Genomic DNA, 141,270 nt, shown 5'->3' on the forward strand with positions numbered 1-141,270 from the left:
AAATGTTAAGGTAGTAAGTCGAAGCTGCGAGTTAATGCTGCCAATCAAGTCAAGTGGCTTTTATTGTCACTTCAAACATGTACAGTGGTACAGTACTGGTGCTACATATGACATATAACAGACAAACACAGGACTACGTAAAGTGCAATGTGTAAAAATTGCAAATACACAAGACAAAACAGTGCAACACTAGACAGACCAGGATGATACAGGCACAAGACAGTGCAATGGAAATATGCACAAAACTGAGTATTGTGCAAAAAGTAACTTGGTGTCTGAAGGTGTGTGTGTGTGTGAGCATGTGTGAGAAACTGCAGATAAGTGCTTGGTTGTGACATGTATGAAGGTGTCACAACCAGTGTCCGTGATGGAGGGAAGAGAGGCTCCAATGATCATCACGCGATTAGTCCCGTACTTTAGCTAGAATGAAAAAAAAGACACAAAGCTGAAGTTATTCTGCTTTGTGTCTATTCTGAAGAATTGAGTGCGCACGGGCAGAAATGTTGAGAGCGCGAGCAACACATTGCGAGTGAGCGCAAATGCAAAAACTGAGCGACAGGGGCTGCTATTGTGTGTGTGTATGGATAATAGCAAACACTGAAATACATTTTTTGCATGTAGGAATGAATTTTGCTCACTCAAATTCAGCTTTTCTTCGCTCAAAATAAATTTCTCCTCAAAATACAACACTTGTACCTGCAAACTTTTTTACGTGCGCTCAATTTTTTTTTACGTGCGCTCAGAATAGTGGAAGAAATATAACGCCATACCACACACAGCTCATCATATCATGGTGGCCTACTTAAATGGGTAGACGTGATTAGGTGATGGAGGTCAGCTATGTGGGTCAGCCTTCCTTGACACCACACCCTGATCCCACTGCTCCACCCCTCCCGTTTGTAGTTGTGCTACAAATGGTTTACTGGAAGGAAGAGTGAATCAATTTGTTGGTAAATTATTAATAATGTATAAACAGGAACTTAGAAAGCTTCCTGCTTCCTGGTCCCAACTCTGGATAGTCACGTTTTGGGAGAGTCGAATAAGTGGCCAGCTTTCTAAAAAGGATTTCTAAAAATGAGAAGTGCTCCATCTAAAGTGGGATGGATACAGTCACTCCTAACAAGACAGGGGTTTCCCTTAAAGTTTTCCAATTATCCCTCATTGTTATTGTGTAAGTTACTCACATAAAGGCAGTTCTGGTAATATCAAATTATTAGTTATTTCATTACTGTCTCAGCCTTGAGCTGCTCTGGTATTTTCAAGCAATGGTCAAATGTTAAACTGTTACAGAAAGCCTGTGATGACCAGCAACCTTGGATAAAGGTCTCAGACCTATCTCGAGCCAACGTAACAACTAAGGCAACTAGTTTACTCATAAATGGTAAGTTGTTGGGAAACACTTCAGACTTCCCTGAAGTCCATTAAAGAGAACAAAACGTGTGTCATAAGAGAATTGAAATGTAACGATAATTGTGCTGTCTTTATGTTGTCCTTTAGCTCTTATGTAAAAATAATATTAATGGATTTGGTCCATTAATAAAAGACCATGGGATGAAATGAAACACATGCCAGTGCATCAAGCTGTCACGTTCCTGGGTCTGTTGACCCAGCGTTTTGAGTTTTAGTTTATTTGGATTATATGATTGAGTTCTTTAGTGTAGCTAAGTTGTTTATTAGTTTCCCTTTGTGTTTTCTACCGCTGTATTTAAGTTTCCCTCTCCCTTTGCCTTTATGTGTTTCATGCTGCGTGTCTTATGTTGTCAAATTTATATTGTCTTGTCTTCGTCACGTTTCCTGTTATATTTTGAAGGTCTGTGTCCTATGTCAGTGTAGTCAGCTTTGCTTCCTTTGTCTCGTTATGTCAGACTAGTGTCAGCTGTTTCTCCATGTGTTTCCACTTCCCCTAATCACCCTTGTGTGTAATTAGTTTGTGTGTTTCTCTTCATTCCTCGTCAGGCTGTCTGCTGTCACGCCATGTTCTTTACACCAGGTTTCATGTCCAGGTTGTTTCATATTGTTGTTTAGATTTCCCAGTTTAGGTTTGTGTTCATTTTGCTTCAGTTTTCCTTGCCTTTTGTTTGTACCTTTTACCAGCCTCATTAAACGGCTCGCTTTTTGTTAACATTTAAGTTTTGTTCCCTGTTCCTTGGGGTCTGCGTTTTGGGTCCTTCTCATCAATTCATACAGTCTGCCTTCGCCAGACTGTGACAGAACGACCTGACCGTGATGGACCCAGCGGACATTTATTTCACAGACTTTTTTGAATTAAAGATTCGTGTTACGATTCTTCACGCACTTTGGATTATTTCCTCTGCAGGCAAACAGGAGGAGGAGAAGGAGGCTACTCGGGCTCAGATGACCCAGATAGCCACGGCTAACCCAAGGTTTCTGGATTTTTTGCCTGAGGGTTTTAAAGAACTTTGTTACTGCCTCAACCTGCTCTCATTGAACATGCTGGCTTCAGGCTCTCGCCTGTGTCACCACAGCAGCAGACAAGTGCTGTGTTTTCCTCAATACAACCAGTGGCTGCTTCAAGCGCTACATTCCTCTCAGCTGTAACGGCACCAGCCTCCACAACCACAGTTTCCGGGAGGAGCCCGTCAAGCCATCAGCGTCGCCTGCAGCTGCCTCGTTAGCTGCCTCGTCAGCTTCAGTTTCACCTGCAGCAGCCGCTTCAGCTTTGCCTTCGCCTTGCCTGGTCCGGCTTCGGCTTCGCCTGGTCCGGCTTCGGCTTCGCCTGGTCCGGCTTCGGCTTCGCCTGGTCCGGCTTCAGCTTCAGCCTCGCCTGGCCCTGCCACGACCCAGCCAGAGGTCGACGCCACGCCTCTGCTCGTCTCGCCTGCTCGTCTCGCCTGCCACGCCTGGTCCTGCCACGCCTGGTCCTGCCACGCCTGGTCCTGCCACGCCTCAGCCCGAGGACGTCGCACACCTGGTCCGGCGCTCACCAAGCCTGGTCCGGCGCCCGCCAATCCATGTCTATGGAAAACCAACAAGGCTGTTTTTCCATGGCCACGCTGCCGTCGACCACCAGCCAAGCCACTTGTGAGTCTTCATTCTTGGCCACTTTCTGGGCCGCTGGCTGGATATCATCACCGTCGTGGGCGGCCTCCTGATCTGCTCCATCGCTGCTGTTGGAAAATAGTCAACATTTATGCACATGAGACACATATGAGACAATGATTGAGCTGCTAGAAGACATTTTTTTAACAGTAGTCTAGTGTAATCTAACAAATATTTCTTTAGTTTCAAGTACTTTAAAATCAGAAAGCTATAAAAGCTTGCTTGTCATCCATAACTCAAAATTTAATTTTTTATTGTGAAAATAACTCAAAATTTCGAGTTAATAAGTCAACATTTGAAGTTAGTTTCTCTAAATGTTAAGTTAGTAAGTTGAAGCTTCGAGTTAATGCTGCCAATCAAGTCAAGTGGCTTTTATTGTCACTTCAAACATGTACAGTGGTACAGTACTGGTGCTACATATGACATATAACAGACAAACACAGGACTACGTAAAGTGCAATGTGTAAAAATTGCAAATGCACAAGACAAAACAGTGCAACACTAGACAGACCAGGACGATACAGGCACAAGACAGTGCAATGGAAATATGCACAAAACTGAGTATTGTGCAAAAAGTAACTTGGTGTCTGAAGGTGTGTGTGTGTGTGAGCATGTGTGAGAAACTGCAGATAAGTGCTTGGTTGTGACATGTATGAAGGTGTCACAACCAGTGTCCGTGATGGAGGGAAGAGAAGCTCCAATGATCATCACGCGATTAGTCCCGTACTTTAGCTAGAATGGAAAAAAAGGCACAAAGCTGAAGTTATTCTGTCTTTACGTTGCACAGCTGCCTCTTCTCCCCTCATTCTCTCTCCCTCCCTCTCCTGTTGCTACTCTGAATGGCTTAATTTTCTTGTTACTTGGAAACAGACGGGTGGACACAGACACACTCAAAATCAGGTAGTGATAGCATCAGTGAGCTAGGAATATATATGTTAATAGGAAAATTGTACTTAGTAATCAGTATAATCTTTTAATGATATAAGTTTGCATATGGTAGAATGCTGCATGTAATCATTTGTGTGTAGAAGTATATAGTTGGTGGCATATTGAAAGAATGTCTCATCCTAGGAGGTCTGTAACATTCTAGAGTGTTCACCCCCACATCCTAGGAGCATGGGAGAGGTCGTACCTTGTCTTATTGTTTTACGGTAGGATTAATGTAGCTATGTCATCTATGAAACCGTGCTGACCATGCAGTACTCAGTAGTGTACTCATTCATAACCATTAGCTGTAAGATTGGTAGCTTATCAGTAGCGTTGATAGCTGATGCCTTCCACGTTCTGCTTCATGGTAACAAGACTATTACTATTAACTTACTTACGTACCTTCACCGAGCTTCCTGATTGGCAGAGGTAACTTGAAATTTCAAGTTTTTTCAAAGAAATCTCGACTTCTTAACTCAAAATTTGAAACACACATCTTGAAATTTTGAGTTATGGATGGCAAAACAGTTTTTTTTCAGCTTCCATAGAACGCTCATAATGGTTGTGTAAGTGCTTTAAAAGAGATCACTATCTTAATTACATAGTAGCACTTCATATCACACTATCGGTTTGCAAATTGTGTGGGCTCATGCAGTACACTGGCAACAATATTTGTTTTCTTCTATGTTTGCATGTTGTTATTGTTGTTAGATATGCTGAATTAATTTTTTTATTGCTGACCTGTGTGTTTTGCTTATGCAATAATGTGAATATCTTATCTCTGGGACTAATACTTATCTTACTACACAATTTATTTATTGCATTTTCCAGGAAGGCCGTTCAAAGTCTTTTCCAAGAAACATTAAGACATATCATTGAGGCAGATCTTTCAAGTGCCCGTTTACCCGACAGGCTTAAGCCTCCTTGCACTCGTTCCAAGTATGTTTTATTATAGATTTATTGGGTTTGGTGGATTTATTGGACATTGGATCAGCCTAATAAGAGATGTGTTTGCCGTTCATTTGTTCATGAGTCCTCGGCACGTCTACACTACACTCATGATACTTCTTTCAGAACTGATTTTTCATGCTGTGTTTGATTCGTTGCCCTTGTGAAAGACTTTGCAGGGTGAATTTTAAAAAGTGCTCAATAAATTATCATATTTTTTCTGTTATTTTTATTACTATAAAACATTTATAAACATTATCGATTACATATATCTTATATTTTTCTCTTTAATATTTCTGCAGAAGATAAAATTAGGATTATTAAGACAACGTGAATAATGGAACGCTAATCCAGTCCAAGAATAACTTCTGTGGCTGTAAATGAGCATAATATGTCAACTTTAATTATGTCTTTGTTTAAACTTTGCAAATAATCGATTGTAATCAGGCAGTACGGTGGTGGAGTGGTTTGCACTGTTGCTTCACAGCAAGAAAGTTCTGACTCCACCGGCTGGTTGGCCGTCACTAACAAGACAAATTTGCAGCGATCAGAGAAGTTTGAGACAAGTGTGTGGAGCGCCAGCCAGCCCATATTTACTCGAATTCCAAACTTTACTCTTAATGAGTATCCGGTTCCTTTGGGGGATGTTGACCTTTTAAGCAGTATATGTCAAGTAAGCAGTCTAAATATTGCATAAAGATATGGGCAACTTGTGCTGCAGGGCCAAGTTATAGCTGGAATATACAGGTTTACACGGGGAAACCTGCAGACAGTGTTCCTGAAAAGAATCAAGTGAGGTTTGTAGTTCTGGAGATCGATTGGAGGTCTGAATGGACATAAGATGATAATTTCTTCATCACCTGAAGTCTTAGTAAGAAGCTGTGTCAGACACGTGTACTTTGGGGATAATTTCCTCTGTACACAAATAAAATATTCTCAGTTAAAACAGGTGTTACTTTATATGACTGCATAAAAATTTAAAAATGTATCAAAACAAATGTTCTTGGTAACTTTGACCCAAAGTGGTCTGTGATCAACAGGATCCTATATTTTATCCGATTATTGCTTATAGTCAAAATAATCCTGAAATGATCCCTTTTATAACCCGAATTCAAAGCATATAAAGTCAGAATATTGACACATACAGGGCATAAAGTACAAACACATGTTCAAAAACTGTAATGTCCATAACAACTTAGGTTGATAAAAAGATCAACACAAGAAGTAGTGATAATATAGCTATTATAGTTTTTATGAATAGTCTTAAAGGAACAGACATTTTTGGGACTCATTGTTGTAAATGTTCCTGTCATAACACCATACTAAGTGTGAACCTAGGAAAGAAAATATGTTTGGTGGCCAAAGTTACAGTATTTTCTTTCTTTTGAATTGATAAGTTCACATACACATGCTTCAAACAAGCTCATATTAACATGTGTTATTTACAATAGGATTAAAAAGAGCTTCATAAGTTTGTAAATAAGATGTTTCTTCCAAAAATATTTTAATCAACTCCATCAGAGAATTTAAATATTAGTGAAAACTTGGTAATAAAGGGATTCACGGACTTTAATTATACCACTGAATGATGTGGCCACACTTACTGGTCTGGGTACACGAGTGGGAGGAGAAAGACCAACATCATAATGGGCTGAGCTTCACCTGCTGTGAAAAGCTGTATCCTTATCCAGAAAGTAGATGTTGGAGGACAATGAGAGTGATCTGAGTGAGAAGAAGGCACAGCAAAGGGAATGAGACTTTAAGCTACAGTCTGAGGCTGACCTGAGCATTTGTATTAACGGTCTAAATAACAGTTTGATTACAATTTTTAAGGCATTGTATCCAAGAATGGCAACTTCTTGGCAATTTACACTTATTCTGTGCATGCTGCTGATGGCGTGTGGAGGCTTGAGCCTGGCTAGTGAAGAAGCAGAACCCCGAAATTCTCAAACAGACACTGGGACGGGCTCAAACTCTAACGCAACTGAAGAGGGTGGTCATGGAGCGGTGCCCATCACTACACTGCCTATTGTGACCTGGAAGTGGCATCACGTCACCACACAGTACCTGGTGGCCCTGTGGATCCTGGTTGCCTGGCTCTGCAAACTCAGTAAGTCTTGCAAAGCCAAATTGATGGAAGTGCTCTTCTTCCGGCATTATAAACTCCTCTGCACCCAAGAAATTTTGTAATTTTTAAATATGTATGTAGTTTAGGGTTATTCTGATCATCTATTTTTGTCACTGGGTCAATTTCTTAATTGTTTTAATTATTTCTCAAGGAAGTGCTCACAAAATAAATAAAAATAGTTATAAAAAAAGAGTGTGTAAGTTCACTTATATTCAAATAGGGCCAAATCTTATATCACAAGGGAGGATTCAGGGTCATCTGATCCAGGCCTAACAGTATGCTTAGCAAAACGGAAAGTTTTAAGCCTAATCTTAAAAGCAGACATGGTTTGCTACAGGCTCTCCCTCCCATTCTATTTTTAAATAATCTAGGAACCACAAGTAAGCCCACTGTCTGAGAGCAGAGTGTTCTAATGGGGTTATATGGTACTATAAAGTTATTAAGATAAGACGGGGCCTGATTATTTAAGACTTTGTAAGTGAGGAGCAGGTTTTTGAATTCAATTCTGGATTTAACAGGGAGCCAATCAAGAGAAGCCAAAACAGGAGAAATATGCTCTCTCTTTCTAGTCCCTGTCAGTATTCTTGCTGCAGCATTTTGGATTAACTGAAGGCTTTTCAGGGAGTTTTTAGGACATCCAGATAATAATGAATTACAGTAGTCCAGCCTGGAAGTAATAAATGCATGAACTAGTTTTTCAGCGTCACTGTGAGACAGAATGTTAAAAATTACCCCAAGTTTGGTGGCCAAGCTAATGTCATCCAGAGTAAGCATCTGGTTAGATACCATATTTCTATGATTTTATGGCCAAGTACAATAACCGAATTTTTCTTTGAATTTAGAAGCAGAAAATTGGAGGTCAACCAAGTCTTTATCTTTAAGACCTTTCTGCAGTTTGTGTTATCTGGCTTTATGGATAGATAAAGTTGTGTTTCATGTGCATAGCAGGGACAATGTAAGGTATGCCTTTTAATGATATTGCCTAAAGGAAGCATGTTGATCATAATCAGGATTGAAATATTAATTAATGGTAGGACTTCTTTGAGCAGTCTTATAGGAATGGGGTCTAAAAGACATGTTGATAGTTTGGAGGAAGCAATAAGTTAAGTTAACTCAGAAAGATCAATTTGAGAAAAAGACTAAATGAATATCAGTGGTACAGAAAGTGGTTACATCTGTGAAATGATTATGAGTAATTTTTCTTTAATGGTTAAATTTTCATTCGTGAAGAAATTCATGAAGTCAGTACCAGTGCTGTCAGCGTTAATCTCGTTAAAACCGCTCTAACGCTTTTACGCCGTGCAGCCCCGCACACTGCGCTAACTCGCTAATGGAGATTTGCCGCGTTAATGCAGTTATGGCGTTAACATCATTTTAACGAGATTAACGCTGACAGCACTAGTCAGTACCAGTTAACATTAAATGAATGGCTTGTTCAACAGAGTTCTTACTTTTTGTTCGCCTGGAAACAAGGCTAAAGAGAAACGTAGGGTTTTTCTTAATTTCTTTAATCAGTGATGAACATGATTGATGAAGATGTTCCAGCTTCCCAGCAGTCGCAAACACTTTTTAGAGGCTAAATGATGATCTTCAAAATTAGTGATACGCCATTTCCTCTCCAGCTTATGACTAATCTGCATTAAGGCACATCTTTGACAGTTAGCAAAATGTTATAACTTAACATTGTTGACCTAATGAGACAATTTTTATTAAGCCATCAGGTAGGACTGAATAAGGTGATATTATATTGCTTATATTGTAATTACTGATAAATTACAGCTGGTGACATGACTTTTCATGGCTTATTGGAACTCACATTCTCCACCTCTTCAATTATTTTCCCCCCATGTCATTCCTCATTATTACACATGACTTAATTTCTGAACATCTATAGTTTTATTTCATTGCATATGTGAATTGGATGGGTTGTTACCAAGATCTGGTGAGAATATCATTTCAATAGCACCTTTAGAAATATATTTGCTTAGAAAACTGGTGACTTATCTTACCTGCTATATATCTGTCCACAGTCCCTAAATATAAATAAAATATTGCAACAGTTGCAAATGATCAAATGGAGTTTTATGTATATGGTTTTACTTAAAGTGCAGTGAAGGTTTGAATGTTTGCCAGCTCCTACCTGACTACAAGCAGACTGGCTTAAAATCAAAGGTTGTTACAAAGGTTGATAGTATTGATTAATGGTTCTTGTCTTGATCTTTTTTTTCTCCTCTCAGTCATTGAGTCCAACCACCATGTCACCAACGTCATACCCGAGAGCGTCCTTCTCATCTGCTTCGGTTTTGTTTTGGGTGGCATGATTTGGGGTGCAGACAAGATGCAGACCTTCAGGCTGACCCCGACAGTCTTCTTCTATTTCCTGTTGCCTCAAGTCATTCTGGACGCAGGCTACCACATGCCAAACAAACTGTTCTTCACCAACCTGGGTGCCATCTTGGTCTATGCCGTCATTGGGACCTGCTGGAATGCTGCCAGTTTGGGGCTGTCGCTGTGGGGGTGTCACATGGGAGGATTCATGGGTAAGAGAGGATTTTTATTTTGTTTCATTTCAGCAAACCTGCTACCACGGCTCACATAGAGGAAGTGATGTCAAAGCTCAGCGGCCCGAGACGAGAGATGGACTCAAACGCAGATTCAACCTGAGACTCGAGAAAGTGATAAACAAAAGAACTTTATCTAACAATGGCGTGATGCACAAGGTGAACAGAGCTAAGGTTGTGAACTGAGCAGGGACTATGAACATGAACTGTGAGACTAAGGGAAGGTTGCAAATAACATGAAGTGTGAGAGGACACTATGCTGGCTGGAATTGGGATCTTGGTGGGGGAAGCAGAGACAGGTCAAAGGTAAAAAAAAAAAAAAGGTCAAGAAATTTCCAGTTAACTCTGTCAAATGCTTTTTCTGCATCTAAAGAAAATATTGTAGTTTTGATGTTTTTACTGTATGAGTAGTCTATTAAATTAAATAATCTACGTGCGTTTGTTGATGAGTGCCTACCTTTTATGAAACCAGTTTGGTCAGGATGAATTAAGAGGGGGGTTATTTTCTCTAGTCTCTTTGAGAGAGCTTTGCAGATTATTTTAAGGTCTACATTTATAAGGGATATTGGACGATAGCTTGAGGGAAATAAAGGGTCTTTTCCTGGTTTTAGCAAGAGATTAATGTTTGCAGAATTCATATTTGATGGAAATCTGCCGTCTTCTTTGATTTCCAACGACGTTCTGTAAAAAACTGGTGCTAAAATCGTCCAGAATTCTTTGTAAAATTCTGCAGGAAAGCCATCTGGACCTGGAGCCTTATTATTGGGCATGCTTATCAGGGCTTCCTGGAGTTCACCTGATGTCAGTGGCGAATCCAGTGCCATTGCTTGAGTGTCTAATAATTTTGGAAGAGTTATGTTGTCCAAAAACTGATCAATTTCCTTTTTAGATGGGTTTATTTGTGGTGAATACAACGTCTTATAGAAATCCCTGAAAATGTTGTTTATTTGTTTCGGGTCACATATTGTGTTCCTAGATGAATCTTGAACAGCACATATAGTTGTTTTTTCTTAATTTATTTTTAGCTGGTTTGCCAGAAATTGACCGGATTTATTACCATGTTCATAATTTTGTAAGCGTAGTCTTTGTACTAAGAATTTTTTTTAATCAATCATCTCATTTAAATCTAGTTTTGTTTTGCGTATTTTGTTCAATGTTTCCTGATCTTGGTGGGACACGTAGGCTTCTTCTAGTGATTTTTTGTTTTTTTATCATTTCTGAATATTTTTGTTTTCTTGTTTCTTTTTATGTGATGGGAAATAAATTTTTTCTGGTTTTTCTGGTTCTTGCCTGAGACGAGTAAATGTTGATCCAAGGCCTAAGCTGAAAACACAAAGACCGAGAGGTCACACAAGGTTTTAGCTGATGATCTGGTGGAGAGTGCAGGTCAGAGTTGGTCTTAAATACTGTGCACTGATTGCGGTCAATGAGCCAGCATGAGTGGAGTCAGGATCTCGGGAGAGAAGTGGAAAACTACTCCAGGAAGACCAACACTCACTGGATCATGGCACTTTTAATGCTCTAAGTGGGAGTCTATAGAGATTAATTTGCCTTTGGAACGAGCATCAAGTGGCCACTAGAGGAACTGCAGTTTGTAGTACTTCAGCCTTGGCTTTGTTTTTTTGCCTTGAAATTTGTTCTGGAAACAAAGACACGTCACACAAATGATATTTCTACATCCGTGGTGACTCAGGAAAGCTGCCTGAGAAGAGTTTTCTTTAGTATAAAACCAATCCTTTAAAACATTCCTTTTACTCTTTGTTTGGATACATTAAACATCGACATCACTAACAGCTAATTTGACTTCCTTTTAACACTTCATCAAAATGCAGACAAATGAAAATAAGATTTAAGTGGATTTTTAGTTCATTACAGCTCCAGGTTTGTCTGAGACTTTATACCAGGAGCCCCCAATCCAAGTCCACGAGGGCCGGTGTCCCTGCAGGTTTTAGATGTGTCCTTGATCCATCACAGCTGATTTAAAAGGATAAATTGCCTTCTCAACATGTCTTCAAGTTCTCCAGAGGCCTGGTAATGAACTAATCACGTGATTCAGGTTTGTGGACCCAGGGTGAGATCTAAAACCTGCAGGGACACCGGCCCTCATGGACTGGGATTGGGGACCCCTGCCTTAAACCTTTGGGTGAAGAATACTGAGTCTGACCACTGCCAAACCAGTGCACTGGATGAGACTGGAGAGAGATTTGACATGGACTTTTCCTACCAATAAATGAGAATGTTTTACCAAATGACACAGCATTTCATTCCAGCATTTCAGTTTGCAGCAAAGTGCCAGATTGATCATAGTTACAGTACAATTGAGCAAAACTGAATATATTTCCTGCTCTTTGTATCTGTACAGGTGACCTGGACATCAGTCTGCTGCAGTACCTTCTTTTTGGCAGTCTGATGGCTGCTGTGGACCCCGTGGCCGTCATCGCTGTGTTTGAGCAGGTCCACGTTAACGACGTCCTCTTTATCATAGTGTTTGGAGAGTCGCTGCTCAACGATGGTGTAACAGTGGTTCGTATGCATCATTGCTTTGTTTAGCGTTACTTAAGTAGCATAACAGTTTGTGAGTTTGCTGAGACACCCATCATAGCAATGTAGTAGAGTAAGTAAACACTTGGGCCCTCTAGTGTAAGAGTTTTACAAATTGCACATGCAATGTGCAATTTGTAAAAGGAAACTATGAAAGGTCAGTTTGGTAACAAAATGCATTTATGTAACTATAGCATGTTGTACTGCATAAGGACAGTGAAACAAAATCTGACCAGCTGAATTCTTTCCTCCTTCCTTCGTCTCTGTAAATGTACAGTCGTGGTGAAAAGAAAAAAGCTCTTTTACGTATCAGGACATAGTAAATAATATCTGGTCCTTAATAGTCTCAAAATTAGGTGAATCAAACCAGAGGTGTCATGAGTTTGCAGCGCTTGCAGACCCATTTGGAGTGTTAAGTTGAAGACCAAGATGCAGATATGCAGAAAAAGAAGAAATAAACAGAAAATACACCTTTATTGGTTAAAATGTCCAGCAACAACATAACATTAACAAAAGCAGCTGGAGTAACACTAGGGAACACACTGGGAGTAAAGAGACAGTCTGACAAGGACTAAGAAGAAGACAGAATTATTTATGTACAGTGGTGTGAAAAAGTGTTTGCTCTGCCATGCAGGCCATTTCTGCCCAGTGTCTAACTTATGATGGAGTCATGAACTCTGACCAGGACTGAGGCAAGTTAGGCCTGCAGTTATTTGGATGTTGTTCTGGGTTCTTTTGTGACCTCTTGGTTGAGTTGTTACTGAACTCTTGGAAAAATCAGAATCAGAATCAGAGAGACTTAATTTATCCCCAAGGGGCAATTAAGATACAACAGAGCAGCATGATGTTAAAAACAAGGACGGGGCGTAAACAGGCAAAACGAATGAGAAAAAAAATACTTAAAATACACAGTATATACACAGTTTTAAAATTAAAGTCACTGAATAAGTGAATAAAAAACTGTAGGTGACTAAAAGTGAATAAACTGTCGGCAGTATAAAAAGAGTGTAGAGTAGTTTATGTTTATGGTGTGGGAAATGGGCTTATTGGCTGGAGTTAAAAAGCAGAGTGGCTTTCAGACAAAGGTGGCTCGCTGCATTTTCTCCTCCTGCAGAAAATGCAGTGGAGGCGCCGCCCAGAGAGGGAGCCGTTGAAATGCGGCGTGAAGAATGTGAGAGGGGTCATTAATAATTTTGGCTGCCTGTCTAAGGGCCTGTTGGCTGAAAAACCTGTTCAACAGTTCTGACAGGCAGGCCAATGATTTTAGAGCACACTGATGCAGTGTGCTGCAGTCTGTTCCTGTTCTGAAGGCTGAGGGAGTGGAGCCAGCAGGAGATGGAGAAGGTCATGATGCCTTCCAGGAAGGCATAGTAAAAAGTCATCATGATGGGTGTGCTGACTCCAAAGTAGTTGAGTTTCCTAAGGAGGTATAGCCATTGGTAGTCAAAGGAGCTTGCAAAGAAAAGCGACTGAGAACCTTCACAGACATATAGCCATTGGTGGCACCTCTGTGTTGGCAGAGAATTTCAGGAGGTTGTCAGAGATGGTTCCCAGGTATTTGTATACCTCAACTACCTCCACTGGCTTCCCATGGATGGTGGTGGTGACTGAAGCAGCCAGATCCCTCTGCCTACTGGAGATGGTCACCACCATCTCTTTGGTTTTGCTCACGTTCAGTTCAAGTTTGGAGCTGTTACACCACTCTACAAACTCCCGCATGCTCAGCACCCTCACCTAAATCATAAGGCGTTGCCATGTTGAGAATGTGATAGAAGTTTTTCTCCTGTTGAATGGTACAAGCTAGAATGGACAAGTCTGGAAAACATTTTTACCAGATGACCAGTCATTAATTTTTCTTCCATCCAATTTTTCTTTCATCTCTTAGGTGCTCTTCAATGTGTTTGATGCATTTGTGTCACTGGGAGGATCCCAAATTGATGCTGCAGAAATTGCTAAAGGAATAGGTAAGACATGACATTTATTAAGCTGTTAATAGAGAATTTATCAGTGCATGCAGCTGACTGCATGTTTCCACAACCTTATAAACTAGGGCTGAGTGATGAAGTCACTTGCGTGAATCACAAAACATTTCTTCCACTGAAAATGATTTGTCCAGATGAACAGAATTTACTTTTTGGGACTCTCTCTCCACAGTTTCCTTCTTTGTGGTTGCATTTGGTGGTTCCCTTGTGGGCATAGCATTCGGCCTACTAATTTCACTTCTGACCAGATGCACAAAAAATGTCAAGATCATCGAGCCAGGCTTCATCTTTGTCATGGGATACCTTTCCTACCTGACTGCTGAGATGCTTTCTCTGTCTGCTATCCTTTCGTGAGTATTTCACAATTGAAATATCATTTATTTTGTTGTGTCTTATCCATTTTCTATATGTAAAAATGTAGTAAACATATTTAGATGCACACAATTTATATTTGTGTTTCCTTCTGTAGGACTACATTCTGCGGTGTGTTATGTCAGAAGTACGTCAGAGCAAACATGCATGAGCATTCAGTCCAAACTGTCAAATATGCCATGAAGGTTTTCGCCAATGGATCAGAAACCATCATCTTTGTTTTCCTCGGTATCTCGGCCATCGATAAGGTTATCTGGGTTTGGAACACGGGCTTCATCCTCCTCACAGTCTTCTTCGTCTTTGTGTATAGATTCATTGGTGAGATTTGGTCCTTTTGCTATCACATGCACACATTGTGATTTAAAGGTTTGTGTGTTATACAAAGAAATTTTCTGTGTTTGTACTGCAGGTGTGTTTTTCCTCACCTGGATCCTTAACAGGTACAGGCTGGTCCCGCTGGAATTCATAGATCAGGTGATTATGAGCTACGGTGGCCTACGAGGGGCTGTTGCGTATGGCCTGGCTGTGATGCTGGATGAAAACAAGATAAAAGAGAAAAACCTGATGGTCTGCACTACACTCATTGTGGTTTACTTCACTGTCATCTGGCAGGTAGTGAAAGTTTGGTTTTTGTTATTAAATGTATACATTATTTTCTTTCTTCTTACACAGTCCGCATTAGAGCTAAAGGTTTGCACATTACTGCTTCACATTGTTGCAGGGAATGACGATGAAACCTCTGGTCACGTGGCTGAAAGTAAAGAGAGCTGAAGTGAAAGAGCTCACACTCCTAGAAAAAATGACAAACAAGGTAAATCTTAAAAAACATCTCATGTTTCACCTACACAACAATTTTCTGTCCAGTTATTAGAGTCCTTCTCCTTTCTTTAGATGTTTAATCACACTCTGGTCGCCATAGAAGACATATCAGGACAAATAGGACACAACTGTCAGAGGAGCAAGTATGAAAAGACTTGATACATAAATTCAAAATGCCTTTTCATTTTAAAATAGGCTACAGTGATCTGTTTTCTTTTTGCTAAGGTGGAAGTATTTTGAGGAGAAGTGGATGTCGAGGATTTTGATGAAGCCGTCTGCAAGGAAGAAACAAGACCAAGTCTTTGATGTCTTCCATCAGCTGAACCTCAAGGATGCTATGGAATATGTGACTGAAGTGAGCATCATTTGTACATTTTAAGTATATTTTGCTGAAATGCTCATTTTGGAAAACTAATAAGTTTGCCGCATGTAAAGAAAGCTCTGTCTTCTTCTGTTGCAGGGCGAGCGTAGAGGCTCACTGGAATTTATCCGTAAAGAAAGTGTTGCTATTGATTTCAGGAAAAAGTTTGAAAGTGAACACTCAGAGGACATGCCTGGCATGAGGGCGAACATGTCAAATGGTCACTGTGCAAAGCCCACTACGAGGTAAGCAATCTGGATTTTTAAGAGGAGAGCTAAAAGCAGACTTACAAGCCATTATATAATTGGGTGGTGATGAATCAGAGGCCACAAAAAATTATTTTAATTTGAAGAAAAATCTAACTAGCTAACTAGGAGCACTGCAACTATTCAGTGCCTGAAAACAGCTCATTTCACAACCATATTTTAAAATATAAACCAGAGGGAACATAGCCCTTTTAATATTCTAGTATTACTTTAAATCACTGACACGATTGTCTTCCTCTGTACTAGAGACCCTATTCCATCAGTAAGCGTGGAAATGCACGAGCACGCCATGAAGGCTAAGAACGAAGCTGAGGCAGTTAACGCTCACAACCTTCTGGATCAGCATCTTTACAAGAGCAGGAAGCAGGTAATGAGCACATTCAGTCATCACATGGAGGGCTTACTAAAGCAGCTTAGTGCTGCACTTTCATTTCATTGGAGACAAAATGTTAAATGTTGTCATTGTGTTACTTAAATTTGTAAGTCTTAGTTCAAGCACCATGATCAAAGACATTCCTTTGTTTCTGACCTCCCCAGCCTGTTGGTGGGGGAGGCTGTAGTGTTTTATTATGGGCACATCCTACGGTTAGCGTTCTGTTTCTTATTTAGTGAGGATGTTTTACTTCCTGCCTTTTTGACCTCACCTGTGTTTGTGTATGTTGAGACCATTGGAGGGGTTAAGCCATATACAGGGTAGATGATCCTTTTTGTGTGCAGGAGGTCACACAAATGCACACCCTAACACAAACACACACACACGTGCACACACACATTCTTGCACATGCACACACACACACAGATGCTTGCACATACATGCACACACACATACACATTCACACACACACACACACAGAGATGCTCGCACATGTATGCACACACACACACACACATAGATGCTCGCACATACATGTACACACACACACACACACACACACACACACACAAAATCAAAGTAAAATCAAAACAAAAAATGCATATGTAACACTTTTCTTATGTCCTGCTCATGCCAGTCACTCAATTCCCGTGAAAAGATATGAAAGGTTATTCTACTGTTCTCCTTAAAGGTGACACTAATAAAACTAATAAAAAATATATATATATCAGTCAGGACCACGGTAGAAAGATATTTCCAGGAATCAGCATCAACAGATGCAAATGATCAAGTCAGGCACAGCAGTTACAGATGCAACTGTGAGCAGTTTCATGCACCTCAAATCCAGCTGCCTGAGATTTATATTTGTAGAATTTGTATATTTGTATATCAGCACTGAGACCAGCTGAATTGCCTGGACTGTGGCTGAGCTTGACTTCATGGTCTTCATGGTTTGTTTTTATCAGTGAGTTTTCTTTTCTTGTTCATAGCATCGCCACAGGTTCAGTCGCAGCAAATTCATAATCAACAAAGATGAGAAAGAAGTCCAGGAGATCTTCAAGAGAACCATGAAGAACCGAATGGAGTCATTCCAGCCTGCAAAGACGGGCGTTTCACCAAAGACGGTCATCAAGCACACAAAGAAGGAACACCAGCAGAAGGTAAAGAGAAAGAGAGGGAATGAGTTTACCACAAAGAGCAAAGAGCTGATTATGTCTTTGTGAGGTTCAGTGAAGAAGAAAAGTGTCTTTTGCAAATACGGCCCTTACTGATTCTTTATTTTCAGTTCTGTTTTTTGTTGTACAAAATAGTAAATAATTCCCTATTGAGCCTTTATTAAACTTCCTTGAAATAATATTCATAAACTCTCTTCCATGTGTGAAAGTGGACAAAAATATTGGATTTTGCTTCTTGAAGTAAAATTTAAGTAAAATCAATCTTTTTTTAAAATTTTTCTTTTGTCTGTTTGGTACAGTTTCAATTCCAAAAAAAAGGAAGTTGTTTAAAATATATTATTATTATATATATAATTACTACAAAATTCCAATGATTTGTACATCTCACAAATCTATATTTGATTCAAAATAGAGCAAAATAGAATCATAAAACATATCATATGTTTAAACTGAGAAATTAAACTCAGAAGATGTCAATTTTTAAGAAAGATATTTATTTTGAATTTGATGGCAGCAATACATCTCAAACGAGTTAGGACATCTCCATGTTTACCACTGTGTGCCAGCACACAGAACAGCCCATAAACTTCCCGACATTCCCTGAAAAATATGTTGTCTGGTCAGTCCAAAACTCAGGACCATGACACTTTGGCCCAAAGAAGATAGAAGTGTCCGGATCATGTTCACAAATGGCTTCTTCTTTGGAGGACAGAGCTCTGACCTGCATTTGTTGATTAACTTGATTAACTTGTTAATGAGCCCATGCAGTGATTTCCATGGCAGAATTGTGTTTTTAATGCCGCGCTGCCTGAGAGCCAGAAAATTACCTAAATCCAATATTGATTTTTAACATTGCCCCTTTTGCAGATCCTTTACATTTCTTGTTGATATTATGTACTATAGATGCTGAGATATTCAGTGTCTTCACAATTTTACATTAAGGAACTAGGAATTAGTGTGAAGTTATCGCACAATTTGTAGACCCAGATTTTTGCAGATTTGTGCCCATCTTTGCTTCTGAGACACTGAGACTTATTTAAGGTGCTCTTTTTCCTTCCAGTCATTACTGACCTGATGCCACTTAACCTAAAAAGCTGAAAAATGTTCCTCCAAGCTTTTCTTATTGTTTTTATAGTTTTCCAGCTTTTAATTGTCCTGCTCCAAGTCTTTTTGTGTTGCTGTCATCCAATTCAACATGAGCTAATATTGTTCTTAAAATGGCAAATTATTTCTGATTTATTGTGAATAAAATCAAGGCGTTGCTGTTTTTTTACTGGGATTATACCATTTTAGCAGACATAAATTGATATTTAAGTGCTTCTGTTTTTTATCATGTTATGCAGGGCTGAATGATTCCATCCAATCTCTTCCTCTTGTCCTTGTCAGGGTAACGGGGGGCTTGAAGCCTATCTCAGCTACTGTAGGACTGGACAGGTCGTCAGTCTGTCGCAGAGCTAACACGCAGAGACACCAAACTATTCCCACTCATATTCACACCTATGGGCAAAATAGAGTTAACCTAACCCTACCAACAGAATGTCTTGAGAGGACCTTCTTGCTGGGAGGCAACTGTGCTCATCACCGACCATAACAGTGCCAATCTCTGCTTCATACTGCTGCAGAGAACAATATTCAAATATATTTAAAGTATTGTGTAATAAATGTATCATATTGGTTTATTACCAGAGCTCATATAGAACTTTAAGACCGATACCTACACAGATATTTTTAAAAAGTTAAATATTCCTTTATACCTTTTTCTTTTCAGATACATGAAACACTAGTAGACATGATACATTTGTGATGTCTAATTATTTCCTCAATTCAGCTGGTTGTTGTTTGTAGTGTTGCAAACATGCTTGTTGCCATCAGGGAAGTTGCAGAGTGCCCTCTGCTAGACAAAATATGTAACAGCAACATTGGTAGCATAGTTGAAGGCCATTGGTCTTGTCTCTTTTTTTACTTCACCTTCCATGTTTTTTGAAACATAGCGTGTGATCAAATGACTCTTCCTCCTCTTACAGATGCCAAAAGGAAAGTCAAAAAGCCAGACTAAACTCTCCTATTCGGGTGATGAAGGTTTGTACGTCTGCTTTTGTTGTTGTTGTTGTTGTTTTATAGATTTAAAACAAATTTTCTCATTTTCATTTATAGATTTTGGGTTCTCAGAGGGAGATAGCGCCTCTGGCTATGACTTGCCATACCCTTCTTTCCCCATGAGAGATTCCAAACCAGGAGGTAAAATAATCCACTTTCTACATCCCGTATGAAAATGAGAGAAAACATATTTTTCAGAAATAATTAAGAGCAGAAAATGCTTTTACTATAAACACAAAGATTACAACATATAACAAAGGGAACTAAATAGACAGTACATATGCAATACATTTAAAAAAGGTGAAGTACATGTGTGAAAACAACGCATTATCATAGGATTATTATAGAATTGCCTAATTCTGTGCTCACTCTGCAAGCGAACACTTATAAAACATTTTGACAGCACTGAGTCGTGTTGAGTTTGATTTATGTACACAGACAAGAAGGACCAAGCACAATGAAAATCTGCAGACATAAAGAGTTATATAGATTTAGCATCTAGAGAACAGAGGTAATCTAATAAAATATGAAGTACTGCTCAGGTGCATTAATAAAAAGGAGCAGCCAATAATAGTGTCACTTGTATAAAAAAAATAATAATAATGCAGAGAACAGCAATGTCTCCAATATTGAACCCTGAGGTACTAATTCAGTTTTTTTCTTTCATCAAGGTGGGATTGAGAACTCAGCCTTTGTGTCAGATTTGTACCCCACGGAGTCATTGCAGATCCCTCCTTGGCTGGCAGAGGGTGAGCTCGACAGCAGCATGGTGGCTCCGTCACTGCGAGCCCAGGCAAGCCCGCCCACATCACCGATGGAAATGCGCCACCTGGGGCTTCTTCGTGTCAGCACTCGCTCCACTGACACAAAGCAGATGAACAATGATCAATTGCCGCTGCCACCAACACATCCTCCTCCTTCACCTCCCAGTAGCCACATGTAACTGGATCCCAATCCCAACACCCTGTTCTGTCTCACTTGAACCTGGGACAAAGACATAAAACAAACCTCAGACATCTACTCTCATATTGACAAGGAAATGTTTTTTTTTCCGTAGCTGTGTTTAGCTTCTGTGTTTCTACACAGAACATACACAGTTTCAAACCTCTGTGCTCTTCAAACAACCCCTGCTGTTTTTAGGTTCAGCCTTCACTTGACAAAGAAAAACTGCACTGAAACAAATCCTTCATGTTCAACATAAAAGATATGTTGAACACCCTCATATAATCTGTGGTTTGTAGTGAATCTGCCATTGAAAACCATTATTTAAGGATTTTTAAAAATATCTTAATATGATGCCAAAACGTTTCAAATGATGTGGATTTTCTCTATATAGCAATAATAACAACAGGGTTTAAATAGAGTGATTTAAAATAGTTTGTGAATCTATAATCCATAGATTCGTATTGCACAATACAACGAAAGCTTTCACCACCAGGGGGCACTATTTTCCCTGTCAATGTGAGACATACTATTACTAGCATAATAAAATCCTGCATAGGTCAATGATGCACATGGATGTTCACATCTTCCATTCATCACGCAGGATCTTTGTAAGCTTTCGAGTAGGCGTAAGGATGGTTCCACAGTATGTGGCATCAACTTTCACACATGGGTGGATCTACAAGGGGGCATGGGGTCAAATAAAATACTTTTTATTATTTTTATTTTTTAAAAATAAAAATAATCTCTTGCCATCCCTATAGTGCAGCCCTAGTTTTGCATGCGATGGTTTTGTTTATAAAAAAAAAAAAAAGCTAGCATTAACACTTTGAGCACAGCTGAATATAAACTGAATATGAATTCTAAAACTGAATTTATTGCATAGTGTTACTGCCAACCCCCACCCCACACACACTTCACCCTTAAAAAATGGTTCATCCCATAGTGGTGCCCAGCTTTAATTCTTGTTGTCAGTAGCAATCAACCTATGATTGTGCCAGAGCACATTTTGAATGAACACCATGGACATGGATTGTTACACTCTGGAATTGGAGTGAAGGTGAGTGTTCTTAACCCTCTGGGGTTATTGGTATTTTTTTGTTTTTGTTTTTTTATTTGGTTGTTAAGTAAGAGGGGAACGTTTGGGGAGTGATTGCAGCGAGAAAAAGTGAGTTATGAGATGTGAGAGATTTGTGACGTTTAGCGTGTTTGGAGTGTGTAGTTCGTGCGTTGTCTTGTCTTGTGTACTCAGTGTAGTGTAGTTGTTGTTTTGTGTGTTGTGTGTGGCTTCTTATTCAGACACCTGATTGCTTTGTAATTTCAATTTTAGTAGTATTTTTGAATGGTTGTACAAAAACACCTGAGGCATTGGCTGCATTTTTAGGTACAACTTTATTGTTTAAAAAATTTGCACAAAACATTTTAAAGTTTATATTTGCATTTCAAGTTATGAAAATAATTCACTAAAAATATTTGTGGTTATTACATTAAAAATTATATAAGATTTTCCTACTAGGATTTTATGTTTGTTTTTTTTGTGTGATTTCAGATAAACTGTGTTAATACAGTATGTCAATAAAAAAAAATAACTATAAATTTCAACATGTGAAATTGTGCTGAAAAGGACGATACCAAGCAAGGCTAATCTAGGTAAATATAAAGGTCAAATCAAAAGTAATCAAAAATGGCCAATTAAATTGTGGGCCTTAGAGGGTTAACCAAGTAAAATATGAAAAATTAGGTTTAAATTTTTGGTCAAAAGTGTGTTCATGAAAGTGCAGATTTCTGTCATTTTGTTTAAATTTAAGCATGAAACAATTTTAACATTTCTAATAAAAAAAAGTTTGAAACTTAAGTTAGAATTGTGTTTGTAAATGAACCATCCCATTTTGAGTAGCTTTCTGGATTTTGTACTTATTGGGCTACATACTTATTATATAGGCTATACAGTATATACAATCAAAATTCACATGTTTTATTGCATGTTTAATTATGTGGGCTAAAGATAAGAAGAAAGTTGTAGACTATATTTATATGAAGCATGTATATACTTACTGCATTTGATGTATGTTAACCATATATGGATGTAGCACTTGCATACGTGCAAACAAGAAATATGGCTTTGATTTTGATTTCCATGTCAGCCTTAGAACATTTCTTTAGATCTAACTGTGAGGCAAACACACTGCAGTGGGAACTATTTAAACATTTGCACAGATTCAATGCACTCATCTCAAGATTCATAGCACAGTTCAGATTCTTAGCATAGCGATACCGCTTTTTAAAAAATCTTTTTAGGATTTTGGGGGGTTCTGTGGTTTTATTTGGGGGGTGGGGGAGACTTTAGAACCTGAAGTAAATGCTCTTGACACACTCACATGCGCTTCTGGACAGAGACCTCAGATGTTGTTCCTGGGTAAGTATCAGAGTAAGAATCTGGTTAGATACCATATTTCTAGGAATTTTAGGGCCAAGTACAACAATTTCAATTTGATCTGAATTTAGAAGCAGAAAGTTGGAGGTACATCCAGGTCTTCACGTCTTTAAGACATTCCTGCAGTTTAACTAATTGGCGTGCTATATCTGACTTCATGGATAGATTTGGTAGAAAGTTGGGTGTCATCTGCATAGCAGTGAAAATGTATGTTATGCCTTCTAACGATACTGCTTAAGGGAAGCATCTATAATGTAAACAGAATTGGTCCTAGCACTGAAGCCTGTGAAACTCTATAATTAACCTTAGTGTGTGAAGAGAACTCTTCATTTACATGAACAAATTGGAGTCTGTTAGATTGATATGATACAAACCACTGCAGCACAGTACCTGTAATACCTACAGGATTGCTTTAATCGTGCTAATAGAATATTATGGTCGACAGTATCGAACGCTGCACTGAGGTCTAGCAGGACAAGCACAGAGATGAGTCCACTCTCAGAGGCCATAAGAAGAGCATTTGTAACCTTCACTAAAGCTGTTTCTGTGCTGTGATGAGCTCTGAAACCTGACTGAAACTCTTCAAATAAGCCATTCCTCTGCAGATGTTTGACAACTACTCTTTCAAGGATTTTTGAGCTGAAAGGAAGTTTGGAGATTGGGCAATAATTAGCTAAGACAGCTAAGACGTTTAACTACGCCAGCTTGAAGCCCTGTGGTACATAGTCGATTATTAGAGATAGGTTGATCATATTTAAGACTGAAGCATTAATTAATGGTAGAACTTCTTTCAGCAGTCTTGTAGAAATGGGGTCTAAAAGACACGTTGATGGTTTGGAGAAATTACTGGAGTTAACTCAGAAAGATTACTGGTGCTGAAAGTAGCTGTAGATAATTTTACATCTGTGAGATGATTATGACTAATTATTTCTACTAGTTAAATTTTTATTTGTGAAGAAGTTCATGAAGTCATTACCAGTTAACGTTAAAGGAATGATGGGCTCAACAGTACTCTGACTTTTTGTCAGCCTGGCTACAGCGCTGAAGAGAAACCTTGTTCTTACTTTCTTCAATCAGTGATGAACAGTAAGATGTACTAGCATTAAAGAAGGCTTTTTAAGTACCAAACTATTTCTCCAGGATAAATGATGATCTTCTAAATATGTGAAACGCCTTTTCTTCTCCAGCTTACACATTATCTGCCTTAAGGTGTGCGTTTGAGAGTTATACCTGGGAGTCAAGAACTCCCAGGTATAAGCTATAGTATCCCGAGTCATAAACAGGTCAATTTATTTACAAGATAATCAACCTGTCAATCATTACTAAGGTTGGTGGAAATGTTCCTAAACTAAACGTATTCATTCAACAACCCTAACAATACCATGACAAACTGGAACAAATGGACTGGAAACTACAAACGCAGCAATGACCAGTGAATGTTTAAAATGTCACTGAATGACATCCTTTACTCCTTCTTTAATTCTTCAACCGCACACTCATACATGACCTTACTCAAAGAGGAGTAGTATACATATAAAAGGCTCAGTCCAGGATTTCTAGCCTTTCTGAAGTCACTGCTGACCACAGACTGTGTCAGGACTGAGGACACAAAGTCGCAGACAACGTAGTGAAGCGCGACAGTAGAAAGCCCTTCTGAGGTAATACGGGCACGAGAAGGCTTCTTTTCTTCAGTCAATTAATTTTTTTAAATGCTACACTGTGGATATGCACACCACTGTCTGTTAGGGTCAGTGTTGTTGATCTGTTTTCTTTTAGAGCCTAGTGTTTGATAGAATTTAACTAATGTATAGCCATTCACTACAGACTCATTATTCAGTACTTATCTGATTAATTGCTCTAGCTTTTTCACAGAAACTCTAAATTTCTTCCTCTTTTCATTATTGCAGAAAGTGAAAAGTCACTCTCATCTTTATCCATAAACAAGTTGTTTATCATAAAGGGCTCACTTCTTTCCTATTCTTACTTGTATTTGCCTTCATAATAGAATTTCCTCTATCTACCTGTGCATTCAGTCTGTATTTCCCAGGTTTATGATTGAGGCAGATGTAAAATTATATGAATGGTTTCTGGGGACATCTACAGTACGGAGTAAGCAACTTGCATGAGGTGTGTCACTGTGTCTTTGACTTGCTCTGACTGTTACAATACCTGAGCAAACAGGTCAAGCCATGGAAAATTACGACAGCTAAAATGCAAATAGAATACGTCTTACTTATAAACCTGACGTACATACTTTAGAAAAAAGTTTCACGGATGTGACGTTACTGCCTACAGATGGTATTTCCTGATGGATTTCCCTCAGTGGAGGAGGAGAGGAGGGACTAAGAGCTTTGTCAAGTTAGACTCAATGAAACAGTGGAAATCCTACAAATTATCCTGTTTGCTTTATATGGTTCAAAATTCTAGCTTACTGTTAAAGTATAATGTTAAAAATATATATTAACAATCACGACAGGTAGAATTTTTACCACTCTTCATTACAATGTTGCTTCAGCTCATTGAGGTTTGCAGGCATTCATTTCTGCACAACTCTCTTAAGATCTGATCACAGCAATTTGCTTATTGCAACACCTTTCCTTTCTGTTTCAGTTATTCTGCTGCAGATTTGCTGTTGTGTGGAGGACAGATGGCCTCATGTAAAATACTTTTGTATACAGTTTATGGTTGACAGGTTCTATGGCTGCAGAACAAGGCCAAATCCTCAACCTTCCACCACCATGCTTAATAGTTGGTATGAGGTTGTTCCAGAGGTCTTGTGCTTTGTTTAGGTGCAACTTAGCAAACTGATGGTATGTCTTTAGAGAGGAAAGGCATCTTTTCATCTTGTTTGTCTTTTTTAAAAATATACCATTTTAGCAGACAAAAAACAAAGGAAACTAAAAGTTTCTCTTTGAACGCTAGTGATATTTGAAACTTAATTTGAGGGTGCTAATCATATTGTTAACATGCACTAGCTATGCCCTACAATCTATGTGGTGGATCAAATGTTCAATAAAGGATAGTAAGATGTGATATATAGTGGATTAGAAGCAGAAAATTGCAGAAAATGAAAATGCTATTCAACGTACAATACAGAAAAAAATGTTACTTTGTGTTTTAAGTTTTGATATAGCTTTTCAGTTAGCACCACTTTCTCAAAAGAACCAACAACTACACACTGTTGAAAAACTGTCACTTCTTCCTGTCTCTAATTCCCTGCGCCTGTGCCCTTTGTGCCTTCCTTAATTAGGTCTCAGCTAGTCAATATTAGACACATCAAAACTGGCAATAATACAGGTCTTTTGGGCGACACTGTTGAAAAGAATGTGTTCTTAATGACTACCTGATTAAATAGAGTTAAGACTGACTCACTGCACCATCATGTGATATAAGCATTATGTGAAGGTGCAGCCTGACCCTAGTTCAGCCTCAGTTGGTTAACGCAATACACTGACCTTCTGGACTCAGCAGTTTTTTGAGAAGTAATTTTGAAAAGTTTTAAACTGAGTGTTTTTACGTATATTACTTGTGTAAGTTTCTGTAACATGAGTTTCATGAATTTTAGCCTGTGTGTATGTTTTTTTTTTAAAGAATGAGTCCCAATGTTTGTAACACATAATACAAATAAGAAGAGGAGGAAGAAGACTTGAATAAGTATTTTGTTTTGAAAGAATATCCCGGAAGTTGCTATGTCTCGTACCCGTTAGCGTTCCCTTAAGTATGACAGAGGGCGGCGTAAGAGCAGATTTCAGACCGGTTTATCGCCGACGCTGAGGAGGACGCCGAGGTAGAGAGCCTCTTATATTTGTTTGAAAAAAGTTGAAATCGGGATTGTCACGTTAAACAGACTTGACAGTAAACTCAGCAGTCGAGCAGGTAAATATTAATGTCAATCTCGGGTTGCCATTTAGCTGTTAGTTGTCGCTGGCTAAAGCTAACTAACGTCGTTAGCTTACACACAGTTGCTAACGCTACCGTAGACATTTCACCAACTTCGTGTCTTAAAAAAAAGCTTAACACCGATAATAATTCTGCTCTTATTTCAGTTACAACGCCAAAGTCCGGAGTTAAGACATTTCATTCAACTTTAATCTGCCAGTTTATGTAGGTCAGGTGTAGTGGGGAGACAAGAAGACTTCTAACCGACGGGACAGCGAAGCGGCCCGGTTCGACTTCACCGAACGAAGCCGGGGAGAAGATATCACGAACGGCGGAGCTTGGCTGATGCGTGCGGGGCCAGCGGAACCACACTGAACATTTTAATCTACGAGGATTATTGATCATAAAGTGCCGGTTCATCCGGACAGACACCCCCATGAATGGAAATCGGAACAACAGGTGGGATCCCGGACTAACTAACCACCGTGCCTAAATGTGCTAATGTGGTGTTCAGGTGCTGCCGAGTTATTTTGAGCCCGTATGTGGTACTTCTCATACATTTAACATTACAGGTTTTTGAATTAGGAGTTTTCCTTTAATCAATTTGGTGTCATACGTTTTTGTTTGTTTTTTTTGTTTTTAAAGTGTTCAGGTTATCATACAGAAAAAAAGCTCAGTGGTGTCTGTTCCCAGAGATTACCGGTCAGTTGAGCGCCTTGCACAAGGGAGACATTTGACCTCGTGGTTTTCTACCAGTTTTTCTTAGACTGGGTTTGAACCCCAAGCATAACCAAGGAGTTGCTGTTGCCTAAGCCTGAAAAATGTTGTATTAACAAACCCTTAAAGGCAAACTTAGCCCCTTAGTATTTGCGTGTTTGCCCCCAAACCAGTCTCACGGGTTTCTTTTTTGACTGTGTAGGTTGTCAAAAGCAGGTGGTGATGCCACCAGGTGTGCTTGAAGACTGGGAGGGAGGGGGTATGTCCCATCCATCCATCCACCCACCCACACTGCTGCCATAGTTACTCAGCCTACTGAATAATGTTTAGTTAACTGCTGTCTTTGTTAATTATGAATCAGATAGGCATGGAGGGTCATAAATCAATTTACTTTTTGCCAGGGGTAGCAGTTTCTGTGTTAATGATTGTGTTGGGAAAAGTCCAGTGGTGGACTGGGAGGGACGAGGTATAGATGTTGACTGGTTCATTGAAGCTGACCCATACTTTCTCCATCCCCTTTACCCGTTTCAGATTTGGGCCTTTTTCAAGCCTGAAAAGTTTTAACAATAAACTTTTTCACTTCAGCGTGTCTGTCTGTTTTCAGACATACCGGCACTACTTTTTTCTCTTTTGCCAGGGCACCATTGTAAATACACTGCTGTGAAAAAGTATTTGTTCCCTTAATGATTTCATATTTTTTTGGTCATGTTTTCAGGTTTGGGTGTTTCAACTCATCAAACAAATTCTGATATTAGATTAAGAGAACCCGAGTAAAGATAAATTGCAGGTTTGAAATTATTGAATTTATTAAAGTAAAACCATCCATTACCACAGAGTAATGGGCTGTGCCACCCTTGGCAGTGAGAACTGCAATCATACGTATTGCTTAACTGGCAATGACTCTTTCAAAATTTGACTCATTCTTCTTTACGGGGTTGTCTTAACTCATGATTGCAGGGCTTCTAAGAATGAATGCCTGTTTTTAAGTTCATGCCAGTGCATGTCGATCAGATTTAAGCACGAACTCTGACTTTAAGGTCACTCCAAAACCTTCATGTTTGTGGTTGGTGTTTGTTTTTGTTTTTTTTTTGTAGAGTCTTTCAGTGTTGGATTTGCTGGTGTACTTTGCACATTCTCCTTCAGCATTTTGTTAGAGCAGAATTAATGGATTCAGAATTCAATTATGGCAAGTCATCAAAGTCCTGAAGTAGCAATGGTAGTAAAGGGTGGTAAATGTAAGACGAGCTCAGCAGTGGTTCTTTTCTTAGAACTCTCCCATGGATGCCATTTTTGCCCAGTATTTTGTTGTTGGTTGTTGTGGTTGGTGGTTGTTTTTGTTGTTCTGGGATCTGTGACCTCCTGGGTGAGTCATTGATGTGCTCTTAAAACAGAGAAAACCTGGAACCATTGTGAACCTATTTGCAGTTAATGGAGTGGTTCACTGGAGTCTCAAAGACTGATAAATGTCATTGACTTTATACAGCACCTTAAGCTGTAAGCGGCACAACCCCAGCTCAGCTTCAGTTTATAATTTTTCTATTTATTTATTAATTTTTGTAATGCAGTACACAGATATTTTGGAAGTGAAGTTATTGTGGTTCTCTCATATCCTGTTTAGACTTCATTCTGGAAAGTTTTTTTTTTTGTTTTGTTTTGTTTTTTAATAAGTTAAACACAGGAAGTATCTGTTTATTTCCTTCAGTAAGCAAGGCTCTGTAATACAATGCAAATTTTATTATACCCAGGATCTTTGTTTTGACTTTGCTTAACCAAACATAAGCAGTCAAGATAAATGATCACACAAAGGTGAATATCAACTGCATGACTGACTGCATGCATGCACGTCTTTATAGGTTGCGTATCCCAAATCCTTCACTCTGCATAGGCTATGCTATGCAAACAGAAGCATGGCAACATGAAATTCACTTTAGTCTGAAAAAGTGCTACTATATTGGTCTAATTGAAGTGTATTTTAAGAAAAAATGGCAAGATCTTTTGTCAACAGATTTGAGTGTCGCAGCTCCATTTTTAAGACAGAATTATTCATATGGCATTGAATTTCTGTTTAAAAGTTTGCAATACTGTTAAGTCCTAGTCTTTCATCTGCTTCTCTTGGGAGTGTGTATATTAAGGGTTTTAGAATAATAAAATTTTAATTGTTTGCAGCTAGTATGAAAATCACAGAATAATGTTGCTTCAGAGAATGTATTTCTTACCAAGGCTCATCAGGAAAATGACAAACTTTAGATGCTCTATAAAGAAATGTTTGACTCCCTTGCATTCCCTCAGAAGAGGTCTTAATGGTGATGCTACTTTTCATAGAATTGATTGGCCAGTAGTTGGTAATTTGTCACGCACTGATCTCTAATCTTTAACATAATCTGCTCTGGTGCAGGGTTATATTTGCAGAGCTGGTAACCATGCCAATGTATTTGTAACAATAAAAACTGAGGCGGAAGTTATCCTGCGGTAATCCTGCTTTCAGTTTTCCCCTCATTAGAGCTGTGATGTTGAGTGTGATGGTAATAAGATGTTTGAACAATTCATACCTATTTATTAACTTGAGAATGAGACATTAAAAAGAGTTCATCTTCAGATTTTATTTTTTCTGCACGTGAGGATTGACTCAGCTTTGCCTATTAAATTCTACTTGATGATCATACTTTGCCTGCTTAATTAAGCAAATTATATTCACACCACAACTATTTAAACACTTGTGTCCTATAAAGTTAAGGAGATTAAACCAACACTTGCTTTATTATTCCAGGATGCACTTTAAAACTTTTAGCTTCCAGTGTTGGTGCTGTGGTGGCTGTACAGTATCTCATCAGTGGAGTTCTTTTAAAATATGTGGGTTAACTACAGCCATGTGTGGGTGGCTGCTGGTTGTGTGGTGCATTTGTACATTGAAGCAGCCTGATAAGTGGTTATTAATCTCTCCATTGTTGCTCAGGCTAAAGTGAGCCTTTGTCTTTTTGGGACATTACTGGTGCAGTAGCTGCTGCCTGTCCTCTGGAAGTGCCAGTAATGGACATTTCAGTTCAACACTTGAAATCAACTCCAGATCTCTTATTTGCCTTAATTTTTCATAAGAATGCAAGGGAACAAAACAAAACTTGTCAGTCAATTGTCTAGTTACTTTCAAGTTTCTGAAAATGAGGGACTGTATTAAGATAATTAAATCCTAAAGATGCTTTTATTAAACCCCTTGAATTAAAGCTGTACATTAATGATATGTTGTTAGTTTATACCATCACAGTGCGCTTCAAAATCAAAGGGGCAACAATTACAAAGATTGTGACATTGTCCAAATACTCATGGAGCTAAATGTCAGCACTTCGGTTACAAAATCCATACTCCGAAGCTTGTTGGGCTGAAAGTTTCTGGGTAATTCCTAACTCAGAATGGAGCTTTTTGGAGAGGCGACTGCATGTAAGAACTTATTAGTCCAATGAACTACATATAAAAACCATGGAAAGTGATAGAAGAGTCCGATATCTGAATAGAAGTCTAATTATAATTATTATTTTTTTTAGTTTTTGCCTTTAGCTGAACTAGAATTTCAGTTGATTAAACCAGACTGGTGGGGGGGATCTAAAATATTTCGTAATTGTGATTTTCTTTAGTCAAAGACTAAAAACCTCTTTGATAGATGCTGGAAATTTATTTGAAAGCAGGAAAAACCCGGGTCATATACTCACACTGAAGACGAAAAGAAATTGCATTCATTTTTTTTTTTTTAAAACGGCACATATTTAAATTCACCCCCCCCTTGTTTTTTTTTTGGGGGGGGGGGGTTTTGGTTATTTTTTTGTTTTTAATTTTTCACATCTAGTTTCGGTTAAGTGTAGTAATCCTTATCCTTGTGTTGAATAGACATATACCCAACTAGTGTTTTTATAAAAGCTTAAATAGAATACATGATTTTGACATTTTTGATCTTTTATTTTGCTATACTGATGGCTCTTAAATAGATAATGGGCACCCTGTTACCTGCCTGAGCTATCATATCTCTCAGGAAGAACCTTTTTTTTTTCTTCTTTTTTTTTTTTTTCTCCTTCTTCATTGCAGCTCAGGGATAAATAAGGTAAATCCATGTTGGCCTGCTCTTCCCTCCTCCTGTCGGCACGGTTGTAGTTACCATGGAGAATTATGGCAGCATGGGTGCCGTCACCATGGGAATGGCACAAGGGAATAAAACAACCTGGGGTAACCATCATGCAGAAAGTGTATTGTTTTAGTCAATAATGCCTCCTTATCACACATTCAGATCCAGATGAGAGTTCAGAACCTGAAACAGTTTAACTTTTTCAACCCCCAGTTTCTCAGTTGCACTGATTTCATAGCCATAGTCCTCACTTCATCACTGTTGTAGAATTTCTTTTCTCTGATTCACACTTTCATTTCAGCAGCAACCAAGTGCTCAAAGTCTTGGTGCCTTTACAGCTTCAGCTGTGTATGTATGCGCAAACATTGTCTTGCGGATCCTCTGAGTCACTTTCGTGGAAATTGTGTGGTTGTGTGATGTCATTTTCATTTTCTTTTTTCTTTCAATGTGTATTTTCCAGTTTGGTATTTTATGAAAATTGATGTCAAATAAGCGTGGTGTGTCACTCGCCGCCTTCTCCTGTCTGGCAAAGGCCATGTCAGTCAGAAATCTGTGACCGCCAAGCTGGTCTTTATTTTAAAATGTCACCCAACTCTGTAACCTTTCCTACGGCCATTATCAGATTGATGTGGGAATCGCAGTGTTCGTCTGTGTCTTTCAGTTTTGTCGGTTTAAAATGAGGCAATGCTTAACATCCCTGACCATCAGAACCGGCTTACACTGTCTGCACTTTTCCTCCTTATTAACCACTTCCTTCCTTCAGTTTGCCTTTCTCTCTGTAAGGGTGCTCTACACTCGGTGGTACTGTGGTGCAGTGGTTGGCACTGTTGCCTCATAGCAAGAAGGAAGGTTGTTTTGAACCTCCTGGTAGGTGGGGGCCTTTCCTCCCCCTCGGTGTACTCCAGCATCCTCCCACAGTCTAAAGACATGCACATCTGGGTAATCGGTGATTCCACACTAGCCGTAGGTGTGAATGCAACATAGATTATGTGCTTTCGTACAAAGAATAAGTGCTGTATGAATTTACCGTACACTGAATACATTTGTGTATAAGAGCAAAAATTGAGAAGTGAGATTAGATTTACAGTAAATACTAGTCGGTAAAAGCTAAAACTCTGCTGTTGTTTAACATGTCCATAAAACTGTTTCCATTCCTTTGAGCTTTTTCTGCTGAAAATATAATTAACAAAATAAACAAATATAGATAAATGTAGACTAAAGTAATCCTGCAGCTTGGGAGTGACTTGGGGGTTACTGCAAAGGAAGGGTGTGTCTCTTTTGGACAGACACCGCTGTCAAATTGAAATAGCATCTTGATGGTTTTATTTCAGTTGTCTTGTAATGATTCATTGTATTAACTGCCCAAGGTTGTGGCCTCTTGGCTACTTTAATTTTGGAATAAAACAATAATTATAATTTTATTGTCACTGCTTTAGGAGCCGTTGAAGCCCAAGCGCTGTTCACATTGCCACGGCGACCGGGCTATGGCACCCTTGGAAAATCCATCAAGCTTCTGGCCAACTGTTTTCAGGTGGAAATCCCCAAGATTGATGTCTACCTGTATGAGGTGGACATTAAGCCTGATAAATGCCCGCGGCGGGTCAATAGGTAAGGGAAAATCCCCAAACTTATTTGGTAATTTGGCTCATATTTAACATTACTGTCTGTGTAGATTTTTACAGAAGAACTAACAGGACATTATTTACTTTTCCTTTGCATTTTACACCTACACTTTTATGCATACATTAATAGTGACGCTGCAGTGTGATCATTTGCAGGGAGGTAGTGGACTCCATGGTGCAGCATTTTAAGGTGACCATCTTTGGTGACCGGCTGCCAGTTTATGATGGGAAGAAGAGCCTCTACACTGTGAGCCCACTTCCTGTGGCCACTGGTGGGGTAAGAAACTAGATCCTCTGTGTGGTGTTGGTTTGTTTAGGTTGCACCTGTCAGCAGCTTCTTATCTATGATATTGATTTCTAGTGCCCGAGAGTTGAACTTGTCAGTACGCATTTGTATGTCTAAAACTCACCTGCTCAGGTGGTTCTTATTTTTGGTAACCAGAGTTTTAGTTCAGTTTTCACTTTTATTGATGTGAGCTTGAGTCTTTTATTTATTAATTAATGTAGGCATTATCAGAAGCAAAATGTAACAAATTGGAATTACAGAAATTGGAATGCAAATAAATTGTACTCCCAGCATCAAAGTAGGCAGTGTACACAAATGTGACCACTTTGATGAAAGGGTTAAATTTGAGCTAGTTTTAAATACACAAGTTTAGGTTTAGTTAACTCCAGCAACCTTTTACCCTGGACATGGGGTTATATCAAAGTATAAAGCTGTTTAACAGTTTAGAAATAAATTCCCCTCTTCATTTCTAATCTTGTTCACCTCCACTCAAGTCTTGGTCCCTCCCACCAAAGAGATGTGCAGAGAAAGCACGGAAAAGAAGTCAAATTGAAACTTGCTTGCATAAAGCGATGTCAGTTAAATATGACGCCTGACTCAGATGTTATCTGATTGGTTTTAGCCTGCTATTGGATTTAATGTTGTCGAATAAGCACATCATGTTCACTTTTATGCTTAGGCCCACTTTTGATGAAATTCATAAAGTGCTCCAATGTGACATGATTGTACAGATAGTTTTTATTCACACACACAAATTAAGGGCAAAAAGTTTGATCATCATAAATAAGTCATATTTTGTAGAGTCCTAGAAGTTTTTGTCTTTTAATTGAGAAATGAGAACTCAACACTTGGTACCACTGATTAAGTATAACCCCTGTATCATTTTTTTTTTCTCTTTTCTTAAACAGGTTGATCTGGATGTCACCCTGCCAGGTGAAGGTGGGAAGGACCGACCTTTTAAAGTCTCAATTAAATTTGTGTCATTAGTCAGCTGGCACATGCTACATGAAGTCTTGACAGGACGCGGAGCACCAGGGCCAATGGACCTGGATAAACCTCTGAGCACTAACCCTGTTCATGCTGTGGATGTTGTCCTTCGGCATCTGCCCTCCATGAAGTGAGTTTCTTGTCTTGCACATGTGTGAAGGTTTGTTTTGCTGATAAACACCTTTCTAAACTAAACAACTAGAAAATTATATGAAACATTTGTTCGAATTATTTAATGTTATTTCAAAATAACTGGCATTGATGTCTACTGTTTAGCAAGTGTCTTCAATTGGAAACATTCAATTGGAAACTTCCTGGATATTAAGTTGAAGCCTTTGTCTGAATTGTTCTATTTAATTTCTGAAGGATGATCTGGTTTAAAAATCCAGCAGATTATCTCTAAACTATTCTGCAGTTTACATATATAAGGTTATAGCATCATAAATTGCTCAATCCATCATGCTGTCCTCGCCATCTTTGGTTAATTCCACCAAAGCACTTGAGCAAATGAAATGCTAAATTACATTCTGAATACAATAAGAATAAGTACACTTACCAAGCTCTTATGAAAACAAGTAGATTTACCTGCAACCTCACAGCTGAAACTGCTGCGAAGCTCAGCTGTGTACTCATGTCCTAACAATGTACTTTTTTCCCATTGACCTTGCTGATTGTAGGGCTGCACGATTTTGCATAAAATGAGAATCACGATTTTTTTTTTGGCTTAGAATTGAGATCACGATTCTCTCGATTCTCTTTTCCAGTATAAATATTTATTGCACTTATTAACTGCACATCAACTTCGTAACAGTTGAAACTGAACATAAAAACAATAAACATAAAAACAACAAATGTCTTACGTTTTGTTGTTGCCGCAAAATGTTGTACTGCTTGAAATTCCGTCTCCACCGTTGCTCGACACTGCGTGTATAGAGCAGGTAGTGCAACAATAGAAAAATAGTTGCGGGACGGCACTGTGTAGCGTTTGTCTAGGGTGTTGATCATTTTCCTAAATCCCTCATTTTGCACATTGTTGATGGGAGCCATATCTTTGGTCAGGTGATAAGTGATGGCCTCCGTAATTTCTTTGTGCCTGCGGGAGTTCGACGGGGGAAGCGCTGTATAAGGTTCCCGTTATTGATGTTTGGGTGGTTGACCGGGACGGATTTTCTCCTGTCACTTTCTCGTCATCCCTGACGTGTTCTCCGTCGTTTTTTCCCTGCTAATTTTAGCATCACACGTCACAAGGAAGAGTGAGCGCTTGTTTTCATGCAGATTACGTCCCGGGTCAAAATGCGGTGTCGTCGTCTTTTTTTTTTTTTTTTTTAAATCGTTGTCATTTGGAAATGAGATCGCACATAAGTATGAATCAAGATCGCAATCTTCTAACGATTAATCGTGCAGCCCTAGCTGATTGGCTCTTAGGGCTGTTCATTTGCCATCTTATTGCATAATTTAATCATAGATTTCGTTCATTTGTCCCATTTCTGTCAGAATGTCTTTGCTTTCTTGTTTGCCATTACTCTGTTGCATTTTACATTTAAGTGATTAAAAACTGTAAAGGCTAAATAATGTAATCTGAATTAAACATGTGAGTAGTGTCTTTGTTAGTTAATTCTCAAGTCAGGAAATATGATCCAAAGATGCTCGCATCCTGGAGATATACAGCTCCCTTAATTTATTATGCAGCATTTCAACCACAACAGAGTTGCACATTTCATGTATTGCATTTCATCTACAATACCTCAGGTAGATGTATTTTTAGATTAGTAGATGACCCCACTGGGATTTGAATTTGACATGCAGAGATGGATTAAAAGCATCTTTTTATGTAATCTACCTTGGGATGTGTCATTTGGTGAATCCATTAACCAAAATAACTTTCAGTAACATGAACACAAACCCTCTGAGCCTCCTGTGGTTTGAGACATGAAACTCATGGCTGTACCCAGTGAACTCCACAGGGAATGTCGCTTCCTATCACAGTAAGTGTAATTTCTGTTCCCTGCTTACCTCTGCGTGTCCTCTACATCGTCACCAGGTACACCCCTGTTGGAAGATCCTTCTTCTCCTCCCCAAAGGACTATGACCATCCACTAGGTGGAGGAAGAGAAGTTTGGTTCGGCTTCCATCAGTCAGTACGGCCAGCCATGTGGAAGATGATGCTAAATATTGATGGTAAGGATGGTGAAAGCAGGAACATTTAAAAGGAATGCATGTAGTGAATACGCATATGCTTTCTTGCCCAGATTAGGATGACATGATTGTTACTGTGTGTGCACTAAACTTAACTACTACTAGTTAATCTGTACAAAAGTAAAGGTCTTAAAATTTTTACAAGTTTTACCATTTTTCTCTTTTCTGAGTTTTTTTTCAGCTGTCTTCTTTTTAGTCACACAGACTTGGAGACAGATTAGCAGGTTGGGGAATGGCTGCCAACCAGTTACTCAAAGAAAATATGATTCCTGATTGGTTGTGAGTGGGCACTAAATGGTGCAGGCAGTCATTAGATGAAACTAGTTGCTTTATGATTACTTTGGTCACCAGCAGATTGCTGCGGTTGCCCATAGTTTGCGTGGAGGATGCAATTTATGGACCAACGCGTTTGGAAGTTTCACTGCAGTACAGTAGTGGAACCTCATAATGTGACAGAGGCTAAGAATGTTTGCCTTCAGAGTAAAAGTTGCATCTTATTGCTGAATTATTTCAAAAGGTATGTCTATTGCTTTGATGACAAATGTTCTGTTTTCAGTTTCCGTCACACTTTCAGGAATTTATCACAGTGTGGGTAGTTCGTGAGTGTTGGCAAGCAAATTGGTGTCTTCATGCATTCGGTGGGCAACCAGAGCAATCTGCTAGCAACCAAAGCCATCACAAGAAGGTTTTTGCTGCTGTACTCTCTCTGCAAATGATTTCGGAGACTGCCAGCAACCACTCGCCAGTCAGGGAATTAATTCTGCCTTCCCCTTAGTCACCTATCCATAACCAGTCAGTGATCCCTGCCACGTTGAAAGGCCACACTGACTGGTCTCTAGACCTGTTTGACTTATAAGCAGGTTTGCAAATTCCTGTAAACTTCAGTTTGATTTTAATTCTTCTAGTTGAATTCTTCATGTTAATTGGTAAGCTTTGGATGTTTTGTGTTACATTTCATTACATTTGGAAAGGTCTTCTGAGTGTATGCACATTAACTTACGTATTATAATTCTTTTTTTGGCACGATAGTAAAAGCACAAAACTGTAACTTTTAATGTCATTAGGAAATTTTGGGAAAAGCAGACATTTCAGTATTTGTTACTGTTTTGTCACAACAAAATCCAGAATGTGCTACAGCTCTTGGTGTCCAGCTGTTTAATGACTTATAATCAAATTCAGATTTCCCTTTTTGTCTTAATCAAAGCCTCTAAACCAATTCGGCATGTCTTGGCTGTCTACATAAGGCTTCACCATTCTTATATTGATCTGATTTGTTGTTGTGGCACTGGTCAAAGTTGCAACAATTAGATTTTCCCAAAAGTAACTTTTGGTTATGTGACTGAAAATGAATCTTTCTGGCCTACCATTTTGACTGTCCTAACTCATCTTGTGTTTTCTCAGTGTCAGCCACAGCTTTCTACAAAGCCCAGCCAGTCATTCAGTTCATGTGTGAGGTTCTGGACATTCACAACATTGACGAGCAGCCACGCCCTCTCACAGACTCCCACAGGGTCAAGTTCACCAAAGAGATCAAAGGTACATCACAGAGGAGTGACAGCCTCTGCTTGTTTTTTATCACAGTGTCACAGTAATAACATTTTGTTTATTGCTGCAGATAATTTAAGATCGTGTATGTAATTGAGGTATCAGTAGTTCCACTGTTGGGGGGGAGCTAACTGCTTATCATTTAAATCTTTACAGGTCTTAAAGTGGAAGTGACACACTGTGGAACCATGCGTAGGAAGTACAGAGTCTGCAATGTAACACGGCGCCCTGCCAGCCTCCAGACGTACGTTTCCATATTGCTCCCCCAGTAGATGTTAACTCGCACTCAAAGCTGTTGCTGGCTTACAATAACACATTCTTGTTACTTTCAAATCCTCAGATTTCCATTGCAGCTTGAGAACGGTCAAACAGTTGAGCGCACAGTGGCTCAGTACTTCAGAGAGAAGTACAATCTGCAGCTGAAATATCCCCACCTGCCTTGTCTGCAGGTGGGACAGGAACAGAAACACACCTACTTGCCTCTAGAGGTAAGAACTAATGTTGATCGTAGGAGTTTGCCCTAAAACCCTAAAAGAACAGTCTCTGGATTTTAAATCATTAGAGGTTACTTGCTACTGGGATTGAGAACAATGTGCATTTCTCGCTCTACAAAAGACAGTCGACACACGTTGATTCCTGAGGTCTAAATGAATTTTGTGACATGAATTCTTGGGACTGCGAGGTTTAAACCTGGCAGGGCCCTTCTATGGAGTTTCCATGAAGTTGGCATCTAAGAATGTTAGGTTAATGCTGCCTATGTTGGATGACGACACCCTATGAACACAGATTGTTAATCTCAAGTTTCACTTCCTGGTTAAATAAAGGTTTTAGAAAATGAGCTTTTTTTCGCATCTAGGGTCATAGGGTCGACTGTTTGGCCAGTAAGCTCACAATGATTGTGTTGGATTCATAACAAGAAACGCACTACATTAGTGGGGTTTTTTTGTTTTTGTTTGTTTTTAAATGGCACTGACACATTATTTTTAACACTCAGAGCAGCGCACTACCAGTGAAACACTGCCATGTCCTCATCTGGCCTACTTGTTTTTGATTTATTGAACCTGGGCTCAGTTTGCATGTTACTACTCAATAGGTAGGTCATATTAAAAAAAATTAACCTACCTCATCTTGGGTAGCCTACCTTCATGTTTAACGTTTCAAGCCTTTAGTATTATAATACCAGAATCCTTGAATAAGTTTGGTCTATGACACTATGTGGCTCAAGCCACAGCTTCAACAAGCTCCACTGTCTCCTTTGAGAAGGATGGATGGTGTTAAGCAGCATTGGGCCTTCTCTTTTGTGTAAACTACCCTGGTTTGAGAACGGTTTCTTGATGATTAAGATCATACAGGAAAACTCAAAACTTGTAATAAGTCAGGACACTATCATTTTAACTGAAAGAATTTCCCAAATACAGGATTAATTAGGAGGGTTTGTTTTTTTTTTGTTGGTTTTTTTTGTTTGTTTGTTTGTTTGTTTGGGGGGGGGGGTTGTGTTTTGGTTTTTTTTGTTGTTCTTACCATTATATCCATCTTGTGATGCTGTTTGTTTTCTCCAACTAATGGAAGTTTAGAAAGGGGTTCTTTTGAGTAGGTAGTTGGCTTGTTAAATACATGAAAATGTAAAATATAGCTTTACAAGTTGATTAAAATTTCACAGAAAAGATATAAATGTGAGATATGTAACTCCACTGCAGTCGGTCTACTGTAGTTTCCATTTTGTCAGTGACTCGTTTGGGTTCAATACCTTCCTGAGAAATGCAGTTGATTCACCGCTTCCACACTTTTGTTTTTACTTTCAGGTGTGCAACATTGTAGCAGGACAGCGCTGTATTAAAAAGCTAACAGACAACCAAACATCAACCATGATCAAAGCCACAGCCCGCTCTGCACCAGACAGACAAGAGGAGATTAGCAGGCTGGTGAGTGTCCTGTAGGCCAAAAGTAATGCAGCATGGGAGATTTAGTTTTTTGGTGTCTTTGAATAAATAGACTTTTGTCCCCTTCTTAGGTGCGGAGTGCAAACTATGACGCCGACCCGTTTGTCCAGGAGTTTCAGTTCCGTGTGCGAGATGAGATGGCTCAGGTGACGGGTCGAGTCCTGCCAGCCCCCATGCTGCAGTATGGTGGCAGGGTGAGCTCTGAACCCTTTATGGTACCTTCCCCTTTAAATCACGCTTCATACGCATGTGTGTGTCCTTCTACATGTCTCTGTGTGTGTTGCAGACAACAGGATTTCCTCCACTTAGCCACAGGAAGAGTTTTTGGGGGTTTTTTGGGTTTGTTTGTTTTTTTTTTTTTCAGTTTTATTGATACAGCGTCAAACCATAACAGTCGCCTCAAGGTGATTTATATTATTAAAAAACTCCAACAATTAAATGAGCCCCTATGAGCAAGAGCTTTAGTGACAGTAGGAATGAAAAACTCAAATTTAACAGGAACAAAACTTCAGAGGAACCAGGCTTAGGGAGGGGCGACTTGCTGATTCGACCGGTTTGGGGTGAGAGGAGGAAGACGGGACAAAAGACATCCTGTGGAAGAGAGACAGAGATTAATAAGAACCAATGATTAAATGCAGAGAGGTGTATTAACACATTGTGAGTTGGGAAAAGGATGACTGAATAAGAAATACTCAATGGACCATGGGAATCCCCCAGCAGCCTACACCTATTGCAGCATAACTGAGGATTCAGGGTCACCTGATCCAGCCCTAACTATATGTTTTATCAAAAAAAAGTTAAATCTAATCTTAAAAGTAGAGTGTGTCTGTCTCCTGAATCCAAACTGGACGCTGCTTTCGTAGAAGAGGGGCCTGAAATCTGAGGGGGAGAAACAACCTACACAACCAAAACCGTATGGTCTTATGGCGTGTTTGCAACAAACTAGAAGCACAGTTTTCCTTCAGCGCAGTTGCAGAAAGTATGTGTAATGAGGCAAATTTGCACCAGGAAATATCAGCAGAGATGAGGTTCAGCCAAAAAAAGTCCTTGCCGTTGCTTTGAGAAAACCAAGTGGCATCCTGGGATCGTCCTGATTCCACTGACAATCACAAATGGGGTACAATCTTTGTGGCACCTGTTAGCCTCTGCTTCACCTGGTTTCCTTTTGCTGCACTTGGGATCAGCTGTTTGAACCCTATCTATGCAGAGTCCAACACAGAAGCAGCAAAACCAGAAATGAAGCAAAATTGCCCCCTTTAGCACACCTTTGTGCTACTTTCAAGTTAAATAAACCTAAATTGAGGATGAAGAAAGGAGCTGACTGACAGAAAGCGTTCCCCAACATGTATTTCAGCCATGAGATTTCATATATGTGAAGGTGTTGGTGATTGTTTTTTGCAAATTGTGTATATTTTTTCATATTAAAAAGATTTGTTCTTATGATTAAAAATGTGCAGTTATGCAACTCTCTCTCAAAGGTCAGTGTGCCGCATAGTCAGAATTATTACATGAAAAACATTTATAAAGCAGGTGAATTTCACTTCAGAACGGCTATGCCGTACCACATCATCCACAATAATACAACTCTAAATGTTTACATGATGTTAAAAAAAAAAAAGAAGTTATCATCCATCCTTAACAAAGCACAATACTTTCCAAAATATCCAGAAATCTGTGGCTCTTGACACCAAAATTGTGTGAAAAGGAGGAGATGCTAGCAGGTGGAGATGTGCAACACAAAAGTAAATGAATTTAATTTACTAATTTCATTAAGTAAATGAATTAGCTAGTTTTCCTGTGGAGAAAACCCTGGGAGGAGAAATCATCTTTAATTTGCTTCCACTGTTCGACTACAAACTAATTCAGCTAACATTTTCTCATCTTTCTGAACATGTTTGTGATTTCTGTTTAATTACACCTTAACTCATGAATGCTGTTTAGGGAGATCATCTACACAGATAATGTTGATTTATTTTTAGTGGCTCTGTTTTGCATGTCAATCATAAAATAAATTTTTTTCCCTTTGCATGTGCATGACGAAAGAAAGAATAAAAGCAGCAAAAATATTACCGTACTAAATAATGAGCCAATCAGTCACTCAGCCGATTAAGAAAACCAGCTGAGCTCCCACTAGCTGCTTACGTTTTATGAATCCATACATTGTCATTGTCCATGTATTATATTTGTTTGTGTGACTGCCAGCCCCAGCGGATCAACCCTACACTGTCATTGCAGAACCGCACAGTGGCCACACCCAGTCACGGGGTTTGGGACATGAGAGGGAAGCAGTTTCACACTGGAGTGGAGATCAAGATGTGGGCCATCGCCTGCTTTGCCACCCAGAGGCAGTGCAGAGAAGAGATCCTCAAGTGAGCTTGGTTTGGTTATTTATTTACAAAGTGGTTAAACTGTGAAACAGCACTTAGTGGATATACATATGTTAGACTTGCTTTAGAAGTTAATTTAGTAACAATTTGTTGTAGTTTCAAAAAGTAAACTGAAACAAAGTTTCATTGGTTATTTAAGGTATTTGATTTGTTCTATGGAGGTATAAGTTAAGTACGGATTGTTAATCTTCAGAACCATACTGCTCATTAAACTTTAATTCCCCCCCCCCTCCTTCTTCTTTCAGGAGCTTCACTGACCAGCTGCGGAAAATCTCAAAGGATGCTGGGATGCCTATCCAAGGCCAGCCCTGTTTCTGTAAATATGCCCAGGGAGCTGACAGCGTGGAGCCCATGTTTAGACACCTGAAGAACACCTACGCTGGACTACAGCTCATCATCGTGATCCTACCTGGCAAAACACCAGTCTATGGTACAAAGATCTTTTAATTTCTAAACCAAGTGTTGTTTAACAATAATATCTTTGTGTTCTAAAAAAAAAAAAAAAGAGAGATTTTGAAGTTAAACTCTATCGAAGCAGAAAATGGCTTTATATGTCTGACATATGATTATCAAGCATGCCTGCATAGAGTAAAAGGATGACTAATATTTCTGATTACCCACAGCTGAGGTGAAGCGGGTGGGTGACACCCTCCTCGGCATGGCCACCCAATGCGTCCAGGTGAAGAACGTAGTAAAAACGTCCCCTCAGACCCTCTCTAACCTCTGCCTCAAGATCAATGTCAAACTGGGAGGCATCAACAACATTCTGGTTCCACATCAGCGGTAAGCTCACAAAACTTCAAACTGAAATTAACAGACTTTGATGGTTTTTTGTTTGGTTTTTTTAAACACATTCTCACTGAAGTGCTTATATGCAGTGTTGGGGAGTAACGGAATACATGTACCGCCGTTACGTATTTAAAATACAAAATATGAGTAACTGTATTGCGTTTCAGGTACTGTTTAAAAAGGTGGTATTTAGAATACAGTTACTTTGTTGAAATAAATGGATTACACGGCGGTACTTTCCTGTTTCATATTGTGGCGGTCAGGACCATTTCGGTTTTGTTTGACAGTAGTTCCAGGCGGCAGCGTTGCGGTTGCCATCGTTACAGGGTGACGCTCTCACTCTGCGTGTTTCCTGGGTGAGAGAGCGCCTTTTTGTTGTTGTTGTGCTAAGCTAATAGGCAGAATGCTACAGGTATCGCTCTAAAGCAGGGGTGCCCAATCCCAGTCCTTGAGATCTACTATCCTGCAGCTTTTAGATGCATCCCTACTCCAACACAGCTGAATCAAATGGTGTGATTACCTCTTCAGCATGCCATCAGGTTTGGCAAAGGCCTGATAACAAGCCATTCAGTTGATTCAGGTGTGTCAGAAGAAGGATGCGTCTAAAAGCTGCAGGACGGTAGCTCTCGAGGATTGGGATTGGGCACCCCTGCTCTAAAGAATGTAGCCTCATGGGCAGTGTAGTCCGTGCTGCAGGGAGAATGGACTGCCATACTCGTTATGTGTCTGTGAGCGCGAGGTGGGAGAAAAAGGGGAGTGGAAAGTTGACCCACACAACAAAGTAAAGCTATTTTTCGGCTACGAGCCCGACACGAACCGACCTATTAGCCAGAGGTCCCTTTACCTCCAGTAATAGTAATAAATCACACAGCAATAGTTCACGTAGTTGTAAAAATGCATGAAAATATAATAAGCAATCCAAAGTATTCAGAATGCGTTACTCTCATTGAGTAACGTAACGAAATACGTTACAGAATACATTCTGGGGCATGTATTCTGTAATGGAATACATTTTAAAAGTAACCTTCCCAACACTGCTTATGACATTATGAGCTAGAAAAAGCTGTGAAATAAATGATTTACAATGTTTATTTGTTTCAAAGTTTAAAACTATGAAAACAGTTGGCGCTTTTTCTCCTCTGTTTTTCTCCTTGAGGTTTGTTTGCCAAAAATCGTTTGATCTGTGTCATTTCATGACACATTGGTTGGTAGATAATTTTTTTTTCTTTTCTCTTACTTCCAGACCCACTGTGTTTCAGCAACCTATCATCTTCCTTGGGGCTGATGTCACTCATCCTCCTGCAGGAGATGGAAAGAAGCCATCTATTGCAGCGGTGAGTCGTCTCGTCAGGAAACATCTTTTTCCTGTTCTGGTTTCTTTCGTTTAAGAAACACTTATAAATTGCAACATATTCCCTCCTTAGCTGAACTGGAGAAAATTATTCATGTATTGGTGTCATCGTGCTTGGATTACTGTAATGCCCTGATTACCGGCTTGGATAAATCTTTTTAGGCTGTACAAAAGGCTGCAGCCAGGATATTAACTCACTCTATTAAGCAAGCTCACATTATTCCTATTTTTTATTTTTAATATTGACTCTCAGTAGATCTTTGGATTTATTTTAAAATTCCTGTACTTGAATACAGAGCACTAAAGAGCATTTCACAGGCTCAGAGTGTTAGTTCCTTTTACAAGATTTGTGAGGTCAAGCTGGGACTACAGTCAGCTGACTGTGGGGACCTTTTAAAAAGCAATTAATCGTTGTTGTTGTTGTTGTTGTTAATAGTGGTTTGAGTACTTGTTCTCGGGCTCATGTTTGCAGTGATGAGTCACAAAACAGGCCGAAATGTATCGGATAAATAGAAATGTTGTTGAAGATTATTTGCACTGTTGATACTATTTAATTGGTTAGGTTAAAGTATTACTTTTGAATTTTTAACAGAAAATGATGGCAGGGTTTTGTTTTTTGTATGATTTTTGCAATTGTCTACACTCCTATAGGTGGTAGGCAGTATGGATGCCCACCCCTGCAGGTACTGTGCTACAGTGCGGGTCCAGAGGCCTAGGCAGGAGGTCATCCAGGATTTGGCCTCTATGGTGAGAGAGCTCTTAATCCAGTTCTACAAGTCGACCCGCTACAAGCCAACAAGGATCATTTTCTACAGGGATGGAGTGTCAGAGGGCCAGTTCAGACAGGTACTTTAAAAAAAAAAAATATTGTTCAAGGCTTATTGTTAGTTTTCCTTTGGGTGGAAACTCTTTCAGGCACCACATAAACACCAATTTAACTTGTACACGAAGTTGTTTATTATTTGGTAAATAACACCAAAGAAATGCTGTTTATTTGTTATACCATGAATGTTTAACTAAAATTAGTAACAGGTAATGTGCACATCAGATACGAAGAATAAGTAATTTTTCCCCACTTGTATTGTAATAAGATTTTCTAAAATCTACTTTTTGAATGTGTACTGTATTATTTTGTGTTTAGGTGCTGTACTATGAGCTGCTGGCCATCAGGGAGGCATGCATCAGTCTCGAGAAGGAATACCAGCCCGGGATAACCTACATCGTCGTGCAGAAACGCCATCACACACGCCTGTTCTGCGCAGATCGCACTGAGCGGGTGAGAAATAAACTACCACTTCTCCCAATTGTCCCATTCCTCCGAGGAGTTAATTAGTTAGTCATATTAGAAACTTACTGTTTTTGTATAATGTGGTTAAAATCTGGAAACAATGGCCTGTAATGGTTAATGGAAAGCTGGATGGAAAAACAACCTGTAACTTTAAGTTAAAGGTACAGTGTGTAACCAGCTGATGATGTTTAGTCAAATCACTGTAAGGTGTCTGGAGACAGGAGGGTTGCATGTTTAATCTGCTGGCAATAAGTAATTGTGATAATACTGGAAAGAAATAGGAATGTTTATGCACGTTTTTGGTTATTAGAGCCCTCACTTCAGTTCAGGAGATCAGGCTTGAGGTGGAGGTGTGAGGGGGGGGGGAGGAGGAGTACATAATCAGAGAGAGAGAGAGAGAGAGAGATGATGAAATTATAAATGTACAAATTGATCATATGTACTCTTGAAATAGATTTGGGATCTTTAAAAGATAAGATTAAAAGATGTAATTGGACACCAGTCAATGCATATTTGAAAAAGACTTGCTTTTGTAATAAATAAACTCAAATTATTTTCAACCAGTATATTTTTACGTTGTTTCTTCTTATAAGGTGGGACGAAGTGGAAACATTCCTGCTGGCACCACAGTGGACACAGACATCACCCACCCATACGAGTTTGACTTTTACCTCTGCAGTCACGCTGGAATCCAGGTAAGATTTTAAGGACAGACGCAAACTTTCAGGTGACTTTGTTTCAGCTTCACTTTAAGGCAATCTTGGAGCACGTCTCTCATTTGTGAAAAAAAATAAATTATTTGGCTTGTGACGTGTTGATCAATCATTACTTGTTAATTACCAGAATTAATTTCCCTTTCTGCCACCTGTCAGTTAAACCTGGAATCTGCCTCTTTCACTCATGTTCATGTTTGAAGCATTTCCCTAAGAACTACACCTCTCACTCTACTGCGTAACTGAGACCTCAGCAGCTGTTGGAGAAGGGAACCCTGTTACTGTCAAACACACAGGCCTACCAGCTTCACCTAATTTTAGCCGCTCATTGTTTGCTGCCTCTCGCTGGAGCTGCTTTCTCTCCTGGGTGCGATTAACTCCGCTTTCCTCCCTCCAGGGTACCAGTCGTCCTTCTCACTACCACGTACTATGGGATGACAACTGTTTCACCGCTGACGATTTCCAGCTCCTCACTTACCAGTTGTGCCACACCTACGTCCGCTGCACACGCTCCGTGTCCATCCCAGCACCTGCCTACTATGCTCACCTTGTAGCCTTCCGCGCTCGCTACCACCTGGTCGACAAGGAGCATGACAGGTGGGGCCCGAATATTTTAATGTTTGTATTTGTGTTTTTCATGAAACCCCAGAGGACTTGAACTTCTAATGACTAATATTGCCTGTACCCTTCGAAAACAACAGTTTCATATGATCACCTTTTTGTTTCAGTCAATCCAAATTAGCATTAATATTTTGCTGTTATCTCTGTAGTAGTTTTTGTAGCTTGATGTAGGCCAATAGTATGACTTTTAATACAACAGCATATGTCGTCCAATATGGTGGTTAAACGGCATCAGTGAGGGTTAAATAATCATAGTACCATAGGTTTTCTGGGGGCTAACCATTTCAGGTATCTCTGTATACCTTTGTTATCCTTGTACTTATTTTTTTTAATAACTTTTTTTTTTTGTCATAGTGCGGAGGGCAGCCATGTCTCAGGGCAGAGTAACGGCAGGGACCCCCAGGCTCTGGCCAAGGCTGTTCAGATCCACCACGACACACTGAGGACCATGTACTTCGCCTAAACACCCCTCCACTTCACTCCACCTCCCAGTTACTCAGCCAGTCTTAGTGCCCAACTTCCTCCTGATCCGGAGTGACTCTGTGCTGGCGCAGCTTTGCTGAAGCCAAACAACGACGACGGCTGTGTAGGAATGTCCTAGAGGAGTCCAGCCATGTTATGTAATCTGAAACCAGCCAAGGTGCTCCGGACCTCCATCTCATTCTCCCCGTGAGCCGTGTCCTCGCCTTCTGCATTTTACAGACACTCAGTTTTATTTTTATGGGATTATTTGGGGTTTTAAAGGATGGTGGAGCAGCCAGTAATCAAAAAAAATATATTATTTTTGGTGCATTGGTGGTAGAATCACAGAGGACCTGACCTGCTTTGTAACCTCATGTTGAGCCTAATGTTCATGTTTGTTCTCTGGCTTTCTAGAGCCTGTCTGTGTTGTTTCTCTGAGCAAATGTGTGATCGACATGGCAGCATGTTAGCTTTGGCACCTTTTGTAAATGGGCGGGCTGCCTTAGTGGTTTCTCTTCTGTCTCCCTTTAAGCCAGTTCTGTGTGGTTCCTCAGTCTGTCAGCCAGACAGTAAGCAGCATAACTTTGCACTCTACCAACACAGACACTGAATGAAATCTTCATTTTTCTAAGCAGAGCCACGTACAGCCGTTTTGAGGCTTTGTCGCCTTATTGTGAGGCGAGGTGCATAAACAGAACTATATAAGATTCAAAGTCATTGCCATGAAATGGACTTTGTTCTTGTTTGTCTGACTATTTATGATTTTTCTTTTTCAACTTAAATTAAGAATAATTTACAGCAATAGTGTGTAGATGACCACAAACCTTTGGACTTTTCCCAGTTTTTACTTTTAAAGAGAGGGGAAAAAAAACTGACCGATTCAGTTGTGAAGAACTCCTTCAGTGCAATAACGTGTTAAAATGGAGAGCGCAGGTGTGTTTTCATGAGTATTTGTGTTGTTCTTAATGAGATCTGGGAAGTGACAATGAAGATGGAATCAGGAATGTGCAGTATTTGACATTCTGGTGACCGTGTAGGACTGATGCCTCAGACGTGAGGCTCGGTCGTGATGAGGTCTGATTGTGTTTGAGGAGGTTTGTGTTGTTAAAGTGCCTGATATGTTTAGAAATTGAACAATTGGTGGGATGGAAGGTCTTTTTGAAACAGTTTGGGTGCCTCAAAACAGTCGATTTGTTAACAACACACACAGCACACTGGATTGTAGATGATCCTACCGCCAGCCAAGTGTGATTGCTAATGTTTGCTGCGTTTTTTGTTTTTCTAAATCACAGATCTGAATATGAAAAATGTTTGAGGTCCTACAGACTCATCATGTTAACCAGAAAAAATTGTTTTCATGATTTTTACAGCTAATCTTTTTTTTTTTTTTTTTTCTTTTTTTTCGGCACATAGATGATTTGAACAGTAATTATACTTGACCGCTCTCCTTGGTCATGATGTTTTCTAAATGGTGCTTTTGGTCTCCTGGTTCCAGACCTCTAAATGCATTTCATTTGGTTTATTTACTAAAGAAAACCTTTACATCGGCTAAAAACATCAAAAATACACTCACTGTTCACCAACCTGGTTTTCCCGATGATGAAATGATCAAACTCAAGGCAGCAGCTTTGATTCTTATTTATTTTTCCCTTTTTTTGGTAAATGTATTTAACAATCTCAAACGAGATTATAAATTTTGTGTTTGAGAAGGATTCGCTGTCCCAGCCTTTGAAATTCAGCTTTTTATTGCTGGTTTCTGTCTCATTTGTTTTCACAAACAAATTTGGATTAGTGCAGCTACAAAGGCCTTATTTTCAGTCATTTGCATGTTTAAAAAAATAAATCAGAAGTCTGTAAACTCTGAGGGCGATGCATCAAATTTCTTTTGTTGGCCCCCAAGAGTCTAAAATCTAAATATGTGTGGTTCATTATCATGTATGATGAAGAACGGTAACGTGTTTTCCTTGAAATATAATGAAATTAAATAAAAATGCACAATGCACAATGCATCAGCTGCTATTGGCCCTGCTGACTGATCTCAGCAGCTATAATCACTGATGCAGGGCCAGTATTTATCTGGTGCATCCCATCCATTTTGAGCTAGCCAGACATGAAAAATTTATGGAAAGAGCTTTATTTAAAAGAAGAAGAAGAAATAATGACAACAAAAACCAGTATCTGACAAGTTGATATAAATTGGCCCCGAAAATCGACTAATCGTTGCAGTTTGAGTGCCAAGATGACACTTTTCTCAAAAGCAGAGTTATCTTTACGTTTTGTTTTTTCCCCCTGGAGGGTTTTTCCTCTATTTGGATTTGCAGGTGGTGATGTTGACATCTTTGTTTATTTTTCAACTTTTAGTCCGTCATTGACGTCTCTGCACTGCTGTTATTGTTGGACACCCAGCCCCACGCAGGCTGTTGCTCATCTCAAACCTTCAGTTTACTTTAACACACATGAAGCCTTCAGGTTTCATCCCTTGGACCAAACCCATGTGCCTGGTCGGGGTGAGTGCTGACGCTCTCCTTGCCACGTGTCACCAGAATCAGCTGCTATAAGAGGAGTTTTATTTAATATTTCAGCAGATAAACATAAATACTGTATATTTATACACAAAAAGCAAAAAGGATATTTTACTGCACTTAACAGAAATTCACGGGGGAGAGAAGTGCTCGTTAGGTTTCTTTATGTTTGGCCGAGGCTGTTTCTTAATGTCAGACATTACCAGCATTTCTTTTAGTTGTTTTTGTTTTGGGGGGGTTGTTTGCTTTTTACTTGAACAATAGCAAAAGTAATGGCGGGCATATTTAACGTTGTTTGCTGGTGCTCTGGTCGTCTCTGTAAGTTGACCTTTAGACAGCCTTATTACAGGAACCCCCTTCTCCACTAGTGATGCCACAGGACTTCAGATGCCTTTTTTTTTCCCCTTTTAAAGAAAAAAAAAAAAACATATTTATATTTACATTTAATAATGAAATACATGTATTGCTTATTTTTCTAACAAAGTCCTATTTAAAGCAGAAGCCTAATAACGTAGAGGTCTGCGATAACTTTCCAAATTTAGGTTTATGTATGTGATCGAGGTTTGTCTTGTCATAGAGCGATCAGATGAATCCTCAGCCCTCCGCACACTCTGTTTGTGTTATCATCTCAAAAGCTCATCTGAGAAGCTTTAGGACATTGATTTTTATTCATATACTAAACCTTTTATTTTGCATATTAATGAGAGGAGGCTTTATTTTTGGGGGGTTGTTTTCCTGTCCGTTACAGACTGTGCCTTTTTCTGATGGTGCTGGAAAAAAAATGTTCAAAGTGTGCTGAGCCCAGAGTCTACATTAATACGTATATATTAATACCTGGAAATACTGTAATGTGTGTGGATACCTCTGACATGTATGCCAAGAACACAAAAATATGCAGAATTTATCCGTTTTGAGCTGACAGGACCAAAAGGCCTGCAGGGATTGGTTTATTGAACGGGCACTCGAGCACAACCTAAAACCAAACATTTTTCAGTAATACAAATCATAACTTGGGCGAGTGGGTTGGGTAAGAAGCACTCATGACTCGTAGGCAACGAATATCTCAGTGTAGACATGATGTAGCATATTTATTTATTTCTGTGAGGCGTACTGCATGTTGTCCTCGGTTGGCGTTTTGTGTGTTCATTCTTAAATGGACAGCAATAATGAAGCAGCTGTAAAATTTCTGTGCAATCGGTTTGGCCGGCCTTACTTTTTCTCCGTGTTTGCGTGTCTCTTTATGAAAACTTCATTTTGTTTTCGAATGCGAAGTTCAGACGTTTACAGACTTGGACAAAGAGCTTTTGTTTCTCCACGAGTGCCCGTCTCCCATGTTAAGGGATTCCCCACAAAATGAATGAATCTTTAGATGCCTCTGAAGGTTGGCTGCATATCATTCTTGAAGGAAAAAAAAATTTGAGTTTGAAAATGTTTTTTTTTTTTTTTTTTTTTCTTAATTTATGATATTAATAAGTACAACTGTATGTTAAAGGACTTTTAAAGTTTGTCTTAACACTCACCTGATCCTGGTCCTAAGTTGAGCCTTTTTTCTTTTTTCTTTTTTTTTTAATTTGTCATATTTAATTTTTGGAATAAATACTCTATGTATAAAAGTCGTGTTGCTGTCGTGATTTGAAGAAAGTGTCACATCCAGTCTTTGTTTCCAAACATCACACTGAGGCTTTTTGCAAAATCTGAGACGCATGAGTCTAAGGAGAGCTACTTCTGTCCTTCTTAGCTTTAAGCTGAGGCTGATTCTCCAATAATGGCTTTACTTCCACCACCTGACTGCTAGACTAAAAACTGAAGGGAGCCCTCGGTCATCAGTGAAACACAAAGTGCTGTTGCATCCAAATATGGATGGACTTGCCCTTTCTTTGTAAATCAAGGTGTTGCTCTTTGCAGAAACATTACAAATGCTATGTTGTTGTTATTGTGATATCGAAAAATGCTGCTGTAAAATAAATCCCATTAGCTGCAGTCCTAGCTAAACTAATAAACTAGCTGAGCTCTTGGTATGCACTAGTATCTTACTACGCAAGTAATTAAGTAGTAATAAAAGCAGTCCAGAGCAAATGTTTTCAAAATGTATTTCCAGTTTTCTTTTAAACACGTTAGTATTTTTACAGTGCATTATTCGTGTTTGAGGTATTTCTACATCCATGCAAAAACCATGTAAGTAGTACTCGAACACACCTGCTTCCAGCATTCAGCCTGACGGCTCAAAATAAACTGTTTGTGCACACTGAGTGCAGTGTATACTTGGATACGATAAAGGGCTATGAGCTGTGTGCATCTCTGCACCTGCGCACGAGTGCGGTGTTCATTATTATTGACAGGAAATGGCCTGAAGTCGGTTATCAGTTACTGTCTGAAGTCTCTGCAGAGCACAAATACACACACTTTATAACTGTGTCACTACATCCATGTTTAATCTGTGTCTACACTTCCGGGCCGTCTGTGCTCATAACTTCATATTAGCTCAGCAATGTACAGTCTCTCCGCTTCCTGCCTATATGGTCTAACGTGGGTTTTTTAATTGCTTTATCTCTATAAAACACTTATCTTTAATTAAACGGTGTCCTTGTTGAACTCTGAGTGACATGAGTACAGCACAGTGTATACAGCAGGTGCTCTGAAGGGCCCGTTTCCTGCTACATTTATAGCCAAAAGACAGACGGAGTGCACCTTTAGCCTCTGAGTAAAGATAAACAAAAAGATAATAAGCTTTAACTTTATAACAGTCTGGACCTCCATAGATTACCATTCCACCTGAGCAAATAACTAAAAACAAACAAAACACCTTTTTAGCTATTACTGTATTTAAAGTGTAATGATAAAGAAGTGTTCTTTTTCATCATTAAAATAATAACTTTCATTTTCAAAAGCTGGTCCACAGATCTCAACCAATCCAAAATGGGCTTCCACAGGGCTCCGTCCTTGGCGCACTTATTTTTGCATTTTTCTAATAAGTTATTTCTCCTACTCAATTTTTCAGCATTTTATCCACCTAAAAAAAGACAAAACTTCATTTAAAATACATTATCCTCCTTTGGAGAGTTTTGAAACATTTATCAGAGTTTGTTTTCATAGCTTCTTATTTCTTTGGTTGTGTAGTTCTACTAGTTTGGTTTGCAGACTGTGTTTATATCTAATTGTTTTCATTTTCTCAGATCTTAATCACAATAAGACCTGATTCAGGGGGAAAAATAATAATTACTGTATTTTTAGGAGATAAAACTAATCTACTAAACCAGATTTTTCTTTAGCTCTTATTTAAAGTCCTATTTAAGTTGGTAACGAAATACTATGGTCATTTATGACATCAGTTTATAAAATCAACAGTAACACAGTTAACACACATGACAATACAGAAATTAATTCATATCACTCAAACTCAGCTTTAAATATTTTACCTTAAATAAATTAAACCACTGACACCAACAGGAACTGACTCAGTCTCACAGTGGAACAACATTTCCTGGCTTTTCATTTTGTCCATATCTTTTGTATAAAATAAATACGTTCAGAATTTCTCTAGAACTTTCAAGAAGGTTCCGCTTTCTTGTATTTTTCAGTTTCTGGTTTCTGTTGAGGACGGTGTTGAGTCTCTTCACACCGCAGGATGTGCAGCTTTGCTGTGATGTTCCTGAAGCAGTGCTTTAACATGCTTCTAACGGCTGACGAGGACAAGTAGAAGATAAATGGATCCAGGCAGGCATTTAAGGTGCTGGAAAGCAACGCCACAGTCCTCCACTCCTGATTCTCCTTATTGACAAAGCCTACCACATGGGAGATGTTGTAAGGACCAAAACAGACGCAGAATACGATCAGTGTGCCAAGAGCCAGACCAATGCATCGCAGCCTCCGCCGCCTGCTGATATTTGGGAGACGGGACAGGATAAGGATTAGGTTGACGTAGCAGAAGCAGCAGATGATGAAGGGGATGCAGAAGAGGACGAGGAAGAGCTCGAGGCGGAACGGCAGCAGGATTGCAAGCTCTTTGTCGGAGAAATTCAGGTAGCAGCTAGGTGGAGGTGTGGCGGGAGTGCTGCCATTGGTGTGTCTCCACTGGAGGTAAGGCATGATGTAGACGACGATGAGGTTCAGAGACGTTAGCAACCAGAACATGACACAGGCCAACAAAGCATAACGAGGCCGCCGATGGAGGGAATGCCTGATGGGGTGGGCGACCCCTAGGTAACGCTCCACACTCACGGCAGTGAGCAGCAGGGTGCTGTTGTAGATGGTGACATAGAAGAGAAACCCAGTGAAGGGACAGAGGGAGTAGGGCAGCAACCACTCCATGTCATCAAAGGCCTCCTTCATTTTAAAAGGCAGCAAAGCCAGGAGAATCAGGTCGGAGATGGTCAGGTTGAGGAGGAGGATGTCTATCGGGGTTGGCTTGCGATACACCTTGCGGCAGAAGGTACCAAATGCCAGGATGTTGGCGGGAACTCCCATGAGGAAGGTGATAATGTAGACAGAAAGCAACAGATTGTATGCCATGGTGTCTTCTTAGGGACACACTCTCACAGACACTGCAGGGAGGAAGAAAGCAAGTTGTGATCAAGTAGCACCAAAGACTCAGAAACAGCTCATACTTACATTTTTCTTAACTTTACATCAGAAAGAAAGAAAGCTTAATAGAAAAACAGCTAATATATTTCATCTGCCATAGAGATGTGAATGTTTATATAACTCCATGCATCAATATTAATAAGTCAGTTTATCTTGTTTGCAAAGGAAACCAGTTCTTGTCTTTTGCATTTGTTTGTTTGTTTGTTTTTTAAGCTAAAATGTTTAAAAAATACACAAAAGAAGGTTTTTCAGAAAGTCATCAGCCTGCTCTTTCCTTGCCACTACCAGGTAAAGGCACTGAACTTTGGCTTTAAACACAGAACAAATCAAGCAACAGCAACAACAGCACATTATCTTCTCTAAAGCTTCACACGCTCTTTGACATCAGATTCAAACATTTGCAAATAATAATTTCCGTAAAAGAAAAGAAAAAAATCCACAGTGGAATATTCTAACACATCATTTGATTGCTACCTTACCATCTAGAAAACATTTAAATTTAAAGATGCACAAATTTGTTTTTTCTTATTTAAAAGTAGAACTTCAGAATTAGTGTGGTTTATGAAGTGTCAACGTTTTTTCTGGGAAACAAAAAAAAAAAGGAACTGGAGCAACTGGTGAGCTCTCTGCTACAGAGGAATAAAATACTTTTTATTCTTCTTTGCAATCAGAAAGAAACTCCCCCAAACTTTCTAACCACACAGACTTTTAAAGCTGACTGTTAAAAAGTAACAAACATCTGAGTCCATTTGGCTCAGATTTACCTGCAACATCTTATTGTCAAAGAAATGGAGAAAGTGGGACAAAATTTCTGCATATAAAGACATCCAGAAATAAAATACGCCCCGTCCGAAGTTAGCTGGAGATAAACTCACCTCACTCAGGCTTTGAAATCCAGCCTCTCCATCACAGAGTGCTCTGTAGTGCTGCAGCTCTCTTCACCTCTTGGAAACAGACTGTTTGATCACATCACAAGACTGCCCCTAATATTGTCATCCTTCTGCGCCTACAGTCTCTCCTTCGCCAGCGGAAATTTAATAAACTTCTGGACATTTCGTTCTCACCATTCTCCAAACATCATCTCCCAGCAACCGCTGAGAAGCTCGGCGCAGCGTAGGTGGAAATGATTAATCAGAACTTCTCGTGTAAAAGGCCAAGGCACTAACAAAGAGAGGAGGAAGATTGTTTCCTCTCTCTGCTCTGCTGCGACCAGAGAAGAGAATTTACCTTTTTTTAAAAAGCAAATTTTTTTTTTCTATATCAACACATTTTGGCAAAATGCTGCAGTTTTGCAGAGGAAGCTACACTTTCCTTTTCTTCATTTTTTCGTTGTCGGATCCCACAGAAAGATCTGTAAGTGCATTAAACTACAAGATACCTAATTTTGAAATCCAAGTCAAAATAAAAAAGAAGCCGTAAAAGTGCTTCTTTTTGAGCCACCCCTGATTTCTTTAAGTTTTCTTCAAGTTTTATCTTTCAAAGTTTTTCTTTCAGTCCAGTCCTTGTGCCTAACCATTTTCAGAGGGAGGAGTGTTTAGTTTATTTGTGTTTTGTTCTCTTGTTTTCTTTTAACACTGACCTATGAGTCATTCAAGCAGAAGAAGGCACCAAATTCAGGAGATGAACCAGTGTTGTGTTTACACAACTAGTTTTTAATTGTTTCACTAGGGAGCGCTGATCCATTTACTCTTTGCCAAACCCCCATCAGAAATAGTCTCAGCTCTTAGGCTGCCAGTCTTAAAGATAAGATAAGATAAGATAAGATAAGATAACTCTTTATTGTCATTGCACAGTCATACATAGTACAGTAGTACAATGAAATTGGAAAAACTGTCCTACGTCGGCACTACATATAACACAACACGACACGATATGACACATCACAACGTAACAAACAACACAACACAGTATATTAACTTAGTATAAAAAAGAAGAATAAGTGTATGTGTATTGCACACTGTTATTATTGCACATTAAAGGAGGGAAAAGGGGAGAAAAAGCACAGGTGTGCCAAATTACACAACAACTGGTCTGAAAATCAGTTGAAGCAAGTGCGATAGAGTGATGAATCCAAATTTTGTACATCGTATTTCCATTTTATGGCACGATGACTGTCCAAACTCACAACTGTTATCCCAGCTGCTTTTGTGACAAGTAAAAGCAAGCAAACATTTACTGAACCATCCATTTACAAATACATGATTAAGATAAAGCAGCACTATTTCAACAAGGTCTTTTCCAGATTTAGTCTGTTGTCATTACTCTCACAGGGGCTTTAGTGAGAGGACCCCAAAACAGAGAGGAGCAGTTCCAATAAACAAAAGCTAGCCATTTAAAAGTCCAATAAACAAAATAGTAGAGTCCAAGTAGAAGTCTAAAAGCAAGACAAATAAAATCCACACAAGAACACATACACAGCAGAACAGCAGACAACTCTACAAAGGATGGGGGGAGGACTATTTATACACAGACTGCTAATCAGAGGAGTGGAAATATCAGGAAAGAAATGAGACATATTTCAGGGTAATCATGCAGGAAGAAGGGGCACAAGAGATAAACACTATCAAAACAAAGCAGGGGATCAATAAGAGCTGCACTGAAATAAGGACAAACATATAACATGCATGAACATAACAGAAGAGGTGACACAGAGAGGTATATAATGAGTCCACAAACACACTGAAGACCCATGATGCTCTGGAATAAATGATAAACAAACCCTGAACCATCAATAAAACTACAAACCAAACAGAGAACAGGGATTAACTGTGGGGTCTGTGACAATTACATGTACATTAAAAAACATGTACAGACTCCAGTAATGACGATGGAATTGAATTCTTAATGAAGCAACTTGGGATACAACAAATTTCGATCTGATCTGATAACGTTGGAGTTAATTAATGATTTTTCAGCAATCCAGTGAGGTGGGCCAGTTTTGGGCCACGTTTAACACCTGGAGTGTAGCAGAACCAGCTCTGCTTGCAATGTAAAATATAATAAGGTGGGTTTATTATAAATAATGAAAAATTTTTTTTTCTAAAAATATGAAGAGCCTTGTTACTGTTGCCTAACATGAAGCTTGTCAGTCACATTCCTGATTGCATTTCACTTATAACTTCAGCAAAGTTAAAAACAAAAATATGAAACGCATATAATACATGAACAACGGCTGTAAGCTGGTTACACTTTTTAAAATGTTTCTAAATCCTCACTTTTCTATTCATTTCCAGATTTACCTGAAAGTATGACTTTGAGTCATTTTTGATGTCATATACGGCACCAAAAATTCAATAATAGGGATTAAATAAACATGATATCCACTTCAGAGCACATCAAATCTCTAAACAACAAGGATTTATGTGCAGGACAGCGTCAGATGACCCCAGTCTGATGTGCATAAGTGGAAGCTGAACATTATAGGCACATTAAGACCAGATGTGTTTATCATGCAGTGGCTCGTATACAGTAGCGCTGAACGCGAGCCAAGAGTCCGAGTGTTTATTTGGAAATTTTCCACTAAAACCTTTGCATGCAGGTTATCCAAGAGGAACACAGAAGCTTATCAACACGTGTGTTTTAATTGTGTTTTAGTCTGTATGTTATAATTTTTTATTTTTACTTTGCATTGTTTGTATTTATTTATTTTACTTAATACATATTGGTTGGAAGTCTGTTAATTTATTATGTTTTATTTATTAAACACAAAAGTACAGCATAATTTATAACTGAGATATGTATGTATTACATATCTCTTTATTTAAGTATTATCATATGTGTGTAGTGTATTTACTTAAACAGTCTATGTTCTTTTAGCATGCTATAACAAAACAGGTGTTTCCTGAGACCCAAGCTATTGTTTAGGAAGGATCTTTAATTTCTACTAGCTATTTGGGATTAGTGTTACCTGATTGGTGTAACTCTAAGCATCTTTTTTGAACGTTAATAACATTAGTAATTTTTAATGTCCTCATATGAAGACAACGGGTTTATTTACAGCATCAGACAATAAAGTCACCAAAGTATAGCACACTTTAGCCACAGCTGCCCTGAGGCTAAAGTGTAGCTTGCCTCCACCAGTGTGTGAATGTGAGAGTGAATGAATAGTGGAATTGTAAAAGCGCTTTGAGGGTCTCGAAAAGCGCTATATGAATGCAATCCATTATTATTATTATTATTATTATTACTTTATTGACCAGGAGGAAGTATAAGGTTCAGGATGAGGACACAGGGTCTCACAAAGGTGACAAACTAAAGAGAAAACTTGACCCTAACACTGTTCTGCTGTGAGGAGTGTAGTTATCCCATTAGAGGGATATGTGTCCTGTGATGAAACATATCTATTATAATGGGAATCTTTATTCAATCATTATATTTTTACAAAGTTGTTTTGCTCTTTTTAAGACGTCTTCATTAGTCAGTCTGTCAGTGCACGATGACTCACATCTCTGCTGAACTGATGGTGTTCATAGGTTTCTTGTTTAATATCCATACTTACATGAGGACAGGTATTGTAGGCATCTAGGACTTTCTTTGTTTTCTTAAAGCGAAATGGACTACGATCACTACAAGAGTCTGCCCCCGGATACACTTTACAAGCTTTCACTGAAGGCAATGTCATCTATTTCCAATGATATAGTGATTTTGCTTTATCTGTCCAATAAGATGCTGACCGCTTTTATTTCTTGATCCAAGACTTACCTCTCATCTCCAACTTGTGGGGACTAATAGTCACTTATTGGGAAAAAGGCATATTCTGTCCTCAAAAAGATATCTAAACATGTACACACACACAGGTGTAACTAATAACATTAAAGATTTGTTTCATGTTGCCGTGCTGATAATTCTGCCACTGAAAATCAAGGCAGCTGTGTTGTGATTAGCTTCACCTGTGAGAAATGTCTTATAATACTGAACACTTTCCAAAACATGACAGATTTTAAAGTGAGCTTTTACAGCTTGAGACACCAGATGGAGCCATTTAAAATCAGCCGATAAACATTCCTCATGAAATCTGAAATAAAATGTTTAAACATACACAGTGTGCCTGGTCAAAAACAATGATTTCACATACTATCCACACATCATTTTAATCCAAAACAAGGATGTTACAAGAATCAGCAAAACATTACATGTGACACAGCAGTACCTTACAGCTGTATTCAGTCTGCAAAATAGGCTTTTACATCATCTCTTTTCTTTAGAAACATTTGGTCTAAACAGGTCGTTAACGCCTGACGACACAAAGCTTTGAAGAAGTCAGTCAGCTCTGAATTAACAGACTTCATGTAGCTGGACAGTCAGTGTGGAGGAGGTTTACTGGGTCTGTTTGCAGAGGTTACTGGTACATGAAGAGTGGTCATATCAGACTAAATGTTTTTGCACCATTTCTTCTTTTGAATTTGTTGCACAGTCTCCTTGTGACACTCTCAGGTCATCTAAGCCCCAGGTTTGCTCCCCTCAGATGGGACAGTTGGTGGTCTAACTTTTGAAGCTTCACTGACGGCTTTACACCGGTACCGAGAACCCCCCCTGTGGCTGAACTGGCTTTGCCGTCCACAGATTCTTCCCAAGATGCCTCTTGACATGACTGGAGATAGCATCAGCATGACCACAGGGTCCAGGAATACGTTACAGGTGCTCGTCAGCATAGCGTACGTCCTCCACTTCACGTTCTCCCCCATCACAAACCCCACGACGTGTGAGGCGTTGTAGGGTGCGTAGCAAACCACAAACACAGCGAGCGTGGACAGCGCAACAGCCAGCACTCTTCTTTTTCCCATGGGGGACAATTTCGAGCGCCACACCAGCGTGACGCAGCGCATCGTGCAAAAAGTTGACACAATCAGAGGCAAAAGAAACAGGGTGATGGCCATCTCCAGGCGGAGTGGCAGCAGCACGGCCAGCTGGGACGCACTAAAAACTTCATAGCAAACTGAGGAGTTATTACCTGTGGAAACAAAAAACCCCCCTTCTTCGACCATCACGCCAGGGCTGAGGTGTAGCACCACCAACAGCCACAAGACAGCGCTGATGATGCAGGAGTTACGAGCACAGCGCCATCTCTTGTAGACAATCGGGAATGCTATGCTGAAGTAACGACCCGCTGTTACAGCAGTGATGAACAGACAGCTGCCATACAGGGACGAGAAGAGGAAGAAGTTGTAGACAAGACACACGGGAGCAGGCAGCCTCCAGTCCTGAAGCAAAGTCTCCAGAGTCTTGACAGGCAGCCAGACTAACAGCCCCAAGTTGGCCAGACACAAGTTGAGGGCGTAGACCACGTTGGGTGTGGCACCATGTTTACGAGCCTTGCGCATGTACACAAAGAAGACGAGCAGGTTGGCAGGAAGGCCGAGCAGAAAGGTCAAGATGTAGATGATGAGAGCAATGCAGTCCTTGACAGCCAGCTGCATCTCTTCAGATGAGTTCACTAAACTGGTAGCACCGCCTCCAGTTTACCATGACATAGTTTGAAGGTTGAAGAAAAGTCCTGCCTGGAAATATGCACACTGCTGACCTTTTGTCCTCTCCGTTTATCTACAACGTCTTTAAAACAGCAAAGTCTCCGTTTGGAATGTTTTCCGAGGCGGTAAAGTGGCTGCAGAAGAGCCGGGTTTCTCTCGCCATCATGTGCACAAGCAGGTCTGAGGCACAGAGACAGGTGATGCCAAAAAAAAAAAAAGAGGTGGTGGCCACAAATGGGAGGATGTGTATGGGCACACAGGGGGACGAGGTTCATACGACATCATGACAGAGATGCAGATAACAAGACGTACTCACCCATGCAGAAGCTGGGGGGCATTTAGCCGGCACCAGGCCACCTTAATTGCCTTCTCAGTGAAGGGCAACAGACAGTTAGCATCTGGGCCCTTAAGTGAAATGATTCAGAATAATTCAACCTGTCAGGAAGCACATGCCCATCCTCTTAAATTCAAGGCTGTGTAAATGAACTGGAGGGCCAGGCAGTAAAGTCATAAATGTGCTGAAAACCGATGGTTAGTGCGAGCAGAGGATGGGTTGGGCTTTGGGAAATGGTGATTTGTTTGTGACATGAAGGCACTTTGAACAGTTTTATGGTGGACGGTGTTTTCCTTATTGTGGGTGTTCTGTGTGTGCATGTGGGAAAGTGTGTTAGGCGAGGTGGTTGTGTCATGCGGGAGGCTGCTGGTGAAGAAAATGGAGCAGAAAATTCACTCGACAATTTTTTTTTTCTAAGAATGGAGCTGCCGCCATTCAAAACACAGCTATTAGGTGTTTGATCAGTCTATTGATCCAGTCTTTAAAACCAACGTCTACAGCGTCCAGTCTTCGGATATTTGATCTGAATGTTTGCAATGAACTGACGACACTTTTCCTGTATTGTTAAATGAACGTGACAGTAGCACAGCTTTTATTTACCAGTCTGATTTTGTTTTTCCTTTCAGGCCGTTTCTGTTTGCACTGTCTTGCGTCATTTTCTCCGGTAGCGCTTCCATTTCTGTTATTGGTATTAATGCAGCACCATTACCTATTCGAATGCTCACTATGTTGTAGTTGTGTTGCCAAAATTAACTGCTTGACAAATTTAAAATACTTCAGTTATGCTCTGATGTTTTTCTGAGATATTTCCTGGAAAGAACAGCTTAAAATGGTTCCAATTATTGGGAAAACAGGGGCATCACAGATCATGTCTACATTAAGAAATGGGAAATTTAACACAGCTGTGCAAAAATGGAGAGTTAAGCACTGAAAAGCTAACCAGTAAACAGTTTATCTGTGTTTAAAATGAACCTTTCTTTCACAGAAAGAACTATTTCTGTGTAATTTGCACCTGGTGCAGTAATCGTGTCCTAGAAAGTAACTTCTTTTTTGTCTCACATGGGAGGGTTTTTTGGTTTTTTAGTGTTATTTTCATACAATTTTTTCTCTTATCTGAGCACATCTTACTCACCAAACATCTGTTAAAAACAGCTCACCCGAGATCATCTGGTGACTCATAAAAAGTCAGTGAATGACACAAACACATCCATCTGAAGACTTTACTACAGCGCCGGGTGAGGTTTATTATTTTAGGCAGGCTGTTTACCAGGTTATTTTATCAGAGTCAAAGTTCCCCTCATTATTGCAGCTTTTAAGCTGCCAGCAGCGTCAGTTGATCAAACAGTGTGGCAAAACTAAACAAAGCCATTAAAGCATAAAAGAACCAAACAGACATGAAAACGTGCACTTTCACGTGTGAATTTTGGATAATTATATGATGCCGGATATAGTTTGAAGAGTGAATTTTTATTTTACTCAAAAGACTGTTTAATCCACAATTTAGAGATGATAAATCAATCATTTCTTGCTGGATTATGATACACAAAAATGCAAATTAACTACACAAAACAGAGGTCAGGAGAATAATTTTACAAGAGGAGAAAAGTTGCAGCTGGAGTAAGTTTGTTTTTTTTCTTCGGGACTACTTTGTGAAGCGAACTGTGCCCAGACTTTTACTGAGAGTGTGAGTAGATTTTTGTGTGTCCATTGCTTGTTTATGACTGCAGGGTTAAACAAATTAAACTTAAAATAACTATTCGATTTTTTTCCCTCAAAAACATTCAGACCATCTTCTCACTGAGCCAGCAGCTGCAGGTTGCTCCTCCCACTGGAGTTTGCCAGCGGGACCACGAGCGCCGAGTTTTTATTGTCGGTGCTGGAGGTTGCTGTGAGGCGAGCGCGGGTGTTCAGGCTTCGTTGTTCCAGAGACAGAGCTTCCTGTTTTCTGGAAAGATCCTGCAGCATGCGGGAGTGATGCAGCTTCATTTTCTGCAGAGAGTGCCTGAGAGAGGATTACAGCAGCGAGCAGGGATGAATATCAGCTCCGGTGGCATGCATGCTCGAGAAGTTCTTCTGAATTTGGTTTTATGGTTTATCATTACTTTAAAACATCACAAATCCATAAAATGTATTTCTCTTTATATTCAAGATTGTAAGAGTGACAGATATATTTTTATAGTCCTATGTTATTTCAGCGGTAACTCTATAACTTGTCTGTTTCTCTTCCATTAGATTGTTTATACACTTCCCAATCTAATATTCTATATTATATATAGAATACATATTCTATAATTGGACCTAATATTTATTTAACTGGACAAGCTTGAGATGTGATGATGCCACACATAGTATGATTTCAATAAGATCTCATATTGGTGATGGGAGAGTCAGACCCTTCTGTCTCCAGCACATCCCTCTGATTCTCAAGGTCTGGACATTGTCATCTTGGAATTTACCTGTGCCATCAGGGAAGAAATTGTTGGAAAAATAGTAAGCTGACCTAATTTTTCGGGCATTTAACGTCATTCAGTTACAACCTGCTGAACTGAAGCAACCTCCAGTCATAACACTTCCTTTACAGGGTTATGCAGTAGGCACCAGGCTTGATGAGTGCATCACTTCATCCACCTCTATTCTTACCCTGATGCTTCAACACTCCCAAACAGGGTTGAGAGTATATTACACAAACACATATATGTTTTGTGTAATATATACAATACTTATATATTATTATTATTGTTAATACTACTTAGTTTGGCCACACAAATAAAAATGAAGACTCACTGAGCTTCAGAGAGCTTCTGCTTCAGAGCTGCGATCGTGGCCTCCAGTTGCTGGACTTCATTAACGAGGCCGTGCTGCACCTGCAAACCATCACGATAAAAGGAGAAAAGACTTCTAATGCAATCAGGGACACATCTGCTGCTATATAACTGATATATACCTCGTCTCTGCACAGGTCCACGTTAGGCCTGTTGGTCCTGGTCTCCAGTCTGGTGTGAGCAAGCTTCAGGTTGGCTGTCTTCGCCTGCAGATCTGCATCCAGCCCGTGGATGTCAATTTCCATTTCTGCCATTTCCTCCTCAGTCTACAGACGGATGTACAGGCAGTGGGAACATGCGATGACAAACTATACTCCCTCACCCTGCTGCTAACAGCTATTATTTATAAGATCTTACAGTTTTTATTTGCCACTCCAGCTCATGTCGGGCCTGCTCTTCAAGGTGATTACGTTTGCGGAGAGCAAACTCTGTGGCTCTGCGTTGAGTCTCCAACTCATTCTGCAGCTACGAAATAAAAAGAAAGAAAGAAATTAACAGCAAATATGCCCCACCTACTCTAAGCAAGATTAGTGGACAATATAAGAAAACCAAAATAAAAATAAATTAATCAAATTAAAGAAATCCTTTAACCATCTGCAGCGCCCCCGGGTGTTCAAACACCGACATGTGAAACAATGTTCTTATTAACATGTAAGTAAAACCTTTATCCCATAGATTAAAACTGCCTAGAATATCAATGATTTTTAAATTAAATGTGACATCAGAAGATTTTTTTTAACAAAATAAAAATATAATACACACATTTAATACACAAAGCGCATCTTTGTGATTAATAAATGTGGTAACTACATATCTCCTCTTTAATTTAAGCTTTTAAACATGGATCTATGATGTGTGCATAAAAAGCTTTTAATCATTAAATAAACATTTGTCAAATCTGGAGAACACAGACTGAGCACAGAGAGAGGGTTGCACCAATATTTGTGCACAGTTTAATGAATATTAAAGTCATTAGGTGGTTATCATTTTTTAATTTTTTTTAATTAAATAAAATACTTGAATAGTACTTGGTCGTATAATAAGTCATATTCAAGAACTCCTACTAGTTGCAAACCACCTACCTGTGCTCGGGTGAGGTTCATATCCTCCCTTATTTGCTGGGAAACCTGCATCGCCTCATGGGCACGAGCCACATTATGCTGGCTGAACTGGACCCACTCCTGGGGGGTGGAGGAGCTACACCAAAGACAGCAGTTATAACAGTAGTAGCTGCTATGAATGATACGGTTTAAATAGACAGCGGTAACCAAGCATCACAAAAATGCATAATACACAATATTACAGTGACACTCAGTAGTTATGGTTTTTGTGTGTAAAAGAACAAATTTTGTATATAAATTTCATGTAAAAAAGTATATATTACAAAAGCTTTATGAAAAGTTCTAACACCTTGTTGTGATTTGGCTCTATGTAACTGAAGTTGAATTGAATTTCCATAGTTTAGCAAATGAGGAGTAATATTCAACCAATCTTTTAATTATGATAATAATTATATCATACACTAGCATTTTATGATCTGCATACTTCATATTTCATGCACACCCTCATCTGAAGATTACCCTGATGGAATGCGAGTCGGGTTGGTCTTTAGGGAGATGTGGGGCGATTTTATCGTAAGTGACAGACAGGACATGTCAATATCCAGAGCATCCATCTTGTTCTGGAGATCAGCAGTCAGCTGGTGCCGCACCTCCTGCAGAATGCTTAGCAACCAGGAAAAAGGGAGGAGCTTAGAAGTTGGCTAAAGTCAACATGCATTTTCAGCAGTGGGAAACAGAAACGTACCATAGCTGCTCAAAGGCCCTGCTAGTGTGCTGCTGCAGAACTTGCTGCACTCTTTCAATCAGCTCCACCTCTTTCTTCAGCTGTTCGTCCACGGGGTCCGTTACCAGCTCGTGCCCTTGCCGTCCCTCCCTCAGTGTCAGGCATTCAGTGGTGACCTCCAGAGGAACAGCAGTGGCAGCCAAAGCTTGCTCGGTGTGCTCTTTGGACTGACACCAGCGTGAAGCCCACATAAATGAAAGTTATCTCAGAGACCAGGAGTAAAGATTTTATGAGCACTTGACAAAGAAACACCTAGATGTTTCTTTAAGTATGACACATGTGCACATGTACAAAATGGACAAAGGCACCTCTCAGTCATACTGGGGCCATCTTGGATTTTGAAATCAAAGATTAGCGAGAGGCAAGCTGACATTTCCACTATAGGGCACAGTCTACTCAGGCTCTGCACATCCCAATTTATTGTCTCCAAACGAGAGCTTCATTTACAAAATGCAAATCAGGCTGTAAACCAGGGACTGAGATCTTAAACATATTAGGAACATGTTTGCTGAGTTATTAAACCAAATAAAGAGTCAGGAGATTTTATCACATCCAGATGGTGTCACCACCTGCTGGTCATTAGAAAGAAAACAGGTTTAAGGCACTGAAATGTTGGCTTTACTTTTTAGACAAAGAAGTATATCAGCTACCGTATTTCCGTGTTTCTTATACAGTCTACAGATTCAACCTCTGCTTTTAAAAAGTCTGAATAAATCACCAGTGTCAGAGTCTCCATCTCTTCATCTACTTTCTGAGCACAAGTTTCCAACACTTCCTTCCACCGAGCAACATCCCAAACACGGTCACTCAGCCTACGACACGTATCAGTCTCATCCCAGCGTGTCTATGGAGAAAAGGTGCTTTATTAACAACGTGTGGAGAAAGAAAGGACATTGTTGGATGGTCCAGTGGACAGTGTCCTTTGAGCTCTGCCAACAAAACAAGACCCCACCTTAAAGTTAGTCTCGTTGCGTAGTGTCCTCCCTTCCTGTCTGATGACATTCGAAATGTGTCGTTCGTGTTGAGCTGTGGCAGACAGCTGCTGATTGTTGCTGGTCCACTCTGACACACTGCGGTGCAGGCCAGGCTTTGCATTTAGTGAAGGCATCATATTTCTGCTGAAACAAGGCCCAGATTCACTGGATCTTTCACGTACAGCTAAATGTGGGGGGTCTCTGTGAAGATCAAACACCAACACATATATTACCAGTGCAAAGGTACTACCAGAAAAAAGTGCAGTTATGAGTAGCAATTACAAACTGATATTATTACAAAATAATGGCATTATATCCCCTGAAAAATCTGAACGATCATAAAAACTCATCAAAATTTTGCTCTTTATTTTGAATGTTTCCATTTTATTAAATATCACAATAGTAATTTGCTTTGATCCAAGGTAAATATTGCATTGTTTGTTACTCTGTTTTGTGTCAGTGACTATATTGCAGTTAATCAACTACTTTAGATTTTATGACTCTATCAAAACTGCACACAATAAACCCAATAGTGTATTAATTATATAAGTGCGCCATCTGGAGCGTTAGTTATAATATCATTATGAAATGCTGACAAAGTAAACTGATAGATGTTATTACAATATATATTTGAATGAGTGTGCTTTGTGTTAATAAACCATACTTACAAACAAACCATCCCTGTGTATTTAATAACACTAAATGCAGATTTGAGATTTAACGGGCTGCCAGAAACAGAAACATTAATAAAACATCAGTGATAAAAGCACGAAAATAAACAGATACTACACTGTGTAAATACTCCTTTCAAAGTTACATCACCTCTTAGCAACTGCAAAAACATGTAAGAATATCAAGGACCTTTTTAATTTAATTATTATAAATAATTTGGATTGTGCAATCAAAATAATTCAGGCCAGGCAGGAAGAAAAGAGGAAGACAACAGAGAAGATTCATGGGTGGAGTAAAGGAGGACATGCAGAGGGTTGGTGTGACAGAGGAGGATATTAGGGAGTTGATGAGATGGACACAGATGATCTACTGTTAAAGGGAGCAGCTGAAAGAACAAGATGACACACCTTTGTGAAATATTAGGAATTAAGTAATTATTGGAGTCTAAAAGGCTACACCACCACGTACAATTATTTCTTTTATGGTTGTAATTTTATTGTTATTCTCAAACAGGTCTCTCTTGTAAATGAGACATTGAGTCTCAGTGGGACTACCTGTATAAATAAAGGATAGATTAAAAATATAAGAAAATAAATTATTATTATTTAAAGCGGGAAAACATGCAAAAAATATAAATAAATCAAAGTACAAACTACCTTTGCAATTCTTTTTCCAAATAACATTTTAGCAAAAAGTAGAAACAAGTTCAAAGGAAGATCATATTTGACTTTTTATTATGTACGTGCATGAATAAAGGATCAAAAATGAACCAAAACTTTCTACCAGCTGTCTCCCCGATTTATCTGTAATTAACTGATTTTATGTTTCAGGTACATGGGCCAGACGTGGCCGTCAAAAAGGCCAGGTGGGTCTGGTACCAGGTAGTTTCTTGAGCACTGTACGAGTTATTAATGAACGAGTACAGCATTAAACGCAATAGAGCGGAATCAGAAAATGCAACAAGATAAAAACAGTCAAGTAGGCTAAAATAGCCAAAATGTGGAACGAAGTGCTGCCCTTGATTAAATGTACTTCAATGTTCGAAAATACCAACATTGACCAGCTCATTTGAATATTTATTGTTTTCCCCCTCTGAATCTGGATACCCCCTTTTATGTTTTCTAGATCTAAATCTGAAAAATATTGTAATGTTTAAATTTAGCTGAAATGTTTCGTCACTTCGATCTTACTCACCGGAATTCTGGTACCTTGAGCTGAGCTGGTTTTTCCGGGGTTTGTTATCCGTGGCGACCGTCTCTAGGCAACAAGTACACACAACTTGCGCCTAAAAGGCTTTAATAATTAAAATACCTTCATTACGTTTAGTTTTGAGTCAGATTACCAGGAAATAATCATCAGGGAACACGAGCAACTTAAATCCACTTTGCCTAAATGACAGCCGGGGAAAATTCCTTTTAGACTTGTAGAAGCAGACTTAAGTTTAATAGACTTATTCTGCTTCGGGAAAGAGAAAAGGCTCAGTACTTATCTAAACACAATCGGATAAATCCGCATAATTTATTTTCAAATGTACTACTGTGGTAGTAGCACCAAACTGACACCTTTACACACCCTTCCTGTCGCATAACTATGAAGGATAAAAAGCTAAAATAGTAAAGCTAAATATTAAAGTTATGATGTAATATGAATAAAAATAATCAAATTATCTGAATAATGTGACCAATTTGCGTAGCAAAACTGAAAAAAAAAAATAGGGTCATATAACACTTTGAAGGTTGGAAATATATTAAAGAAAACAATTCAAAAAATTTTATTTACATATTTTTGGGGAGGGAAAGCATCTGTGTATCTATACATATATGCACGTGTAAGTATCTACATGTGTATAAATATATATACACACACATCTTTTTTATTTATTCTGTTTATTATTAAAGCTGGACTATTTTGACAAGCACCGATTTCTGTTGTGATCTATTATATTGTAGTTAAAATCTAACAAAAACAAAAAACAAAAAAAAAAACAACCAAAATATTGTACCAGAAGTTTCATTCCAGCCCCAAAACGCTTTTCCTCGTAACCTCGATAATAAACACCACTCGGGTATAAACACTCATTTATTGTAGTATCAGAATTAGTCATGCCAGTGGTTATATTTCCATGCTGTGGTGACTTTCAGTGTAGACAAAAAAAAAAAAAAAAAAAAAAATCTAGTTAGGTATAATCATCATCATCATCATCATCATAACTCGTATCCCCTCCCTGACCATGGCTGTTTTATGGTCATGAATCAGCAGCAATGGTTCCCAAGGTGTAAATAGTAATATAGGGAAAATAAAAAGTCACCAAAACGCAGCAGGACCGGTGGGCCAAAACCGAGGCCGGTCTCCAACCAGGACCTCACACCTGTATTCCAGTGACCTATTAAGCAGATACACAACCAAACCATGGTTTAATGCCCGACAGAGACGATTCGCCTTGAAAATCATCTCAGTGTTACTTTATCTGTACATTGCACCTAACGGGGGACACATATGAGCTCTAAATTCTTTATATAAGGACGTCATTGAACGTGGGAACCGCTTGCCAGTGCATAATCCCAATTACCTGAGCTATGTTAACACCTATATTCTCCAGTAGGCATCTATTAAGGCCTTACACTAAAAGAAAAACCTCCATGCCCGTGATGTCAAAGCCACTCCCACTTTGACTCTACAGAAATTATAGTTTTGAATTCACTGACGATGGACGATGTGTGTGAGCTCCGTCTGGTGTGTGGAGTACCAGTGTCGAGAGGAAGAAATTTAAAATAAACAAAAAAAATCCACTGACAGTAAAAGTATTCTTAGTAACAGTGCTGAGCAGGATCAAAACAACTGATTTGCTCATTATTTGTTCATTTCTGGAGATGATTTCAGCTTCTATTTTTTTAAACTTCTGTGTACACATTGTTTAAAGACTAATAAATTAAAACAAAATGGGACCATTTAGTAGCTTCAAACAAAGCATGTCCAAAAAATAAAAAAAACAAACCCAAAGGAAAAAGTTTGTGTGATGATAAAAACGTAAAGACGCTAAAAATAAACTTTGTGTGGCAGGTTCATAATTTAAAGTAAAAAGAAGAGTTTGGCGGCAGCGTGGCGGTGGAGTGCAGAGGTCGATTTCCTTGAAGCAGAAGTGAGAGGTTCAGTTAGCTACTCAGTTAACGGATTTCAGAGCGTTCAAGCTTTTCATGGAGCTGCAGGAGGAGGAGACGTGTTCACTTTGCAGTCCTTCGGTGTTCTTCGTGAGCCTTTTGCGTGTTTCTCTGGTCCAATTTCAGACAGAAATTGTCTCCTGTTATTTCTTCTTTTCTTTTTTTTTTTTTGCTCCTCTCCTGGTGTCGTTCAGCTGTGTGGGAGGACGCGACTCTGTGTTTGTGATCCTGCACTTGTCCAGTCCACAGTCACTGAGGTGTTGCATCTCCGTTGACTTCTATACCGTGCTGCTGCAGCTGTGCTCGAAGCAGTGCGTTGTCATTCTTTAATTCCTCAATCTGAAAACGTAAGACAGAGTATTTAATTTCATTCATCCTTGATCCTTCAAAGACTTTTTTATTAAAATGCCCCTAACTCTCTTGATTCATGCCACGTTTATGGTGTTTTAGGTGCAAACAGGAGAGCGGCGGTGCTTTTCTCTCTCACATTCATGTAAGTGTTATTTTCTATGCCCAATTTTAACCTAATGGTCACAATCGAATGCATGAACTGGAAACAAATCCGTGTTCTGTATCTTGCCCAACATGCAGGCCGGAGGAGCCAGGACTGAACCACCGCTTTTCTGTTGCCCCCGCTTTGGTGTTGAGGCAAAGAAAGTGGAACCTCAGTACTCTACCTCCACTATTAGTCAGAAATAACAGACAAAACTCATATTGAGCAGAATTTAATTCAGCTTATTGGTGCAGTCCTCTGCAGTGTTTATTTTCTGTCATGTTACAGTACGCTCACAACGTTCAGACTGATCGAGACACTCGAGTTCAACGTTTTTCTCTACTCTTGGCACTGCACCGCTTTGTCTGTGAGGACCCAAAGCCCCCTCCACCTATGTTTGCAAAGGGTAGCAAATCAAAATATGAGATGTGTGCACAATGATGGGAAGTTAACCTGTTGTCTAAGCAGCTCGTTGTCCATCTCGACTCGCTCCACCTCTTTGTAACTGTCCTGCAGCCGCTGGTTATTCTGACGCAACTCGCGGATGTAGTCGCACGCTTTGGACAGGATGCCTCCTTTACTCTGAGGAACAAACAAATAATATAATATTTTTCTTTCTAGTCTTTCATTCCCACTGTGAGCTGACTTTTCTCCAGCGGCTGACACACTTTGAAATTCCTTCCATATAAACACTTTGTTACCTGCTGAGCTAAAAATAAAATAAATAAAGTAAACACTGTCACACGCCCCTGGCTGTAGTAAAGCCTGGTGAAGGCATGAATGAAGTCAAAGAACAGGGTGAACAGGAAGTGAATGAAGGCCTGACAGAGGCAAATTTAAAAAGATCAGTGACATGAAACAGCTGCTTTCAGACTAAATGAAGTCACGTTACATACTGAGCTAATCTAACTAGCAGGAGCTTCTGTAACCATCTGTCAGCACTTACACGGTCATGCAAAATATACACGAGTTTTCAGTGAACGTCAGAGGGTTTTTTTAATACAACGCTCACCGCTCCGGTTCTGCTGTCGATGCTGCAGTCAGGAATGATTTTTGACAGCGTGACAATCCAGTTATTAATCTTGTCTCTTCTTCTTCTCTCCACTGTAAAGAAAATAAAAAGGATGCTCAGTTTTAGCTCTCGCAAGCTGTGGTTTCACACACCGATCAGCCCCAACATTAAAACCACCGACTGGTGACGTCAACAACACTGAACATCTGCTGGGAAACCTCAGCTCCTGCCACGCAGATCTTACTTCGATATGTGCTACCCTTCTTGTTACATGCACGATAAGTGAAACTGTTTCTGTTCTTCTTCTGTTGCTCTTCTTTTTCCAGGTATAAAGCCTCCGCCTATTGGCCCATTCAAAGTTAATCGGTACATGTCTATTGGCTGATCTGAGCACATGAGGCCAATCACTCGCCAGTGATCGTTACAAAAGCGCAGCTCCCTCGCCAGCTGTGCCTGCTCTAATCCTTAAGTGACATTCTGGTCCAGACTCCATACCAGTTGGTGGCGGTAATGCACCAATTCGTTTGCCAACCGTCAATAAAAAAAAAAAGGAAAGGAAATAGAAGAAGAAGCTTCGCCTGCTTCCGACTCTCAGTGACCTTTGTGTTTGGTAGTTTCTGTGTGTGAACAGCAGCAGACTCCCACAGCACGACATTACACCATCCCATGCAACAAAAACTGCTCAGAAACCACATGAGGGACACCAGAAGAACCCAAAGAGTGTATTCCCAGAACACAGAGGCTCTACACAAGAGCCCACATAAGATTCATTTAATGTTGTGGCTAACCTGTGGAGATACACACGAGCTGGAAAAAAAAATGCTGCTGGAAATGTGCACTTTTACATGTTACTGCCATTCATGTCTGTGATTAAAGAGCAATTAAAATAAAATCGCTTTCAAACTTTCATTTAAGTTTAGATCCTTCCTTCACTATTCAAATTAAATCTGGTCTTTCCTTAGGAACTTGAAGTTAAAAAGGAGTGATAGATGTGACAGCCCTGAAATATCCGTAACCTTGGCGATCACGCACCTTCATTGTGCTGTGCTCTTCGCCTCTCATCCCTGGGCGCCCGTGGACCATCTACTTTCCTGTAAAGGCACAAAGAAAAAACACAACAATTGTAAATTAACATTGAAAAAAAAATGCTAAGACACCACACTGAATGCTGATGTGCCAAAACTGTGACCCAAAAGTCTGTTAACAACAAAAAGTATTGATATAAAGGAAAGCATGTTAACCAAAACCCATCTGGTTTTAGTAGAAAATTATCTTTATTTAGGTTTAATGAGCTGTAAAGAACCCCACAAATATACCAACTGCTAGAGTCTGTGTTAACTAGACTTTCACCTCCGAAGAACAGACCCAGATCCTTTAAGTCCTCTGAAGGGCACGCTCTTTGAGCTCAACCCTTTGAAGGATTCAGGCTCTAACCCCCCCCCTCAAAAAAAAAAAAACATGAGTATGGTTTGCTGTTGCCCTCTCTGAAGGAGAATCAGTGACAAACTAAACACCAAAGCTCAGTGGTTCCCACACACTTATTACCTGGGAGGGCTGCCCAAGTATAGTAATGGGCCCTTATTATAGTTAGCCTTTCATTTTAGCATTTTTTGCAGTTAATCTTATCCTCCTCACTTTTATTTTGAAAGTCTCATCACCGCTACACCACTAGTCCTGCGTTAGCAGTGGCTAGTAGGTGGCTCGCAGGCGTGTGCTGCTCATTAGTCATTCAGATGAAGATGTCCTTCAGTGGCTCAATGTAGTCCAACCTCACCATCACAGACTGAAACTGCAAAGAGGTGGAAAACTGGGTCTGAAATCTAAATCTGTGGGAAACACTGATGCCTGAACTAAACCTGCAGCTATTAACCAAAGCCACAGGCAGACCAAAATCCAGTTTAATCCTCGTATCTTAAGCAGCCACCAAACGTCTGATTCTACGACACATGATGGGGGCAGGGTGGGGGGCGTAAGTGAAAGTTCTTCTCACCAGTCTGAACTGCCATGCTGCAACATCTCGCTTTCACCAAGGTCTCTGGGGATGGCAGGTAAGTAGGACATAGTATGTTGGATGTTTTAAATGATTTAAATGATGGTTTTTCTTTTTTTTTAGTATATATTTATTGTTTTACACACAATGACAAGACGGATCACGCCAAGAAGGAAAGCAAGAGGCAGAGTACACCCAGTCCAGTGCAGATTGGGAGGAAAAAGGTGAGATGTCGGCCAAACAGATGTGCAGAGGGATTATGGTGATTTGGTCATTCTGAGATTTTTTGGGAAGTAGCATCAATGTGCGACGAAGCTTTAAGTTGTACTCACGCAGTGTAGGTGTGTGTGCGTGGCGCTATGGTACGTTGGGTCGCCGTCTGCAGCACCTCAGGTGGGCTCATCATCACGTAAAACTGACCTGGATTTGACGAAACACCACGAGGCGTTAGATCGACAACACGAGCCTGTTTTATTTGACGGTTAAAGAAGTGCTTCTCACCTCCCGCTTGTGTAATTGTTGGGTCGGCGGTGGCCTGCACCGACACGGCCGTGGCTGTTCCATCGCTGACTGTGGCTGCAGGGAAATAAGCGAAACGTGTCTCTCCTCCCACCGTCTCCCCGCCAGGACTTCCCCCGTTGCTGAAAGGATTCTGGATGACGGCCTGCAAAGTCGGAGACAGAAAGTTTGTACAGCTGGAATCATCTCAAATACAAATTCGATTACTTTTGCCACTGGAAAACCAAAATGCTGAAATACAGTTTTCAGAATAAGAGCTCCTTAACTCCTTAACCCATGTTTGATATACAGACTGACTCTGTGTCATCCGGTCACGTCCTTGTCATGCACTTTTTCACAGACTGTGTTTTTAAAATGTCACAGGTGTTCATGGTAAAAGCCAAAAATAAATCTTAAAATAGGGTCACTACCCAAACGTTTCCAGACCGAACCGTATACACTTCTCTAAATAATTACAGCCCGTGTGAAATTTCACGTAGAAGAGGTTGACGTCATGGTGATCCAATCCCCTATTTGCATGCCCCTCAGCCTTCCTGTCAGCCACGAGCTGATAGATTAGTCAGATAAGGAAGCGGGTGTATCTGTGGCTTCCTGTACAGACTGATGGCTGCTGCGTCTTGACTGCAGTCTGTTTTTATTTCTAGAGCCTTTTGTGCATCCTGATCATCTTGCAGGGTTAACTGACCTGCGCTACTGCCTGAGGGGCTCCAGCAAATGCTGCAGTGGAGACGACGCTGACGGCTCCCGTCCCATCAGCTGCCGCTTCTAGTTGGTCATCTGTCACCTGAACCACGCGATAGGTCACCTGCAGACAGAGGAGGGCATGAAGTCAGTGACCATTATGGGGGTGTTTGAAATTTGTTTTTGGTACGAGTCGACCTCACACAAGCCTGGTGATGCACATTCATCGAGTAGCCGTCACGCAGACGTTTCATCTTATCGTTCATCTTATCATATCACAATATGTATTCTGAAGATGACAGCAATGATCCAATCACAGCGCTGCTGGGACAGCCACCATCACTGTTCACAGCCTCTCATAAACTCTCTGATCAGAAACTCTTTGTTACCATATTTCGTGAGTTTTTTTGGTTCTGAAACTTCTCAAGTTCACTTTCAAATATTTGGGTCAAAATTTTAAAAAATAGATTTTGTTCAAAGGTGTCAGTGACCGTCTGGAGTGAAAACAACAGTCGTTGCTAATTTTGCATGTGCTTATCAATCAAGTCAATTACACTTTCACCCCACAGACCAACAGTGACACCCACGTTCAATGACCTCAGGCGGCGTGACGCCCGGATTTCGATTCGATCCCTGCCAAAGTTGAATCTGTGGCTACAGCCTCGCTTTTAAAGAAACATAACTGGGATAGAAAGAAAATAAGATCCACAATAAATATGTCAACTGAAGAAAAAAAAAATCACTGACAGAGCAACTATATCACAACTGCCCACTCTCCACATATTTATTACTAAGGTCTGTCTGGCTTTGTTGTAAAGATATCCTCACATCCTTTGTGTAAAACTATGACGCCTGATCCCAGGATACTAAAATCTGTTGTCACAGCTCAGAACAGGAGTAAATTTTTCACCAACAGTAGACAGACGCTCCTGCTGCTGATGGACTGCTACCTTTAGAAATATGGCTCTGTGTCTTGCTGTTGTGTCCGTCTCCCTTGTATAAGACTGTTATACTCCCACTGTGAAATTCTGGGCTGATCTACAGATTTTTCATGTTTAAAATAACAATTTGTCTGATAGCTGACGCCAAAGAGTTTTTTACATTTTTCTCCTTTGGTTGAGGTAAACAAATAATTCTTCCTTATATAAAAATGAGCTGACATCCTTTGAAAGTTTTTCAGCTCCTGATCAACAGATCCTGAACATTGAACCAGGGCACAACTGCTGCTATCAGTTACCGTGGTTACCAGTATCTGAAGCTCTATTGTTGCATTCCAACTAGAAAATATCTGAATGGCAAATCAGCAACAGAGGAAATGCTGCCTGCAGCTCACCTGTCCGCCGCTGTTGTCTGTACGAAATTGGTACTGCACATTGTGGTCAGCAAATGCAGTCTGAGGGACACCGGTGATGGTCACTGCAGTCTGCTCGTCCGTCCCCACAGCTTCCCCTGCAACACACACACCACCACGTTTCAGACCTCGAACACTAAACAAGCGCAGGGCCGTGTAACGCAGGTGCACGCCTTTTGGCTTAACAGCAAGCCTGTTTTGTTTTTCTGCATGGGCAAAAATCTGCCACTGTCCAAACAGGTTTTGGCCTCGTCTGAACTATTGACATGTTACTTTCCAAGTGGAGCTTCGTGTACTCACAGTACTCATGTCCTCACTACCATAAAATTCATTTTTAGTCACTAAATGCCAAGAAATAACAAAAAAATATCCACTGTTTTGTTGAATTAACTATATCCAACTCAATCTTCCTTGTGTGGAGAGTCCAAAAAATGCATTCTGAACCTGGAAAAACTCTATAAAGTCTCACTTTTAAGTGTGTTTTGTTTCAGTCGTGTGGATTACAAGAACAGATGCTCCTACCTTCCTGTAGCTGCACCACCTCCTCTGTTTCCTGTTTGTCGTGACTAAAAACAAAAACAGAGCAGAGCTGAGTCAATTTCAAGTATTTCTCTGAAATAAGATCATTAACGTTTTCTGAACAAAAACCCAGCTCTCCTGAACCAACTGAGGAAATACGGCGCCCCCGGGTGGTTATATAAGGGAATAATCATTAAGATATAAATAAAATGAAACATTACTGGCGTCTAAGACTTAAAATCAGTTCATCTGCACTTAAAAGGGGGAAATGAGAATTATTTAAGACCTAGAAGTCTAGTCTAACTGCTCTGACCAGTTGCGCATGGAAAGGCAAACTTCACAAATATACATAATACTCCAAACAACGCCCCAATGTAGTTGGATTTAAGAGTTTGAAACCTTAGAGATGCTGCATCAGTTACAGTAGCAGTGAAGTGCGTTTACTTGTTAGCCTAAAAACAGTCACAAACTGCAGCTGTGCACTTGTTTTTATTGTGCATTGGATAAAACAAGCGCACAGATTTGGAAACGGGCGCACAGCTAATGTGTGCAGAAATCCTCTGAGAAAAGTGCGCAGACAGTGCGGGACAACACGAAACAAATATTAAAAGTACACTGAGAAGGCAGGTTATTAACTGCACTGCGCTGCAGGGAGCAGGGGGAAAACAGAGGGGTTTATAGGCCGTGGTGGAGCCATGTCTGAGCAGGAAGCGGGCAGCAGCTTCTCACCTCGCCGAGCTGTCCAGACTTTGCTCCAGCATATCCATGAAGCTTTTGCGGGTGTAAAACGCCGATATTCAACGACACCGAATTACGGAGATGGAAGCGCTGATCACGGGGACAAACACACGGGTCATGTGAGGAAGACAGTCCAGGACACGTGAGGCGCCGACCGGGCAAGGAGCTAAAATGGAGGCCGCTGAGGAGCAGGGCGGAGCTGTCTGCGTCTGTGCGGAAAAGTAGAAAAAAAAGAAAAAAAAGAGTCCGGGTGTTTCCGCAGCGGTGCCGAGGCGGTGGAGGGAGGCTGAGTCCTGGATTATGATCGTTATTGTGTTATAAATTCGGATCTGAATGCACGGATTGAGGCTGGTTTGCGGTTAAATTGGTTTCTTTATGTCCTCCGTGTCCTCTGTTTGCGCACAGCTGCTGTTTGTCCGCGCAAAGCGGCTGCGACATGCGCTCCAGAAGACACGGAGTGGATTAGTTTGTTCGTTTTTTGACAGAAGGAAATGCGTCTTTTTTGCTCTAAATGTCGCTTTGTCTTTGTAAGATTTGGAGAGCTTGTATTCACGTGACTCCTGGTGTGCAAACAGTTTGGTTAGAGACGGATTTTCATGGGATTTGTTTGGTTAATTCTCTATTAAAAACGATTTACTCGCGAATTATTTGACTTTGGACTTAATAGCGCGGTAAATATTGTCACTGAGAGTCATTTTTTGCGCTCGTTTTTCTCTCCCAATCAATCAGTTCCTCAATGGGATTTTTTTTTCGGGTCTCTTTTGCCCAGGTGACCACAGAGATCCAATACGGGTTTTCTCTCAAACCACATGACAAAAACTGTCTACATAACAAGGCACAGCCGAAGCTCGCATGGTTTTAACACATCGGGCAGCTATGGTGACCATTTTACTTGAAATTCAGACCCAGTTTGTACATCGCTGAGCTGCTAAATGAGTGAAAAAGACAAATAAAACGGGTTCTTGTTTCTTTACAGCCAACCTTCCCATCAATTTCTGACAGTAGGAGGCGATGCTGAGTGTCAGCGGCAGGAGGCACGACGTCTTCCACAGCTGATCTGCGCAACTGAGATCAGCAGATTTTCTTTTACAGTCTATTTAATTCACAAATAAATGCACCTTTATCATACACAGAATCTCAGAAGCTGTCTATAAAATAAAGCACGAACATACTGAAGCTTGTAAGGCCTCACAAAGCACATCACATTTATTTAAGAACATGTTTTACACATTAGGCCCCTGTTTGTTTGTTTGTTTGTTTTTTAAATACTTGGTAATTTTACACCAGATATCCATAAATCCTTTGATTGAAACAATATTCATTGCCGTTTAATTTACTTGTATAAAGGCTTTAACAGTGTGTCCAAAAGTCATAATTCATAGTGTTTAATAAAACTGTCTGCCATTTATTACATGTCAGTTTTTAGAGCCAGCACAAAGGGGAAAATGAATTTTTGCAAGCATAGCTTTAACCCTTTAAAGTCCACTATTAAAATGAACCACTTCTAGCTTGTGTTACAGGTTATAAATGGGATAAAAGTGCATATGAAAAAAAAACCCCACATACATGCTCATCGGCCACTTTATTAAGTATATCTAGTTAGTACTGGGTTGGACCCCCTTTTTCCTCCAGAACTGCCTTAAGTCTTCATGGCATAAAGTCAACAAGGTGCTGAAAACGTTCCTCAGAGATGTGGCTCCATATTGACATGATAGCATCACAGTTTCTGCACATTTGTCAGCAGCACATTCATCCATCTCCCACATCCCAAAAGGTGCTGTACTGGAGTAAGATCTGGTGACTGTGGAGGTTATGTTATGCTGCTGGAGGCTGTCATCCTAAGATTGGTACACACTGGTTATAAAAGGCTGAACATAGGAAGATTGTGCATTTAAAAATGCTTAATTGGTGCCAAGCGGCCAAAGCGTGCCCAGAAAATATCCACCACGCAATTACACCATCACCAGCAATCTGAAGACATTTTCTCCCAGAGAAAAATACTGCTCACGGGATATTTTTAGTTTTCTAAAAACCCCATGGTTGTGCAGTAAAATCCAAATACATCAGTAGTTTCTAGAATACTCAGACCAGGTTTGCACTGTAAGGGCGTCCAAAGAAAAAGAGAAACATTTGTTGCCCATTCTGATGCTCAGTTTGAACTTCAGTAAGTTGTTTCACATTGCTTAAATGCACTGAGTTTTCATCATGCGATTGGCTGATAAGAAATTTGCATTAACAAGCAGTCAAACAAGTGTCCCTAATAAAATGACCAGTCAGCATATAATCTCCATCAGCTTGTTCATCAGTTTATGAGATTTAGTAAAATGCTTCAGCCTCAGTGTCTTTGTAGTCACTCCAGCTGTCCAGCCATTCATTTTCCTAGTCAAATTTTGGTCTCAAGCAAGGCAGACTGACCTGGCTGATATAAGAGAGGCGAGATGGAAGCGCCTATAGAAGAGCATGTCTGTGGTTCCGAGTGTGGGAGGAGACTGGAGCACACAGGGAGAACCTGTAAACTCCACAGAGAAACACTCCAGCCGACCAGGACGTGAGTGCTAACATCTGCACCACTGCGTAGTCCTCTCATCCTGCCACTGAAATGTAAAGACACTGTATCATCTGTATCTGTAACACTGTATCTTGTATCTTCTCATACATATTATATGTATGATGTTTAGTGATGTTTAGTGGGCTACAATCAGAATAATTAAAGGTCTACAAAAGAAAACCAGTCTGCCAGAGCACACTTTTGGTGCTGTTTTTGTTTTATGACTCGGAATCTCTTAGTTAAGGCTGTCCAAAGAAATACATTTCTGGCCATTTAGGTATTTAAACCAAAGGCTAAGTAGGAAATTTGTGTAAGAGCTTAAGAAAAGATGTTGCGTAAATGCATCCTTACAGGATGTGAAGACTCCAGCTCTGTGGGGTTCTTCTGGAGTTAAAACTTTTGCAGAGCTTTTACAAAACGACTACAATTCAAGTCTCAGCCAACAGATCTGCTTAAAATTATCCCTTATAGGCATCACATGGCTTTGTGCGTGGCTTTGTGCAGAGGGTGACTCATTTATTCAGACTGTACACCCATTACAGTGAGACAGAGAGAGAGAGAGACAGAGGGAGGGAGGAACAGCCACCTAACAAGTGCCAAACTTGAGGCCAACCTCTCCTCCCATCTCATTCTTTCCTACATGGGCACTCTGATGGGTTTGCAGACAGCTCAGTTTGCAGACTGAAGAGAGAACCAAGACGAACACTGGGATCACGTAAGGAAATCGTCAAACTACTCTGCAAAGATCTCCAGAGATTTCTCATCCTCTAACAAACTTTAAAAAGGTAAATCGAATTTTATAAGTTAGTATCTTTTGGGCAAGGACATCACTTTAATTTTTGGGTGGAGTTGTTAACCCCACCCATGTCTTTTGATTAATTGTGCTTTGTCGTTTGTGTGCTTAATGTTAGGGGATTAAAAAGAGCCGGATGTATTTGGAAGTAATCAATATGTTCCAGTGAATTAAGCTTTGTTTTCTTTTTAACTTTGAACTTTGAGCCAAAAAGTTGCCTCATTTTTGTGTGTTTCAATGAATATTTCTTGGGCATATTTCTTTCATCTTATTTGTGACACATGTTCCACGTCGACTGTCGGATCAAACTGAATGGTGTGCATTTGCACTTGAATAAAACCTGCTCAAATTGACTCTTTAGACTCAAATGAATATAATCATATCTGTTTTGACAGCAAAATAAGAAAGTTACAATGGCGACACCCAAAAACACTCCACGAGGTGCAAACACACCACTTTCTCCCAACCGGATCACCCGTCTCCAGGAAAAGGAGGACCTCTGCAACCTCAACGATCGACTGGCCGTCTACATCGACAAGGTCCGCTCTCTGGAGGTTGAGAACGCCGGGCTGCGTCTGCGCATCACCGAGTCGGAGACAGAGGTCAGCCGGGAGCTGACGGGTCTGAAGGCCGCCTATGAGACGGAGCTGGCAGATGCCCGCCAGACACTGGACTCGGTGGCCAAAGAGCGAGCACGGCTGCAGCTGGAGCTGGGCAAGCTGCGAGAGGACCACAAGGAGCTGAAAGCCAGGTATAATGTTTACTGTCTTTGCACGTGTCTGCAGGAGCTGCTGAGAAAAAAGATTGATTACTTTGGGTTTGTGCCCTCTCATCTTGGGTCCCCAAATTCCTTAAACTCACCCCTGTGTGTTTGATCGATGTGGGTGGGGGTTTTTTTGTTGTTTTTTTATAGCTATAGTGGGAGTGTGTAACTTTAAAAGACAAAATAGTAACAACAAGATGAAATCATGAGCTGCAGAATTCACCCTTACTCATTCCTTACACTCAGGGGCTGTCACGGCACGATTTAATGTGGTTTGACCTTTAGCTTCCAGTATCTAATTTCAGCAAGTCTTAGGAGTTTCTTGTCATTCTGCTGACTTCATAACTCATTTCTGTTTGTGTTATATTTACATTAGCAGTTACTATTATCCCATAATTATCACCTGTCCCACAGTGTCTGCTGTTCAGCTAAAGTTATACGATACAGCTTTTGAAGTCAGGATTGCCAAACTCTTCTCAGAAAGAACTCTGCTGCAGAGTGTCTGGTGATCATGAGATGTCTCGCTGCTGCGAGGCATCTAAAATCCCCCTTTTCAAACAAACCCTTTCAATTGAAGGCATCTATTTGTCCCTTAATACAAATGTGAAAGGGTTTGGACTTCAGTGTTGATACATATTAAGCAGCAGTTACTCATAATCTTTTAATAACTGATGTTTTAACTTGGTGATGCACTGAGAGTTGTGTTACCCTGCCGCTGGGAACACTCCCTATAACTGTAACATATTCTCCTCATTGCTCACTGGGCAAGAGCTGGAGTGGGACTCCAGCTCTTTCCCATGCTTCCACATCCAGAGGCTGATGACTAACTCTTTCCCCAGCTTCTCCTCCTTCACCAAAGTCATCATTATACACAATACGTGGCAGTGTTTAAAGAGCTCCACTCTTGCCTGGATTATTTTTCCGTAAATAATAAAACGACGGCCACAGTGTGTTTGGCAAAGCCATACCGTTGCCATGGCAATATCTCAGCTAAAAACCAACGGCTGTGGCTTGTGGCTACCAGATCCACGGGACTTGATGAAAATCACTGTGGTCTATGACTCATATGCACCGAGGTCTTTCCCCTGCTTCTGCTTCTTGTAGACATCCTCATTCAAAAATAGCTCATATTTGTTTGATTAGAGTGTGTAAAGGAAACTATAGTAATTCAGTTTTAGGTCTTAGGTCACTAAAACAAATGCAGTAAGATGCCTAAACTCTTAAACTATGGATTCTCAAAGCTTGAATGAATTGAGTGTCATTTGAGTAAAACGAGAGAAAATGTACACATTGAAAGTCTCAGTGGCATTTGTAATAGTAGTTTAAGGTTTTGTTCAAGTATTGTTGCTATGGTGACTAATGGAGATAAACATGAATGAGAAATCCTCCCTTGATCTCACTCAAAGCTGTCATAGAAAATGTAAAGTAGTGCATTCTTTCATTCATGCTTGCACTAAAAATGAACAAAAGCTGCACTTTGAGAACTTAAAGTGGAACTTAGTCCCCATTTTTGTTTTCATAGGAACACTAAAAAAGAGTCAGAACTGGGGGGAGCCTTGCAGAGGCTCAAAGACCTGGAGGCTCTGCTTAATTCGAAGGATGCTTCCTTGACTACGGCTCTTGGAGAAAAGCGTAACCTCGAGGTGGAAAACAGGGACCTGAAGGCGCAGGTTGCCAAGGTAAAGTCAAACCCACGCTCAATTTAAAACTCAATAGAAACACATCTGGGCTCAATCTTTCTGCAGTCAGTCTACAAGCTCAGAACCTCTCTGTTTGTCCTTCATAGTCCTCCTCTCTTTCTTCCAAGTTTTGTTAGTAAATGTCAGCTAATTCAGATTTCAGCAGGGGTTGAAGGACAGCCTCTCTGCATGTTTTCCTGCCCGCATACTCCACTGACTGCTTATTTTCCACTCCGCAGCATTACTTTGTACTCATACTCGGCCCATTTTGTGCTTCTTTTTTAGTTGAATACCAGCTTGGCCGATGCCAAGAAGCAGCTGCAGGATGAGATGCTGAGGAGGGTGGATGGAGAGAATCGCATCCAGACTCTGAAAGAGGAGCTGGAATTTCAGAAGAACCTCCACTCTGAGGTCTGAGCGCTTTTTGCATATGTTCTTATCATTAGTTAATCATTTTAAAAAGTACCCATGCTGGACTTTACTGATAATCATTGCTGGTAAATTTTCAATAGGAGCTGCGGGAGATAAAGAGGCGTCATGAGTCCCGCGTGGTTGAACTGGATAATGGCCACCAGCAGGAGTTTGAATGCAAACTGGCCGAGGCACTGGCGGATATGCGCAACCAGCATGAGCTGCAGATTAAAATGTACAAGGATGAGATCGAGAAGACCTACAACACCAAGGTAGACCATCAAGTTACTGTTACTAAAGGTTTACTTTGCAGCATTTATGTCTTCTGTTTTGGTCCTCAGTGGTGAACGAAAGCTGCACTGAATAATTGCGCAGCAGAAATATCCAGTTAAAACATCGTGACATGGTTGTGTAGTTCCGAGTTGTTGGGCTTTCGCAGTTTCACAAATGTCTTGTATAATTTGGTTACAGTCCATGTTTTATCTCCCTCCATCAGCTGGAGAGTGCTCGTCAGTCAGCAGACAGGAGCAGCCACCTGGTTGGGGCAGCACACGAGGAGCTCCAGCAGATCCGAGTACGCCTGGAGTCCACGTCGACTCAGCTCAGCCAGCTACAGAAACAGGTTCTTACAAATAATCAGCACACACTTATCTGCAAGCATACATCACTTAAAGAAAAGGGTGATATTTTTCATATTTCAGAGCAGGGGTGCAAAACATAAGACACAATCGACCCGCCAAAGCTGTAGAAAATGTAAAGAAGCGCATAGATTTTGAATTTTTAACTGCAGTTTCATAGGTTTTACAGATGTTCCTGATAATAAAGATTGCCCACTTTCATGCTAAATCAAAGTAATTAAGCAACTAAATGACAAGAAAGTTTGTTTTTCAAATATTGAGTCCATAGTAAAAAGAACAACAAAAACTTTATATTTTATCATTTCAGAACAGTCTGTGGAAAGAAGTAACATAAATTATTCTGTAGTTTTGCGTATTTATCATGTAGTTTCACTGGTCCGGCCAATTCAATATCACCTAAGATCAAAGTGGGGTGTATGTGACTCACTATGTAAAATCAGTTTGACATCCATGTTTTAAAGTAAAAACAGACCCCAACAGAAATCAATTTAATTTAAAACAGAAGTTGTTTTTATAGATTCACATGAATTAGGCTCTTCAAATTGATGCTGGCTGTAAACTCCATTTATTTGTTTAAAAGTTCAGTTTTTCATGGTTTCTCTAGATTTCCTTTGTTTTTTGAGCTCAATTATTAACTCACTCCTTGATTGCTCTTGAGGTCTCCAGACTTGCTTGTTTGATCCTATCAGGCAGTAACTTTGTGACTCTTTGGTTTGATCCAGCTGGCAGCTCGTGAGGCAAAGATCAGGGACCTCGAGGATGCTCTGTCGCGGGAGCGGGACAGCACGCGTCGCCTTCTGGGTGAGAAGGATCGAGAGATGGCAGAGATGAGGCACCAGATGCAGCAGCAGCTCGATGAGTATCAGGAACTCCTCGACGTTAAGCTGGCCCTGGACATGGAGATATGCGCCTACAGGAAGCTGCTGGAGGGAGAAGAGCAAAGGTATGTGTAACGACGCTCATCGTTTCCTCTGTGTGGTTCATAAACTTTTTCATTTATCTCATCATCGTCATCAACATGTTTCTCTCTGCAGACTGCGTCTTTCGCCCAGCCCTCCTCCTACCAGGGCGGCGGGAAGTCGATCCTCTACTTCTGGAGCTCTCTCTCGATCTATCCACCACAGCGCTCAGAACTCCCCTGCTAAGAGACGTCGCCCTAACGACACCGACAGCGAGGCCTCCAGCTTCGCCGGTGGAGCCGTTTCCCGCACTCGCATCACCCAGCAGGCTTCGGCCAGTGGACGTGTCACTGTGGACGAGGTGGATCTGGATGGGAAATATGTCAGACTCAGCAACAAAGCTGATGAGGTGAGATGGAGAAGTTGGAGGTGGACTGACTACATTACTATTTGTAATGTAGTGACTTTGAACTCTGACGTTTTTACCCAACTACCCTCTTGCTCTTGTAGGATCAGAATCTGGGGAACTGGCAGGTGAAGCGGCAGGTGGGATCTGGCACTCCCATCGCCTTCAAGTTCCCAGCTAAATTCACCTTGAAGGCTGGTCAGAGGGTGACGGTTAGTAGCGTCTTTATTCAGCAATCAGAATCACCAATCAACACCTGATTAGCACAGATGATTTACTCTGTACTGTCCATGTGGTCAGATCTGGGCCTCTAATTCTGGTGGAACTCATAATCCTCCATCTGACCTGGTGTGGAAGAATCAGCCCTCCTGGGGCACCGGAGACCTCTTCCAGACTACTTTGATCAGCACTAATGGAGAGGTATTTTGAATTAAATCAGCTTATTGGGCTTGATAGACATTTCATTCAGACCTAAAGTGTCAAGACATCAAAACTCATGGCCAGTATATTTAAAATATACCGAAACTGAATGAATAAATAAGAACTACAACACTTTTCTTTCAGGAAATGGCAATGAGGAAGGTCACCCGCACTCACCTTGAAGAAGAAGATGATGACATGGTGAGAGAAATGATAGTTTTCCTAGCATGTGCATAATGAGATCATGTGCAGGACCAGAATCCAATTAGCAGCATCCACTGGTTTTGCATTGAATTAAAATAAGAATCACATTAATTCAGATATTAACATTTCAAATGGATCCGTATCACTGTGTGGGGGCGGTAACATTGAAACTGAGCATTACGTGTTGCATGATAAGGTGATGGTTGGTAAGTAAAATAAAGATATTTAAAAGGATATATGTGTTTTTAGTTAGGTGAAGCAAGGACACATGTGCGTGTGCAAATGAAGAAATACAGCAAAATCTCACACAGTTGCAGCTCCCAATGGATATTTTACATTCTTACTAGAAAAATGATTATCAGTAGTGAAGAATAGTTGCAAACACACATATTTCATCAACTGTTTACGCAACTCAATGTTAACTGTTAAAAGAGACAATTTAAAAAAAACAAAAAAACAGTTCACTTATTGTTTTTAGGCTCTTGTTCATTGTATCAGGGCTACAAAAATACAGGAGACAAAGGCGGTTTAATAACAAAAGCTGTTACAAAACCAGTCCTCCCATAGATACAGACTATTTACACACACAGGACTGAGTAGATGCTCATTAAACAAATAAGGGTGGGGCAGGCAGTCACAAAGGAGTGTCAGAGGTGGGGGGGAAGAGACAAAGACAGGAAGTCAATCCCAAGAGACACAAAGAAAATCACATACCAAAATAAGACAGGAAATGGAAACAAGAAAGACAAAACAGAGACCAAAACATTAGGAAAATATCAGTGAGAAGGAATGAAAATTAAATAAGCACAGACACCACGACACATACTTGACCTTTATTACCACTGCAGGGTTTTTTTTTTTTTAACACACACTAATTAAAAGCTGTGTCTGTGCCTCAGCAGGTGGCTCACAGCACCTGTGGGGACGGCGAGTACAACCTGCGGAGCCGGACGGTCGTGTGCGGCTCATGCGGACTTCCTTCAGATAAATCCAGCAACTGCTCCGTGTCCTCTGCTTCCCGCTCCTTCCGCAGCGGAGGCATCTCCGAGGGTTTACTGCCCCACTCCTACGTGTTCAGCACGAGCACACCTCGCAAGGTGAGTACCGCAGCTCATACAGGAGATATATGACTTCCCTTTCATGCAAAGATTACCTCTTTTTTGTCTATTAATATGCATGTGTGATCATTCTAATTTTGTTAAAATTTCTTCCTAGACTGGAGGCAGAATGGAGAGCTGTCCAATCATGTGAAGCCCTGGGGCCACTACACTACATTTTCTATAGCTTCTTAGGTATCAGTTGTTGAGTTATCTGGTATAGTTTTTAGTTCAGTTTATGTACTTTCAATTTAATTTCAAGTTATTGAATGCCAGAAAATTTTATACTGCTTTTTATAATGTACATATGCATGAATAAGAATAATTTTCCAGAGCCTAAAGGTTAATTGGGGTTAGCTTTGTTTGTTTTTTTTATATTAGGGACATTTAAGGTTGGAAAATGTAAAACAGTTACTTTAACATTCATTCGTTTTAAAAACTTAATTCAAATTAATTTCATTATACTCTATAGACACTCTGACACAGCGGGGTTGTGATCAGTTTAGGGGAGACCGGGGATAGTTGTAACGTGGGTCAGTTGTAACACTTCCAATTTCTCCAATCAGGGCTAAGTTTCAAATGATGTGACTCATCCTGTGCATGCCCAACTCAGTTCTGCTATCACATGTGAAAAATCAGCACATTTTGCCAAACACAGACAATTTAACATGAAAAAAAGTAATTTGTATGCCAAAAAGTAAGTTTTTCTACTTTATTTCAATTTGTAATAGCATTATCTGCTTTGCAGTTAAACTCATCAAACTTAAATTATGTTATTTGTATGTCTATGGGGATATATTCTGTGTAAGTCTTTAGTGCTAATGTTTTAGCCATTGGCTGTAATGTTAGCTAGTTCATGGCTATAGGAGTCTGGGTCAGTTGTAACAGCAACAGTCTGGGTTAGTTGTAACAATAATGCAGATGTTACAACTTACCACACTATTACTTTAACTTATATTAAACAAGTTGGGGCAGCGACATCAGCGAGAGAGGTTCACTGGTTGCTTTTGTATATGCGGTTAATGCCATTGGCAACACAATTCCTCCACTGTTTGTGTTCCCACACATACATTATGCAGACCACTGTGTCAGAGATGGACCAGTAGGAAGTACTGGTAGTGGAAATAAATCAGGATGGGTGCAAGAAACAGATTTCCTCATCTTTCTGAAGCACTTTGCAAACCTCACCAAGGTAAGCCATGAAAAAAGTAATGGAATTGCGATGCTGGTGAACAACTACATTTTTTCAGCTTCATTGTTATGTTCAAAATTGGTGCAAGAGTTGTGGGTTATAATGCCCACTGAGCCAATGAGGCCAAACTCAAGGAAGACCAACCAAAATTAATGAAATATTCAGTTGCAGAAAATTCCATAACTTGTCTTTTTTGGGGGGTTGGAATATGTTCAAAAGCTAGATGTCTGCATTCTGTCACACACACACATAGCTACATAAATGGATGTAAGTGCATTCATGTGTTGAATAAACAAAGATTACATGTAAATGTTTTGTTAGTACCCTTATTTCATTGTGTTACATTTCACCCCAGGATATGTTACAACTAACCCAGACTATGGGGTTAATTGTAACATTTCACTCTTTGTGTTTGAGGCCATACCATGCAATGGGTAATTGTGCTGCAGAGAAAATAGCTGCACTATTTAATAGCTGAGACATGTAAATACTTTGCATTACATTTTGAATCCACTACCTTAAACGAGCTCCAATTTACAGACAGAAATGTCAAAAATGTTACAACTATCCCCGGTCTCCCCTACAATTTTACCAAAATTGAAAACTTTTTTTTTCTCATTAAATCTTCTTACATGGTGAAGGTAAAATGAACCCAACCTTGCTACAGATCTACAGAATATTGTCGGGTTTTTTTTTTTTTATTAAAATGAATAAACGTGTTTTCAGAAACCTGCCTTTTTTCTGTGTCTTTCTATTTACTCAGTTTCTTACAATATTTACTGCCTCACCATAGAATCTAATACAGGGGTGGGCAATTCCAGCCTCTAATAATTCCTCTATTAGGACACAGTCAGGTGTTGCTATATAGTTCATCTGTTTGAACGAGGCCAAGAGTTTTATTGATTTAATAAAAATCAATAATTTAAAAAAAAAGTTTCATTCAAATGAAGAAAAATATGACATTTGTATTCAGGCTCACAATTACATGATAACAATAATATAAAAGAACAGATTATAACTGTTCAGTATTCATACTCGTCCACGGTATTATAAAACTATAGGTGCATTTATTTCACCACCTCTTGAACTTTACTTGAGTATTTCATTTATATTTTTTGTACCTTTTCTCCGCTATTTAGAAGGAATTCCTGCTTCTTGAAATTACAAAAAATAAATAAAAATATTTTCAAAATCAAATCGTTCATATATATAATGAACATTCCAAATCATAAATGAAATTTCTGCTCATAGACCTTCTGTTTTTATAAAGAATTATTTACTGGAATATCTTTAATGGAAATGTTTTTGAACATTTGTGCTTTACTAGTTATAGTTAAATTAAGGATATAAAAAAGAATGTATAAAATGGGCTTATATCGTGTGTCACATGGGTCTGATTCTATATAGCTGGCATATAGGGATTCTACTTCATTTATATATAGTAAGGGTTACGCATATTTTCTCATTTTAATTAGAAAAGTGTGTCTTTTACTGCAGTCTCTCCGACTGAGAGCAGGCTTTTATTTTGGAATCCTGGTTTTCAGGTCGCTTTCAAACCCGGAAGTAGCCTACAAGGTCAGGGTGCAAGTGTTGCTCTTGCACAGCGTCAAAGTTCCAAAACTAAGAGCTCTGTGGTTTAAAAGGACAAAACTGCATGTGAAGCTGTCTGCAAGAAAAAGGGTGTTAAAATTTGGTGAGTGTCGCTAATGTTTTGACACGAAGTGGAGCAAATGCTAAACGTTAGCTAGCAAGTCAGAGCTAGATAACAGTGAAGTGGACATGAGAGTGCTCCTACTGTAGCCCTGCGACATTAATGTGTACACAGTAATATCCACATAACCGTGTAATGCAGATAAAAAAAAATACAAATGCTAATAAACATTTACAAATATTAGTCGCGTTGATCTGAACATAAATCGAACTGGATGTTAGCAAGTGAAATCTGTTTCACTTCAGTGTTCATAGTTCAGACACTTTTTATTTCTGTGCAGTCATGTGGATTAATAAGTAAACCCTGACTGCTTTCATTGTAATTAAGAGGGTATGTAGCAGTAAGGTGCTGCTAATCACGATTAATTGATCATGAGCACCTCTGTAAAAGCACAAGTTTAGGCACTTTTGCTGGTCTGCAACATTCAGGTGTGTCAACACAGTACCACAAACTTCCCAGCAAATTCACCAAAAGATCGATCTGTGCAATGAACTGTTAGAGAAAGATTAAACAAGTCTGGCTCGTTTGGAAGGAGTGTTTTGCAGACACAGGATGTGGTCACCTTACAGTCACCAGGTTGACTGTCTGCACCAGTTCATATTTGATTCAACTGTTCTTTAATCTGTCTGACAGCTAAAGCCTGACCCAAATTCAGTCATGCAACAGGACAGTGATGTCTAGCACAGCAGCAAATTTGTGAAAAAGAAAAGAATCAAGGTGTTACAATGGCCAGGTGAAAGACCTCAGCATGATTAAAATGCAGCAGGCTCTTAAGAAAGCTGTGCATTAATAAATACCTGCAAACCTCAAGGAACCGAAGCAATGTTATAAAGAAGAGTAGGACAAAATTCCCCCTTAGTGATGTTAGAGGCTGATAAACTCATACAGGAAATGATTGCTGCTAAAGGTGGTGCTACAAGCTGCTGAATCATGGGCTGTAATTAGTTTTTCACAGGATTGCAGAGATTCCTGTGATAATGTTCCTTTTCACATAATTTTAGCGATACAGATAATAGTTTTCTCTGTATTGATTATTAGTGTATTTACATAAAATAAGTTACTTGTAATCTATTTACATTTGTTTTTATTATTGTTATTCTTATTTTTTTAATGCTGCAGTGGTCTAATTCAAGATGATTTTCTCCTGTGGGAGGAAATAAAGCAGTCAGATCTGTAAATATTACTGCACTTAAGATTATTTTTTTGTTTTGATGGTTACACAGAAAATACACTCAGTTTATCTTTACTGTATTAGTTTTGTAATAACACAGTATCATTTTAGTTCATTTTTGTTGTGGAATTTTGTTTTTTAAATGCCTAGTATGGGTTTTTTTATTTAGTTTTAATCAACCATGTTCTGGTGTTGCACAGACTGTGTGAGAGTGGGGTGTCTCACCTCTTTCTTTAACGCATACTAAGCAGCAACGCAGACGAAGGGAATGACTGATTCTAAGTTTGCAGTCTGCAGGTGTGAGCAAATAAAAGCAAGGAAACAGCGAAAGGAGTGAAACCTGCGTCATCAGCAGACTGAACATTGCTCACTGTGGTCTTTTCTTAAATTTCCTCAGGAGCTTGTATCATCTGGATGTTGAGCGTTCGAGCTCTGTTTGGGATCGGCTTCCTGGTGACCTCACGAGCCGCGACAGCCCTCGCTCAGGCAGGGACATGCCCGTTGCCCGCTGCAGCTAACAGCCACAGAAAGGACTGTTTCAGCAGCACACCAGCGTCCACCATGGCCCAGGCCATCAAATATCTCGGGTGAAGGTTTTAACCTTTTCACACATAAGAGTAAAACCAGACTTCATGAGTCTAGACTGACCTGTAAATACTTCACAGGCAGGAGGAGGCCCAGCACATCGACGAGGAGCTCTTCAGTGAGTACGGCTTCAGTGTGGATCAACTGATGGAGCTGGCTGGACTCAGCTGTGCCACAGCCGTCACACGGGTGAGCGTCACCGTGGGCTCTTATTTTTGAAATGCAAATCTAACGGGAGGAATATTAGTCACTGGACTGGCAACAAACTCTTTTATAATGTAAAATAATTATTTCAGGAACTAATGTGAGACCTCTACCTATTCCAGCTGCTCAAAAATTAGTTTGGTGTCTTTAGGGTTTGAAGAAAGAAACAAGGGTCGAAAGTGGGGTGTAGAAATATTTTCACTTTTTTCTTCTATTCTATGGTTGAGCCACTTAATCCAGTTACAAAAATAAAAGTTTAAACATTGATGTAAATAGACAGCTACCAACCAGTTACGCAAAAATCGTGTGATGAATTTCCCCCAAAACTCTGATCTAATCTTACTCGTCAGCCTTTATTTTTCTGTAGTCAGACTAAAGTAACATTGCACTTGATGACGTTATAGTAATGTTGAAACATTCGTCTTTTTGCACAATCAAAGTCTGAAATATTTTCAACTGCACTTTTAAGTTTGCTGTTGTGGAATTGAGATGCACTTGATACAACTGCATTTTGCTCGAAGGTGCAGGAAGAAGCTTTACTTGGTTTGCGTAACTAACACAGAACGGGCCCTTAACCTCCTAAGACCCAAACTCTTCCATGACATGCATTTTTAATTTCTCTTTGATATTTGGGCTGATTGTGACCCAATGAATGTAAAAACAAAGAATTGCCATATTTTTTACCTGATTTTTGTTTCTGAGAAAAATTAGAGCCACATATGAGGATATTTGTCTAAAATTTCGATAGAACAGTGGCAGTATAATGTCCTCGTAAGTGGATATCAGGCCCTTGTAGAGCAAAATTTAGGATTTTGGTCTAAACAACCCAAAATGTGATGTCCACATATGTGGACGCCAGGTCCTAGGAGGTTAAATATATCAAAGTTTATTTTGCTTTCTTCTTTTCCTTCAGGCATATCCACTTACTTCTCTGGTGAAAGCCAGACCTTCTCTGCTAGTGATTTGTGGACCAGGTAACAACGGGGGCGATGGCCTGGTCTGTGCCCGGCATCTGAAACTCTTTGTGAGTGTCTCTCAATTTCACAGAAGAGGAAAGTAAACCATTTATTTTCACATCCTCGTTCAGCCTTAAAATCCTAAATTCCTTTTTCCTCGTTAGTACTTTGTGTGTCTGATTTCAGGGTTACGAGCCGACCATCCTGTACCCAAAGAGGCCAAACAAGCCGCTGTTCCAAGGCCTAACCACACAGTGCCAGAAAATGGAGATCCCCTTCCTGACTGAGATGCCTGAGGTTTGGTGTTAATAAAATATGTAGCTGCAGCTTTATCCAATGTAAACACACAGACACACTGCTTATTGTTTTCTGACTGTGCATTTTGTATGAAGCTGTACAAATGCTCTGTTACACATGAACAGAGCTAATGTAATTAGGCTCCAGTTTAAATTAGCTGTCTAAATGATACTGAGGGGATAATAGCTCTGTTTTTATTACAGCAAACTAGATAGTGAATAATTTCATTGGTAGCTAAGAGGAGCTTTAGTTGATGGATTTACTCACTGAAATAAATGTGCTTTCAAGCTATTGATTAATTCCTTTGAAACTAACTTATCTGGGTAAAACTGTCTCCTCAGGCCAAAGCGATTGATGAAGCATACAACCTGGTGATAGACGCCATCTTTGGCTTCAGCTTCAAGGGAGCTGTGCGAGAGCCCTTTGGCTCCATCTTGGACACACTGAAAAAGTCCACAGTGCCCACAGCCAGCATCGACATCCCCTCAGGTCAGTCCTCACCAGTCCTTGGGTGACATTACTTTGTGAAGTAACTGGTTACAATACAAAATTACTGCCATTAAAAAGTAATCAATAAGGCATGCACCAGTATAGTGGGGCAGGGGTTAGCACATCACCATGAAGATGTGAATGTGAAGTGCTGTTTTTCTTTGTTAGCCATGCTGACAGACTGCTAACCCTTCAACGATATAACCCGCCTCCCAGCTCATGGCAGCTGGGGAAAGCTCCATGTCGCCACAACCTTGAATTGAAATGTCTCTTATAAAAATGGATGTATTAACTTTTGCTAGCATTACCTCTTAAACTAAACCCAATGTATAGCCAGCTTTTAGCTGAAAAACATGTGGTTTTGCAGTCCTCCTCGCTGCAGTACGGCTTGCCAGCAATGTTGTGGAGTTCTGCTTATTGTCAGTGAGGATTTATTAAACTGCAGTGCATCTGTCAACAGTCTGGAATGATTATAATCAATAACTGCATGAAGCCTGCTGCATGTCCGCGCTCCCAAACAGAGGATATTGATTTGGGTCTAACAACTGTCGCTAACAGACATACTGCAGATTATCTCAGGAAACAGAAATTTCAGCTGGTTAGTGACAGCCTTTTTTTGTTTGTTTTCATGTTAAAGGTTGGGATGTGGAGCAGGGTAGCACAGATGGACTCCAGCCTGACATGCTCATCTCTCTCACTGCACCAAAGAAATCCGCCTCCCTGTTTAAAGGACGATATCACTTCTTGGGAGGCAGATTTGTGCCACCTGGCTTGGAGAAGAAATATCAACTCAACCTGCCCCAGTACCCCGGCACAGACTGTGTTTTGCAACTCTAAGAGATGTGGGCCATCACTGAAGGGAAATAAGCTGTCACTGGCGTTATAAAGCAATCAGCTTAGCTCAGCATAAAGGCTGTAAACTGGGTGAAACAGCCAGCAGCGTGACATCCGTTCACTCATTAACACGTCTTGTTTGTTGATTTTAAGAGAGCTTATGTGACATAATCGTATGCTGTCATCACACCTGCAGCACAATGGCAGCATCAGCTAAAGTAAATATGAAAATAAAAAAATTCTTTCTCTGACAAACTGACAAACTTTTTAAAGTTCATATATTCTGCTTTTCCCAAATTTTTTTTTTTATATATACGTACACGTATATACGTGATGGGAGAAGGGAGCGGGAGATCGACAGACTGATTGGTGCAGCGGCTGCAGTGATGCGGACGCTGTACCGGTCTGTTGTGGTGAAGACAGAGCTGAGTGTAAAAGCGAAGCTTTCAATCTACCGGTCGATCTACGTCCCTACCCTCACCTATGGTCACGAGCTGTGGGTAGTGACCGAAAGAACGAGATTGCGAATACAAGCGGTGGAAATGAGCTTCCTCCAAAGGGTGGCTGGCCTCTCCCTTAGAGATGGGGTGAGAAGTTCGGCCATCCGGGAGGGGCTCAGAGTAGAGCCGCTGCTCCTCCACATCGAAAGGAGCCAGCTGAGGTGGTTCGGGCATCTGACAAGGATGCTCACTGGGCGCCTCCTGGGTAAGGTTTTCTGGGCATGTTTCACCAGGAGGAGGCCCGGGGCAGACCCAGGACACGCTGGAGAGATTATATCTTGGCCGGCCTGGAACGCCTTGGTGTTCCCCTGGATAAGCTGGAGGAGGTGGCTGGGGAGAGGGAGGTCTGGGCTTCTCTGCTTGGGCTGCTGCCCTCGCAACCCAGCCCCGGATAAGCGGAAGAAAATGGATGGCTGGATGCATATACGTACACTCACCAGTCATTTCATTAGGTACAGCATGCTAATAATGGGTTAGGCCCTCTTTACCTTCAGAACTGCTTCAATTCTCTGTGGCATAGACTCAAAAAGGTGCTGGAAACATCCCTCAGAGATTTTGGTGCATTGACATGAAACAATCTGCCGTACTGCTCCTAGATCTGGTGACTGGAGGTAATTTGAGTGGACTGAATTCAGTATCATCTAAGAAACAAGCTGGAGATTATTTAAACTGTGTGACGTGGAGTATCATCCCCCTGGAAGCAGACATCAGAAGATGGACACACTGTGGTCATAAAGGGATAGCCATGGTCAGCAGCAATTAAGCAATGCTCAGTTGGTATTAAGGAGGCCAAAGCGTACCGAGAAAATATCCCCTGCACCGTTACACCATCACCAGCAGCTTAACCACTCACGAGGCAGGATGGGTCCATACTTTCATGTTTATGCCAAATTCTGACCCTGTCATCCAAATGTTGCAGCAGAAACTGAGACGCATCAGATCAGACCATGTTTTTCTAATTGTAGCCTCGGTTTCCTGTTCTTAGGTTTTTTGATTTGATTTGATTTTATTGATTAGCATTCAAATTCAAATCTCAGTGAAAACAGTGAAAAAACAAACAAACAGTGAAAACAGAACAAAAATCTACCATAAAGAAAGAAAGCATGAGACAAGGCTAATCAAAAGGTATTGGCAGAAGCATTTGCTTATTACTCCAACCCTTTTCACAAAATATCTTTTTGTATGCAGCTCCTGTACACAGGGCTTGAAGAAAATAATAAAGCAAAAACCAACAAAACAAACAAACAAACAAAAACAAAGAAAAAAAAAACTTTCCACCTTAGATAAGTAACTACATCAAAGCAAAAGAATCAAGAGGTTGTTTTTTTTTTTTTCTCCTTTTTGCTCTTTTCATTCTTGATATATATATTTTTCTAATACTCTATTTTTAAACATGTTTTTAAACAAGGAAAATGAACTACACCTTTTTAAATCACTGTCATAACTATTCCACAGGTTAACTCCTCTAACAGAAACACATCTCTGCTTTATATTTGTCCTCATCTTGTTTTTCTTAAAGGTGAGTGTCATATAGTGTGGTGTGCTGCTACTGGAATCAACAAGGCGTTTTCAGCCAGAGAACTGCTGCTCACTGGGTATTTTCTCTTATTTGGACAATTTTCAGACTGCAAATCCAAGAGATGTTTGTGTGGGGGGAAAATTCCAGTATATCAGCAGTTTATGAACTACTTACACTGCTCCCCCTGGCACCAGTAACTTTCAAAATAAATCACTGGTTTCTAAATATGGTTACAAAAGTGGACGCTCATATTAGACAGGTCCAGTAGAAGAATAAAAAAAAAAAAAAGTTGTTTTGAACATTAAAAATGGAGCTGGAGCTGAGCAGACCTCACTTGAAATCTTCATCATAATCATCAATCATAATATCCAAGCATGACAATTTTCAACCACGTTTTCTCCATTTTTATTAATACATCTTTATTATTGACTGAATCTATAACTAGCAGTTAATTTAGAAATACAGTCTATTGTAGCCCATCACATTCTATTTTAGAAATCACTTACACATATGGTGTTTTTTATACATTATGTGGTGATGATTTAGTAAAAAGCTTTCTTGGACAATTAGCCTCATGGACTCTCCACAACACCACTCATATTAAATGCATGACTACATATACTTAAAGACAAATACTGAACGTACAGTATATGCTTCAGACAATGTGGTTCATTAATGCATAATGGTTTCTCATATAAGTGCAGAACATGCTTTTTGTGCACAGGGTACTATATACAGTGCTGGTACCATGCTCTCCTAGTGTGTTGTCCTTTGTTCGGTTTGTTAAGAAGGTAAAATAGAGGTTTGAGACGAAGAGTTTTTCCCTCAGGTTGTCATCGTGCAGGTCGTTAAGTGGAAGGATGTTTTCAGTCCATGAAGAAAGCCTGAGGACAAAGACGGCTCACGTAAATGGAAGTGCTGGCGCAGAATCAAAGCGACTGAGCTTGTAGAAAATCCAGTTTATCTCTAACTAATCCAACCTCTACAGCCACATTTAAATAATTAAAATGATCTCACAGCTGTTTTCCATTAGTTTCAGCTTTGCACACCTAATCAGTGACAACATATCTGTGTTAGATGGTGCCATAAATAATGCTTTTACACTTTATTAGAGAAAACAAATCAGTTTTATATTTAGTAATGAGGTTTGGAGTACATGGTGGTGTAGCCTTTTGGACTCCAATAATACTTAATTCCTAATATTTCACAAAGGTTTATTATCGTGTCCTTAGGGGTAGATCATCTGCATCCATCTCCTCCTCTGTCACAACAACCCTCTGCATGTCCTCCTTCACTACATCATGAATCTTCTCTGCAGTCTTCCTCTTTTCTTCCTGACTTGCATCTTCAACATCCTTTGTCAGATATATCCACCTTCCCTCCTCTGCATATGTCAGCCTTTCCTTTCTAACTTTGGCTCCAAACTGCCCTACCTGAGCTGTCCCTCTGATGCAGTGGTCTCTAATCCTGTCTATTCTGGTCACTACCAGTGAAAATGTTAGCATCTTCTTTTTGTTAGTACCACCATCTCCAAAACATGCATCACAGCAGGTCTCACTACCATCTTGTACATTTTCTCTTTCACTCTTGCTTCTATCCTTCTGCCAGAAATCACCCCTAACACTTGCCTCCACCCACTCCATCCTGCCTACACTCGCTTCTTCATCTCTCTTGTACATTGTCTTTTGCTTTGGATGGTTGAGCCCAGGTATTTAAATTCATCTACTTTCACTACCTTTGCCCCTTGCATGTTCACCTCTCCAACTGTGTCCCCCCCCTTGCACACACATGTATTGTGTGGGTGTTAGTCTGACGTCTAAAACCCACACATTTTCACCTAACTGAAGGTACAGTATTTGTATCACACAATTAGCAAAGCTGGTCCCACTTTAACACTTTAGCTGTGAAAAAATATAGTTGAGCAGAAATTCAAGGGATCCACCTTTCTAACCTGTCATTAATTTCCCTCAAAAATATACTTTAGTGCAAGAACTCAGTATTTAAATCTACAAAGTTTATTTTGCACTTTCTAGTAAATGTTAAGTTAGCAGCCTAATAGCCTAGCTTAGCTTCATGGACATCCATAGAACAATTTTGCTATATCCATAGAAAAGTGCAAAAATGACCCTTAATGACCTTTACATAATGTTTTCAATAAAAGTACACAGTCTAGAAATAACAAAACTTTCACCATAATAATACAATCAGAAAATTGCTAGACTAGATAATAAGTAAAGAGCAATTTTTTCTTTTATATTTTATACTTGACGTCGTTATTGTTGCTACAGGGACACAGTTTACATAGATCAAACATGATGTTTGAAACAAAGCCGTGGTTAGGAGTGGTCAGCTGACAGGGTTTAATGACATTTATGTAGTGTTTCTAATCATTCTAAAATACATTGTAACAGTAGGTATCTTTTATGGAAAGATGACATCCATTTTCATTAAATGATCACAACGTACCTGTGCTATTCTCCGACTTGTACCCCTGCGCAGTTATCTTTACTTTCCGAGGCTATCGCTAAATATTCAGCATTTCTGGAAAGGAAAAAAAGAAAATCATTTTCAGTAATCATCTGCAATGTTTTCTTTTATCACAATGACATGGGTTAAAAAATGCAAAAATAAAAAGATACAGGTTTGATTTTCTTTTCGACTTACAGGAGGAAGGTTTTGGTTTTGACTAGGGAGGAGGATGGCAGGATGAAAACACGACAAGGCGACAAGAGGGAACGGGACAAAGACACACAAGTGAACGCACACAAACACGATGGAGACAGCGACAGTCTTATAGTAAAGGAAACAATGATATAGCAGGCAAAGGCAAAAGTTAAAATTATAGGTGTGATTATAGCAGGACAATAAACAATGACATGACTCATGGGGAAATACACACTTTTCACAACTTCCGACTCACACCAAATTTGTTTTTGAGGAAAGTACCATTCACGTCAAACACTGTAAGCCAAAATAACACCTAATAAACAAGTATCAATGAGAAGGAAACTGCAACTGCTTTCACATATCTCTTATCATTTCTGCATATAAATTTGTCTCTTTGGCAGTCTGCCAAACCATATCCCTCTTCTGTGATTCTTCTCCTTTTGCACACCGAGGAAAGTTAACTTCTTAACATGCAACAGGTCATGAGTTAAAATGAGCATTTAGGGTTGAGTTTGGGTTGGGTTAACATCCACCTTTTTATGATGTCATTTTCTCCTGTTTGGATTCAGGAGACAAATACCCTCTCAACTCCAAAGAATGCTCTCATTTATTTTATAAAGCTTATAGTTAGGGCTGGATCAGGTGACTGAATGATCCCTTAGGTATGCTGCTTCAGGCTGCTGGGACACTTCCCATGAGGCACTGAGCAGTTCTTCCCACTCTCCTGGATGTGCTTATATGCAACTACTGCAACCTTTGTCTACTTCCTCCCATACTTTGTGTCTGCTCGTGGTCTCTCTCTGCTTTCCTTTCCTTTCTTCCTTTTACCCTCATCTCTCAACCATTCAGGCCAGGTTGCTGCCCTCCCACAGCTTGGTTCTGCCGGAAGGTTCTTCTTGTTAAAAGGTAGTTCTTACTCACAGTGGATCCTCTGATTTTTTGTGGGTTCTCTCTATAACGATGTGCAGTCTTTACCTTGCAATAAAATAACATAATCTGTGGATTTTGTTGGGTTTTTCCTTCGGTAAGGATTTCTTAGTTTATCGTTGAGGTTTTTTGTAATTATAGCAAAAATGTAACGGATGTGTTGATTACTTCTAGGTTCTATTTCATCTCAAGATTCTCATTTAGTGTTTTAGTTCTTCTTACTTTTGAAATCAGTTTTTCTTCAACGTTTAGAATACCCCTATACTTGATTTGATTTGGTTTGGTCTGGTCTCTCTGATGTCTTCTTGAATTTTGTTGTCAAGTGTTTCTCTTTTCCTTGGTTTCCCCATTTGGGTACTTCCTGTTTTATTTTGTTGCTTTTCGGTCTCTTGTACATTATCATTAATATTATTTCCTTTCTTATTGTCTTAATTAGTTTCAGCTGTGCCCTGTTAATCTAGTGTTTCCACTTTTCCTGATTGCTTCCTGTGCCCATTTAATGCCTCAGTTTCTATCAGTTTTTTGTTCAGTTACACTCTAACCCTGCTGCCCTCTTTAGCTTTATGTCATGTTTCTGTTTCTTTAATTTTCCACATTGTCTCAATAATGTTTTAGGTTTTTTTCTGTTTAATTAGTCCATCTCTAAAAGCTGTATTTGGTTCGGCCTGAAATCTGTGACATTTAAAGCACCTTGAGGTGACTGTTAGTGTGAACTACAATTATTTTAATTTAATTTTTGCCTAATTGGAACACCTAAAATGTTTTTACCCAACCTGCAGACACAAAATTCTGGAATCCCTAGCTTACACTCACACAGTGTTTACTTCCTTCAGCTGGAGACCTAAAATTTTCTTTCATTTGCACCTCTGAGTGAGTTTATAATGCTGGTGTGACCGGGCCTTAACTCAAATTTGTCTTTCATCAATATCTACAAATATGCATGCCAATAAGTGCCAGAAAATAAGGAGTCTCAGATATGTTTGTTTCCTTTTCAACTGTAAAATGACTTAATTACACATCTTGGTCCACAATAGCAACGCGTGACTCATTTTATTTTGAGCTACAAACTAATATTGGCCAACATATCTGCATCCAGTTCATAACTGCACTCAGAAACACTTTTATAAGCCTTTAACATATAAGCACATCTTGTATATCTTTTCAAGCTGAATCTTGAAATGAAAAGGCTCAACTGTTTATACAAGATTCTGACATGCATTAAGTCAGCATGCATTTAGGTGTAAGAGAAAAATACTTACGCCGCTTCTCGTAATGCTTCTTCTCCAGCTGCTGCTATCTTTCTGTAACAGTATATCATCTCTATGAGGAGCCAGAGCTGCAGGCCGATGATGGACACGTACATCATGACCTCTGACACGATGGAAGCTGTACCTCTGGTGGCTGCATACAGGAAACCAGGAAAGACGAGACAAACAAACAAAACAAAGGTGACCTGACGGGGTCGAGAAAAAGCTGAAACCACCTAAAACCTAAAGAGGAAACATCTGTTCTATCTAAAATCTTTTGTTTTCAACCACAAGAGCCACACGCATCGAAATAAAGAATTCTGTGCTTGAATAGTCTTAGTTTTTCTTGCAGAAGAATCACTTTTGTGACATTGTGCAGTCTGCCTGTGAGACACTACTGAGTTTAATCAAAATATATAATATATAATAAAATGACTTTAACAGTCTCTCATGTTCTTGCAGAGGAATTTTGGACCACTTCACAACATTGCTTCGGTTCATTACAATTTGCAGGCATTCGTTTATGCAAAGCTCTCTTAAGAGTCTAAATATTTGCAAAATAGCTATTAATTAATCATAATTTGTTCCAAAGTTACAATTAAGAGACAGTTTTCCAGACGTATTTAAAGCCTAGTCCTAGATTCAAAGGGAAATTAAATTAAGATCGCCGCAAAGTCTAAGACTAGACTTGATCCGTGTCTGGGAGACTGAACCAAAGAGCGCACAGTTATATATGCTTACTGTTATGCTGCCTGATAGTAATGCATTTATCAGGAAACATTAAATAATTCAGCTAAGCTGCTGAACTGGCAGCGTGTCAGTATCCACGATTAGACATGTTTCTTCCATCTATTGAAAACTGTAGAGAGTAAATATCAGCCACTGATGAAATAGAAGTGAAACAAAATGAATGTTGCTTCCATTTTAATCATAACAGAGACTAGGAGGCTGCTTTATTGACAGTGCCAGAATCTTCAACCTCTGAAAATGGAGGCAGGCTGCATTCTCATAATATTAAAGCTCCGTTGTTGTTCAGGGACCTCCAGGTTAATAGGAATGCACACTGCACTCACAGTGAGATTTAAAAGAGTGACGGTCTGTATTGTGTGAGTGTGAATCAGTTTGTGAAATGCTTCTGCAATGACAGAGTCTGCTTAAGTCTAATTAAGGCCTGAAAATGCTCAGCCATCTCCACCATTGATCGCCACATTTACACGTAAGATAAATTCATTCAAAAAAATTCAAAAAATCTAAATCTGACTGCTCAAACCACACTTTTCAACCTTATTTCAATATGCATAATATATTTTAACATTTAGCAATAAATTAGCTTTTTCTTGTTAACTGTCTTCAGATGTCTTTAAGTCTACTTGCTCAGATACTAATGACCTGTATAAAGTCGTACCTTTCCCCACCACACTGAGGTGCACCACTTTGCTGACAACGTCATTGTACTCGTAGTTTTCGTAGGAGAGGATGCGGTTGAAAAAGCACCGGTAAGTGCCCGAGTCATTGAAGGTGACATTTAACAGGTATATGGATGCATCTTGAATGTCTCTGCTCCTTTTGCTTCCGTTCCAGTCGACACGAGCCTCAAACTGGTCACTCTCAATGGTGGGGCCATCCTCATTGTAGGTGTACATCTGGACGACACAGAGATCATTTAAGGTTGTGTTCATTACCAGTTACATATTCTTATGCAACACCTTTGCATGAGTGACGGTTAAAATTAATCTTTCATTATTTATGTTATTCTGGGCCTTGGTGTAGCCGCTCAGTTTGTTTCCCCCCTTAAAGAGAACTTATTTCTGATTGGCTGTCCCCCCCTAAACAGAAGATCGGAACAGTTGTGGGTGGAGCTTCTGTTCTCACAGCTAATACCAGGTGTCTGAGATGACTCTATTGGGATATACGCACTCCATGACATCACACAGAGCCAAGGGTAGAAGAAACTGTCAGAAACAGAGCATTTGGCTCACAGGTGTTACTTTTAAAAACGCTGAAACTTTGGCGGTGTCTAATATGAACATCCACCAATGAGCTATTATGTTATTTAGGCTACGATGTATTATTATTATTATTATTATTATTATTTTGGAAATGTGTTTCATATCTCTTGAAAATCAAGGATTTAGTGTAAAAACTGTCAGTAACTCGTAAACATTTATTGCTAAATGTTTGTTAAACCCTTGAATTAGAGCAGAAAGTCTACACTTCAGCTGTACCCTGATTGTTTGATTTCAAATTGGAAGCAACAATGAAAAAAATATGTCCAGGTTCATGAGTAAAAAACATACTCCATTTTTTAGATTTTCAGTTAATTGGTTAAGTAAACACACTTGACAGCTCCAAATGGATATCATGTGAGAGGAAAATACCTCGTTACATATTGTAGATGGATGTGTTGCCTCCGATTTAAATTTGTCTACACCCCCAGTCACCCCATATGAAACACACTTTCCCCTGAAACTGTTCAGGCATATTTTTGTAAATTATAAAACGACCGTTCAGACACTACTATACTGAAATACATCCACGGCTACATTAACACAGCATGCACTGCGGCATCAAACAGAGAATCCAGCACAAGGTCAGCAGAGCTCTCTCTGACACTTTGATGACTTCAGTGGAGTAAAATGTTCCAATTGATTCCCATCTGAAGCTCATGACGGTCTCATCACTGGGTGCTATTATGTGACTGAGGACCGTACTGTAGGTGTCTATGTGCGAGTAAGTGAGAGCGACAGGAAGGAGGAGAGCTTTGGTGTGCACTATATATAAGTGCATATATAAATAGCTCAAGTCCTGAGAGAAGTAGCCCACAAGTTTGATTTTATGGATGCTTGCATGACTAAGACTTCCTGCTCCAAACCTCCCATATAGTCAGCAGTGCTGCTTGTTGTGTACAAAGCAGAATTTAAGGTCCAGCAGAGGTAGCGGCTTCGCTGTGTGTCATTGACATAAATGTATTTTTCAAGGGATTTTGCAGAAATTGCAACAAGCATAAATAGCACCATAGTTCTGTAAAGATATTATTAAATTGGCCAAAAAGGATTGGGTTGATTAGAATTTAGGTATTATTTTATAGATAACATCTTCATAAATCCAGTTAATTTACCAACACGAGGAGCTATTACACATACATACATCAGAAACATCAGAAATCTTTTTGGTGCAACACCGGCCCACTTGTTGACGTGTATGTCATCCAGTTCAGCGATGCACAGTGAGGATCTTGGAAGACTAAAATTTGTTTTAATCTCCATCATCAAAACTGCAATTAGGAAATGAGAGCTCTTTTCCTGAAGGATATTGCTTCTCCTTCAAATGTACTGAAATCGTTTTGTGTGATAGTAACTGGAAGAAGCTCTGGCTTTTGCAGTTATTTTCTTCTACTTTATTAACAAGGTGAAAGAAGCATCCTTTAAAGTGCTCCACTGGTTTTATCCTACCGAAAGTGTCCTTAAAAAGACTCAAACCTGACATTATGTAATCTTACATGAGTTTGTCTTTCAGTTATTTTAGCTTTACCTCTACTCCTGCCTACTGAAACAGCATGTTTACGTTTATGTAAGTGATTCCCGATTGGTTTGGAAAGATATTTTATTTGGACTCCATCAAGACAATAACGCAAACTCTTGTGAATTTCAGATTAATCTGATTTTTTTTAATTCTGTGCCAAATTTCAGATTCACAAATGTAAGTTTCTAAACTGAAAACGAATGCAGTTCCACAATCATATTCCTACTGTCGTCTCCCCTGAAAATATATTGAACAGTGTTTATTTTATATAAATAAAGCAGCAAGTTACTTCTATACTTTGTTCATGGGCAGGGATAGCTCAGTAGGTAGAGTGGTGGCCCCATGATCGGAAGGTCGGGGGTTTGATTCCCCTGAACAGCTACCCTGAGGTACCCCTGAGCAAGGTACCATCCCTACACACTGCTCCCCGGGTGCCCAATGGCTGCCCACTGCTTCACTGAGTGAATGGGTTAAATGCAGAGAGGGATTTTCCCCACGGGGACCAATAAAGTACACACTTTCTTTCTTTCGTTCCTTCTTCTAATAAATGTTTTGTTTTTTTTTAAAAAGATGGGGGGAAACCCAGATCTGCAGGGCCATAAATCCCACTTCATGGAAACACTCACCAGAAAAAAGTCAGCCTCCCCTTTTGGCCTGAAGTACCATTCGACGCTGGCTTCACCTCTCACCTCACTCCTTCTTTTGCAGGAGATGCAGCCCAGTTTAAAACCCTTGCCTGCTACAGCTTCAGTGTCCGAGTCCACCTCTGCACAGGCCCCGTGACACTGGTACACTGTTTACAAGAAAAGAAGAGATGTCATCAGCCTGGGTTAACAAGGTGTCATAGCAAAACACTGCCAGGAATCCCGCCCACTCACCAAACAGCGTGCAGAGGAAGGAAAATAGCAGAAAACGTAGTAGTGCCATAACTCCAGATGTTTTATCGAAGGAGGGGCCTCAAAAAGTACAACCCTAAAATGGTTCTTGAAGCTTTCACGGAGCCTAGTGACACTCACGCACTGAGCACCTCCGAGTTTGCAATAGCAGGATGGATATTTGCAAATGTTTTCTTGTAGATTTCAGGAAGCTTATCTGTATTGTTTTTTTTTTTAAGTGCAGGCTGATGTCATGTGTTGGTGACAACTAGCAGCTAAACATGCATTGTAAAGTGCAAACCGTATACGCGTAAATGTAATGTCCCGTGGAACCACTCAGGTCTTTGGCTCAAGCCGGCAACAGTTTCCAGAATTCTGGTTGCAGAATTTATTGCCACAAATTATTGCTCCTTTTGAGACAGTTCCCCCAATTTACACACCCACTGGCCTCCCGCATCCACGCGGTGACCTTTTCTGCTATCAATAATCAAATAGCTTATGAAACGATCCAGATATCTGTTAACTCACAGTGCTCCCCAGATCCGCACCCTGAGGTTATGATTTTTTTTTCCTGAGGTCCTTTTAATATGAGATGCAGAGAGCAATCAGTAGACCTCCCTGGGGCATGCTCCGCTCTAAATGTTGGAAAATTACAGAGAGTATAGACGCTTACGAGGTTAAAATGAATGTGTTCAAGAGTGCAACATGCCAGCTACTGAATAAACGTCAACAATACATTTACATGCCAGTGCATTTATAATCAATTTGCATGCTCTACGGCAGGAAACAAATGGCTACCTTTTACAGGGTACACGCTACCAGTATTTAATAGAGACCAGTCTAATGGTCTAATGGTAATTATCCTTAATCGGATCAATGAAATCAGAGCCACTGTCCTGATCAGGCCTCCTCTCCTCGAGCAGAGTCGTCTCTCCTGGAAAAAATATAGAAAAATACTGTCCTCTCCTGCGATGGCAGCTATATATATTTTTTGTATAATTTCAGCTATCTAATGACCCCGTGCTCGGAGAAAAGATGTTTCGTTCGCGTTGGCATTGCAGGTCAAACTGCGTGAGCGCACACGCAGGCATATAAGCCAGACACGCAATTAAAAAAAACACACACACAACCCTCAAATAAATCCGTCCAGTGCTCAGTTAACGTTGTTTTTTCCTGCGCCACAGCGGCACCTCTGTTGAGAGGCTGTTGCTGCAGATGCACTGCGGTAAAAACAGCCAAGCGTGTGTGAGACAGGGCAGGTGCTGCATGTGACAGCTGTTTGAGCCTCTTCTGTACGGTTTTTTAAACTGATGCTCATTTAACCCTGCCTCAAACCTGCTGCAGGGATCCCGGTGTGCGTTGGAAGCAAATTAAATGGAAAATGATAAATAAGAAAACGAGAACAGGGCGAGATGGCCCTTTAATTTAACTCCATGTTGATTCATACAGGGCATCAGAGAGCTTCCACTTTCTGGACTTCTTGTTTTATAGGGGGCGCTAATGGGAGGTGACTCAAAAAATCCAGTTAAAATTACAGTAGGCTACAGTGAAGGAATTTTTCGTGAAATTATTTTAATGTATTTCCCAGTGTTTATTACACATTGAGTTTTACCATTAGATATTTGTGGAAACTTAAAAAAATTATAATAATTTTGATGTTTGATGTCTGTGGTCCCCACATGCTTCAAAAGATCCACCATCATCCCTGTGCCCAAGAACAGCAAACCCTCATCCCTGAACGATTACCGGCCAGTTGCACTGACCTCGGTAGTAATGAAGGTGTTTGAGAGGCTGCTGAAGAACATCATCTCCTCCTCCATCCCAGACACCACAGATCCGCTGCAGTTCGCCTACAGATCCACAGAGGATGCCATCGCCCACGTCCTACACACCACTCTCAGCCACGTGGACAAGAAACAGGGTAACTATGTGCGAATGCTGTTTGTTGATTACAGTTCAGCGTTTAACGCAATAGTGCCCTGCAGACTGTTCACAAAGCTCAGGGATCTGGGACTTAACAGCCGTCTGTGTGCATGGGTGTTTGACTTCCTCACTGGCAGAACTCAGGTGGTGAGGGTGGGCAGGTGCTTCTCCAACAGCATCACCATCAACACAGGAGCACCTCAGGGATGTGTCCTCTCGCCACTGCTCTACTCCCTCTACACTTCAGACTGTGTGGCCACCCATGGCTCCAACACCATTGTGAAGTTTGCTGACGACACAGTGGTGTTGGGTGCCATCTCCAACAACGATGAGGCGGCCTACATGGATGAAGTGAAGAATCTGGCATCATGGTGCCAGGACAACCACCTCCAGCTGAACGTCTGCAAGACCAAGGAGCTGGTGGTGGACTTCAGAAGGGGTCAGCACAGAGACTACAAGCCCATTATCATCAATGGAGCTCCAGTGGAGAGGGTGCAGTCCTTCAAGTATCTTGGTGTCCACATCTCCTCAGACCTGACATGGGCTGCCCACATTCAGGTCCAGACCAAAAAGGCTAGGCAGCGCCTGTATCACCTACGACAACTGAGGAAGTTCAGGGTCCCTCCAAAGATCCTCAGGATTTTCTATACAGGCGCTGTGGAGAGCATCCTCACACAGAACATGACACCGTGGTTCGGGAACAGCTGTGTGAAGGACCAAAAAGCTCTCCAGAGAGTGATCCGTACAGCAGAACGCTGCTGCAGGATTGCTCTCCCCCTGCTTCAGGACACACCAGGAGATGCCGGACTAGAGCAGCGCAGATACTGAAGGACCCGTCCCATCCTGGCAACAAACTGTTCCAACTTCTGCAATCTGGTAGAAGGTTCCGCATCTTCCGGGCAAGGACAGAGAGACTCAAGAGGAGCTTCTATCCCCAAGCCATCCGTGCCCTAAACACACACACCCGCCCTCTCACATCATCTATAATTGACTGAGACAGGACTCTCTTCCAGACACTCTAAACCAAGGCACAATGTACATTCCAAATTCCTTTAATTTTAATGTTTATATTGTCTATCCTGTAAAATAGTCAGATGTCTATTCATATTAATGTACAGAATTCACCTGCTTGCTGCTACTACTGCACATTCACCCAGTGTATATACTATATATATATATATATATATATATATATATATATATATATATATATATGTATACATAAAATGTTCTTCCTCTACACCCCCCCAATGTCAGGCTACATTTCACTGTGTGTTATACTTGTATAACTATGCATGTGACAAATAAAGAACCTTGAACCTTGAACTTTATTTAGGTGCAAGGGGTGGGTGGGGGTATTTCATTTTCATTTTATCTTTTGCATTTTTAAAAGTGTAAACTTCATTGAGGAAAATTTGAAATTTTTATGATATTTTGTTTGGAGATAAACGTTGGCGGTTTTATTTATTTTCACAGCACTATGAGCCGCTTTACTGCATCCGCCATTTTACTTTTGGGCATGAATCCACCAGTAGCTGAGAATTTCTAGCAACTAACCTCCTGGCAGCGTCCCGTTCAACCACCACAACCATCACACATGTTGTTTTCTGTTGCGGTTTAACTTTTCTTCCACTGTTTATTTAACGCTTGTAGAAACGTGTGTCTTAGCAAAATGCTAGCTTTTGGGCAGCATAAGCTTCTCTGTGAGGACTAACTAAAGGACAGGAACATCGTTTTATTTCAGTACAGGCCCATTATCGATGAGATATGCGAAAATTAAATTACACATTGACCGTTTTGTCTAGAAGCTGTTGTTTTATCCGTGTTGCACTGTCAGCTAATTGAATATCTCCGGAGCGCCCCCTGCTGGGCCTCCAGCTGGATTGCAGCCAGTTTCTCGGGGATTGGGCTCTGTCAATACATGTAACAATGGGTCTGTCAGTAACGTTTAATAATTGTCCATGCAGCTATTGTTTATTCAGCGGCAGGTGAATCAACAGGTTAACGTGTGATGGCGTTTCGTGACAGTTCTAACCGACGTTTACACTAAACACCCACTCACACCGTATGAGGATGCTGCTTAGTCAACTGGCTATAAGCAGCAGCTGCGCCTGCGGGCAGGCTGCCGTTAGCCTCGTTTTATTAGCGTGATTTTTTTGAGATGGCGGTTAGCATGTGGAGTTTACCAGTGACGTTTTGCTGCAAATAGTCAGCGAGGCTCCATGTAAAACAACAAAATCTCGGCTCATCGAAGGTAAAGTCATTAAACTAACGTTTACTGGGCTAACTGTTGACTGGCTAATGTAGCTAAAAGCTAGCTTAACCCAGGGAATATAAACAATGAACCAAAAACTAAGGAGCGAATGTCTTCAGCCCTTCATCGTGTGAGTGCCGCCTTTAAAAGTAGATGGTGAAATAGTAGAGCATCGACGTGAGCAGTAATCACCAGGTGGTAAATTATTCGGGATGAACACAGGTGGTTATTAATAAATCAGCCCTATTTATCCCATATTCGGGAAATGCTATCGTTACAGCACTTAAATTGAACATTAAAGATAACACCCGGATTATCTGGCAGATGGCTTTCTGGTAGGCGGATGTATTGAATTATAGAGTGTGATGGCATGTGGAAGGGAAGATTTTGTATATCTCTCCTTGTGGCAGTGTATCTGAGGCAGGCTCTGCTGTCTGTTTAGTAAGTGTTGCAGAGGGTGGTCAAGATTATCTATGATGGATAGCAGACTGTTCAGTGGCCTCGTCTCGACCACAGCTCTTTCATAAGTGTCGTGTGTGCAGCCAGTCACAGAGCCAGCCTGTCTGATCAGTTTATTCAGTATGTTGGAGTCACCAGCTCCCCAGCAGACTTCAGCAAAGTCTAAAATTGGGTGATCTGCAGCATTTTGTTGGATGCTTTGAAGGATCTCAGTTTCTTTAGGAAATAGAGTCTCCTATTACCCTTCTTGTATACAATCTGTGTTGGTTTTCCTGATTTGGATGCCTGGAGTAGCCCTCTACTTCAACACCTTGTCCCAGGATAGGTCTTGGCTATGTAGCTGCCCTCTTCCTTCTGAAGTTAGTCACCGTAACTGTGGTCTTATTCACATTCAGAGGTAGACAATTCCTCCTAGACTACTTCACCGGTGGGCCCAGGCAAGTCTCTGGTGTGAGGGAGCTAGTCAATAGTTGTTAAGCCCTGATAGTGTTGAGTTCTTCGGTACAGGAACCAAACAGCATATTTTCCATAACACTGATATTAGCAGCGTTTTATCTGACATTTGAGGTAAAATGATGAGGTAAAATTGGTCTTCATGAAATTACTCGTAAGCAATTAAAGATCAATCAGAGGATAATAGATTAATGTACCAGCTGATCTTTTCTGCGGTGAATGTTATCAGCCTTCTTTTGTGGAAACCAGACAGTGTTATTGCATATTTTAATGGCGTAACAAAACATATATTAGTCTATAATGCATTATATGTATAAGTGTGGATTAGAAAAATAATAACTACATGTGTAGTAAAATATGAGAAAACAACTGACAACTTTTGTGCCTTTCCTCTAGGTTTCTCTGACCATGGATCCGACCTGCAGTGGGTCTGTGGCTCCGGCCGGTTTGACGGTCCAGGTGTGCTTCCCAGGCGCCAGAGCAGCTGTTTTGGACAATCTGAACCGGCAGCGGGAGGAAGGCAGGCTGTGCGATCTCTCCATCCAGGTGCAAGGTCAAGTGTTCAGGGCTCACCGCTGTGTCCTCGCTGCATCCTCACCTTACTTCCATGATCAGGTAGGGCAGAGCATATTAATGCAGGGTTGAAGTTGTTGGGGTTTACTGTCTGATGTTGCACTCCAGTAATATAGCACTATTAGAATACCTAAAATCATCTCTGCATGTAGAGTGGGTGACAAGAGACGAAGGGAGAGACACCACTTCACAGCCTTTATGAGCATATCACCCACATGTTTTCTACTCCACATTTTGAGCTTTAATATTTACATTTTGGCCACAGCTGGCAAACATGTTTAAAAGCTGTATTATTAACTGTTGGAGTGCAATCCACTGAAAAAGATACCTGCTAATTAATACGTAGTAACATAAGCTGATGGTTATGATAAAATACTTGAATTTCACTCGCCAAAACTGAAGCAGAAAATCCTTGGGTAGTCTGTACCTCACAGTAGCTCAGATAATTTCATCAAACAGCACAAACATGGTGGAAATGTCCACATCAGTGACTCCAGTTAGCGGAAACCTAGCTTTTGTATAAAAAGCAGGTGTCTTAAGCCTCCCTTATAGTTTCTTTAGCTGTTTTTCTATGTTTAAAATGGATAACAAACTGAGCAACAGTTTGTTTTTGTAAAGGCACTGGGTTTGTAAAACACTGGCAGAAAACCTGTTTATGTGTATATTTTAGTCCAGATGTCAAAGTGTGTCTTTGTTTCTGTCTCTTCACAGGTGTTACTGAAAAATGTTACAACTGTCTCCCTGCCCTCAGTCATGGACCCAGTTGCCTTTGAGAGCGTCCTGAGTTCTGCGTACACTGGCCAGCTGAGCATCGTGCATGACGATATCGTCAACTATGTCACCGTGGCCAGTTTCCTCCAGATGTGGCACATCGTGGACAAATGCACCGAGATCCTGAAGAGGCCTCGGTCCTTAGCAGAGGGCGCCTCTGGGGAGGCTGCCGCCGCAGCTCACCCCGGCTCTGCATCTCGCCAGCAGTCCCCGAGCAGCACGGAGTGCCTGTATGCAGAAAGGGAGGGAAGGAGGAGGGAGAAGAAGCCAGATTCACTGCCTCCTTTGGCTACATGGAGACGCCCACAGCAGTTCTCAAGATGGGGACGCCCTCGACCCTCGTCAGCCCAGCACTTGGCTGATTCACAGCTGGACAGCCTTCCTGGCTATGTGGAGACTGATTACACCAGCTGCGAGGAGACATGGGTATCGTGCAATGCTAAGACGAGTCACTTTACTCATGACGGACCTGGACACAATGCCCGGCACCATGGGGGGTTTTTGGGTGCTGAGGCTTTAAAGCAGAAAGTCAGATTTCAACAGCGGGGGGCACCACAGACCTCTGATCGACCACTCGATAAGAATAGAGAGAGTGGGGATGGTGATGAGACGCAGGATAAGAGGAGGAGTGAGAGAAGAGAGATTGAGGCGGATGAAGGAGTAGGAGAAGAGACGGGGAAGAAGGAAGGCTTTGCACAAATGGGACACTGTGGTAAGATGGACAAATATGAACAGCATTAAAGAATCCTTTTTAGACACTATTTGTTATTAGGATTTTTACTTTTCTTGAACAGCAGTTTTTTTCCAAATATAAAGAAATTTGCAGCTTTTGTGGGGATGATTTGGACTGACAGCAGTGCCCTGACATTTACTGTAAATGTTACTGAAAGTTAATATGTTTATATATTATAAAATAAATACAAGAATTTAAATATTTTATTTATTGGTTTCAATTTAGTGAAATTCTGATTTACGTCAGCAGTGGATATAAATATAAATAATGTTGAATCTGACCAGATAGCTGGGTCATATATTCTTTCTCTTTGTGCATTTTCCCAGTGAATTTAATAAACTGTGCTTTTGTTCCTTCTTGTCTTCAGCAGACTTTCACTCAGTTTCAAATGAAAATGACGAAGCTGGACATGTTGCAGGGAAGCAGAGTGCAGACGTGATGAAGCAAAGAGATTTGGTAGGAAGCGATCCAGCCACAGACCTGCCCAGTCTTCATGGTTGCCAAACAGGTGACGCAGTTCCAGACCCTTCCTGCCCGTCCTCAGCGAGGCTTCAGTGGCAAACAGGTGCCTGGTCTCAGCAAGAGCAGAGGCCTCAGGAAGGAGAGGGCGGCAGCTGCAGTAAAGATGAGGATGATGAAGAGGAGGATGTGGATTTTGAATGTTTCACAGAAGCGACCTATAGGAGAGGCACTTACGATGAGATTGAAGATGGCACAGGACAGGTTTCCCAGCGGCCTTTGGTCCCCGTGTCTCCTGACTTTACAGTGGCGGGCGCGGAGGTGAATTGGCAGGGTGGCTCTTTGACCCCTACCTCCAGTCGCCATTTGTCCTCATCTTCTGCTGCATTTCCACCGCCCCCTTCACCTCCAACCCCATCTTCATCATCCTCAGTGTCCCTCGCTGCTGCGCCCTACACGGGCAAAGTACACTTCTGCCACTGTGGGAAAGCCTACACCCTGAAGAGTATGCGTGACCGGCATGTGAAGATGCAGCACCTCAATTTACGGCCCTTTGGGTGTCCTGTTTGCACAAAGTCCTTCAAAATGAAGCACCATCTCACTAAGCACCTTAAAACCCACGGAGGGCTGCGGCCCTATGAATGCAGCCTCTGTGGGAAGAAAGTCATTTGGAGAGACAGCTTCCTGAGACATCAGGCCCGATGTGAGAGACTTGCTTCCAGCTCCTCGGCGAACAGCAACAGTGCAAGCGCAGCAGCAGATATGGATGATGGCTACAGTTATGGATTTGATGAAGGGGAAGCCTTTCTCCCCACTGGAGGACAGGTGAAAGTTGAGGAAGTGGATTTTCATAAGGAGATAGAGGATGGGATGGGTGGGCTTTTGGGTAGTGTTTCTGGGATAGTTGCTGAGCTAAGAACCCAGACGCAAAACTTGGACCCTGGCAGTCACGTTTTTAAAGAGGAGGCCAGCGAGAGCTTTACCTGAAATTAAACGTTTATGTGGAAAACGGTGATTTAAAGCACTTACTGTAAAGTTTGAAGAAGGATTTTGCTTAAATTGCCATGAAATGTCATCCGATCTTCACACAATCTGAATAAACGAAGAACACAAGCAGTTATACTTTTCATTCTTTTATTTATGAAACATTGAGCAATCACTCAGTGCTGGATGGAAAGAATAAGCGAACCTTTGTGCTAATGAGTTCTCAGAAAAGCTGCTTGGAGTCAGGTGTTCCAATTAAGGCAATGAGATTTGACTTGTGGGATGTAGAGGCACTTATCCCTATAAACAAATGTGTACACAGTCTGATTACTTACAAAGCCTTTTCTGAAATTTATATAAAGTGGAAATATAGGACAGGCACTACTCTTTTTTTTCCAAAGGCCACAGAGACCACAATATATCTGCAAACAATATATCTACACTTACTAAAATAATTAAAAGATATACAGAAAACTTTTGAATAACAAATAGTGTTAATGGAAGGATTTTGCTAAGTAAATAAGTTTGCAAAAGACCAGATGGATGTTCCAAAACAGTTCTGTAATAATTTTCTGAGCACAGTTGAGACAAAAGTCAGTCTTACCATCCACCAACTGGATGCTTTGCAGGCATTGAGAGAGTAAATACGTTTATAGCGGCAGTTCTAAATCTGATGCTTAGAAGAGTTTGGGAAGATGCAGTAAAACAGGAAATATTATTGGCCTCAATGCTGTTAATGTTTGTCCAACTAAATAAATTCAATAGTTTACTTACCGTTTTAGAATAAACACTGTGGGATTACTCAATGTGTTCAATAAAGACATGAAAAGTAAAACTGATATTTTCCGAGTTTGATCAGATAATTAGTAATCAGTTAAAGTGTTGGTGATCCCAAAGGATTTGTCAGCTTTCTGCTGTATGTACATAAACACAAGATGGAAATGTATAACGCAACAAATCTTTGAGCCACTGCTTCAGTTTTGTCCATTACATGTGCATTATTTACAGGCCATGGTTATTTTGAAAAACATGAGAAAAAAAAATTTCTAATTTCAAGTGATCCTTTTTCATTTTGCAGCGTCACATAGGCTCAGTTTTTGTTTAGTGATGCTTAAAACTCTACCAAGCAGTGTTGTGAATGTATTTCTCGCATTTTGCACATAAATTATTTGCCATTGACCTTTAACACAAGGATAAAAATGCTTTTTTCCCGTGCCATGCTGATGTCACTTATGTGAAGAAAAAAAAATCATGGTAATAAAAGTAGTTTTGTTTCCTGGTTTTGGTGATCTGTGATCATTTTAAAACATGTCACTGAGGCTCATTTTAATATTGTGTGTTATTTTAGAGCACTGAGGCCATTTTTAAATATTTTGTTAAATGACTTCTCAAGAAAGAAACTTAAAATCAATGGTGATGAGATTACAGCTTTATCTAGCAGTTGCTGACAAAGCCAGTCAGTGTATTGGCACCTGAGAGGCTAACACTGGGCTCCCGAATAGCTTGTTAGATTTATATGAAGTTTAGCATCTTTTCCAGGTTGAAACAGGTGACTTTGGGTTTCTAGTAGATAAGTGTGATCGTCTTCCCTGTGAGACGAGCTCTACCAGTTACATTTAGGCTTGCAGGGTGTGAACACTGATTTATAATTTTTCCATTTTAGGCTAACACAGTGGATTTTAAATCAAGCTATTAAGATATGATTGAGGTGGAGACTATCAGTTTAAATTCAAGTGGTTCAACAAAAGCAATATATAACTGGGAAAGGCAGTTGATTTAAAAAAAAAAAGTAATTCCGGTGACTGGAGTCGATTTTGTTAATTTCCTCTGTTGTATTTGGGAACCATTTATTTTTGCTATCAGTATGAGGTCCTTAGAGATGTTGATGTAAGTGAAGGAGGCTATGATTAGACTTAAAAAAAACAAAATGAACACCAGAGGGAGACATTATTTTAGGAGTGACCAGTCGACTGTTTGGTACTTTTCTAAAACGAAAGAATGCAGTAAACACCAATAAATCCACAACTAAAGTGGATTCTTGCAGTTTCTTTCATCGGTTAAGAAAAATCCCTTCCTAGTGGAAATTTGACCAACATAAACAAATCTTACATTTTTGAGGAGTTAGAAATGTTTTTAGATGAATAGCCTCTTATCTAAAAGTATTTGAAAAGTACTGTATATGCGGCATTTTCCCACTGGTCAATATTAAAAGATTTTTAAGCAACATTCCACACTGCTGTGTGTTTTTGGAGGACATAAAACACTGAGGTTTAAAGAAACATTGCAGATAATTTTAGAACCCTTAGGCTGATTTGAAACAATCTGGAATTCATGTTTTAAACAATGCTGAGATTGTCGTAGAGCACTAGTGTGTAGATAGTGGTGGCCATTCTAGAACAACGGTGTGCAACATTCCAGAATGCAGAAGTTGATTTTTAAGCATTCATGGCCATTCTAGAACACAGATGCTAATGTGAAACATTCTAGAACTCTGAGACTGATTCTAAACTTACTAGAGCACGGCACATTCTAGAACACAGGTGTCGAACTTGAGGCCTTGAGGCCCGGAGTTGGACACCCCTGTTCTAGAATGTATGTTTTAAACAATGCTGAAGTGCTGTGTATATTGGTGATCATTCTAGAACAAACCAGTGTGCAACATTCTAAACATTGATGGTCATTCTAGAACATTTTAGAAACATTCTAGAACATTTTAGAAACATTCTAGAACACTGAGGCTGATCTGAAACATACTAGAATGTTTTTTTTTTAACAATGCTACAAGTTTATTGAACACTAGTTTTTCATTGTAGCTAATTGTAGAAGACTAATGCATGAATAATGCTTCATTGGGAAATCTACAATGTTAACCCTTCACTGTAACCTTCCATGTAGCCTGATGTGCACCACCTGATGTGCACCTCCTGAAAAAAATAACTACACATCGGGTTGATGCAGGCTGCCTCGACTTCAATGGCATGGAAATGTGGTGGACGGCTAAAAGGAGTTTCTGATTACGACGTAAGTTAGGATGCAGCTTTCCTGCAGAAGTCTAAATCGAGCTTTAGGCTCATCTTAAAACCTGGGTCATTTATGGTCATTCTCATAACAGTCTCAATAACTGTTTGTTGGCTCTTAGTCACCTGCTGAGTTGTGTGCATAAGAACATATTGCTTTTTTTATAGTGGAGAAATTCTGAAATTCAAATTTCAGTAAACAGGTGCTGCTTTTGGATATAGTATTTGCCCCATTAGAACACATTTAGAATGCTGCCTTGCAGCACAATGACGGGGCACAAGAGGTCTCTGTAGCTCAACACTGCATCAAGCCATTCTAGTCAAAAACTACACTATCTGTGATAACATGATCTAGAGATGCCAGTGAATGGGACTGCTGATTAATATATTTGGGTGTTTTCAGAAGGGATAGTCTATAGAAATAGCAAACATGAGGTCCTGACCATCAAAGAAAGAAATGACATAACACAGAAAATACACATTTTTGGCTTGCAGAGCCCTATAGCTTAGAGAGAAATGTTACTGCAGTACAGTTAAAAATCATTTTATAGTAATGTTTTGTCACATTAGACACTTGTATGGCTGGATTAACTGTGAAGATGAACTGGCTGAGTGTACAGTTTGCTCTTTATATGAGTGCTCAAATGTGCGTGACGTAACATGGATTATAGACCTCTGAGCCAATTGTTGAATTATTCAGAGAATAAGCAGCTCAGTGATTATTCTGCTTTTAGAGGCAGTAGTCCATGAAAAGTTCTATCTCACCGTTATTTCTAATGATGAGAAACACTGTTTTTCCCACTTCTCAGTATTGACAAGGGAGTCTAACGAGGATGACTCATCCTTGTTTAGTGTTTAATTAAATGTAGGACAGAGTGTCCTGCTTGATGTAGTTGAGATCTTGTTTTTTTCACTCTGCAAAAGACTTTGATATTGGGATTATCGTCTGACGTAGACGACTGGCCTCGAGAGAATATTTCAGCAGTGTTTGGGAGCTTTTTATGGCATGGATCATCGCTGAGTTACAACAGGGGCTTATCAGTTTACATTTTTTTCCTCTCAGTTTTTGAGCTGCTAGGTCAAACTATAAGCCTTCTAAGCTGCAAGAAGGTAACAGGGTCAAATTTTGTAATTTTTTAAAACAATTTGGCAATTCAACAAAGACTCTTAATGGGTAAAATATTGAAAATTTATGAAGTATGGTTACAAATCTTCCAGTAGAAGGCTATTACTTACCTTAAATGAGCTTAAATGAGCAGAAATGTAATTTTCTTTTTCTTTCATAGTACTAGAAATTTATATTTCTTTATTTATTTGAGTTTATTTAAGACGTTAGAATATATAACTTCATAATAACGGGAAGCGGTGCAAGAAGAAATCTTATAAGCCTGCCCTTTGTACAAATGAATAGTTTAACATAAGGTATTTCACAATTGCACAATGCCTCTATGCATACTTGCAAATGTACCTCAGCATCAACACACATACAACACATACACATACAGAGCACACTATATTTCATACATTCATGTGCTCAAGGACAAAATAGAAACAAAATAGGAAGTAAGCATGATAAATTGGAACGGAACCAATGAACAGCTCATTTTCTACATTATTATTAGGGACACTTTGTGTACATTATCTTTGTGTAGTGTGTCTGTGTGAACTATTGTGTTGTTTGTTTACATTAAACTAATGATTAATTTAATATGTGTGATGTGAGGCACGATAACTTACAGCGAATGCAGCAGCAAGCATGCCAATGGTACTAAAACAGTCATTTCTGTTCTGAGCCTGTCATTTTCCACGTCTCTGTGTCAAATTGCTTATGTCTCATGCTTTGTGTTTTATTTTGATAGTCCTTGTCTCATGTCAGTGTATCTAGTTTTGCGTCCCCTTGTCTCTTTATGTCTGATTAGTTCCAGCTGTGTTTCCACCTGTTCCCCGTCGTCTCGTTATCCTGCCTGTGTATTTTAGCCCTCAGTCTTCCCCTGTTTGTTGTCACGTCATACTGTCAGTGCTAAGTGCTGTGTGTGAGTCTTCGGCGCTCCTAGTATTCTCCAAGTTCTCTGTTGTAGTGTACTTCCCTAGGTTTTATGTTTCTGGTTTCGTTTTCTTGTATTCAGTGTAGAGTTTTTCCGGGAAATAGAGCTGCCGTTTTAATTTTACTTTTCCGTGTGCCAAGTCCTGGATTTGGGTCCTCATCCTGCCTGCCACACAGCGAAACATGACACTATACAATATTTTATACTGTTTTTTGCATTACTTAAATGGAAAAAGGCATAAAGCTTTAGAAGTGCAGCTATTTTTATGGTCTGTTCAACCTTAAGAATATAGACTGTATATAGGTGGTTATGTTTTTCTTCAAGAACGTAACCACCGTGACATCATCATATGATTTGATTTGATTTGATTGATTAGCATTTAAATATCTCAGTGAAGACAGAACAAAGATCTACCACAAAGCAAGAAAGCATGAGACAAGGCTAATCAAAAGGTATTGGCTGAAGCATTTGCTTATTACGCCAAGCCTTTTAACAAAAGATCCTTTTGCATACAGCTCCTGTACACAGGGCTCGAAGCAAATAATAAAACAATAAAACATATGGTTATTATAGTCCTAATGTGAGGCCCTGTTCTGAGAATTTGTTGCTGTTCCTAACTTCATGAGGAGTGAGAGCTCGGTCTGACTGAGACACCAATAAACAGCAGATACTCTCATACACCAGCGACTTATCATGCATAAGGTAAACATGCCTTAAAGCAGGGGTGGGGAACTCCAGGCCTCAAGGGCCGGTGTCCTGCAGGTTTTAGATCTCACCCTGGGTCATCACACCTGAATCAAATGATTAGTTCATTATAGGCCTCTGGAGAGCTTCAAGACAACTTCAGGAGGTAATTTAGCCATTGAAATCAGCTGTGTTGCACTAAGGATACATCTAAAACTTGCAGGACACCGGCCCTCGAGGCCTGGAGTTGAACACCCCTGCTCTAAAGCGTCTTGTGTTTTATCCTCCTCCTAAACTCTAGCAGAGACTATATTTCACATATATTTGAAACTACTGACTGAGAAGAAGCTCATCGGGAAAGTTTTTAACTGAGTTCAAAATAATCTAAAAACCATTTTCTCATCACTTTCTATGAAATCAAACCTTATTAAAAGGAAAAGAAAAAACAGTTTTAAGGACTTCTGGCTTGATCTTTATGACTAAAGTCCATCTTTTACATACAGTCTATGCATTCGACTAGTTGTGTCCACTTGTTTTCAGGCATTTTAAGCCTAGCAGACTGTCCCCTTACCACAGACATGAAAGTGTTATTATCTGGTTAACGTTCAGCAGGAACGCTAGCGTGCACATTCGTTGTCACATTTTTTGCTCAGAGCTCATTTGAATCATATGTTTGGTAAATCATAACAATTAAAATGCAGCAAAGACAAGGGAATGATCTGATTTTAAAACATTTAATAACTCTTAAATGTGAAAAAAGTAAAGGTGTTTATTGCAAGTTAGGCTGTACATTACAAACAGGAAATTTACATTAAGAGGAAACACAACACTTATTTAAGTATCAGTTCCTATTCCCGTAGCACCACCACACATTAGCCATCTCATCTTTACAGTGCTTTTGACCATTCAGTTAAAGTGAACATACAAACATCAAGTAGAAATAAGAGTGGCAGTGTAATTTATTACAAACAAAAAAAAAATAAATCACAAAATATTTGTCAGAACACATGAATCCAACATCCTGTCCTACAGTACTGTGCTCCTCGTGCCAACTTGCTGCTTCATCCTTAAACCTTTTGAACCACTTGCAAATTAACCATCAGCTATAAAACATGTCAGCCATCCTCTGGAAAAACACAAATCACCATAAAACTTAAATGACGACAGAACAGATAAAGAAAATCACTAAATGAGGCAAAAGCTACAGAAAAGACAACAGAATAGTTTTAGCACATTTCTCAGGTGTGAAACAGTGCATTCGAAAGGGCATTTTTATCTTGTTTTGATAGAGTTGGGAAGCATCAATATCATACATGGTGATTAATTACACTGAGGCAAAGAAAACTTATGCAGTGGTGTTAAAAACAATATTAGAGTCCACTACTTCTATAGGTTTCCAGTTGCATTTTACAAACGTGTGGCTTTGTGACATGCTCAAGCAGAAACGGGACCACCCTCTGTCACGATTTCACATGTGAAAGTTTGTTTGGCTTGTGTGTCGTGTGAGCTGTGTGTTTCTAGGAAGCAGCGAGATCCATAAAGCATCAATCGTGTACAAAATGCAGACGACAGCAGACATAGAAGAAACAAACACCTGCCATGAACAAACCTCAGACAGCAGACACTAGCACCATCAAACAATGATTTTTATGGTAGGAGACTTTACTAAAAGCATGACTGAACCTCTTACAAACAGCTAAATAATTCCTCAGAAGTAGGATTAAAAATAAAAAGAGGATTTTTACACTAATGTTGTGTCTCTGTCTAAAGATAAAGGAGGATCGTGTTAGTTTGTTAACATCTCTTGAGGTCGTGAGTCTGCCGCAGGCGTATCTGTCTCTTCTTTTGGTCTCGTCAGTGTCGGATCTGCGGTTTGGTCCTCAGTGGAGAGCTTAGAAGATGGTGCTCCAGCGTTTAGAGGGTGCACGGGACTTGCCTTCTCCCTGGAGAGAAGAAGAAGTGGACATGAGGAGGTTGAGAAAAACATTAGTTTTCCTGCCGCAGCCACAGATAAGAGCAATCTGGGAAGATATTTGGTTAAAACAGTGTTGAAAGTTCATGAACGAGGTGATTGTCAAAAAAAACGTTGCATTTAGTGGCGCTGATCCACACTGAAAATAAAGCCTCAAAAACATCGAGGTAGATGGCATTGGATGAATTTGGGCTTACATGTAAAAGTGAAAATGTGGCTCTAAAGCTTGTTAGTTTATTATGATGACAGGCTGCAGTAAAAGCATGATGATGAAATGATCGTATTTACATCCTACTCACTGATCTCTGACGAGAACATCACTGTTGCATTTGAGCAAACACAAACAGGAAGCAGTGATCGTGAAATCCAGGTTTACAGGCAGAAAGGGGGAATTCTGGGTAACGCAAAGAGGCAAACGTTCTGCGAGCTCACCAGGTTGAAGAGTCTGGACAGCGTGCTTTGGTCTCTGCGCCTTCTGACTGGTGACTTTGTGCTCTCGGCACGCGGTGACGTGGCCTAGAAAAAGATGCCTTATAAGCACAGGTGGAGAACTGGAACCAGCTCCAGAATCCAGCATTGCCTCACTGCATAACCTTTAAGCAATTCATTTTACATGGACGGCCTTTTCCTCTCCATGAGATTAAAGATATTTTCCCCCAGACAATCAGAGATATCAAACTACTTCAACAAAATGCCAAACACACAAAAAAACTACTTAACATTTTGTTACAAAGGGCGCCGTTTTTGCTGTTGCTGCACAAAAAACACATAACCACCCGTAATATGACTGCAAACCTTCTTTTTAATGATCTCCATCCTCTTTAAATGCATTAGGATGGACTCCTTGGTATTTGGGTTTGTGCTTTCATTGTGTTTGGCTATGAGTTGAATTTCCTTCTTTGATATTTAAAGTGAATTGGTGTGCAAAATAACAAAGTGCAGGTATGTGGTTTCTCTGCAACAGCAAAGAAGAAAGTTGTCTTTGATCTGTTATTGTGAGTAGACATGAAAGGAGAGAAATATGAATGTGTGACTGGACCAGATTTCACCTAACAGTAACCTTTAGGGGAAAGAAGATGGATGACAAGGAGAAGATGGGGTCCATGAGAAGAGACACTGACACAAAGGGTGTAAGTGGCTGATCAAATGACACACAAAGAGTTGTCCACAGTGGCTGGACAGATAAGAAGACACAAAGGAGGTGGCAGACCAGAACAGATGGATCGGTGAGTCATCTCTGGAGAAGTTGATGAAGGTGTTACAGAGAACTAGAGGTGTGAAAGAGGAGAGGGGGGGGAGAGGTCCTAAGAAAAAAGCGTTTACCGGCTGTGGTTCATAAATAGTTGAGCGATTTCAAAGTCATCCAGAAGCAGTGAGTCGCTCTGGATTGAAGCAAAGAAGGGAGGGAAATTGAAGTGTAATGAACTTATCAATAAGTCAATAACTGTATCAATAATTTCCAAGCAGCAAGTCAATGAATGAAATCGATTTTCTGTGGCATTCATCCAGGCTGATCTGCTGTAACTGTGCCTTTCAGGCCTTGTGTGTGAATGCTGGTGAATCAGGACGTGAATGCGACTTGATTCATCTCGCTCCGGTATGAAATGTATTTCTCTTCAGGGAGGAAAGCAGTGAAACACAAAGTAGGTTAGGAAACAGGTGCACTGCAGACAAAGGACATGTTGCAAAGAAGAGGTTGACAGACAGATTTAAATGGGATGATTGCAGACGCACAGAGCGGCGCAGTCAGCAGTGGGGCTTTTGTATAATTTGAGATGGATCGAGTGACGTACCAAACCCAAGACGTCTCTCCACTGGACATGAAAAAGAAACAGATAACGACATGGTGAGATGAGCAACAGTAAGATTATGATGCCACCTGCACTGGTCTCAGATTAGCTTTGTGGTAGCAGACAAGTCGATGTGAAAACTCTGATTTTATCCAGTCCCTCCATGATCTCCACTGCTATGATCTAGCTTTTAAAAATGTTTCGGTAAAGGTTCCTAAAAAAAAACACGAAGAAACTGAAAATGGATGCACATATAAAAAAAAGAGAAAAGGTTTCGTTTCCTGTCCAGTTATCTCATGATCCTTGATAATGTATTTATCCAGTACCAGAGTGGGAATCTGCATTTTAGAGGAATATGTGACCCTTATAAAGAAATTGCTTTGCAATAATAAGACAAATATAAGAATACAGATAGATCCCCACACAGAGGATTACTAATAATCTAGTAAACATCAGCATAAATAAGATGACTTGCTATGATATTTTTTTTCCAGATATTCATTCAATAAACGTATGAACTATAACCTTAATATTACATAATGGCACCATCATCAGGTCACAGTCTTGGTTTGCTCAGTTATAACCAATTATCTATTTGTCTCACTAAAATCAGCCTCAGCTTTAGTTTATGTTACCATGATAACACCAGGATAGCAACCATGGTGATGTGTGAAATTAGGTACACATTACATTTTAGCTTTCATTAACCCTTCAAAGCCCAAACCGTGTTTATGAACCCTTCTGACAAATATTAAAAAATACATTAAATATCATTTTTGTGCAGTTTATTGCTGGCAGTTTGAAAAAGAAAAACAATAAGTGGGTTACGGTTAAAGAAAATCTCGCTGGTGATGCAGAGGTCTCTATCTATTATGATCTTATTATCTGATATTTTCTTATTTATGGCTTATAGTGCTGTCTGTGATTATATCAGCTTTTTCCTTTGTAGGACATTTAGATAATCTCTGTGAACACAGGTGAACTCTGTTTCATCCATTTGTTTATGGGTGAAAGACCCACAGTGCACATTTAGATCCACAGGACACTTCATGGCTCTCCAGTGATTTTGTAACCATTACATGAAGGCACCTTCAGCAAAATGCTGAAAATGAGTAAAGTGAATTTCCACAATAAGATGTGAGATGCAATTAGCAGAAATTGTGGTGGGAAATTTGCAGTCATGACAGTATCAGTAAAGTAACCACTGAGACAGATTTTAGGTCAAATATCCAAATCTCATTTTTAGGCTTCTCTAAATAAAGAACTTTGATTCTGCTGCTTTTATAGCAGAGTGTATTTATATCGGCAACAGTTGAGTATTGATTTCAGTTTTACTTCTTTGAAGTCTGGGTGCATGTGCAGTTGGTGCATTCAAGACACAAAAAATGAATTACGTTAAAAAATAAAAATAAAGTCAGGACTGTAGATGTCCTCATAGACCTTCATTATCTAACACTAAAATTTGTATCTCTCAGGCCTGAGCAGACCCTAGCAGACTGACAGTAAGCATAATCGATGCCTGCAAAGTGCAAAATTCTTGATGTAATTTCCAACAGTAAAATCTGCTAAATTGGCTAATTTTAGCTTGCGGTTTTGTATCTCCACTTTTTAAGATAGTATTAACAAGATTTCTGAAATAAACTCAATTTTGGATTAAATATTACCCAAAATAAGTGACTGAGTCCATAGACTCAGGAGGAAAGTGTTTGCAGAGGTCAAAAAGGGAGTTTTCATATAAACTTGTATAGGACCTGAATCGTTTTTGCTTCTACAACTGTCGCCATCTTGTGGTCTTCGGATAGAATGCAAGTTTTAGGTACTTCCCCTTTTGAGGTTAGGAAGCTACATTCATGTTTTATGCTATCCAAGTGACAACCAATCAGAAGAGGTTTTGATAAAAAAAAAAGGTGTGGCCTTAGAGGGAAATGAGCTTAAACAGCTTAAGACAGAGGAATGAACTGAGGGGCTTTTCTAACATTCAGTCTATCTTACTATATAATGTCTTTGTCTCTATATTGATCCCTTCTCTTTCTTCTCCTTCGCTTCACCCCCTTAAAGACTGCAGCATATGGCTGCTCCTCCCTGAGCCTGGCTCTGCTGGAGTCCACTTCCTGTTAAATGGCAGTTCTTTCTTCCCACTGATGCCAAGCGCTTGCTCACAGGGGTTCATCTGACTGTTAGGCTTTCGTCTTTAAAATGATTGGATCTCTATTTAACTATAAAAAGGTGAGGTGATTGTTTTGACTTTGTTTTGGCACTTCATCAACAAAATTGAATTTAAACCTGAAATGATAAAGAGTGATTATTTTAACCTTTGATTGCTGCAAAAACACTTTATCTTCATCCTGTGGTTAAACCTTTGGAATAATTAAAAACAGATATGGGTAAAGTGGGACTCACCCTGGATTTTGGACGAGGAGAGGAAACCTGAGGAACACCAAGCAACAACAACAGCAACAACAACAACAAGAGAGTGACTGATTGTTCAGAGCAAAAAAAACCAAAACAAAAACAGAGCAACAAACTCAGATATGAAATAAACAAAAAGTGCTGAGCTGCTGATTGAAATTTCCCCAAAATCTTTTTTAACAATATGCAAATGAAGGAGTCATGCGCGCGCTAATCACTGAGATAGGCGAGGAAAAACAATTTAACCAGCTGTTTTTAAAAAAAAAACAAAAAAACATTGCCACACTGTTGATGCCAAGAGTTAGAGCCAAAGAAAATACTGGAGGAAATTTGTTTTTTCCGCATTATGAGTTATGCAGTTTTTGGCAATTTCAGGGGATTACATCAAACAAATTTAACTGAATGACGCTCGGCGGGGTTAGCGTGACCCAGCAACAAAAAATAGCTTTTATAAAGGTAAGTAAAACATGTATGGAATGGCATGAATAACGTGTGCGTGCAAGTGGAACTTACAAAGCTCCTGAAGAAATGCACAACAGCATTTTCATTAGTCCGACGGCGGGAAGAGGACTGCTGGGGTGAGGCGGCCAGATGACCCCGGAAAGACCCCTGAGAAGATAAGCAGAGGTCAAGTAACTGCATATATTTGTTTAACACATGTTCATCTGACTGTATGAAACATTCATTTTTCTGCAGTGTCTTCATGATAGAACAGATTGGGATGAGCTCACTTTCTCTGATGAAAGTCAGCACCATGCAGCTGCAGAATTATAGCTTTGATATTTCCTAATTGTTGTCAGATCTCAGTGACAGAGAGGAAATTATCAAGATGATGTTTTTAAGACTGATGATACAGATTAAACCTCATATATGCAAATCAATTTTTAATGATTTTGTAAATGTTCAAGGTTCAAGGGTTCAATAAACACTCCTTTTAGAAAAAAATTGAGTGTTCTGGGAATTAAAGACTTTAAAGTTTTAAAGGCAAAAGCAATGAAGACAATGAGAGGAGATGTATCCCTGATGGTCCTCTAAGGCGAGCTGTGAGATCAGAAGCAACCCCTACATATTGCTGTAAGCCTCTGTTTATGTGGGAAGCCAATCAGAGGAAGGTTTCTGCCTCTATGACAGTTATTGTATTTTTTTTTACTTGGTCTTATATTTAATGAATACAAAGAAGTCCGAATAAAGAAGCGAGATATGTGCAGGCACGCATCTTTTTGCTTTCTGTTGTTTTCTGTCTGTCTTGCAAATGAGTCACAGAAAGGCTGAAATACAAGAGTGAAACACACAAACAATAAAATTCAAGAAATCTCTGAGATCTGGCGTCCTTGCGCTCTGCCTACTCAGAATAACAGCCTCAGATAGCAGATGAAAGCAGTTTGAAAGCAGCAGAAGGGCCCCTCCCATCACATACTGTTGAATCTTGAAATCTGAAAGGGGTTTTGTCTGATGTTTTCTATCTGCTGCAGCTCATGGTCAGACAGATATTACAGACTAAATTTACATGCATCCACATTGAGGCCTGTTTTTTCCTTCACAAGATCTCAATGGGACTGTATTAGAGCCTTTATATTAGATTCTTTGCAGCATTTTGCAAGATAACAAGAAAAACAAAATAAAACAGTGCATCGGGGCAAAGCTACCAAAGCAACTGGATGGATTTTTGAGTTACTCATACCCTCCAAAAAAAAATATATATATATATTTTTTTTAAAAGCTGAAGATGGGAGGCAAAAAAAAATCCACAGCCCACAGTACATACAGTAATTTTGAGTGTGAGCTTTTACATAGTGCAGTACTCAGTGAAACATCACAGAGATGGTGTCTGACATACAAAACAACCTCAGTGCTTTAGGACACTGACGCTTAAATAAGTGGATTTTAATTAACAGATAAGGTCTGCAGGTGAATGTGAAGTACAAGCAGTAAAACCAAAGAAATCTCAACTCTGCTCAAGAAAATTCAGAATTGCTTAAATATTTAAAAGCAAACTGTCATAATATAAACTGCAGAAGTGAATTATCACCTCCCCTAACCTCTAATCATCCACAAAGTCTCACTTTAGTTTATGAGGACATTTCTTTTTAATATTTCACTTTTTAAGATAAAAACACAAGTTATTAATCATATTAATTGCATTATTATTGTAACCACATTATTATTTATATGTAAAAATTAATATATGCATGAATTGGCTTACAGACCACAGCTTGGCACAAAGTATCTAATTAACTAAGTAAAAGTTTAAAACTGGGTTAAGCTGAGGATGAAACTGTCCTTTTAAATGGATGGATGCTCACCTTGCTCCTCTTCTTTTTGTTTCCTCCAAAGAATTTGCTAATCTGATCCATCAGACCGGGGTTCTTCTTTTTCCTCCCGAGCCCGAAAGCGCTCTGCCCTGAGGTGCTCGCTGTAGCCATGCTAGCTGCTGCTGCTGTTGGTGGCGTTGACCTCTCTGTTTACTCAGTAGTCCTCTTCCAAGCTATTCCAAAGCTCACAGTGCCAAAACCCGTCTCTGCTGCTCCTTCAGGGTGGTTTGCAGCCCATCTGACGCTCAGGGGCTGTCTTTGAAGGTGTCATCCCCTTGGCCCAAGGGCACCATGGGACATACTGAGGGTCAGGTTGGTGAGGGTGGGGGGGGTTTGCATTGGTGATGTCCATGGTTCTGGCTCAGCTCCAGGCATTCTTTGGAGCTTCAGTGGCTGTGTCAGTCACTGCCGCCCTCCGCATGGGCCCGGCCATTGTTCCTCTCCCCATCTGCCTCACCCCGGCCGCAGGGACAACAAGGGTTATCTCTGAGTCTGAACTCACACCCTGATGCAAAGCAGCCCGAAGCACTGTGGGGCCATTGTTGCATCGGCCCCATATATCTTCTTCATGCATTGTGTTTGAATTGGATGTACAGTCACCAGATTAAGAAAAGGAAAGACTATGGTGTGAAAGAGACAAAAACCTGTGAACACAGGCCAATTATCTGTCTGCACAGTAATAAAATAAACTTGAGGTGACTTTGCACATTGCATTTGCTCCGTTTCGGTGTCTTTAAGCCAAAGCCATTGAAGAGCTCCAGTTATTTCAGTTTATGACTAACAGGAGAACAAGATCTGTGCCATGGACTTGAAAACTGCAGCTTTATGCTTTAATGCCAATAAAAGTACAAATGCACCAAGTTTAAATCTGCAAAAAAATAAATAAAAGGTAGCTGCCTTGAAAGCATCTGCAGCTTATTGATGATTGAGCAAACTGCATTTGCTCCTGAAGACCTTGGAGTGAATATTTTTGTTAGCCGTCAGTGTTTCACAGAACGATCCATGGCTGTTTAGCAGTGTAGAGTGTAAATTTATTTTCTCATTGTACCACTTAACAACATTACAAGGAGTCCTGCATGTGTTGTTTCACCCAGAGCGGCTGCGGCGGTCGGCAGACAAAGCACGATCTGTTGAGCAGCGAGCTGTGTTAGAAAACACCCATGCAGCATCAGAATATTAATATTTTGCAACAGATGTCTTTTTGTTGTTGATTGTTTCTTATTTCAAGTCAAGCAGAAATGTTTATAGAAAACAAACAGGTTAAACTGGAAAAACATGGCTTAAATTCATATGTGTTCATATCGCACAACATAAAGCAAGTGAAAAGTGGGGGTTTTGGCCACGTTACTGAAGTGGAAGTTTTATAGGAACAGTCTCCATATTTTTAATAACAATGTTTTAGTGTTTTAATATAAATAGTAAGACAATCTTTCAAGCTTCTGAACATTTTCTAAACTTTGTATCCAATTCAGATTCAGATACTAAGCCAGAGATGCAAATAACACACACATATGGCTAATGATTGAACCACCAATGACATGCATGTCTAACATACCACTGTGGGAGGAAACTGGTATGCAAACATGCAAACTTCACAAAGAAGCAGGTTCAAACCCAGAGCCATCTAACCGCTGCAACACCATGCCACCCATTTTTAAACTCTGAACTAATTTTCAGAGTAATTCATGTGCCAACCTTGGGAGCCCCATTGGCTGATACACGCATGCAGGTAAATCACACATTCACCTCAGCAGCTGAGATCTATAGGCTATTGGTTCCTGCCTTTTCAATCATCTACAATCTAATCAAAACCACCATCTGCAGATCACTTGCACACAACAAACATTTGTATATTTCAATAAAAACCTCTATTATGGTAATCACAGATAAAAAGACATGTACATAGTGCATCTGTGGATACCAATGACAAACCAAGCCAGTTGCATATCCAGTGGGTTGCAGAGGCAGGCCTCTAAATAACTTGGATGTTGAATGAATGGCCGAGCTTGATGAGTGGGTGAGCTGTCATGTGGCCTGATAATGAAGAGATCCTGCTGGCTTCTCAGTTTCCACCAACAGTCTTATTTTTAGCTTTTCTTTATCATGTGATCACAAATTTTAGTTAACACGTTTTTAGTATTTATATTTTACTTATTGACTAAACTCTAAATATTATGTACCACAAATATATATTTGTGGTACATAATGGTCTATTTAGTGTTGACTGTTGTGAGCTGCCTGGCTTGCGCACTTTTTGGTTTTACTTTTAAGTAATATGTGTACGCGGTGTGCTAAACGTGGAAATAAGATTAAAAAAAATCTTGTTCTGCTTGATGGGCATATAATTTTGAAACAAACAAGCTCTGAACTGTTTCTCCTCACTCGTGCTGTCATATTGTTGTGAATCATTACAGGATAATTTGTTTTGGGACTCATTTCTCTTTCCTGCTGACATCAGAGGCTGAATGTCTGCAGACAGTTTCAGTCTGGGATGTTAGGGCTTGTTTTCTTTTCCTGCTTTCACCCAAATTCAAAAAATCTAATCATGAAAGTTTCAGCCTTACAGCAGTATTTCTATTTATTTATCTTTCATCTCAGTCCCTGTTTTGCAGCAGACTGACTGTTATCATGTATATATAAGAAAGAACTTGAGAAATCTGACAATCCCCTATGAGCAACACTTGGCAAACGTTGGGAGGAAGAACTCCCTTTTGACAGGAACAAACCTCCAGCAGAGTCAGGATCACGGAGAGGCAACCACTGGTCGAAACTGGTTTTGGGGTGAAGGGAAAGCGTAGACAGAAAATCAAATTAAGTAACATTTTCTTTAGCAAGTAACACATTTGTAACTATTCCAGCAAGATTTATGACTTGCTGAGTTTGTTGTATTTGAACATTTTTATTCTTTTATTGACCCTATATTAGCTACATCCTAGGTAGCTGTTTCTGGGGTCTTTCAGCTTATAAAACTAAAATAAACACATTGAAATAAAGAGAATTGAAAGTAAGCATGAAAGTTAAATACCAACACTTGAAATTTGACTATATTTTGCATATCTTATATATCTGAAAATTAAAGTTTATTTAACAATAATAATTTAACTCTGACATGAATGTTCAGGTTTGGATCTTGTTGATTGCATCATATGTGACATGGATCTTGTCAGTGACCATTGAAAGTTTTTTATTCAAATCAAACCAAAGTTTGAAAAAATGAAAGATACATTTCAAACTTCATTATTGTTTTTTCCCCCCTTTTTTTTTAGAATGTGAGTTTCATTTTTAATTGTTTACCTTTGGGTTTGAATCATGTTTATTGCTCCGAACTCACTGAGCCTCGTCTCAAGTGGAGTTCGAGTTGCATTCCAACTAATGCTAAACTGGCAAATAACGATGATGAGCATGGTGCAAAAACAAGGTTGACAATGGCATCCAGAGTCTGGAGCCCACTTGATGATGACTTGACCTTTAGATGCAGAAGGGAACATTGCTGCCTGTCAACCTGTAGGTATAATGAAATGTTATGCTGGTCTTTGAGTACAAAGTGAACTATTCTTGGAGGGTTTGCAGATGCATATACTGTCATATTTTGTTACTTTTGTTGAAAGTGAATGGCTCAATAAATCAACCAAAAAATAAAGCCCTTAAATTGATGATGTAAATCTGTCAGATTTAGCTACTAGCTAATTTTGATCTGCAGTCCCAGGCAGGTTGTTTTTAGGTTTTTAGGTTTTCATGGCTTGCTTACAGATTCTTTCGATTCATTGTGATGTGGTTTCATTTGTCTGTGTCCAACTAATGAGACAAAAGGTCATAAGAGAGAAAAGTTTTGAGGCCTCAGTCGTTAAATTGTTCCCAACAAGCCTAAAATTTCCCAAACCAAATTTGACTATTCACAACTTTAAAAAAAAATGTAAATTCTGGATCTATTATTATACCTAAATATTTATATTTATCACCTGATACTGACTGATGATGATAGTAACTGACAGTCTTGTCCCTATTACTAATTACATCTGAATCACTATTTCAGGACCGTGAAAAAAAAAACACAGTTTAGCTGAAATTAAGATGCAAACATGAATTTGGCAGGCAGTTAGTTACATTGATCAGTGTAAATGACAGTTCTTCAGCAGCCTGGTTCTTGGTTTTAGCATGTAGCACATGTAGCACACAATGACATATATCTGGCAATATCAGTAGGTGGACAAAATACAAGTCAGCCATTAATTTACAAATAAATGTAAAGCAGATGTTGCTATTGTTGATTATGCAAAGCTAGCTGAATAGCCCCTTGCAGCTAACTGTCCAATAAAACACCAGTTGTCAAACAAAACTTCAAAATCATTTACGACTAATCGCACAACTCTAAAGTGAACTTGTTATGATTTCTTCTTACATTTTCTGTTACATATAAATTGTTACAATGATGCATACCTCAGATTAAGCATGGCCGAATTTAAAATAATGGGATCAGCGTGTAGACAAGTATAGCCTGTGAGCTCAAAGCTCAGACGGCTCTGAACTCTCAGTTTCAGAAAGATTTTTCTACTCCTTGGTCTTGGTGATGTCGGTAAGAATGGAAATCCTAAATACACCCACTTACTCCTCAAACCGTTTGGTTTACAGATTGTCAGAATAATAACGGAAAAAGTTAAAATGGCTTTTTTCAGTATGTATTCAGTAAGTGTAGTACATCCTTTTTTCCTTTTTAAAGTACAAACTTTAAATTTAAGCCACATATGTGCAGAAGGTGCAAAGAGGAGAGATTATTTGTTGATATCAGTTTAATCCATAAATCTGATTAGACTGCCACCATATTTAGGGCTAAAGTTGGCTGTTTTGGGCACTCACAGCTCAGTTGAGCCTCTCACAAATGTTGTGTGGATCAAATGTCATGATAAACCTGACATCTGGCCAGTGTAAGATGGATTTGTGGCTAATGTGAGTCACCCTGAGTCAACTCTGTTAGTCATGGTAAAATGTAACCTGCAGATGTAAGCTAAATTTTGGCTGAACAGTCACTACTTTTTGGGAAGTTGCTTGCTTTGTACATTTGCTAATCCAAAATGACGCATTAGTTGAAAATGTGATGTCTTTCATTAATATCACTCATCGCTTACATACAGGTTTTCCTCCTGATATAAAAGCTAGTGGAAACTTTTGAACTCTTGCAGCTCTAAATGTTGCTCATTCACTTAAAACGGTGACTCAGGAAATCTCTAGACTCGTAAAAACGTAGAAATGTGAGGCCTTTATCTGAACTCATCCGCTGAGAAATCTCGAATAAGTGGGTGAACGTGCCCTGATATCACATACCACTGCCCGGGCAACATGGCTGCCCAGTTTCCTGTACAGAGAATCTAAAATGGGGACATGGGAGACGTGTTTGTCCACTCTGAGCTGTACACTGTGTTGTTTGTCCTGCAAAAAACGATATCAGTGCAGCACCCACAGGCCTGTCAGAGGTAGGGTGCAGGAATGCAGAGAGTGGGCTGACCACACTGCTTGTGCTCTCGTGTCCAGAAGAGTCTTGGATTTGTTCCTGGGAATGGATGGCTGAGGACGGAGCGAGGACAAACAATAGCAGCCATGGAAGAGAGCTGTGGGACACAAACACGGGAGATATCCTTGAACCCCAGCAGGAATGCTGATCTAAACCAAGTCACCCACTCAGAGCGAGCAGCCGAATATCTATCTGCTACTGGAGAGAGGAAGAAAGACGGCCTCTGTTCCATCACATGTACTGTAGAAGAACGCATGAAAAAGTCTGCCTTGTTTTACATTATTAAATTAAAACTGTTTTTATGACTTTTGCAACCTTGCAGATGCGGGAGTCAGCCTGAGAGGTTCCCAGAATTAGTCTGACATTGTCACCATTTTAAAGGCTTGAGGTCACTTGAGTTATAATTTGGTAAAGATGAGCTTAAATTGAATTTTGGTTATTTTCTGGCACAGTTTAATGAAAAGACCAACCCTGCCACCCAGAGAGGGATCCTGCTGTTTGTGAGTCTCTTCAAGACATAAAAAGACAAATCACAGGGTCATAAACACTGTTTATGCTTGCTTTGTATATTGGTTGTTGCAGGTAGATTCCAGTGGAGGGCACATCAGAGATCCCAGTCATTAGAAACCACACTTGAAACCATATTATTTTGGAAAAACGGGTTTTGATTTATAAAGGTACTCAGCAAAATAGTTGCCTGAAGACTGGTGGACAAAATACACCATCATCACCGTTTCCCCTCATTTTTTAAGTAGACTGACTTTTTTTCTCCTGTATTTTTGCAGGTTTTCTGTTCACTTTTTGCAATTTTGTCAAGTATATTTGTCCTTGTGCAGTAGCAATGGCTCACTGTATGTTTTAGTCTTGAAGTTTGTCTTTTTTTTAAAGAAAAGAAACAATCTGGCATGTTTATTGCTGCTGATGCGCCTTCTGAACATGTCAAAAGCCCATATTTGTATTAAAGTATTTGAAGTGTGACACTAACCCTCTTATTCTGAGGGCAGCAATTTCTGGGGTGATGGACGCTAGATGTGTGAAATTAAAAATGTGATGGTCTAAATCTGTGACTCAAAGTTAACCAAGATATTAAATGTGCCTCATCATTGCTACAACTCAAGAAAATCTTAATAATGGAAATATAATTAATTACAAATATCAAATCCAAAGATGGGATTCCTGAAAAAATAAACAGAACAAAAGAGCCACCCACACATTGAGCCACTGGATCAGGCTTCTCGCCTTAATATTATTATTAATAAATATTGAAACAGAACCAAAATAAAACAGGATAGCTGTTAACTGTTAACTAATAAAGAAAATGACAAATTAACAGTAAAATCAGACCAATGCTAGTGGTGGTGAGGAGAGGGAGAGGAAGAAACAACCATCATGCTGCACCTTGTCTAGCTTTCTGTGAGTGCAGGTGAGTCTTCTGCAGTAGAGTGCAGAGCGTATCGGCAGTAGGAATAAATGACACAGGAGGCCAGTTTAGTAAGGACAGAAGAAAAACAACAGCAGGACGAAATAGCCCAGGACATTGAGGCTCGTGTAAGGAAAAGCGTTATTATTTCTTTAGACTGGTTTAATGTGAGACCAGTGTAAAATTTAACTTATCCTGGAAAGTGTTTATGTTGTGAGGAAACTATAACTACAAACGATATTTACTGGTGATTCGGAAAGCATGCTAGTTAAAAGAACATGCTATTAGAAAGCTGCTATTATTAATGCCATGTGCTTTTTTGTTGCTTGGCCTGTTGTATGGCTGATGTGTTCATTGGGTTCAGTATAAGATCGTGATTAATTTCCATTTATGCTTGTACATTATACTGGGAAAAGAGGGGTCAGCAATATGATTTTCTTGAAGTCTTAAAAAGCATCAAACCAATCACTAATAAAAGAGGCAGTATTTGTGTCCTCTTGAACTGGATCACGGACACGGCCCCATCTAAGACTCAATGGCATTGGACAGTATTGGAATATGTGTCACTAGATTTCCTAACATGCAAGCTACATAATAGGGACAAAAAGTTTCATAAAATATGGGACCCATTTATGGCGTATGTCGGTTTGGATATTTCTGCTATTTTCTCACGGGCCTTGGTATAATGCAAGCAGATCACTGCTATTTTACATATATGTATTGTTAATCGTATCTCACAATCAAAATGTCTGGATTTTCCACTTATTTCTTTGTATTCATAAGCCGGGTTGCCTGTCTCTTTGTTTTGTTTTGTCTGTTTTGTTTCATTCTGCTATGTTATTGTTGTTGTTGTTTTGTTTGTTGTTGTTGTTGTTTTGGTTATTTGTTTGTTTGTTTAATTTTGGTGTCAGTGTAAAGTTTAAAACTCAATAAACACACAGTTTAAAAAAAAAAGAAGCAGTATTAACAAAACAAAAGATTTTTATTTGATAAATGCATTCTCATCTCAGAGCATCAAATCCTGACATTTTTAAGATGCCACTGCATTGCTTATAAATATTTATATGTTGTGATGGTTGCCTTGGAAATTGAAACTGAGAGATAACAGTCTTGTTTTAGACATCTACTTAGACATCTACTTTATCACAGTAGATGTCTTTCTGAAAGTGCTGTAACTAAGTTTAAGAATTTAATCCAACCACTGCTATCGTCGTCAATGCCCTGTACCAACATAGAGCAGACAAGCTACCTGAACGCTACTCCAACAGAGGTTGATCATCTTGTTAATAATTTTACCTCCTCACTACCTACGACTCTGGATACTGTAGCTCCGGTGAAAACTAAGGCCTCAAATCAGAAGTACCTGACTCTGTGGTATAATTCTCAAACACGTAGCCTAAAGCAAGGCAAGGCAAGGCAAGGCAAATTTATTTGTATAGCACAATTCAACAACAAGGTGATTCAAAGTGCTTTACAGAGACATTAGAAACAAAAACAAATAAAAAGCATGATTTAAAATTGATTAAAACAAGCAAACAAACAAACTAACTAAACACACACATTTCACACCTGTTCGCGCGATCTGAACCCTTATCGTAAGGGGAGCTACCAGTCCTTCTGTGGACGAGCTAAAGCAGATGACTCGTAAGCTGGAGACGAAATGCCGTTTCACAAATTTAGAAGATCATCATTTAGCCTGGAGAAATAGTTTGTTGCTTTATAAGAAAGCCCTCCGCAAAGCCAGAACATCTTACTATTCATCACTGATTGAAGAAAATAAGAACAACCCCAGGTTCCTCTTCAGCGCTGTAGCCAGGCTGACAAAAGGTCAGAGTACTGTTGAGCCAACCATCCCTTTAACGTTAACTAGTAATGACTTCATGAACTTCTTCACAAATAAAATTTTTATCATTAGAGAAACAAATTACCAATAATCATATCACAGATGTAATATTATCTACAGCTACTTTTAGTACCATTGATGTTCATTTAGACACTTTTTCTCCAATTGATCTTTCTGAGTTAACTTCAATAATTACTTCCTCCAAACCATAAACATGTCTTTTAGACCCCATTCCTACAAAACTGCTCAAAGAAGTCCTGCCATTAATTAATGCTTCAACCTTAAATATGATCAACCTATCTCTAATAATCGGCTATGTACCACAGGCCTTCAAGCTGGCTGTAGTTAAACCTTTACTCAAAAAGCCATCTCTAGACCCAGCAGTCTTAGCTAATTATAGGCCAATCTCCAACCTTCCTTTCATATCAAAAATCCTTGAAAGAGTAGTTGTCAAACAGCTAATAGATCATCTGCAGAGGAATGGTTTATTTGAAGAGTTTCAGTCAGGTTTCAGAGCTCATCACAGCACAGAAACAGCTTTAGTGAAGGTTACAAATGATCTTTTTATGAATTCATCTCTGTGCTTGTCCTGCTAGACCTTAGTGCAGCGTTCGATACTGTTGACCATAATATCCTATTAGAGCGATTAGAACATGCTGTAGGTATTACAGTTACTGTGCTGCAGTGGTTTGTATCATATCTATCTAATAGACTCCAATTTATTCATGTAAATGTTGAGTCCTCTTCACACACTGAGGTTAATTATGGAGTTCCACAGGGTTCAATGCTAGGACCAATTCTGTTTACATTATACATGCTTCCCCTAGGCAGCATCATTAGAAGTCATAGCATACATTTTCACTGCTATGCTGATGACACCCAGCTCTATCTATCTATGAAGCCAGATAACACACACCAATAAGTTAAACTGCAGGAATGTCTTAAAGACATAAAGACCTGGATGGCCACTAACTTTCTGCTTCTTAATTCAGATAAAACTGAGGTTATTTTACTCGACCCTCAAAATCGTAGAAATATGGCATCTAAGCAGATTCTTACTCTGGATGGCATTGCCTTGGCCTCCAGTAACGCTGTGAGGAACCTTGGAGTCATTTTTGACCGAGACATGTCCTTCAACGCACATATTAAACAAATATGTAAGACTGCTTTCTTCCATTTGCGCAACATCTCTAAAATTAGAAATATCCTGTCTCAGAGTGATGCTGAAAAACTAGTTCATGCATTTATTACTTCCAGGCTGGACTACTGTAATTCATTATTATCAGGATGCCCTAAAAACTCCCTGAAAAGCCTTCAGTTAATCCAAAATGCTGCAGCAAGAGTGCTGACAGGGACTAGAAAGAGAGAGCATATTTCTCCTGTTTTGGCTTCCCTTCATTGGCTTCTTGTTAAATCCAGAATGGAATTCAAAATCCTGCTCCTCACATACAAGGTCTTAAATAACCAGGCCCCATCTTATCTTAATGACCTTGTAGTACCATATCACCTTATTAGAGCACTTTGCTCTCGCACTGCAGGTCTACTTGTTGTTCCTAGAGTATTTAAAAGTAGAATGGGAGGGAGAGCCTTCAGTTTTCAGGGCCCTCTTCTGTGGAACCAGCTTCCAGTTTGGATTCAGGAGACAGACACTATCTCTACTTTTAAGATTAGGCTTAAAACTTTCCTTTTTGCTAAAGCATATAGTTAGGGCTGGACCAGGTGACCCTGAATCCTCCCTTAGTTATGCTGCAATAGACGTAGGCTGCAATAGACTGTTGATGTGATTTGGCGCTATATAAATAAAATTGAATTGAATTGAATTGTTTTGAAGAGCAGAAAATGTCTGCATTAAGAGGCAGTAAAGCAGGTGGAGGCACATATAAACACTCAGAGAGGGCAACGCTTCCCGAAGGGCAAGTGCTATATAAAACTTTGATGTTTTATGATGTCTTTATTACAACACGCTGTCATCAGCCTGCTTTTATAGCAACACACTGATGTTTGACCTTTGACCTATGTCCTTCAAAGATTACATACTAAAATTACACATTTTATTATCTTTAACCATATGATTGGAGCAGAATGGGCTGAAGCCTTTGGCTTTAATAAGTTTTTAAAACTTCAGACTTTAAGATATACAAATACAGTGTAATTGTGCAAAACCCTGGCATCATTGTAACATATAAAAAATAAAATGTGTAGTCTCTCCGTGCCCTTTCATGTGACAGAGTACCTGATATAGATTTGTGAAATTGTTTCTCAAGGTCAGCTTTGACCCTGGACACTAACATTGATGGTTAAGGTCAAAGCCAACCTAGGTACTAATATCCCCTAAGGTCTAGTATGTTTTTGTAAATAGAATAGAATAGAATAGATATATACAGACTAGATGAATATATACAAACATGAGAAAGGCACACATTTAGAGCAAAGTTTTTGGAAGTAATGCAAAGGACTTGGTCTTAGTATTGAGTCTGTATGTGATTGTGGGTTACTGTGGGTGTGACTGTGTGAAAAAGTAATTAGCACTATTGTTAAATCATGAATTAACTGG

General features: G+C 39.8%; 11 protein-coding genes across 24 annotated transcripts; 5 read left to right on the forward strand and 6 right to left on the reverse strand.

Annotated features, from left to right (window-relative positions):
- Positions 1-6,783: 6,783 nt before the first annotated feature.
- Positions 6,784-20,749, forward strand: LOC309699490 (sodium/hydrogen exchanger 3-like; the record flags this gene model as incomplete). Its single annotated transcript, XM_082522527.1, has 16 exons — positions 6,784-7,045; positions 9,301-9,603; positions 11,987-12,147; positions 14,051-14,129; positions 14,320-14,497; positions 14,617-14,837; positions 14,929-15,131; positions 15,241-15,330; positions 15,411-15,481; positions 15,564-15,693; positions 15,799-15,944; positions 16,212-16,332; positions 17,328-17,498; positions 19,538-19,592; positions 19,668-19,751; positions 20,282-20,749. The coding sequence occupies 16 exons, from the start codon at positions 6,784-6,786 to the stop codon at positions 20,551-20,553; spliced, it is 2,547 nt and encodes an 848-aa protein (XP_082378653.1). The 3' UTR covers positions 20,554-20,749.
- A 5,914-nt stretch (positions 20,750-26,663) lies between these two features.
- ago3b (argonaute RISC catalytic component 3b) lies at positions 26,664-49,741 on the forward strand. 4 transcript variants are annotated; one of them, XM_082520908.1, is made up of 20 exons: positions 26,664-26,773; positions 27,086-27,324; positions 33,127-33,298; positions 33,469-33,589; positions 34,507-34,715; positions 36,627-36,763; positions 38,183-38,317; positions 38,483-38,570; positions 38,667-38,814; positions 40,129-40,248; positions 40,338-40,481; positions 42,502-42,635; positions 42,899-43,083; positions 43,277-43,436; positions 44,686-44,776; positions 45,445-45,639; positions 45,935-46,069; positions 46,675-46,776; positions 47,192-47,391; positions 47,770-49,741. In XM_082520908.1, the coding sequence occupies exons 2-20, from the start codon at positions 27,306-27,308 to the stop codon at positions 47,876-47,878; spliced, it is 2,604 nt and encodes an 867-aa protein (XP_082377034.1). In that variant the 5' UTR covers positions 26,664-26,773; positions 27,086-27,305; the 3' UTR covers positions 47,879-49,741. The 4 variants fall into 4 exon arrangements, with proteins under 4 accessions (XP_082377034.1, XP_082377033.1, XP_082377035.1 ...); XM_082520907.1 differs by having other exon boundaries at positions 26,667-26,862; positions 27,033-27,324; XM_082520909.1 differs by having other exon boundaries at positions 26,668-26,862; positions 40,338-40,460.
- A 4,204-nt stretch (positions 49,742-53,945) lies between these two features.
- On the reverse strand, positions 53,946-59,729 carry LOC309699142 (free fatty acid receptor 3-like; the record flags this gene model as incomplete). Of its 2 annotated transcripts, none has more annotated exons than XM_082522018.1 (2): positions 59,682-59,729; positions 53,946-54,940 (listed from the first exon to the last, which is right to left on the reverse strand). In XM_082522018.1, the coding sequence occupies exon 2, from the start codon at positions 54,906-54,908 to the stop codon at positions 53,946-53,948; it is 963 nt and encodes a 320-aa protein (XP_082378144.1). In that variant the 5' UTR covers positions 54,909-54,940; positions 59,682-59,729. The 2 variants fall into 2 exon arrangements, with proteins under 2 accessions (XP_082378144.1, XP_082378143.1); XM_082522017.1 differs by lacking the exon at positions 59,682-59,729 and adding an exon at positions 55,856-55,919.
- Positions 59,730-60,418: 689 nt separating this feature from the next.
- On the reverse strand, positions 60,419-61,421 carry LOC309699069 (free fatty acid receptor 3; the record flags this gene model as incomplete). Its single annotated transcript, XM_082521924.1, has 1 exon — positions 60,419-61,421. Exon 1 carries the CDS (start codon positions 61,394-61,396, stop codon positions 60,419-60,421), a length of 978 nt encoding a protein of 325 aa, XP_082378050.1. The 5' UTR covers positions 61,397-61,421.
- A 1,693-nt stretch (positions 61,422-63,114) lies between these two features.
- tekt2 (tektin 2 (testicular)) lies at positions 63,115-69,661 on the reverse strand. 2 transcript variants are annotated; one of them, XM_082522763.1, is made up of 10 exons: positions 69,289-69,661; positions 67,401-67,563; positions 67,167-67,292; positions 66,410-66,615; positions 66,184-66,327; positions 65,686-65,800; positions 64,961-65,068; positions 64,726-64,869; positions 64,566-64,645; positions 63,115-63,783 (listed from the first exon to the last, which is right to left on the reverse strand). In XM_082522763.1, the coding sequence occupies exons 2-10, from the start codon at positions 67,557-67,559 to the stop codon at positions 63,576-63,578; spliced, it is 1,290 nt and encodes a 429-aa protein (XP_082378889.1). In that variant the 5' UTR covers positions 67,560-67,563; positions 69,289-69,661; the 3' UTR covers positions 63,115-63,575. The 2 variants fall into 2 exon arrangements, with proteins under 2 accessions (XP_082378889.1, XP_082378890.1); XM_082522764.1 differs by lacking the exons at positions 63,115-63,783; positions 69,289-69,661 and adding an exon at positions 64,211-64,237 and having other exon boundaries at positions 67,401-67,617.
- Positions 69,662-69,841: 180 nt separating this feature from the next.
- usf2 (upstream transcription factor 2, c-fos interacting) lies at positions 69,842-78,975 on the reverse strand. Of its 2 annotated transcripts, XM_082521504.1 has the most exons (11): positions 78,547-78,975; positions 77,821-77,864; positions 77,281-77,396; positions 75,952-76,071; positions 75,249-75,411; positions 75,080-75,167; positions 74,748-74,792; positions 73,790-73,848; positions 72,758-72,849; positions 72,199-72,327; positions 69,842-71,591 (listed from the first exon to the last, which is right to left on the reverse strand). In XM_082521504.1, the coding sequence occupies exons 1-11, from the start codon at positions 78,582-78,584 to the stop codon at positions 71,502-71,504; spliced, it is 984 nt and encodes a 327-aa protein (XP_082377630.1). In that variant the 5' UTR covers positions 78,585-78,975; the 3' UTR covers positions 69,842-71,501. The 2 variants fall into 2 exon arrangements, with proteins under 2 accessions (XP_082377630.1, XP_082377631.1); XM_082521505.1 differs by lacking the exon at positions 74,748-74,792 and having other exon boundaries at positions 78,547-78,971.
- A 230-nt stretch (positions 78,976-79,205) lies between these two features.
- Positions 79,206-90,338, forward strand: LOC309698809 (lamin-A-like). 2 transcript variants are annotated; one of them, XM_082521502.1, is made up of 15 exons: positions 79,206-79,434; positions 79,532-81,103; positions 81,768-81,888; positions 82,292-82,647; positions 84,182-84,338; positions 84,624-84,749; positions 84,851-85,021; positions 85,246-85,371; positions 86,110-86,330; positions 86,422-86,695; positions 86,797-86,904; positions 86,993-87,112; positions 87,257-87,313; positions 88,216-88,413; positions 88,532-90,338. In XM_082521502.1, exons 4-15 carry the CDS (start codon positions 82,310-82,312, stop codon positions 88,565-88,567), a joined length of 1,932 nt encoding a protein of 643 aa, XP_082377628.1. In that variant the 5' UTR covers positions 79,206-79,434; positions 79,532-81,103; positions 81,768-81,888; positions 82,292-82,309; the 3' UTR covers positions 88,568-90,338. The 2 variants fall into 2 exon arrangements, with proteins under 2 accessions (XP_082377628.1, XP_082377629.1); XM_082521503.1 differs by having other exon boundaries at positions 88,219-88,413.
- A 798-nt stretch (positions 90,339-91,136) lies between these two features.
- On the forward strand, positions 91,137-96,107 carry naxe (NAD(P)HX epimerase). The gene is made up of 7 exons (XM_082520643.1): positions 91,137-91,298; positions 92,885-93,074; positions 93,153-93,261; positions 94,190-94,300; positions 94,419-94,529; positions 94,871-95,018; positions 95,656-96,107. Exons 2-7 carry the CDS (start codon positions 92,902-92,904, stop codon positions 95,853-95,855), a joined length of 852 nt encoding a protein of 283 aa, XP_082376769.1. The 5' UTR covers positions 91,137-91,298; positions 92,885-92,901; the 3' UTR covers positions 95,856-96,107.
- A 2,153-nt stretch (positions 96,108-98,260) lies between these two features.
- scn1bb (sodium channel, voltage-gated, type I, beta b) lies at positions 98,261-108,295 on the reverse strand. The gene is made up of 6 exons (XM_082522530.1): positions 107,113-108,295; positions 106,861-107,027; positions 104,118-104,355; positions 102,725-102,866; positions 100,338-100,412; positions 98,261-98,755 (listed from the first exon to the last, which is right to left on the reverse strand). Exons 1-5 carry the CDS (start codon positions 107,159-107,161, stop codon positions 100,343-100,345), a joined length of 666 nt encoding a protein of 221 aa, XP_082378656.1. The 5' UTR covers positions 107,162-108,295; the 3' UTR covers positions 98,261-98,755; positions 100,338-100,342.
- Positions 108,296-110,550: 2,255 nt separating this feature from the next.
- Positions 110,551-116,999, forward strand: zbtb22a (zinc finger and BTB domain containing 22a). Of its 3 annotated transcripts, none has more exons than XM_082521035.1 (4): positions 110,551-111,286; positions 112,595-112,813; positions 113,483-114,254; positions 114,643-116,999. In XM_082521035.1, the coding sequence occupies exons 2-4, from the start codon at positions 112,607-112,609 to the stop codon at positions 115,719-115,721; spliced, it is 2,058 nt and encodes a 685-aa protein (XP_082377161.1). In that variant the 5' UTR covers positions 110,551-111,286; positions 112,595-112,606; the 3' UTR covers positions 115,722-116,999. The 3 variants fall into 3 exon arrangements, with proteins under 3 accessions (XP_082377161.1, XP_082377163.1, XP_082377162.1); XM_082521037.1 differs by having other exon boundaries at positions 114,646-116,999; XM_082521036.1 differs by lacking the exon at positions 110,551-111,286 and adding an exon at positions 111,302-111,508.
- A 5,185-nt stretch (positions 117,000-122,184) lies between these two features.
- mbpa (myelin basic protein a) lies at positions 122,185-130,232 on the reverse strand. Of its 5 annotated transcripts, XM_082521865.1 has the most exons (8): positions 129,939-130,232; positions 128,149-128,244; positions 127,627-127,653; positions 125,230-125,250; positions 124,760-124,818; positions 123,869-123,952; positions 123,736-123,756; positions 122,185-123,407 (listed from the first exon to the last, which is right to left on the reverse strand). In XM_082521865.1, exons 1-8 carry the CDS (start codon positions 130,056-130,058, stop codon positions 123,251-123,253), a joined length of 585 nt encoding a protein of 194 aa, XP_082377991.1. In that variant the 5' UTR covers positions 130,059-130,232; the 3' UTR covers positions 122,185-123,250. The 5 variants fall into 5 exon arrangements, with proteins under 5 accessions (XP_082377991.1, XP_082377992.1, XP_082377994.1 ...); XM_082521866.1 differs by lacking the exon at positions 123,736-123,756 and having other exon boundaries at positions 129,939-130,230; XM_082521868.1 differs by lacking the exon at positions 124,760-124,818 and having other exon boundaries at positions 123,255-123,407.
- Positions 130,233-141,270: the final 11,038 nt, after the last annotated feature.

Source organism: Aulonocara stuartgranti (assembly GCF_965226115.1).
Source record: "Aulonocara stuartgranti genome assembly, chromosome: 22".
Classification (NCBI taxonomy): Eukaryota; Metazoa; Chordata; class Actinopteri; order Cichliformes; family Cichlidae; genus Aulonocara; species Aulonocara stuartgranti.

Coding starts and splice junctions, on each gene's coding strand:
- ago3b (XM_082520908.1), top strand. Junction 33,590..34,506: donor TTCCTGTGGCCACTGGTGGG/GTAAGAAACTAG, acceptor TTTCTTAAACAG/GTTGATCTGGATGTCACCCT. Junction 40,482..42,501: donor TGAGCTCTGAACCCTTTATG/GTACCTTCCCCT, acceptor CTGTCATTGCAG/AACCGCACAGTGGCCACACC.
- tekt2 (XM_082522763.1), bottom strand. CDS start 67,559: ATGATGCCTTCACTAAATGCAAAGCCTGGCCTGCACCGCAGTGTGTCA. Junction 66,616..67,166: donor AGATGGAGACTCTGACACTG/GTGATTTATTCA, acceptor CGCTGGTGTCAG/TCCAAAGAGCACACCGAGCA. Junction 66,328..66,409: donor AGGGCCTTTGAGCAGCTATG/GTACGTTTCTGT, acceptor CTGGTTGCTAAG/CATTCTGCAGGAGGTGCGGC.
- usf2 (XM_082521504.1), bottom strand. CDS start 78,584: ATGGATATGCTGGAGCAAAGTCTGGACAGCTCGGCGAG. Junction 77,865..78,546: donor AGTCTGGACAGCTCGGCGAG/GTGAGAAGCTGC, acceptor TTTTGTTTTTAG/TCACGACAAACAGGAAACAG. Junction 72,850..73,789: donor AAGAGCACAGCACAATGAAG/GTGCGTGATCGC, acceptor TTTTCTTTACAG/TGGAGAGAAGAAGAAGAGAC.
- LOC309698809 (XM_082521502.1), top strand. CDS start 82,310: ATGGCGACACCCAAAAACACTCCACGAGGTGCAAACACACCACTTTCT. Junction 82,648..84,181: donor CACAAGGAGCTGAAAGCCAG/GTATAATGTTTA, acceptor TTGTTTTCATAG/GAACACTAAAAAAGAGTCAG. Junction 87,314..88,215: donor AAGAAGAAGATGATGACATG/GTGAGAGAAATG, acceptor TCTGTGCCTCAG/CAGGTGGCTCACAGCACCTG.
- naxe (XM_082520643.1), top strand. CDS start 92,902: ATGTTGAGCGTTCGAGCTCTGTTTGGGATCGGCTTCCTGGTGACCTCA. Junction 93,075..93,152: donor CAGGCCATCAAATATCTCGG/GTGAAGGTTTTA, acceptor AATACTTCACAG/GCAGGAGGAGGCCCAGCACA. Junction 94,301..94,418: donor CCCGGCATCTGAAACTCTTT/GTGAGTGTCTCT, acceptor GTCTGATTTCAG/GGTTACGAGCCGACCATCCT.
- scn1bb (XM_082522530.1), bottom strand. CDS start 107,161: ATGGCACTACTACGTTTTCTGCTATTTTCCTTCCTCTGCACGCTGTTT. Junction 102,867..104,117: donor CCTCAGTGTGGTGGGGAAAG/GTACGACTTTAT, acceptor TCCTGTATGCAG/CCACCAGAGGTACAGCTTCC. Junction 100,413..102,724: donor GAAGCATTACGAGAAGCGGC/GTAAGTATTTTT, acceptor TTTCCTTTCCAG/AAATGCTGAATATTTAGCGA.
- zbtb22a (XM_082521035.1), top strand. CDS start 112,607: ATGGATCCGACCTGCAGTGGGTCTGTGGCTCCGGCCGGTTTGACGGTC. Junction 112,814..113,482: donor CACCTTACTTCCATGATCAG/GTAGGGCAGAGC, acceptor GTCTCTTCACAG/GTGTTACTGAAAAATGTTAC. Junction 114,255..114,642: donor TGCACAAATGGGACACTGTG/GTAAGATGGACA, acceptor TCTTGTCTTCAG/CAGACTTTCACTCAGTTTCA.
- mbpa (XM_082521865.1), bottom strand. CDS start 130,058: ATGGCTACAGCGAGCACCTCAGGGCAGAGCGCTTTCGGGCTCGGGAGG. Junction 125,251..127,626: donor CTCCTCGTCCAAAATCCAGG/GTGAGTCCCACT, acceptor TTTCATGTCCAG/TGGAGAGACGTCTTGGGTTT. Junction 123,953..124,759: donor CTATTTATGAACCACAGCCG/GTAAACGCTTTT, acceptor ATCTTTTTCTAG/GCCACGTCACCGCGTGCCGA.